This window comes from Motacilla alba, chromosome 1 (genome assembly GCF_015832195.1).
Source record: "Motacilla alba alba isolate MOTALB_02 chromosome 1, Motacilla_alba_V1.0_pri, whole genome shotgun sequence".
Taxonomy (NCBI): Eukaryota; Metazoa; Chordata; class Aves; order Passeriformes; family Motacillidae; genus Motacilla; species Motacilla alba.
In genome coordinates, this window is record NC_052016.1 from 67,715,048 (window position 1) to 67,859,226 (window position 144,179).

Consider the following 144,179-nt stretch of genomic DNA (forward strand, 5'->3'; position numbering starts at 1 on the left):
GTTGCAGGTATAACAATGAAGTTGACAAAATAATTATGAAATTTACTTCATCCACTTGCATCACACTGTAAATAATTATACAAAGTAGCATTTAAATATATTCTTACTAAGTAAACAACAGAAATGTCTCCAATTCTCTTCTTCTCCAAATTTATACTGCAGCAAAGGAAAGGAATAGTGGTTACTAAGCGTGAGTCAGATATAATTGACAAATTAGATTCCTTCATCAGATTGCCTTTCTTTTGAAGGCTTCGCACAACTAGCTAGTACATATTTAAACCACAGCCTGGACTTTATAGTGGAGTAAACTTTTGATTCTCATTAAGATGTGACCCCTGAAAAATTATATGAGTTCTGTGACTTTCTCACGAGAGTCTTGAGCCACCGTTAATTTTGAAATAAATACGCTGCCTTTCAACAGCTCCTACTGAAAACACCAGGTACACCTAAATCTGTAAAGCAAAAAAAAAAAAAAAAAGAATAAAGTTGATGATGGAAACAAATCATAGGCAAGGCATATAACAATTAAAAATGCTGGGCAATAGTTTATGGAAGCAGTTTGATTTCTCCCCTCCTTTAAAAAAAAAAAAAAGAAAAAAAGCCAGAGACACAACAGAGCCTTTTATTCCAAGGAGTTTCCTCAGGCAAGGGGCATTTCAGCTTGTTTATCACACAAATCTTCCCCATAATTCAGCTATTAAGCAACAAGATTCTATAATCTATTGTCAGTCAAATTAATGTTTTTAAGTCTTTACTGTTGATGGTATTATAATAGCAGAAGCATCTAAGGGCAACTGCTATCAGTTTTATTGATAGAAGCATGGGAAAATTGAAAGAAAAACTTGCAGCAGCACATCAGTAACTCTTTCTGAAGCAAATGCAGTGTATGTGATAAATTTATTTTAGTTTAGCTATGAAATGAACTAACAAAAGAAATAACAAAAGAAACCTGGCCACACAAGATTTGCATCTTTATATGTAATTAACTTGATTAATTAGAAGTATGCTTCTTAAACTGTAATATGTAAGACAAATTAGAAAAAAAATTTAAAAAAATCTGTATCTGATGCTACCAAATGTGGGAAAACAATTCCCCTCTCCAATTTATCAAAGTAATTTGAACAGCAAAAGAGATAAAAATTTGTCATTATCAAGTGATATAGGAATTAATCTGATTGAGAGCTCAACATACAACACTGGTCACTAGCTGCTTAAACTCAGACACGCTTTCACATTTGTGACACATACTCCACACATCTGGAGACACATGCCAACTTCATCTATCTGCTCTAACAGTGTTGGTAGAAGTTTTTTTATTAATCTTTTTTTTTTTTAATAAACCAATGCTAGAAATATTGACACCTAAAATGAAAACATGTTGTTAAATTCAACCACACCTGTTAATGTCAGGTGTAATTGCACTGGTTTTAGTAAAAATGTATCAGAGACTCTAGTCCCACTTTGTGGTGCTAGTGAGTTAGTGTTGATAATGACCAAATCTAAATATTTTGATTGCAAGTACTGTATTTGAAAAAGGAAATTAAAAATTCAAAATTCACTGAAACAGACTATCTTTTCTTTTTCAGTATATCTCGGAACCAAATGGAAGCAGAATCTCAGTGTGGCAGCCAAGTGTATTTACATACTTAATTTTAAATAATTTACATTACCTTTTAATAGGATAATTTTTTCCTGGCTGGTATGACAGAAATCTTATAAATTAGTAACCCAAAACTAACATAATTGTCGTGCTCACCTATACTAAGATTTAAAAAATCACCTCTATTTTGACTACCACTGTGTGTACTTTTGCTGTCTCCACAGTGAATGGCGAAACTTTATGGGGGGAGGGAGGAAGGAAGGAAGGAAGGCAGGGAGGAAGGCAGGAAGGCAGGAAGGAAGGAAGGAAGGAAGGAAGGAAGGAAGGAAGGAAGGAAGGAAGGAAGGAAGGAAGGAAGGAAGGAAGGAAGGAAGGAAGGAAGGAAGGAAGGAAGGAAGAGTCTTGTTTAGGATACGACAATAGTCAAGCACTGTGGTTTAGCCCATGGGTCTCAGTTTCCTCGTTACTGTGGAACATAGCAGCTTTCCATTTAACATTCCAATTTTCTCCCTGTGTGATTTTCAGTGATGTGACATTTAGAAGGGATGACAAAATCTCAATACTTGTTTATCCCATAGGTCAATATTCCAAATAGTTGTCTTGATGCATTAGAAATGTTAGCTGCATTACTGTTAATATTGACACCTGATATTTACTTCACAGAAGTAAAAAAGGTCATGTTTTTATCATGTCTTTCTTCCTAATTAATTGCATAAATTTGTTTAATACTGGAAAAAACCTGTTAAACCCAATGAGAATTTTTTCTGTTCAGAAGGGTAAGTGCTAGGCCTTGGTTATACTATAGCCAACTATGAAGAGATTTAATAATTTTAAATTCATGCCATTTATGCACAAGTCCCCCAACATATTGGTATTTGTCTAACTCTATGTATTAACCATCTTTGTTCCCTTTATGTGATAAGGTATGAACATTAATTATTATCATTTTTCTTTTTTGATCCACTGACTGGAAGGACGGCATGTATTAGAATCCACCAGAGAGCATCCACAGTTTCAACTCTAAATGAAAATATTGAAAAAGAATAATGTCTCCAAGCAGAATAAAGTGACTAATATTCAAATTTACTTTAGTTACTTAGTAGAGGCCCTACACTTTGAGTTTGTGGGCATTTAGTGATGTATTGTTTAGATCTGCCAGGTGTAATTTTGTATTGTATCTTATTTTAAACTCTTTGAGCTAGACAGCATAGACAATAACTCAATGTCTTTGAGGTCTTTCAAAATCCTCCTGTGAATTTTCAACATTTTTCTTTCATGCATTTACTCTATGATAAGTGGCTTTTCAGAGGTTTGGTTCCAATTTCCTCGGGTCTGTAGCCAGTTGTTTGAGAAACCTGCTGTTTACTACAGGGCAATAAACAATGGCCCCTGTTTGTGAATTCTTTCTCATAAAGTCTACAAACCAAAGAGCCTTCTACATGAAATGCTTTAGAAAAGTCACAAGCAAAACTTTAGAATTCTCCTCACTCATTCGTTTAAAAAAACCCAACCAAAAACCGCTGAAAGAAGTTGTGGTTAAAAGTTTTTTTCCTTAGAAATTCAATTGCATGGGAACTTCTGTGATTTTCACATCATATGAGCCAAATGATATCAGGATCACATAGGTGAAGGCTGAAATCTGGTTATGCTTTGATGAACTTTTATAGGAAAATGCAGTAAGTAGCTACTTGGTCTGCAGGAGCAGAATCAGGACTACAGTCATAATATCATAGAGACAATTTATTTCTGCTGAAGAAGTGAATGCTATACTAACATGACTACAGCCTTTAGAAATCAGAGACAATGATCAGGAACATCACATTAAAAAAGAAAACAGCGAAGCAATTGAAAATGCATTTCTTCAGCAGTTTTCTATAGGATTATGTATTGTAATAAGAGTTCAATAATATTTGAAATAAGACATTTTTGTGACCTAATACATTTCATACAGTTTGATACATCATATTAGCAATTATTTTATCTTTCTTGTGGTTGTATGTGGTCTTCTCCAACACACAGGTTTTTTGATAAACATTCATCACTGTAGGATGAGAACATCTAATACTAGTGCACCAACAACTCCAAATTAATCTACTTTAATTTTGTTCTGGCACCCTTGCTTGGAAGATAAGTGTGTGACCTGCTCCATCTTTATAAATTAAAATTACCTACATACAAATTTTGCATGTATTTTCATTAAAGCAAGCTAAATAAAGAGAAAAGCCTTGCAACTGAAGCAGAAACTTGCTGAGGTGTAAAATGGTCATTGTTTCTCACGACATTTCCTCCCACTGTATCAAGTCTGTCCACCAAAGACATCAGTCTCTCTCCAGATAAACTGTATTTAAGTCAGACTGTTCTAATGAGACAAAACCCCAAAACTGTCAATCAGTTGCAAAGGACTCAGTCTTTTTGATACCCTGAGTCATTAAGCACCTTCAAATAAGGATGAGATGTTGAACTCGGCTGGTGCGCTCTGAGACAGGCTTTGTGCCCTCACAGGTCAGGTGGCAGTGAGCATTATGCATGCCCTGTACCCTGGCAGACAGTTTCCCAGGCAGTGAGGGTAAATTTACAGTGTTACACAAACAAGTATATAAGTGATCCTGATCATCATTCACCATAACCAAATGGTCTCTTCTTGTGTCTTATAGATGCTTACATGCACTTAGTTTGTATTTTCAAATAAGTTTTTAATTAAAAAAGCAAATTTCACTTCTTCAGTAAAGATTTAAAGAACAATCCTCCAAAAAGCATGTCATTTAGGTTTGATACAATTTACTGCATGTTAAACAGGAACTAGCTATTAAAAATACAGACAAAAACAAGAATAAAAAACCTAATTATATAGTCCCTACATCTAAATAAATGTATTTAAAATAACTAACTATGCTGTTTTAGTAACATAACTGACTCATTAGCCCTAAATTAAATACCTGTAATGTAAAAAAAATCTTACCTTAAAACATTACCCCTCCCAATATAGTAGACTCTCCTTTATACACCACAGTGGACACACTTATTGAAATAGGCAAATGACAGAAGTTAGCCCTTTAAATATTTAATGCCTCTGCACATTAAATAAAACTGTCTGCAACATATATTTTGTAGTGATTTATTTGCAATTCAGATGTTATCTCTAGATGTATGTAGAACCGCTAAGTCTGCTAACAATTTTAGAAATTATAATAAAACAGAATATTGTAGCAATTCATTTATGTTAATTTACTGACACTAAATTCCTCAGGGCAGCAGCCATGAATACACTTTCTTACATAAAACTAAACCTGTTTTGCTACCTAACTCATCAACATTAATGACAGAAATACTACCCAAGATTTATATTTGCATAGATTTGTTTGTTTGTCTTACTTTATTTTTTGCATAGTTTATCCAACATAGGCATTTTTTTAAAGAGTAAAAAATTGTTTTATGTACTCATCATTAAGATGCCTTAAAAGACCAAATTTCCAGGACATGGGCATTAAACAATTTTTTAAAAATCAAGCCTGTTTAATATGGCTTTATTAAACATAGAAAAATTCACTAAGTGTTTTCAGTGGTCCTGAGGATACAGTATTTCATATTTTAATTTTAGGATCTGTTTTTGTTTTTGCAGCAGGTTTTAAGATTTTTTAAATGTTAATTTTGCACCTTGGTTATTACATTCTGTTCTGGCTTTTTTATAGCACTGGCTTCTGACTAATCACTTATGACAAGACTGTAAGACAACAGTTTGCCTGCAGAAAGGGGGATGTATAGCAGAACCATCCCAGGAGCAAACAGAGAAGGGAATTATGACTTTTAGAAACATTATTTCCTCTCTCGCTTACCCCTAGCTCTAAGGGGGGCACAAACCCCTACTGCTCTGTACTGGCAGCCAACTGTCAGTTCAGCTTATCTCAGATGGCCAATGTGTTGAGGGGATGAAGCCAAAGTCCTGCATGGCCTTGAGCACCAGCTGCCAATGCTCCATCAGGACAGGGACCAGTGCCCCCTCACAGGCTGCTGTCATCACTCTCCAGCTTTTGCTGTGACCTGAAGTCACACTAGCCCATGCCAGGAAGCAAGCCCTCAAGTCTCCCTTATTTTCCTGCACAGCGGGGATAAGAGTATTTGACAATCCTATTTGGTGATTATGCCACTGAAAACAGTATAGAGACCTCAATTTGGTAGTCAAACAAGGCAAAACAATAATCTCCTACCTCATTACTCAGTTGTATATATACTCGACACATTGGGCAAGAACCTCATTTTGTAATTCCTGAGAGCAAATACCTAACAGGTGGGCCCCTCCCTGGATTCTCTCTTGCCATCAGGAGATGAAAGGGAGCTTCATACAAATAAATGGCTTGTGCTGCACCTACAGAGGTGTCAAACTTTGAAAACCTCATGCTCTAGACAGCCTTGCCTTGCTGCTAATTGGTATGTTTTTCTTTAAAAAGTGAAGATTCTAACCTTTTACTTGACAGATATGTGGGCAAAATGCCACACAACATTTTGAAACCTTATCTATAGTCTGCTGTTTACAAGTCTTGTTTATGTTGGAGCTCACACAGAAGTACACAAATGAAAAGGGTTAGTAGGAACAAAACTGGATGGTTGGTTTCAATAGATGTGTAAGCTGGCAAAGAAACCTTTCTTAGCCAGCTTACACATCTATTGAAACTAACCATCCAGTTTTGTTCCTACTACAAAAAGTCTAAAGATGTTGCTCCCTTTTAAAAGGCATACAAATATAACACTTAACAGATTTTTTTTCATTATCATAATTTATTCCTAATTATGTCCCTGAACTTCTGGGATAAGGTGCAAAGACAGTTTCATTCCCTGTTTTGGGTTCTTTGTTTTCACTTTAGGTTTTGATTTTTTCCTTCTAATCTTCTGAAATTGCAGCTAGGAGAGAGTAAATAGGATTCCATCTCTCTGAGAGATTTAGCAACAAATTGTTTACCGAGTTGCAATCAGTCATGTTTAAAGTAGAGCGACTAACTGCATAACTAAACAAGGGAATATTTTGGAAACAAAAGGGTTGCATAACAGGTAAATTTAGCTTGTAGAATCTTTAGTGTCCAATGTATAATAAATTTCATACACCCTTAGGAGAGTTTGAAATTTTGTCAGGGGGTGCAAAATGCTAGCTTAGAAAAACTAAAATGAAAAAATATATGGAAAAAACTAATTACCAGAAATCTGGCTTAATTCCTTTGTTGTTGTTGTTGTTGTTACTGGTTTTGTTTCCAGTATGAACTTCATCTCCTGCAAATTGATATACACAGATTACTTGGCACTTACAGTTCAGGCTTACTCTCCTCAGGGAACTAGAACTTGATTTCTAAGCTGCATTTGGAATTCAAAAGTTTTAAAGTTTTATCTTCATCCCACATGGTGAATTTCTGTGAATCAGGATTACCTAGTACTTTACATGTGAATTATTCTGGAGTCTTCCTCAATCTTCTGCTTTCTACCAATATTGGAAGGAGGCCGCATCAGCTCTGAAGACACCGGTCTTCCTTCACATGAAAATTGTTGATGCTCATGTCTGACTGATGTTACAGTTTTCAATCTCTAAGCAGTGCTTTGTGAGCAAAAAGTGATGCATTGAACTTTACCATGCTTCCTTGGCTACAGCCAGTAAACATTAGCTCCTACGAAACTGTAATACTGAAATACGAGAAGAGATAAGAGATTCAGTGACACACTGAGGTTTCAGTGAATTCCAAATTATTTATGACTATTAATAATATTAATATAATATAATGATATTTTTAGGGATCTTTTTACACAAGAAGCATACGAAATAGCTGGTAGCTTTCTTAGATATTGTTGGGTCAGTAATTTTTTCTGATATATTGTTCTTTTTAATGAAGAGAAGGAAAATATTTGTTCCATACCAAATCTCACTGAGAATAACCTTAAAGGTAGGATATTTTTCTTGGAGTTCCAGCATATGATTTTGCCCTTAAAAAGCTCTCATGAAATATATTTATCAAGAATTTTGTTAGGGTCTCCATTTTCTTTGATTTCCCTGATCTTTCATATAATCAGATATGTCTAGAAACGTTACTTTGTCTACAAAGGCCTATAGTGACAGAACAAGGGGGAATGGTGTTTAAATGAAAAAGGGTAGGTTCAGGTTAGGTATTAGGAAAAAAAATCTTTACTGTGAGGGTTATGGGGCACTGGTACAGGTGGCCCAGAGCACTTGCTGATCCCCATTCATGGAAGCAGTCAAGGCCTGGCTGGATGGGATTTTGAGCAACCTGATCCAGTGAAAGGTGTCTGGGCCCATGGCAGGGGTGTTGGAACTAGATAATTTTAAGGTTCCTTCCAGCCCAAATCATTCTGTGATTCTATGATTTTGGCTTCTCCAACTTTGTCCTCTATCAGTACTTCTGTCTGTAAAATATAAATCATTTAGCCAGATCTTTGAGTTTGATCTGCTTCTATCTTTTCCTTAAAGTTAGCACAATCAGCACTCCCAAGAAAGTTTTAAATCTCAAAGATAAGATTCTACCCAAAGCAAAGCTTGATAAAACATCCAAATTTAGACAGAATAGAAGAAGGTGCAGATGAACATCCACTGGCTCATGCTGATGTAAGATGCCAGGTCTTCTTGTCCATGCATGGTCCCAGCCTGGCAGCTCTGCAGGTTTGCAGATTATGCACAGTCCACTCCCCAAGCCCAAGAGAATATTTTCTTTCCTTCCCTTCTGAGACTTATATAGTAGTTCTGTTCCCTGCTTTTCTCAGCAGTTTCTGCTCACTCTTGATTTCTCTTGATTTTGCTTTCTTTCCCCCTTCCTCCCTCTCCCTCCCATTTTTTATCCTGCATTACCATAAATTTCTTTATTTGAACCATTCCCAAGGAAGGCACAATATTTCCAGAGTGCAGCCTAAGCCAAAGGGGAACAAGACAACAAAAACTTGTCCTGTCCTGCCACATAATCTTTAAAAGACATAGGAGACATTAACCATTAGCAATAACTGCAATCAAATTAATTCCATCTACTAAACCAAGTATTTAATAAAATTTAATTATGTTTATAAATGTCTAAACAAATATTTAAATCATTATATTAATGACAGGTCTATGTGTTCTATTCTCTTAACAAACTTGTCACAAAGAATTCACAAAACAGATTTTCATCAGTGAAGTACTTCATTATTCAGTGAAGTAAAGCATATTGTTCATCTCTATATGGTTTGATGCAATTTATTGTGCAAACAAAAATTGCCAGGTTTGAGAAAAATCCATACAATATTTGATTCAGAAAAGTTTCAAAATGCTTCAGAGAATATCCTTTATTTGAAAATGCAGGTATTTCCCTTTTTTTTTTTTCACAAGATCGAGTGTCTGTATTTACAGTACATTCCTATCTCACTGGTACTGGCAGTGCATGCATTATCTTAACATGCCAAGTCATACGACCACATCACTGTGCCATATCCTAACTCCAGCACTGGCATCGTGTTATAATCAAATGGCTAAAGTGTTTTATTTTTAAAAGGTTTTGTTTTTTAAAGGAGGCTATGCAAGAAAAACATCAGCCCCCTTGACCATTATCCGAGTGTCTCTGTCTCTTCATCATTCTGCCCAGCAACTCTGTGAGCTACTGGACAATTTCAATCAAATTTGCAAATGGTTTAAAGTTTTAGTTTAAATTTCATTTCAGTGAGTGGGTATGTATGCAATATAAATTGATAGCCTGAGAGAAGTAAAGGTAGTTGTTGTACCTTTCCAGACAGCTGCTGCCTGGCCCAGCAGCATGTCCCTCTCAGCCAGCCACTCATAGCTGCAGGACAACCATCAGACACAGGAGGAATCTGGTAGTAGTGGCAGAGCGAAAATTAAAAGACACACCTGTAGGAAACCAGTTTTCAGTATTTCAATTGCTCTTAAAGAAATTGTTTTTAAAAAACTCATTAAGAAAACTTCTTAGTCTGTTTGAAATACGCTAGGTTTTATCTCAGTGTGCCCTGTTTTCACTGTAATAAAAAAGAGAAAAATGTTTCTGTATACTGTACTAAATAATCATTAAATAATGTGGCAGAAAAGAGGCACAAGAATACAGATCCCAAGATCTCACAGCTGGCCTAAAACTTACGCTTTCTGTAAGCCAAATAAACACTTGTGGGTGTATGTTTGTTTGTGTTTCCAAAATGATACAGGCACAACTCTAACCATAATATTCCCAGCTACACAGAAGCCATAAGTATCAACTCTTTCAGTGAGAATTTCACACTTAGTTCCTACTCACTAATTCAGTTTGCCTGAAGCCTTTTATAGTCCCGTGCCCTGCTTCAGCAGCCTTTTCCTACTCCTCTTTCTTCTTGGGTCCTATCCTCCCATTAGCCCACTAACATCATTTGCAGACACTTACCCTCTCTTGCCTTTACCTACTGCCCTGTTATTTTGTATTCCCCTTCTCAGCAATTCTCTCTTCAATACATGTCTTGCTGGTGTGACCTCACAATTAAATTGACATAAAACTGCTTACATACAGAGCAACAAAAGGGGTTTCATGCATTGTTCTGTTACAACTTTGAAACAATACTAACAAACAGAAAGAATGTTCTTTTAGTCTATGCAAGTTGTACTACTTTGCTACTATGGGATGGATCAAATCAGTGGAATGGTTTCTATTGATTTCATTGAGTTTCTGGATAGTACTTCTTCTATTTCTCTAGATGACATATAATTTCTATTTTTAATTTTTATTTTAATCCATTCTATACTACTGCTACAAAAAATAAATCTTGCCACACCACAATTTGTTGATCACCCTTTTAGTCTTTTTAAAAGAGAAACAGATTTTAATCCTCACACATATAAACTGATCTTAATGACTGCATATTTTTAACAGTTCATTTACCTTATTTTCAGATTCTGTAAGAACGCTTGACTACCATTTAGTTAGATGCTGTCTGCTCTCTAAGAATATCACCACTGACACCTTAAACACACCCACATCTCATCTTTGTTACTAAAAAGAAGCTGACCTGAGGAAATATCTTCATTTTCTATGAGTATTAGAGTACAGAAATATAATTTCTCTGCAGTATTTTTTGGTTTATACCTATAGCTAAATAATAGGCTGGGCAGTTTTGTCATGACTTCTTCACACAGGTAAGGAGATTTTTGTTTATTAGCAGGTAATTAATTGTCTTATATATGGATTATTTGTTCCTCAAATTTGCTCCTTGGCCTTTCTAATTTTACTTCTTTCTATGGTTCTCAAGCTGATTGAATTTGGGCTTTCCCAATGATACATTTTAGGCTCAAATAACTTAAATACTGAACCTTGACATTTAACTATATTGATCTTTTCCTTGCCTTCCTATTTTCTTTTAGTTGTTTAGGGATTATTTGTTCTGAGACTTCTGTGCTATGCTTAAGCACCCTCCACACCCAGACAATAGATTTTCATTTCAACACTTCTGACTGAGAGTATTTCTTTTTTATTTCCTCTTTTTATTTTTTGAAAGAAGAAAGGTTTACCTTTCTTTGCTAAAGATAGAATAATGAAGTACTGGATTTCATCATGAACACTTCTTAAAAGAGATTGAATACTGTTGTTATGTTTTCAATAAATTTAAAAAATGTTTGGAGATGTGTTCTGTTACTACATCAAACTATAGCTTTCAATAAACTAACACTTAAAGTATTGAAAAGTAGCATGCCAAAGCATAATTTAACTCCATACATAGGTAATTGTTAGGGCTGTTGCATTGGACTTTGCTCCTCTGTTGAGCTTCTCCTCCAAAAAGTATTTAATGTGCTTTTATTGATTTGGCAGACAGTACAAGTCTTCTATATGTGTATTTCTATTATTAAGGATTTGTGATTTTCCTATGTATAAGCCCCTCCACAGACCAGCTTTCTCTCCAAGCTGTTAATGAGCCCTTTTTTTTGTTGTGTTTTCTTTTTTGTTTTTTCAGCAACGAATACAAATTATATATTCCACATATAGTGACACGGCACAACATATAGGTATTATTTGCATACATGTGCATTACCATCATACATTTAATTTCCAACTCTTCTTTGTGAAAAATACAACAATTTCTGATGAATGAATATGAAATTATGATGCCAGTCTAAGCTATCAAATATGTAATGTGTGCTAAAAAATTGACGAAAAAGTATTATAGATATACCGTAAAATCATTGAACAAATAAAATATTCATTACTTGCACAGGTGGATTAAAATCAATAAATGCCATTTTGTTGTTATAAACTGTCTGATGCAACAAACATCAAATATTTGCCTGAAAGAGGCATTAATTAATATGCAGGTACGATTTTTAATGTCTATTTTTCCAGTTAGGCATCTAAGTCTTTATTAGGTTTAAGAGCCACAATTTGTAAAGATGCGAAGATGGTATGATTTCCAAGAAATCATTAGAAATAATTAATAATCAGCCATACCTGAGAGTGAGTATTAATATGCAGCTCTGCTGAACTTAACATCACAAAACTAAAGTGACTTGTAGAGCAAGGAGTTTCATTTATCATTATCACCTGGCACTCAGTCAGAGGTTTGCAGATCCAGTGCTAGTGTTTCAGATTTTATTTTTCCTCTAAGTATTCCATGCATGTCACTGGTATCAATGGATTGTTGTAAGCTGCAAGATGTTTGATAAAAGACAGATTTTACAAGCAAAGACTCCAGTTGCTTGTATAAAGGGTTATATAGTTTTTCCCTTAATTCAGAGTCCCAAGTACTTGTTTTACAAACTGAAGAGTGCCCTCAAATGTATTGAATTCATTCTGGAGACAGAGTATTTATTGTGTAATGCTGAGTCATATTAAAAAAAAAAAAGTACTCACCAGGTTGGAGAAAAAAAAAGTGATGAAAACACTAGCCTCCTCTTCAAAAAAAAAACAAAAAAAAAAAAAAGGAAAATTCATCCTGGGTTTCGAGGCTGTTTTTTAAAACTAAACATGAGAAACATCATCAGACATATATTACTTATTTTATATATATTATATATATATATATATATATATATATATATATATTACTCATGCTGGTGTTTTATGCTCTGAAAGGAAACTAGCGTTACCACGTTACCACACACTCAGGCACAGTGTACAGCCCACAGTATGCATGCGTACAGGATACACACACACTCACACGCCCCACAGGATGCAGGCGCACGGGATATACCCCAATGCAGCAGTACCTCTGGCACGCTAGAGGGAGCCCTTACATAATTGCAATGACCCTTTCCCCCACCCCCCCCAATTAGCACAAATGGCGTGGAAAAAAATCTCTGGACATCCTGAGACATGCTAAAGGTTCGGCATAAACTGCACAATAAGGAGAGGAAAGCAGAGGACTCAAGTTGCAGTCAACCGAGGTCTCCTGATAGCTCAGGGGCTTACGCTAGTGTTTGTTCCACTTTTAATACTGTGCTGCTTTTATAGGGAACTTCTCCAAATACGTGACTTAGCCGAGCACGCCAAATTCCCTCAGCCAATCTGAAGCCCTCATGCAGAAACCAAAGCCCATTTTGTAAACATATCCTTTATTTCATCTGTCCGTCGCTCTCACACAGAAAGTTGGCTCGGCTGAGAGTAGCGGTTTTCTGCCGCCACTAACGTATGTACGGTTTATTTATACACTGCATTTTAACACGGCATTAGTTCTGTAACGGTTACCAGCAGACTCGCTCTGGACGGCAAACTATCTGTTCCACAGCTACAAAGAGATCCTCAGGACGAGAAGATGGGTCTGGAAAGAACACTCATTTGAATTTATAAATCTGCAAGACTTTTTCCAAGTCATATTATATTTATGGACATAATAACTCAGGGCTGAAGGTTATTCTATTGAGCAAGGCAAACGAGCAGCTGCCTCAACTGACTCTTAAGAGACGCTCCTAAAATAATTCAGGAGCGTCTTACAAGTGCTCCAGAGTTTATTTTCTTCCTTTTTTTTCTTTTTCTTCTCTTTTTCCCTAAATGATTCTTCCTACTTACACGCTCGTCACAAATGGCAGCTTCATTTCCGTACGCACGGGTCGAGACCGGCCCTCCGGCAATCCGAGCACGCACCTTTCCAGCCTCAGTCCTCCCCCCGCCACCGCCGCCCCCGGCCGGGAGCCTCCCTTGCGCGCCGGGGGCGGGCGCCGCTGTGGCCCCCGGCCCCTCACGGCGCGGCCGCCAGCGTCCCGCTCCCCGCCGGCAGGGGTTGCGCTCCCGCCCTCGGGAATTGCCCCTCGGGGTGGGCGAGACCCGCTCGGGGCGGCTCCCGCAGGGCCGGGGCGGAGGTATCCCCCCATCCACACCCACACCCACACCCGCCATCTCTCGCTGCGCATCCCCGAGCCGGCGGTCACTCGGGGACCGCGCGGCGGAGGCAAGTCCTCGCCCTCGCCGTGCTTCGGAGAAGTTCGGGGGCGTCGCGTCCCCCCTGCTCCCCCACCAGCCGACGCGGAGGACTTCTTAACACGTCTTTCAAATAAATAAATAAATAAATACGGGGGGGAGGCAGGGGTGGGGGGGAGGCAGGGGTGAGGGGCCGGGGTCGCGGCGCTGCGGCGCACGAGTGGCCAGACACCGCAGCCCGCGCGAGCCGCTCGCGCGCCCCGCGTCCCCCTCGGAGCCGATCTAATCAATGACACCCAGCGCCCGCCGCGGCCCCGCCCCCCGCCCGCCTCCTGCCATTGGCCGGGCCGCGCCGGGGCCGGCCGGCGCCGCCGCCGCCCATTGGCTGGCGGGGAATCCGTATCAATGTTTAAGCCGCGGCGTGAGGTGAATAGAGGCAGTCGGAGAGCGGCGCTGGGCGAGCGCGGCGCGGCGCGGCGGCCCCGCGAGTGCTGCAGTGAGGGAGGCGAGGAGGGGGGAGAGAGGGAGAGAGAGAGAGCGAGCGCGGCTCCAACTGTTGAATTTTCACTGAATTCTCCACTTACCTGCGGGCGGCTGGTGAAATGGATCTGGTTTATCGGGGATCGGCGTTCGCTCCGCGTGCTGCCTGGCTAACACTGGCGACCGTCTGTTTGCAAGGGGCCACCCATCAATGAGGCAGAGAAGAATAATTGTTTTTTCTTCTTTTGTGTTTGAAAGCCTCCCTGCCACACGTTGCAGAATTAACTGTGTACTTTGGGTCCGGACTCAAATAAAGGAGAAAAAACAGTGCAGAACTGAGACTCGGAACTAGATCTGTGAGCTATGTATTGGAAACCTATGTTTTTGTTGCGGTTTTTTTTTTTCTTTTAATGTGAAAGATCTCTGATATATTTCACACATAACACTGAGGAAAGGTGGTTAAAAACACTCAGCAAAGCAGGAGACAGACGCGCCTCTGTGCCAGTGAGTGGATAACAGCCTTGTTTTCCTGATCCTCAGTCTCCCGGAGAAAGAGGTATAGTAAAAGTGTAGCTGGATCCGACACCCCCACCTTCTCCTTTTTTTTTTTTTTTCCTTCCTTCTTTCCTCCTTCCTCTCCAAAATATAAATCTGATTAATTTCTTTCCTGTCTATAGAGTGAGTCAGAGAAGCGTTAGGAAGAAGCTGCAACTAATGTCTGTGAAGGGAGGAACATGAGGCGATAGTGAATGTGATTTGTTCCGCTGGATCTGACTCATCCAAGCAGATTGAAACACCTGCATTTCTGGATTTGCCATTCATTTTTTTCAGGTTGTTAAAAGAACCTGAAATAATATTTTGCTACCCTTCCCCAGTATTTATCTATACACCGTATCACTAGGAAAGGTGTATATCAGAGAGGGGGCATGCATCTGGCATTGCTGCCGCTCTTCTCCCCTGTACCAAGATGCTCAGAGAGACTGTTAAAGCTTTGAAAGGATTGCAAAAAATGCATCACACTGATCGCGGAACTGCATAGGTTTTAATATAAGCGAATTAATCGATTAAAAGATCTCCCACTTTATTCATCGCCAGGATTGTTTTTCCTCCTCTTCTCACCTCCCCTAAATGAAGAGGGCTAGGCGGCAGTGTCATTGGAAGGAGACGCTGAATAGAAAGAAAAGAGAGGCACTTGATAGCGCAGCCCTGTGAATACCGAGACTGTTTTCCTTTTAGCGAGACTAAGAAAAAGAGAGAGAGAGAGTGTGTGTGTGTGTGGGGTGGCTTTTCTTTCTTCCCCCGCCCTCCCACCCCCTCTCTTGCTGCTTTTTTTTTTTTTTTTTTTTTTTTTTCCAAATCTATGCGTCCAGCCATGGGTTGCCTGTTGCTTTCCTCTCGGCTGGAGAGAAAAGCAAACTGGAATTAAACTGCATCGAGAAAAGTGCAGCTCCTCAGACACGCATACGCACACACGCATAGATACACGGAGAGAAAGGATGTGGTGGTGGCGGCGGCTACTGGCCTGTCTTAAAGAAACCCAAGCGTGCTGCTGATTGAGCTTTCTCTCAAAATGTATATTTACTGCTAGTGATGAAGGTGAACTGGTGGGTTTCTTAATTTTTTCACCCCAAAAGGACGGGTGGGAGGCTGGTAGTAGAGGGGGAGAAAGGAAGCTATAAATCCGAACACTAGTTTTTGCGGGCGGGGGCGGAGTGGTTTGGGGTTTGGGCTTTTTTTTTTTTTTTTTTAATGTGTTTTGTTTTCCCCTCTTGCCCTGCAATCCTCATTCCCTCTCCCTCTGATTCGGGAAGGAAACAGTGACCCAGGGTGTACGAGACAGAGAGGGGGGAAATACCGACGGCAGCGAGATGCAGCTCTCCGCCGCAAGCAATGCAAGATTAGATCTCTAAATGCAGCAAAACACTCCCTGAAAACCAACAACCCCGCGGTGCAATCAGACATTTCACTGCCGCTCACTGCACACGAAGAAGGCTTCAATAACAAGCTGGGACTTTTTTTTTCCCTTCTGTCTCTCTCCTACCCCTCCACTCCATCAATCGCATCACAAGCGATGAGTAGTAGCAAATAAGCTTTTTTACCTCTGCTACAGACCTGTGACCATCCCTTTCTTCAATGCATATATAAATACACATATTTTAAAAATATTTCTGATCGTTTTTAGAACAACAACCACTGCCGCCGTTTTTTTATTATTGTTATTATTTTTATTATTCTTTGTACATCTGCGGGGATTCAAGGATCAGGAACACATCGCCTGCCCGGAGGAGAAGATCTTTTGCAAATTTTCTGATTTTTGAAACCCTCCCACTGCCGAAGTTGGACAGACGAAGTAACTGCGAGAGGACTGTAAGCACGGCAAGCTCTTGCTGAAAGGCTGCCGAAGCTGCTCCCTCCCCTCCCCCGACCCCCCCGACTGCTCCCTCCCTCTGAGCTACATGGTCTATTTGCTGCCTCTCATCCTGTGTCTCTGCAGATGTTTTAGAGCAACAGGTTCAGGAACTTGAAACATAGGGGTGGGGAAAGAGAAGGGGGAAAAAAAAATCAAAATCAAAAAGGAAGGAAAGAAAGAGCCGTCAGAGGAGGAAGAACAACCCCAGCGCAGGAGGCAAAGAAGACGGGGACAACCCTGGTCGTCGCTGCTGCTCCTGCCGCCCCCACCCCTGCTCGGGGATGTACCTTTCCATTTGTTGCTTCTTCTTCTGCTGGGCTCCCGCCCTGTCGCTGAAGAACCTGAATTACTCGGTGCCGGAGGAGCAGGGAGCGGGCACGGTCATCGGGAACATCGGGCGCGATGCGCGGCTGGCGGCAGGCGCGGCGGGAGGCGGGATGCTGCCCGCGGAGCGTGGCGTCCCCGTGGGCGGCCGCGGCCCCAAGTCCACCTTCCGGGTGCTGGAGAATTCAGCCCCGCACCTCCTGGACGTGGACGGGGAGAGCGGGCTGCTGTACACCAAGCAGCGCATTGACCGTGAGGCGCTGTGCCGGCGCAGTGCCAAGTGCCAGCTGTCCCTTGAGGTGTTTGCCAACGACCAGGAGATCTGCATGATCAAAGTGGAGATCCAGGACCTGAACGACAACGCACCATCATTCCCCTCTGACCAAGTGGACATGGACATCTCCGAAAATGCTGCACCGGGCACTCGCTTCCCCCTCACCAGCGCTCACGACCCAGACGCTGGGGACAATGGTCTGCGCACCTACCTGCTCACTCGTGATGACTACGGCCTCTTTTCCCTCGATGTGAAGTCCCGTGGTGATGGCACAAAGTTTCCAGAGCTGGTCATCCAGAAGCCATTAGACCGTGAGGAGCAGAGTCACCACACCCTGGTGCTGACGGCATTGGACGGTGGTGACCCGCCGCGCTCGGGCACGGTGCAGATCAATGTGCGCCTCATTGACTCCAATGACAACAGCCCCATCTTTGAGGCAGCCTCCTACGTGGTAGAGCTGCCAGAGAATGCGCCGCTAGGCACGGCAGTCATCGACCTCAATGCCACTGATGCTGATGAGGGTACCAATGGAGAGGTGCTCTACTCCTTCAGTGGCTACGCACCTGAACGCGTCCGTGACCTGTTTAGCATTGACCCACAGAGCGGCCTCATCCGTGTCAAGGGCAACCTGGACTATGAGGAAAGTGGCCTCATTGAGATTGATGTCCAAGCTCGGGACCTGGGGCCAAATCCCATCCCTGCTCACTGCAAGGTCACTGTCCGCCTCATTGACCGCAATGACAATGCTCCCACCATTGGCTTTGTCTCCGTTCGCCAGGGAGCTCTGAGTGAGGCTGCCCCACCAGGCACTGTCATCGCTCTGGTGCGGGTCACCGACCGTGACTCAGGCAAGAACGGGCAGCTCCAGTGTCGGGTGCTGGGCGGTGGCGGCGGGCCTGGTGCCGTTCCTTTCACCCTGGAGGAGAACTATGACAACTTCTACACTGTGGTCACCGACCGACCCCTGGACCGCGAGACACAGGATGAGTACAATGTGACCATCGTGGCACGTGATGGGGGCAATCCCCCACTTAACTCCACTAAGTCATTTTCTGTCCGGATCCTTGACGAGAATGACAACCCACCCCGCTTCAGCAAGAATCTTTATGTGTTGCAGGTGCCTGAGAACAACATCCCTGGAGAGTACCTGGGCTCAGTCTTGGCCCAGGATCCTGACTTGGGCCAAAATGGGACAGTGTCTTACTCCATTCTGCCTGGGCATGTGGGAGATGTCTCCATCTACACCTATGTCTCTGTCAACCCCACAAATGGTGCTATTTATGCTCTGAGGAGCTTCAATTATGAGCAGACAAAGCACTTTGAGTTCCGCGTGCTGGCCAAAGACTCGGGTTCACCCCACCGTGAAAGCAATGCCACAGTGCGCGTCACTGTGCTTGATGTCAATGATAACGCACCCCTCATCGTCCTGCCTGCCCTCATCAACGACACTGCTGAGCTGCAGGTGCCACGCAACGCTGGGGTGGGCTACCCTGTGGGCACCGTCCGTGCCCTGGACAGTGACTTCGGGGAGAGTGGGCGCCTCACATATGAGATTGTGGAAGGCAATGAGGAGCACCTCTTTGAGATGGACCCCACCAGTGGTGAGATACGCACCTTGCACCCCTACTGGGAGGAGCTCAGCCCTGTGGCTGAACTGGTGGTAAAAGTCAGTGACCATGGCAAGCCCAGCCTCTCTGCTGTGGCCAAGCTCATAGTCAGGGCCTTGGCGGGGCCCCTGCCCGAGGCTGGCGAGCCACAAGTGAATGGCGAGCAGCATCGGCGGCCACACTGGGACTTGTCGCTGCCGCTGATTGTGACACTGAGCACTGTCTCCATCATCTTGCTGGCTGCCATGATCACGATTGCTGTGAAGTGCAAGCGAGAGAACAAGGAGATCCGCACCTATAATTGTCGCATTGCCGAGTATAGCCACCCTCAGCTGGGAGGAGGGGGAGGCAGTGGCGGGGGAGGAGGAGGCAGTGGCAGTGGAGGGGGCAAGGGCAAGAAGAAGAAGATCAGCAAGAATGACATTATGCTGGTGCCCAGTGAGGGCGAGGACAGCCGGGGTCCCCTCAATGTCATGAACGTGGTGAGCAGCCCATCCCTGGCCACCTCACCCATGTACTTTGACTACCAGACCCGCCTGCCCCTCAGCTCTCCCAGGTCTGAGGTGATGTACCTGAAGCCCGCCTCCAACAACCTGACTGTACCCCAGGGACATGTGGGCTGCCACACCAGCTTCACAGGGCAAGGGACTAACGCCAGCGAGGCTCCCCCGAGCCGGATGTCCATAATTCAGGTAGGAGACTTTTAGAATACCCTGGACCTCACTTTAGACACTGGTTTAACTTTCCCTTTTGTCTACAGTGCAATCTGCTGTAAGGCACCACTGTAGGAACCAGCACAAGTCACTAAAGAGAGGTGGACTTAATGGAAGTAGAACCAGACAACATCTGGTGGGTCTGGTTCTGCTGTCTCATTGATGTTTCCTATGTGATTCAAAGGAAAATGCCCACTGAAACACAGAGTTACGGCAGTGCCAAAGAGGTGCATGTGAGAGTGTGGGCAGGCATTTAGCTCATTTGAGGCATGCTGCTGGGGTATTTTCTCAGGAGACTGTCAGACAGAGGTGGGCACTTCCACAGGTTTCACTTCTCTTTGGTTTGGGGTGGAGAAGAGGGAGGTCATTTCTAAAGTGGTCCTACCACCTGCAGTAACTAACAGGACAGGGAAGAAATTGCACACTGAGGACATCTATTGCAACAGTGTATTATAGCCCTCCAATCTTGTATATAAATATGAGCTATCATTCCACGATGCATTTTTTTTAAATTTCCTTCTTCAGAATATATATCCATAAATATATTTTTGACAGTATTGTTGGGGCCCCATTGCCTCCTCCTCTCCCCATAAACAACTAGTTTTTCAGTGCTGAAAATTCTGCTTAGTTAAATAGAAAGAAAATGTATGTGGTGATTCCCTCCTACCTCCAAATGTTAACAAAACTCACATCCTGTCATAAACCAACAAAACAACTAGTCAGATATCCAGTAGCCTGAGTCAACATTGATGATTGCTTTATAGTGAAAGACTTACACACTCTGTCTTCTACCAAAGCTCACTTAGAAATTGTAGCTGGGCTGCATTCTGTTGCCAATTATATCCACACTGTCCTCTACTGACTTTTGTGAATGTGAGAAATGGCAGAATTCGGACCATTTGATGTAGGATACTAATCAAAGAATGACTTAATTTTTAGCAGGTAGTTTAAAGTTGAAACTCAGAAGATTTATTTCAGAGCAGTGAACTTGCAGAGTGAAGGTGAGGGCAGAAATTGGCTCCAGTTGATTTAATTTAAAGTATTACTTCATGATTAATGCAGCTTAATGTTCAAACACTACAGGTATGTTCCAAAGTGATTTTTAACGTTCGGATTGAAAGCAGGCTCTGGATAATGACTATTAAATATATTTGAAATGTCATATCTGTTTTATCCTGTGGTTCTCCTGATAATGCTGTTCTGAGTCATAGGGGAATGAGCTGAGTGTATCAGAAGTGACACAGACTCATTTTGTGTATGCAGCTAGTGGGAAAGAAGTTGCACTGTAGTCACTTGATGTATCTAAAGAAGATTCATAGTACCTTGGAGTTACCATGCCCTGTGATCTGTGAACACCAAATGTTCTACTTGCCAGCTGTATCTAATATTTTAAACTGAATAGAAATGGCCAGTGGTAATTGACACATTAAAGAACCAAAATTCAAGTAATCGATGACCTGGAAATTGAACATTTATAACTGGGAAAAAAAAAAAAGAGAAAAAAAAAGGAAAAAACAACAACCTGTACAAGGTCACCGTAAACTAATCCTCAAGCGACTATTGACTTGTGTCACAGAAACAATTTCATTTTATGCCTATCATGAATTTGTGTTGCTATCAATTAGGTGAATGGAGCAATACTTAAAATCTGAAATTGATTTTAACAAAAAGTGACACTTTAGGAAAGAGTTTAGGTTAGGGCACAACCAGAGATAATTTGATTTATTACTCATGCTTTAAAAAACAAATAACTTTCCATGACACTTGTTTAAGTAATGTCAACTTTTTTTTACTGTAAAATGGAGTTGTCAGAAAGCTAAAAAAGAAACACTCCACATTTTTTCCTACTGACAGTGTAATAATTACTAAAAGACAGAAAATTATACTTTCCTACAACCATGTAATGTCTATATAAAGCAATTAATTAATGTATTGATGCTACTGAATCATAAAGTTTCATTTGTAGTGTAAAATCCCTATGGAAAATATGATTCCTTCTTTTTTACAGTGTTCACTGTATAAGATCAATCATGATTTTTTTTCCCTGAAATCTATATAAAGCTAAAAGAGGAATTTCCTCCCTTAAAAAGTGTGTTGTGGTTTCTATAAGAGTTTTCATTACAACAACTATGGAAAATGTTAACTGAAACTCCTCATAACATATACTCATATATCTAATGCTGGTTTTGTTTTCCCTCATTATCTACACAGTGTTTTGGAGGTTTTCATGGTCCAGTCAGTAGATTGGAAAGCATTCAGTTTTACCTAGTGTACAACCTGTTCAAGCATACTTACTGATACTATATTTTGTAGTTGTATTGGTGAAGCAGACACAGCAAGAAACAGTATACTTGGTTTCTATTTAGAAAAGGCTCGGATTTAAAGTAGCTTGAGGGGAAAATTGATCCTCTTCACTGTACTTTTGCTAAATACTAAAATACATTTTGTATTCTCCATCTCCACATCCCTGGAGTAAATTTTATAGAAAATTTGCATTTAGAATGTAGGCACTACTTTATGCCTGGTCCTGTACTTCTGCCTCATGTAAAATTTAAACTGCAGACTTAAGGAGAAATAGTAAAGGATCATCCCTCTCTCTGGATCTACTATATCTTGAATCACTTCAAGAAACCGGTGTCTGCATATGTAACTTACACAGTTAGGAGTCAAAGGTGTAGGCAGTGGGAAAAAAAAAAAAAAAAACAAAAAACAAAAAAACAAACCAAAACAACAAAATCCACCTGCTTTATCATCTCTTTTAGTTAATCAATCCAGTAAAGCAGTTTTCTTCAGTACCTCAGTAAGGGGAAGGTAAACAATTGTGTAAGGGTTCTCTAACAAATGTTCTGATTAGTGTTTACAGATGTATTTCTGAAACATGATAATTCCATACTATGTAATTCATACTATGGAACTGCATTTCTTCATTCTCATTTTCTTGTCAAATGCTTAATGGCACAATTCTCTTTAGAATGTTATATATATATACATATATATGTATGTATATATGTACATACTATATGGAGATGTATATACATGCTAAATATTATATTATTACTTAGTACATCCAATTGATTCTATAAATGTTTAATAGCAAATAAATAATTCCTTTCTCAGTAAGATCCAAATTTTCTCACTCTTATTAGAGTGCATATTTTTTTTCCCCTTTCACTTACTAGTAAGACCTAGTGAAGCCAATGGGCCTTATGGTTCCCTTATTTCTCATTAATAGTATTTTACTATACAGATAGCCCAATTTATATCAACAAATACCTGTGGAGTAAAGTGTTACTTAGTGACTAGGGGTTTCAGACTGACCCAAAAGGACCAGCAGTTGAATGAAATACTTTCTGATACGGGTAAGAGTGGTGTAATCTTGCCTCTCTTTAAGTGACTTCTGTTACACACTAATCACATGATTTGACAGCTTGTGTGTTTACTCATTACTTTCCAGCATCCAACTATGTACCATAGTTGCCTGTGTTACTTACATATGAACTAATGGACTTCTTCAGTACCCTAAAAATGGAATAATTTGAACATGCATACATACATGTATAAAATGTTGGATGGACAGACAAGGATGCTGTATACATTCAGCTTTTATTGGTGCAAGAGACTTGCAAGTTCTTAGGCCCTTTGAAAATTGATCATTTGTGATTTGATGTGCACCTGAGATTGATGTGCATTAAGAACAGTGTTTGGTAACATACTGGGAAGTTACACATTTACACTTCACCAGCCCATGTTTTATTGTTCTTCAGCAATCATTTTCTAAAGATAGCTTAGAAACAGTGCTTTCAAGCAAAAGTGTGTTACAAATATTTAAATATGGGGCAGTGCTGTACAATTCTCATTGCCAGGGTCAAAATTCCAGGGGACTTTTGAATCACTTAAGAGCCAAAATATTAATTTTTATTTGGAAGAAGGAAAAAAGGAAAAAATGGAAACTCAACATGGTTTAAAGAAGATTTCTGTTCACTCTAGACCTTAAAGAAAATTTGGTTCATCTCATTCTGGTGATCTACTCACCTGACTAAAAGAAACAGAATTTTGCTTTATTATGAAGTGCAGACATCAGAAAAAAAAAAAGTACAAACATACATATAGGTATATCTCTCCTACCAAAATTTTGAATTAGTTAGTTTGCCTTTCCCTGTGTGAACAAATCACTTCTTCTTGCAGATTTTCAATAAGTAATAGTAGATGAATAAAGGAAAATTAATAGTTACTTTACACAAGGAGGTTCCAGAAGTGGGTTCCTCAACGTGAAATATCAGTAGTGTAGAAAACTATCTGCAATATGCAAGAGTAGTGTTGATCATCCTAGAAATTATTTATTGCTATACTTGTGGTGCAATTGGGGAGTTTTGTAAATGTATCAGGAATAAGGAGGGTGTGAATAAAAAAAGAGGTGGTCACAGGTTTTGTTAAACAACAGCTAAAAATGAATGTGCAGAAAGAAGCTCTGAAGCTGGAGATTGCTGTATCTGCTGTACCAGGCACTCCCACAGCATTTCAAGATAAAGTACAGATCATTCTTAATACTTCAGGCACCTGATGTTTATGATGTGTTGATAGATTAGTGTCAAGTCCCAGTGCAGCTTCATCTCCAGGTGTCTAGTAATACCTAACAAGATAGAGTCTTCAAGGGAAATAAAAAACCCATGAGCCATATTAGTGCTGCTCTGTCTTTAAATATGCTATTTCATACTTTGAGAAACTTTACTCAGAAATTTCAAGATTACAAAAGGAAATCTGCAGCTGCTGCATATAAGGAGAAGCAGCTTTCATCAGAGAAGTTGCACTCATTCTCAGTGATTTGAATTCCTATCTGAAAACAGAGGTATATATTTTTTTTTAATATCTCCTACTTTAACTGAGGAGAACTCTGTTCTCACTGGAACTAGTACAAGGTAATGTTTTTCATCAAGACGATACTAGAGCACTAAACATTTGCAAGTTTTCAGGATTGTACTCTATATATTCCAGAGATTCCCAGCTGCATATTCTAGGGCTGTATCTAAAAACATTAAGTTGTGGCATGCAACTCTTGAACTACCTGCCTAGGTATCATTATTGTGGCTTCAACAGTGTTTTGTAATGCTAGATGTTTTGCAAAATAATTCCTCTGAATGCTTGCATTATGTGAATACAGTCTGCAATTTTGTGTACAGTCTGGTTTTGCTCATTGTACATTTGTGAACAATGTGTTACATTGTTCTGCAGTTTTAGTTTCATTCACTGGATGAAGTCCATCCTAGAGTGGACTCTGTAAGAATTTCAGGATGAAACCTTTGCATCCATGAAGTTCTATTTAATTTTTTTTTTTTTTTGGTCAAGATGCACTGCATAGTATAGTGGCACAAAACACACACATTTTAGGACCAGATCTGGCAACACGCCACTCACTGTGGTGTGTGCTCCGGCTGCTGAAATAGACAGAGGAAGCAGAATTGGACTCCTTTTTTGTGTTACATCTGTTCTGGTCTTGATATGAGTTCCTTGCTGGTGATATTTATAGAACTATTATTTTAAAAGCATCATTCTTGACATACAGGTCTATTTGAAATCTAAAGAACTTTCCAAGATGAAGAGCTGTAATAAAAAACAATTAAAAAAAGAGAATAAAACAATTTAAGAGTCTAAGTGGAATATACATATTATGAAAAACAGTCTTTCCAGAACAGAAATTCTTGTTAACAAAAAAATAAGAATAATAATATCTCTGTAGAACTTGCTGTTTTATAAAAGACATGAAACAAGTTATGTAAGATTGAGTGTCACAGCTCTTAACTGCTCTTAAAGTTGTCTGAGCTTTCTTCATCTTTGTGTTCACTGTTGCTACCTAAACTTAGCTGGAAAGATCCCTACAAATTTGTGATTATCAGTGCAATTTCAATGACTGTTCAATCCTTTGAAGAGTTATCTTTAACAACATATTTTCTCAAGTTTCCATTATCCTTCCCCATGTTGATGAAAAGGCAGTTCTTACACTTAATTCTTACACATAATTCAGTCAATAGCATAATTTTGACTGCATAAATGATTTTGGTGGTTCAAGAGTGAATCATGACTGAGACCTCTATGGAATGTAGTTAAGAATAGTATGATTGAGCCCTTCATTTTGAGGTTTGAGGGTTTTGTGATTTTTTTTCCTTATACCATCTTTACAAACAATTAATGAGACTGAAATTTAGATGCTTTTGTAACTAGGATGTGAAGTGTAACACATCATCATAGAATAGCTTAGGCTGGGCAATATTTCTAGGATTCCAATGGTTAACCATCAAATTCAATGGTTAACACAGAATAATCACCGTACAGTGGAAAACAAATCAAATACCACATTGAACGTATTGCTGAATATATGTTATCACATGTTTTCATATATTTCTGAAACTGTGAATAATACAGCATTATCATTAAAACTCAGTAAATATTTTTACATGGGAAATTAGCAATAAGTATGTGTGAACTATTCACAAATATTACATGGTATTAAGAAAGCATAGATACAATCTGGTTTCTCTGTTAAGACAAAAGTGTCATTAAAAAAATTCCTCCCAAGTCACAACATCTGGACGTGAAACAGCTGTGATTTTATTTTAAAAAATAGTAATTTTTTTTTGTCTTTTTTCCCCAGGATTTTTTTTTCTTTCTCTTCACTACCTTCCTCCCCAGGAAGTATTAACATATCAGCTAATATTTACATATATGTTTCTAAGTATCATGCCTAATTTCTTATTTTTTTTCTTGTTTCTACAAAAGTTAAAAGTGTCAAGTTAAACTAGTTTTAGGTTTTGCCAGGCAAGGCACTCATTCCACATGCAAAAAGTGGATGTATGTGGGTTGTTTTTTGGATTTGGTTGTGTTTTTTTCTGAAGAAAACATATATGCTGCATGGCAGAATTCTTCAGATACTTCTTCAAGACTGAGGAGAACCTGCATGTATGAGGAAAAGACATTTTGACATGAGTATTAATGTTTTCCAATAGGTAAAAAAAAAAATCAGTGATGAGAACTTGAACAAGGATTTGTTGACCAGAGCAGAAACACAGCTCTGTTTTTATCTTTAAAATATAGAAGCAATCCTCTGATGCCAAAAGGTCAGTGTAGAGCAGTTGGGACAAATTTTTGCAGCAGACAGCCTAAAAGCTTTATGCTTTCAATTGTATGGCTACTTCAGCTGTAAGAGAAGTGGTAAAATTAATGCTAAAGTGTTCAAAAGTACAGGAAACAAGTAAAACTCCCAGGGGATTTCAGGCTCTTGCCTTAATAGAAAAAGGAGGAAAAAGAAAAGAAATAGAAAAAAAAGTACTGGAAAGAGAGTGGCAAAATTACTAGGGAAAAAAGTTCCTTGAGTTTAAGTGTTTTATTTATTAAGTTTTTTTAAGGGAGCTTCAAGGATATTAACAAATCACTGCTTTTGTTGATGAGATGAAACAGAGTAATGTGCAGCTGCCATAATTCTTAGCCAGGGTGCATTCTAAGCCCTACTAATCTATTTGTCATAGTCCAACCTCTGTTTTTCAGTCTGCTGTTGACTTTTTTTTTTTTAACAGAAGAAGATTCTGGATTAATTACTGTAAATCCTATGAGAAAGAAAAAAAGTAAATTATTAAGCAGTTTTGATAAAATACTCAGTATTAAGTACTACATTCAAGAAGAAGCAAATTCTTATGAATGTCCCTGTTAATTAGGATATTAGACAGTGCTTTAAATAACCTTCTTGAGCAGTCATATATTTTCTAGCTAAATCCCAGAGGCTACTGATACATTTCCTTGTTAATAAGGTCACACAAGAACCATCTTTTTCTCCTACTGGCTTGTTTCCACTAGGTAGTGGTATCACCTGTAGTGAAAGGTACCAGATCAATTAATTCACTTGCTTGACATGAAATCTCTTTTTTTTTTTTTTTGTCCTGAGGAGTCCCTCTATGTACAAAGACAAAACTGCATCATTTTAGCCAGTTATTAGTGTCGTTTGTAAAGAGGAACAGCATAAAGATCAATTTGTATCTCACTTTGGTTCACTGAGGGTGTATTTCCTTTTCCAACCCTCAAGACATTCAGTCCCATACTGGTCTATTTTCAATAGAATAAGGTATAAGCAATCTAGATATGTTAAGTCCTTCAAATTAAGATACTTGATTTTAGCCATGGACCTTTCTACTGGCTTTGTGGCATATGTATCAGAGCAGAGCTTCTTACATTCATAAAATACTTTAACCCATAACAGAAAAGTTCCTAATCTCATCCTCTTCCCTGCTGGGTGGCTTTATGTTGCAGTACCCATGGCCTGCCAAAGGAGAACTCCAAATGGGAAAGGAAAAGTCTTGTCATGGGATGCAAATACATAATTTCAGCTGTGTGGGTGAGACCTCTAATCGATGCATTGAAGGTTCTTGCAGTGATAGTCATGCAGAGCTATTTTCAGAGAGTGGTTCAGGCCATCTACTGATCTGTGTACAACGTGTGTGTATTGCCTGTACTGGTTCCGGTGACACTCTGATAACTCGTATTTCCTGTCCTTTCCCTGGAACACTTCCAGGCACTTTTATGATATTGAAATGGCTCCTACAGTTCATTGAGCATCCAGCATAATACTGTTGAATATGATTGGTGCAGGTGCATATATTTATTAAAACAAAAAAAATCAGGCAGTTAAAGTGCATAATTAGGGGAAAACAAATCACAACAATAAAAGACCATTTAAGTTAACAAGCTTTGTGGTCAAAGAATAAATACAGGTTAGATAAATGAGACTCTAGATATAACTAATCTACATAAATAAGCTTTGGTCTGATTAGAGGATAGGAGTATATTAAAATAATCTTAAAGTGTTTTAAAAGTATTTTACTTTAATATTTTTATAATTTCTAGTTTCATTTCATAATATTTTAAACAGTTCTACTCCATAAAAAGACCTGAATTAAGTGATAAACTACTTTTACATGCTTTTATTTTTTGATTAACAATGTTTATGGTACAAAAAAAAGTCTAAACTAATACAAGTAAACAAAAGCAACATCATAAGTTTTAATTCTGGTTTGACTATGTTTTGTGTCAAAAACATAAAGCATTTTTAATGTCTTAATTTTAATTTTTTTATGTGGCAATGTTTTTTGATTGATTTTTAATTAAAGAAAAACATTAAAGGGAACATTTAAAGGACAATTTCTTGTTTACTGTCTTTATCAGCAGAGAGCAGCCTTTGTAGTGTTTGAAAACTGGTGCATTAAAAATCAATTTCAAGTCTTCAAAGCTGTAAACTCTTGCTTGCTTTGTAGATATATACTGTTTTTAAAATCATTGGAAGCACAGTTGACAATTGAATTAAAACAAAAGGTAAATAATGGTTTCATGAACATTTGAAGGATTTTAATGTATTTTTAATAATAGCTACAGGAATTTTTTATAGAGACAGACATGTGAATAACAATTTGTAGTTTTTAAATGCATAATTTGTTCCCAAAGACAGTTCTTTTGCATTCTTTTATTAAGAGAATTTTGTTTAAAACTTCTCTTAGTGTTATTCTCTTGTTTTTACTGAATACCATGATTCACACACAGAACATGTCAGTCAGTTTCTTTACTTACTATATTTCTGTCTCGCTCTTTGCTGATTGCTAAGCAACCACTTATGATTGTTTAGCTACGAATCAGTTTAAAAAAAAGGTAAGCTGAAGTGGGCTAAACAAATGCTCATTAATTCTTAATGAAAATATTTCAATTCTGTAAAATTTTAAAAGTAACAAAGAAAAGAACATTATCTTAACGATGTAGCTCAGATTCAGCACTTGAGTGACTGCAAACAGAGTCAAAAAATGCTCTTTTTGTGCAAATCTAGAAAAAAGCATGTCCTTAGTGCATGAGTAATTTTGAGGCCTGTGGAAATGTACATGTATATGTATAATTAAATTAATATTATTTCTTTCAGGTCAGGATCCTTAAATGCATAATCAGTGATCATTTTAATTTAGGTCAGTAGAAACATAAAATTAAATAGATCATTTACAGGTGTGGAGTTGCTGACGTGCATAAGCATGTGCAGAATTCAGCCCAGAATCTGTTAGTCTGTGTTACCTGAACTGCTCCCTGTTGCTTCTCTCCTTTACTTTAAGAACACTGCAAAGCTGCAAAAGCTGTTAGTTTCACTTAGCCTCCAACTACATTTTGTCGTATTCTGTTGAGATAGTCCTGATGTCTTGCTTTCTTGCAGAGAATTGAGTAATTTGATATGCAGATTTGAAGATCATAAAAACAATCCAGCTTTGATGATCATGAGCCAGATTATCCAGCCACAGCTGTAAAGTACCAAGTGTGTTCTTTTGTGATCTCTTCAACGTTTCAGTGGATCAAATGACAATAAGAATATAGTGGAATTTAGAGTGCTTGGGAAATAATGAAATTAAAAGCCTTTTTAAAATGACAACCACAAAACCTTAGAAACTATTGCATTTCTAGGCTATGGGCCAGATATGTAACTGTGTGTATGCATGCATACATGGATATACACAGAAAAGAGAGCAGAATGGAATCAAAGGAACCATCTAGATGCATAAAAAGCATTATTAGTGAGCAATGTGCATCTATTTTTAATTTTTTTTTATTGTGTATGATCTGTACAGAGCTGTGTAACAGTGTTTTGCAAAATGCTGTCAACCTGCACCTTTTGCTGCAAACTAGAAAGCATCAAGTTTAGAGACAAATGATGTTGTCATTTTTTTTCCTGAGGCAAGAGTATTGGTAAGGAAGGACCTCATTTTCCACTTCGTGAAGGAATCCTGCTATCAAACTTCAGGATTGAGAGTGATGATTAAAGGAAGTATAATTCATGCAACATGTGAAAAGAAGCAGCACTTAACTGATTCCATAGCCTGCATTAGTTATTAAAAAGCACATGATAATTTGCATCTCATAGCTCCAAGGCGAGAAATATATCAGTCAGCTTTGTAGCTGTTGAGTGAAAAGGAGGTGAAAACAAGATGATGTCTGTTATTTCTTTCAATGTACAGTCTTTATTTTGTCTAAATCTGTACATGTATTTTGTCTATTTAAACCACATGTAGCGTCTGTTCAGGTGTAACGAGGGATGGTATTGCAAGGGGCAGAAGCAACTATATCAATTTATTTTGTTATGTATTCATAGGCCATCACATACATGATCTTTCCCAAAAGTATACCTCTCATTATTGCAATGATGTGATGTTACAAAATAATAATTCCTTCAAGCGTGAAATAACTAATTTTAGGTATTTTTCTGATCTCATTTATTTCAAAAAACCTTCCGGAATTTTGAAGAGAACTTCAATTTCACTACATTTAATATATGTATAGACCACAAATAGTCTTTCTGTCATCCCCTGATATTGGCAAAGAAAACTTAGGAATGAGTATCTGGATTTCCAGATTTTGACCTACTTGTAAAGCAAGAGGAAGCCGTTTCTATTTAACAAATGTAAGCTTCAGGAATTTTGGTTAGCAGTGGCAAAAATATTTAGATAAATTACTTGCAGTCATACTGGTCTTGCTGATGCCTGTGAATAAAGAAATAGGCACACATGCTGAATAGCCATGGGAGGAGAACACTTTTTTAAGGAAAAGTTTTTGTTCTAAGTTTTGTGTTTTCTATAGTGTTTTATAATAAAGACAATTACATAGTAATTTGGGTTAGAATGCATGCCCAGTTCCCCATCTCAAAACCCAATTTGTTACTACCTGTGGCTATTTCTATTAAAAAAGAAACATAATTACTATGAGTCTCAGCAGTCTAAGAGTAAATTTTTGCAATTACAATGCTTCCCTTGGGCAGGTATATGAAAATGGCAGATTAATTCCTGCCAGTCTATTTCTTGCACATTCTTAAGGTTACTGGTAGCTTGGACTATCATTATATTGGTGCTGTTTATTATCCTGTGGCTAAGGTTAAAGAAGGAATGCTACTATAAACCCTTAGGACTAGGATGCTATACCACTGCTTTGCAAAGTCTCTGTGCTGAAGTGTGATCCACAGCATCCTAGGACCAAGACAACTATTTCTGTTTTCATGGAAAGTGGATGATTTTGCTGTTGATTTTAGTATTATTTAGAAGGGTATTTTATATTTTATTGCTTTATGCCTCAAAAGATTTAAATAAAAACACCAAACAAACTCAAGTTTAATCATTCTTAGGAAATTATCAAGACATTAATAAAGCTGCAGGTAGTTCCTTAATATTTTATAGCTATTGTTTTATTCCAAGTAGCACAATGCATGAAACACCAGTAAACGAAGATGACCCTGAAATTATATAAATGAACAAATTCCCATGGAAATAATTCATCTTCCAGTGGGTTTTTCTACCTGTAAACAAGTTCTGAAAGCATATGAGAAAGTGAATTGCATGCAAAGGCAGTGTTCCTGGAGATCATTCTCTGCAGCTAAGCACCTAAGTCCATGTTGAATTCCAATGAAGTTGGAAGTTGGTATGGCTTTACATGGGCTCATGATCCACCTGCAGGGAGCAGCATTAGTCTGCATTACACGTGATCTGGTTTGAGTCTCCAGGAAGAACAGTATGAACAATCCCAAGGTTTTTATTTTACATTTTATACGAACTTTTGTTTGAAATTTCTTGCACTGCACCTGGGGTGTTTTCTTTTCCCCCTTCGAAAGAGGTTTCCACATATGCATGCTTCTGAATGTCAACTTGGGGACATCTGTGATGTGAACATTATTTACAGAAGGTTTCATTAAGTATTTTCTTTGAGAGGTCATAAAGAAAATTTTAAAAATTAAAATATATATGCATCCTTCAGCTGATGTTCAATGCATTCCACTTTGGAAAAAAGTGCGCACATACTGGGTGAACATCCTGCTAATTAGATAGAGAGGAAGTCCATAATTAAATCCCTGTGTTCTTACAAACCCCTCAGTCAAATATTAGCATTCATGTTCAGTCACTCTATCCCTGGTGAAACCTGCAGCAGTGTCCTAGATATTGACAAACCAACACTGCTTTGGAACAGAATGATGACTTTATCTAATCCTGGAATCTTTGCAAAGACTGTATCTTATGTGGATCTTCTTAATTTTACAGAAAGATCTGATTTCAGAGTCTTGATATGGCAAGCCATAATAAGAAGGGCAATTCAGAACACTTTTTTCCCAGTCTTTCAAGAATTTACAGGTCAAAGACAGCTTTTAAATGGCTATGAAGATTACCTGTGGTTAAGTGGGTGTTGTGTCCTAGATGAGGTGATCCTACAAAGAAAGGTAGTTAATTTTCTTTTGCTTGTTTTCAATCAATTTAATATAGAATACTATCAGAAGACATTGCAGTAGGTTTACATTGAAGTGACAGAGTTGTGGATGCATGCACACAGCCCTGTGTAAGAATAGCCTTATTTTTTTTCTGTCCAAGTCTACTTGACCACTGCTACTGTGCTCGTGGTGTAATGGTGTATTCAGTCAAACTTTCCATTTTATGAGGTACCTCATCATAGACACATGACTGTTATGACTTTAAAATATATTTAGGGACAGAACCTCTTGCTAAATTTGTGCAAGCCTAAATTATTTATCTTATGTCACAAATAATAAATCAACTCATCACCATTTTGCAGTTGAAAATCTCCTTGCATGGCCATGTGAGTCTGTAAAGCTTGATGATCTACTATTCTGTCATAAATTCAGCCATTATTTTGGCAGCATATTTAGTGCTTTCCCAGTGCTTAGAGGAAATAATTATGTGAAAGTATTTGTGTGAAAGTAGGGCTTTGTATCTTGTCACAAAATGATTAGAGAATACCTTGTTGAGTATTTTTAAGAAAAAGTTGAAATAAAAGTTGCCTGACCTAAATAAGAAATTAGACAAAAACTTTAAATGTAAGTTTTAACATCTGTGATTTTCTTCTGAATTCCTAGAGAATTTAGGTGAATCATTGCTTGTCTGCTGTGGGATTTTAGAAAGGGAATAAGGTAGAAGCTTTAAAGAAAAGGAGGTGATCTAGATTTACCCCTTTTTTTCTGATCGCCATCTAGGAAGAAAGCTTCAGTGTTCCTCTTTGTGTGTGTTTTCTGTGCAGGCAGTGTGGCTTCAGAACCAAATCCTGCTCCATCTTTGTTACTAATTTATTTCACTCTGTAGGGAAGAAACACAGAACTGGAATTTCGTACCGCATACAGCATTTGCTGCCTAGTTAATCACCTTTCCCCATCACTGCCATTACAAATCTGTTCAAATACAACTTTCTTCAGCATACAACATATGTATCTGTGGGAATGTAGCACGCCATGTAAAGGCTTGCTTAGCTGGTAATTGAAGTGAGCAGACTGATCCAAGGGCTATTGAAACCAGTTTGAAAACACCCATTGATTTCACTGGACCTCAGGTCATGGCTTGTGGGAGTTTTATTGTTGCCTTTAGTGCAAGTGTGGGTTGGACAGAAAAAGGTAAACATACTGGATAGATGTTAACACAAAGTTAACAGATTTTAAATATCCAGTGTCTCTGTTTTCTCCTTACTAAATATGATAAGCACAAAACAGATTTACAGTGTTTAAATGCCATAACTTGTTCTCCTTCTCCACAATCCAGTACTGCAGTGTTTATAAGCTTTTATCTGTTCAGAAAACATTTGGGTTATGTTGCTCTTAGAAACAGGAAATAAGCAATGTTAAGAATAGGACAAAATTCACTTTACTTACTGTCTTCTCTTACTGAGAATTCCTGATAAGAAAGAACTTTGACATATGTCTCAAAATTAAAAAAAAACAACAAAAAAACAGGCAATCAGTATTGAATGTGAGAGAAAGAGAGAGAGAAAGAAAAGAAAAGAAAAGAAAGAAAGAAAGAAAGAAAGAAAGAAAGAAAGAAAGAAAGAAAGAAAGAAAGAAAGAAAGAAAGAAAGAAAAGATGCAGTTGTTCTCATGCAGAAAAATGGATTCTAAACATCTTTAAATTCTAAACAAATACTTTGATCATATCCTTACATTTCAAGGCACTATTTCAGAAGTTTTCCCTTTAATTAAAATTTTTTCCTCTAAATTCTAGAGTTCATCTTTAACATGAAAAATAAAAAAAATAAAAAACCCAACTGACAAATGCTATCAAAGACATACTCCTATGTGTATTGTTATTTTGAGTTCATGGTATGATATTCTTAGAATAAGCTGGATATTGTGCTAAGTGCAGATTTCATTCTAGTTAGCTAATTGTAATTGAGTCTGTTATGCAGTAAACATGGTATCTGTTAGGAATACTAAGGTAGACTCAACATGGTGGGAGCCATAGATAAAAGGAGCATTAAAGCGTTTCAAATTCAATCATTAGGTTTCATTGCACCCATCTGCTACCAGAAAATATAATGGGCAGCTTGATTCATTGACCCTTAACTGTCATTTTGGAACCATGTTTTCTTAAATCCATATTTTCAAGTCAGACCTAGAGAGGTAGTTTGGTAAGAGAATGCCCAGTATATTTTAATGCAATTACTTTTTTCTTTTCATTTTTTAAAATATAATCAGGTAAATGGTCTCTTGTATGTTCTGCTAATCCAGTGAAAGTAGTTATTTCATATTGAATGTGGTTAAAAGCAACTAATGTTCAACTTCATTAAGACTGCTATTAAATAGAAGTTGTGCTGAATTTCTACTATTTTTTAATTCATGAACTAATACCTTTTAGTAATTATTTCCGGGGGTTTCTGTTACGCTAGAATTATACTTGCATGTTTCATTTCCACAAAGACTATACAGCACAGCACAAGGGCTAAATACAGATTGAAACTGTGGATTGCTTTGTATTTTGTTTCCAACATATGTTTTATCTCTTTCCTTTTGTGTTCTGAAGCAGAAATTATCTTTTGCAGGGGGTTGGAGAGTGGGGTGAAGTGCCTACATCTCTTAGCAGGTCTATTTGTGTGGCACACAAGTAGACTGTGTCATAAAATAGCAGTTGTACTTAGTGAAAGCAGGAAACAATGTGATAAATGAGGATAATTTAATGTTTTCTCAGCAATGGCAAACTATTATACTTTTCTGTCATCTGAAGTTTTTTGTAATGGAAAAAAGTGGTTACATGTATTTATACAACGGGATATAATTCCTGAAATATTTATGTAATATAGAGACAGATGTATGTAACCTAACCTTATAATCCCATTTCACAGCTTTCCCAAATACTGGGAAGCTCGATAAATGGGAAGCCGATTATATTGGCACTGTAACTCTATTAATAGGATTCAGATTTGCCTTATTGACAAGCCAGTACTCTTAATATGATCCAGTATATTAAATTGACAGGAAAACTGGAGCAATAGAATGTATCTACATCCTAATTGACAGGGAAGCTCTTTCAAAAGGTCCTTAATGTGGTTTTTATTGACAGAGTACCTTCAGTAAGTACATATCATTGGTGAGCAGTGTAAATATATTGGATGCAACTGTACTAGCAGATTCAGGTGCAGTTATTGTTTTGTCTTCACATACTTCCATCTTTACTTTGCTATAAGTTGTGTTAAGCTCTCTTGTAAGACCTTTACAAATGCCTGTTACAACACCAGTCTAACTGCAGCGCTCACAGGCATTTGACAAGTTGTGAATTATTTTAAATGTGTTCATCATTTTTAAATGAATAGCGGCAGCGCAGAGCAATGCAATAATGTGTCATGAATTTCATTATGTTTATTTATTGACGCTGTGATAACGTTATTGTACTTTCAGCTTGAGCTCTTTATGTGGTGTGATGTTTGGCACTTCTTCCTACATTCTGATCTTGCATCTTTTCCAAAATGTAGTTCAACTTCAGAACTCATATTACAATTCCTCTTTCCTAGTCACATTTGAAAACTTTCCATATTCTCTTCTGAGATCATGCTAATTTCATTGCATTTTATGTTTCTCCAGTGCAAAATAAAATAAGGCTCAGAAACCTGAATTCATTGTAAAAAATCCAGCAATTTGAGTTTGGTCTGGAAAATCTTGATTCCGTTTTCCACAGAAGAAAGTTTTGGGTTCAGTTTCCACAGCTTCTCTTTGTCACATCTCTCTTAGAGAGAGAAGTCTGACCTTAAACACACATCCTGCACTGGTAGAGAAGCTGAAGGCTTCTGTTGAGCTGACTTCCCCGCCGACAAAGAGACAAGCTTGTTCCTGAAATGCTTAAATCTTTTATTTCATATCAGAAAGTCTGATCTGGGTCTGGTCTCACCTCATCTTTTGAATGTCACTCAGGTCTACTTTTTTTACCAGGATCACTTAAAATTATGTCATTCTGTAGTGACCTTTTTAGCTTCTTCAGTCTTCTGACTTGGTGCAATCATCAGTGAGATGAGAAGAACCTTGTCTGGGCCTTGTGATTTCTAATCCTTGCACTGTGTTTAATTCCCACAGTCCAGGCTTCTGCCATCTTTAGTATCTTGTGCATTGCAGAATAAACTCTTGTAAAAATTTAACAAATAGTTTCATTAAACAAATAGTGAAAACAACTGAAATAATCTACAATGCTTTAGTATGACACCTTAACCGATAAATCAACAATAATATATTTTGTTAACAAATATGGTACTTACTAAGTGAAAACAGTGCATGGATTAGGCATTTATGTAGGGATATCTGCATTCCTTTGCTTATGGGAGAGGATGGTAGTGTCTGTCCTCAGAGCTTCACTTTTCAGAAGTCACTGTGCAATTGACTGAAGAGCTCAGGATCTGTTCCTCTCACAGTTTTACTTTTCTAATTCAAGAGGAAGAGAAAACACAAGCCACCAACCAACACTTTAAGAAAGAGTGCAGCAACTTCGTGAATGATATTGCCTTGTGCATTTGACTGCTTTTACTGCCCTGTGTTTTCAATGTGCTTTTGAAGAATGCTATATATGTCAGAAATTCACATAAACACACTGTAGGACTTTTAACACCAAAATACACATCTTGCAGCAAGTGTGAAATTTCCCAAATATGTACAAGTCATATAAATTATATATCAAAAGCATTTTCAAAGGAATGAGAGTGGAGAGCACATAGTAGGATAATATTTTTTTTAAAATAGCATATTTAATTTTGTCCTTGAAAGGAGTAGAAAAACCTATGAGAGGTTTATGGCGAGGTTTTGGTTTTGTTGTTTTTTGTTTTTGCTATTGGGATAGTGAATTTTCTTGATGAAGTAAATCTTGTAGAATCAAAAACTACTATTTCAGGCTAAGTATACACACTCACTGGCAGTCTTATACTGAGAAGTCTTTGTGAAAAATTGTACTATGTTGAACCCACACTGTTCCTAACAAAATGAAGACAATTGTCTGCTCTTTCAAAACTCAATTTGGCAGAATACAATTCTTTTGCCTCCAGAAGAGATTGTCATTATATAAGATCTTTGTTTCATGGGGGAAGGGTGAATACTTGGAATTCAGCTTTTCAAGAAAAGGCACAGAAGATGTTTGAATTAGATATTAAGTGGCAGTCTGATAAAGGTGAGAGATATTTAATTTCATTTTTGCATTTAATGTTTAATTAAAAAGAAGTTAGAGTCAGCAAAGACATTTTGCTTTTATTATAGTTCCAGGTATGAACATCTACATAAAATGGAGCTGCATTAAATAATTTCAGAAAATGTGATACTTCTTCTTGTAATTCTGAGAAAAAATTATGAATATTCTAGTTGTCTAATATTCATAAATCTGATTAATGTCTAAGTCTTTTTTTTCATATTTTAAAGTAGATCTTTCCCTTATATGACAAATATTTCTAGGCATAATTTATCAAGAATACTTAAATATTTAATTTCTTTCTGTCCCTGTCTCTTTCTTTCTCACTTCCTCTTTTCTTTGTAGGTGTTGATCTTTTTTTTTTTTTTTATTAGACAAACCTGTTGAATTACAAATTCTTTTTTAAAAAAATAAATTTTTCTAATTTTATTCAAACAGTATGGAATATGCAAAATATTGCTAGAAATCTTCAAAATTGTGACATAAAAATTTTTTTCTAAAAAGTAAAGAGAAAGAGAAAATTAGTCAGGAACCTCTAATTTTTAAGAAACTCTGCTTTTTGCAGCAATTCTTGAGAGCAGAAGACTTTTGAAGTTTTCTACTGTTCTCTTACTGAGCAATAGCAGAATTTTTGAAACCTGATTGATTAATACGGTGCTGTAACTCTAATCCTGAATTTAAAAAAAAATAGTGTGTGCCACAGTAGAACTCCTTTGTATCTACAAAAATAGCATAATTTTTCAACAGAAGTAAACACATATACCTTGTGAATATGAGTTTATGAAAAGATAAAAAAGGGATAAGAGATGAATGTAGCCCATTGCTAAAAATATTCTCCATACTTCATTGTGTAATGCTTGGCCCAGGCTGGTTCAAACTGTTTCCAGTGATGAGGTTTTTACTGGTTTTTTTTCTTATGAGTTTATTTAAGTTTAATGGATCCTATGAAGAATTTGTTTCTCATACTCTGTTCTTGGCTATAATTTTTCATTTTCCTTTCTCTAAATTAAACTTTTGGAAACCATAACCATTCCAGAATTAATTAGTAGAAACTTAACAGTTGACTTTCAAACTTTTAAATGTTTTTATTTCTGAGCCTATAAAATTTAGTATTCTAAATACGCCATGTGAGACTGATACTTGGCAACAATTTTAGTTTATCTAGGTCCTCATGTGGTCATAATATACAAGTCCTGACAGGTGCAATAAACTGAATAGTTTCAGAGACAGTTGATGCACTTGGAAAGATATTCTACATGTTGTTCATGGAAACACTGGCCAGTTAATGATTTTCAAAGTCCCATTGTTGGACTTTAGCAATTATATTGTCACATTTGAAATTTCATACCAGTAAGTCCAACCAGCTCAAGTTGCCTAGGGAAGTTGTGGGTGCCCCATCCCTGGAGGTGTTCAACGCCAAGTTGGATGGGTCTTTGAGCAGCCTGAACTGGTGGAAGGTATCCCTAACCATGATGGAGAGAGAATGTATGGAACTAGATGAAATTTAAGGTCTCTTCCAACCCAAACTGTTCTATGATTCTATGAAAAGTATATTTTGCACAGGTTTAATTTGCCTCTCCTGATATTTTCCTTCTCTTCAATTCACTGAAGTAAAAGGTAACAAAATCAAACTGTATGATATTTTCTGAAAAGAAGTAACCCTTTCTTTTTAAATTTTTGCAGCTTTTGAAAGGTTCCTATGCATTCTGACCTCTTTTTTAAGTGGGGTTTTTAATGAGCTTCAATTTCTGAGAAAGCTGTATCAAACGCTTGTACAGAAATCCTCAGACATTTTTCTGCAACATTACACTAATGACAGTGTTCCTAAAATTTCATTTTTGATCCAGAGTCACATATTAGAACAGAGAGGTAGAAAAAAATATTTGTAAAGGTCTGTTATAGAAACTGTCAAAAATAAATATCTGTTGAATGGTTTAACAGCATACTCACATTGGAAATTAGCTGGTTCCACTAATCTGTGAAAATGAGCTATAAAACCAGGGCCACTTCTCTAAGGTGGCTTTGGACAGTTAGGTTGATATCACAGACTTTAGTTTTCTGGTGGCAGTGTACTTTATTGCTTTTTATAAAATTTGAGATGACATTTGTCCTGCTACTGGAGAACCTGTGCTGTGGTAGCTGCTGGTGACCTAATTGATACTCCAGCCCTCAGTTTTGAATGACAGAGATGAAAAATTTCACGTTTCTTTACTGTTTAACTCTGGTGACTTTTGGGGACAGATTGTTCCTGGAGATTTTTTTTGGAGAGAGGGTGAGAATGAGGGTGGAATTTGTTTTATTTTTTTCTTCAAGAAGTTAATGATGCTGGCATTTCAATAAGTTTAGTTATTTAGCATCAGACTGCAATTCTAGGCAATTCACTTCTGACCTGATGCATCTTGCTTAGCTTTAGCTATTGCACTGGACATTTTGCCGGTTGTCAAAATTCCTCTATGCCAATAATGCTCCCCAGGAGTATTATGTACTTAACACTAGATGACCAAATGGGATAGTTTGTATTTCTTGAAGGCACATTGGGGGATCTTGGCTGATTAGCTAGAGTAGCTGACTAGATTTTAGGTGGTTTTCTGCAGGTGAACTGTAACCTACCTTTAAACTGAAAGTCCAGAGTTTTGGTGATTTTGTTGTCCTAGAAAGGGCTGTATATCCAGAGAAAAACAAGAGGGTTTTTTTTAGATTTTTTAGGTAGTATTTGTTTCTTTGAGTTACAGCTATGCAATTTAAAGAGGTATGATTAATGCATGAGCTGGAATGTGTAATATCACTTCCATAAATGTTAAAGTGTAAAAAATTTAAGTATATGACCTCTCACTTCAACAGGGATTAAAACAACAACAACAAAAAAAGATTTTAAGGGAGTCAGACATGTTAGACATTCGTCTCTCATCCACTGTGAAGCAGATGTTTATATTTCTAAGTCTCCTCCAAACTGCAAAACCTTAAAATTAATTTTTTTAATCTCAAATTTAACAGATATTTCAATGCATGAAACAGTCTTCCCTTTGCTGCCTGTATCTCAGAGGTGGATACAGCTCAACACAAGCATCATACCTTCATTATTCACAGAAGAAGGGCTAATGCTTTTAGTGCAAAGAGAACAGTATTCAACCCTGAGCTCTGTGTCTGTATATGATCATCAAGTACTTACATTTGTTCTTTTGTAATAATGAACTTGCTGTAACATGGCAGCCAATTCATCGTATTGAAGCAAAATGCAGTATGAAGGTAATTGGTCAAATTATTATCTAGTTAGAGGTCTTTAATAATTATCATAAATGTAGAATTTCTCAGCAGCTAAGATGTGGTCATATCTTCTATTTTAATATCTTTGTATTGGTTCATCCAGGATGTATGAAATGATGTTTTGCTATGAAAAAGCAGAGACAAAAAGTATGACCAGGTCTTACAGTGGTCCAGTTTACAGTTAAGTTTTTAGAACCATCAAAAAGGAGGAGTTATAATTATTTTCAGGACAAAAGTCAGTCTTTTAATGGCGGAGAATTAATGAAAAAACAGTTTATAGCAGGCATTTTGACTGCCAATGTCATGAAAAATGGAAATGTTGATTCTGGTAGCAGCTGTGTTTAGGAAGAGACAGATGTCTTATGTAAGTAAAAGCATAAGGTCAGTTTTCCTGGATATGTCTATTTGAGATATTAAACATAGAAAAGAGACATGAGTCCTGCAGTTGTAAAGGTTTATTCAGGTTGATAAGTGCTGAGTTCTGTAAGTGCCATAATGATTGTATGTGAGTATATATATATCTCTCTTTTTGCTGCACAAAAGAGAGCTACTAGCTTAAAACCTGTGAGAAGAAAAGAAACAGCAGAATTATAACTGCTTCCAAAATATGATGTGCTGTATTTGAGAAATACACATAAGAATGCTGAAATATACCTCCTTTCTTTGTTATTTCCAATATTTGTTTTTCTAACTTGATACATACTGAATGTGAAGATGAACTTTTATTCTAATTGCATATACTAAAACTAGGATGGATGTGAACATAGCATATGTTATAATCTTATTCTTTGAACGAAAGGATTTAGAAACTAGAAGAAAGTGTGGTGTACGTTGACATACAGGCTGAGAGGAAGATGGTTCTATATTTTCTATCCCTTCTCTAAAACACAAAAGACATCCATGGTATACAAGCACATCTATTTCATGAGTCCTTTGGGAGTAACAGGTGTCTGCCCAATTTCTGTTGCAAGCAACTGTGACTTAAATTTTGGATAAAACTTTTTGCCACTTTTCTAAGCTCAAATACTCCAACCATACAGGAAGTAGCAAATATTTCTAATTGCCTTCTACTGATAAAACCAAAACAAAGAATAAAAAATGGTGTGGGGTGTGGCAGGGAAGTCCAAATATCTAAGATCCCAGTCACCTGTGTAAGTGCTTGCTGTGTGACATTAAACCTTGGGCCCTCAGCTCCATTGATTGAGTGCTGCCTGCGTTATGGATTCTGATCTGCTGGATGCGGCTGCGAAAGCCGGAGCTGCTGCGGAGCAGAGTGGTGTGGTGTGAAGTGATGCAGAAAACAGTAGGAGCTCTGTCGCTAGGTCAGCTGCAAGATGAAGTGACGTGCGTGAATGTACAGTATGCGGAGTTTTCTGAATGATGCAGTCTTTCTTTCTCCCAAAGAACTTCAGCTAATGATACAAGGGGAATTCAGTTCCCTTTGGCAGGACTCCATGTTGGTCTGGATCCTTTTAATACTTCTGCTTCTACAGTAACTTGGCTCATGCTGCTAAAAATATACATGACAGACTTAATGAAAGTATCTTCTTTTAAAAACTACTTGTCAACAGTGATCATTCAATATTCTCGTTTGCATGTGTGGTTCTCATTATTCTGACATAGATATTAATACTGATGAAAATTTAAGAGAGAAAATCCAAATATTTTCATACTTGCATTTTTTCAGTAGCATCTGAGAATGCTAATCAGCCATAATTTTTTTTGATTTTTTGTTTATTTTTTTCAATTCAAGTGTAATATAGCAGCATACAAAACTGTATTACAGCAGTAAGAGCTTCAGAATCCCAGTAGATGATGTAATTATGATTAAAAATTAGTATTATTGAATAATTCACTTTTTTAATATGCAAGAGTTATTTTTTCTCTCATTTTCAATAACCATCAGTCTTAATATCTATCTAATGAAAAAACATAAACAGTGTCATCTGTCAGGTTACTAACAGAGAATGCCACTTATTGGAGCTTCATTGTTTACTTTAGCAGGTAATTTGTGGACCGGAATCATTTAATTGTTCTGAGCACATAATTACATGCCAGCATTTTCCAATTTAATTAAAATGTACAAATCTGAAGATTAAGGGAATTTTTGAATTATTAATCATTTCTCCTCTAGGAAATCTTGTTGCTCTGCAGGAGATTTGTCCAGTGTACAACTATACGTATTTTTTTCCTTCTCTTTCACAGACAGACAATTTTCCCGCAGAGCCCAATTACATGGGCAGCAGGCAGCAGTTTGTTCAAAGGTAAGGCCTATTAAATAACTTTCTTGGCTTCCCCATTTGCATTCTTGTCAAAATTGCTTTGCCAGAGAGTACAATTCAACTTAGAACAAGTAAATACAACACTCTCTCTCTCTTTTTTTTTTCTTTTTTTTTCTTTTTTTTTTTTCAATATATATTTCAGTAGCTCCACGTTCAAGGATCCAGAAAGAGCCAGCTTGAGGGACAGCGGGCATGGGGACAGTGATCAGGCTGACAGTGACCAAGACACTAACAAAGGCTCCTGCTGTGACATGTCTGTTAGGGAGGCACTCAAGATGAAAACTACTTCAACTAAAAGCCAGCCACTTGAACAAGGTGAGTGAAGCCTACAATGCCTACAAAAACATAAAGTTTAAAACGTCATTTTCAACCTATTAGTACTGCAGTTGTGGTTTATCAGGGAGGAATAGCCCACTGATATTATTATCAGAGAAAACAGTAAATCTTGTCACTAGCCCAGAGCAAAGAACACGGTATCTTTTAAAATGAACATGAAATGAAACCACAAGTGTCCAAAGCAGATTAAAAAAAAAAAAAATTAGTACTTTTGAAATTGATTAGAATATACTCTATCTCCACTGGCATTGCCTGTGATATATTTTATACAATACTTCTGTCAAAGCCTGATTTGGAAATTCAAACTAGACATGACTGCAGCAGATAAAAGAACACCAGTCATTTATATTCCTCGTGTAGTTTGGAGAAGAGGAAAAGAAAATGCTTCGCATAAAAGACAAGAGTAAAAATGAATCAGAAGCTGTTTTCATTTCATGGATGCATTTTCCTGTTTGTAATGTTGATTTCGCAATTAAGAGTACCGTGAGATGTGTCAAATACAAATACAATCCTATTTTCAGTATACTTTCATTTACATCCCATGAAGGTAGCAAAGATTGAGACTGTTTGTGAAAGAGCAAAATGACTTAGATCAGGGCAGTGACAATGTTCTCTGCCAGCATTCATTCTGACAAACAAGCATATTTATTTCCTCAAACTGTGTCCAATTCTCTTTTTTTTCAGATGTGTTTTAACTTATTAGGAGGTCTTTTATTTCCAAAGATGCACTTCATTTTTTTTTTAGAGAATCAGACAGACAAAGCATTCCAACATTCTCTGCCTTTATGTTTTGCTTCTATGCTGTAAGCAATAAAGAAGTGCATCACTGAATGATGTTTAAGTGTTTTGTATGTTTTCTGTTATTTTACTTTGTTTTGGGGAGGGTGTTTGAGTGTTAAAGATAGTTAGGAAGTTATTAAATCAGTCAGCCTTAATAAGAAGTTATATTCCTAATTAACCAGAAATATATGATAAGCTTTTTATTAATTGTTGATTAATTGGACCTGGGTTTTTTGCCTCTTAGCTTAGTCTGATCTGTAGTACAGTTGTCAGGAAATACATGTTCAACTTCATTTTCTGATTATGTTGAGATTGCAGTATAATTTTTGCAGTGCAGAGTATTTAGAATGCTGCAGTATAATTTATTCTGTATACATTTGGATGTTGACCTCATATGTGACCTTATTTTCCAAGTAATAAATGCCGGAAAGATTATTTTTTCCTGACCTTTTGCCACAGCAACTCTCTGCTTATAATTGGACATTGATCTGTATAAAGATGCAGTGCAGGATTTTTTTTAAAGAAGCTATTTGAGCATATGTCTTATTCTCTCAGTTTTGTGTGACATGAAGACAAAAATTCTGGATTTCCATCTATCAAGTATATCCATGAGAGAGCTTTAAAATTTTTAAAGTTTCACTAGGAAAATATCTAGTATTCAGAATAAAAATGTGTGGTTTTTTTAGAAAAGGACTGTATGGCCAGTGTTCATAATACTGCAGTTTGTCTAGCAACATCAAACCCAATTCTGGTCAAAATATATGCAATCTAGTAAGCACATTAAGCCAACCATTCCCATTGCTTAATTTCATTATAATGCAAAGAGTTATATGCAGGTTTACATTTGTTATTATACCTAGCTGAGCTGCAGGATTCATCACAATATTTTATTCCAATTGCTCAGATGAATTCTTCATGTACTTATGAAACATATATTGAATTCTGGACGTTAAGTATTGTCAGCCACTTATCTACAGCAGCGGCTGTTTATGTGAATTTCTTTGCTGAGGAAAATATAATAATGGGAATAGAGAGAAAAAATATTTTTTTCCTTTTTTTAAAAAAAAATTCCCTTTAAATATAATTACAAATAGTAATTATATAAATTTGTTTGCCTGAATGAACTCTTCTGTCTCTAGTGTGATATAATAAAATCACAGTTATATTATGAAAACTGCACCTGCATCAAGCACCTTATGGGATTTCAGGTCATTGCAGTAACAAATGTGGCCCTATGTGGCGTTTCCAATGAAATCAATGATTACTTGTCATTGAGCTTAGTATGATTAGGGCTCTTAGCCTAACATAATACTTCTCTTTTGAAGGAAGATGAATAAAATTGTTTTCTCTAGTCATAAGTCAAGTTGAAGGAGGGTAAGAAATATGATATATGTGATTAGGATAGAAAAATAATTGAATTTTTCTTTAGAGAAAAATTGTTTTCTGGGAAAAGGAGATGGAAAGCTTGCTAGAAACAATTGTCTCCAGCAATGCCTGAAGCAATATCAGAAGTTGTGGTTCTGTCATCATTCTGGATCATATGCAGGGATGGGAATTCAGTATTTTGTAGCCCTGTTCTAGGGTTGATTATTGTCTTTAAAAGATACTTAAAATACTTTAGCTTCTATTATTAGAATAACGCTAATAATTAAATCTTATTAAATTATTGAAAAATTATCTGGGTTAACTATGAAGTTAGAATCTTGATGTGGGAATCCTAATTTTAAAATGAGTTAAGTTTAAGTTTGACATATTCTTCATGTAATTCCAAACATTATTGATATGCATTCAATTCTGCCCATGGCAGCAATAAGAATTCAAGGTGTACCAGTGTTTTGACCACAGTTTTGAGCCACTCTAGACCAAATTAAAAGGCCATACTGAGATAAAAAGTGTGTTGGTAGTACTACAGCAATTGTGCTTCTCTCAGTAACAGAGAAGTAGGAAATTTTACAAAAAAAATTTTTTTGTAGACGAGATGTCATCTGATTTCAGCATGAGATGGGAAGCAATCAAGCTTACTTTATGATTTTCATTGAATTAATGAAAACAGTGAATGATAGAGCCTGTCAGTTTACTATTGAAATAGTTGATTTCAAGGAAAATATATCCAGATAGCAAGTTTTTTTGGGTAGTGATTTTAAACATTTTCACAAACGAGAAAGACAATGCAAATTAGATATAATTGATTTAATAATTAATGACATGCTTATGGAATGGCCTTAATAAAAGGAAAGCAGAAAACCCCCCAAACTGTAAAAATTATCATGACAGTAAGTCTTGTGTTACAAAAGCATGTCCCACTTTATTTATCTTAGTCTTATACTCTCTTGCTGTGATATCCAAGCCACTTTCTGCATAAGAATAATCTAGCTGTCTCTTAAGCTTACTTGTGCTATCTTAATCAGCTGTCTTACTAAACAGCTTGTTCCACATCCCTGCTACTCCTTTAATAGAATGATTTTGGATAAATTAGTTTTGTTTACCTGTCTTCTTTTCTACTTCTGTTGCTGATACTTTAAACCCTATCACTAGTTTGGACAGTTTGAGATCACCCTACTTAGAAGTCTTGCAAGAATTACTAGTTTTGAACACATCTGTCAAATTGCCCATTTATTTCACTTGAAGTTGTAGCATGTAATATTCACTTTTTGCATTTAAATAACAGAGTAATTGTTTTGTTTGGTATGGTTTAAGAACAGCAATAATCTGCATTTCTTTAAAAGATATCCAAAGCTGAAAGTTATATCATAACCCATAAAACATAAACAATAATATCTACAAGGGAGCAGTAAAACAGCAAGATGTTAATTTTTTACTTTTCTTAGTGAATCCTGCATATGCTTACCTTATAATCAGTAAAAAATACCAAGTCATGGACTTTTCTATAGTTACTCATCAATTATTGTCTTTGTTAGATTTGCCCAGGAATTTTAGTTTCTTTTTCTTTTGTTCTGGTTTTTTTTTTTTTTTTTTTTCCCCGTCTGTGTTTTCTTGTTCCATTGAAAATCTACACTTTCATGTATTTGTCAAAAAAACTTCAAGGTATTAAATATCTCCAAATTCAGTAGCTTTGTTGAGTTTTTGCTTCATCACTATGTGTTACATCTTTCTTTCAACACAGTTTCTTGCCATTCACACCTGCATCCCACAGAGGAGCCATTTCTTCATATGCTGTTGCCTCCTTAACAATAGTGTGGATCCTGAGAATAAAGAAAAAAAACCAGAGGCAACTGCTTGGAAGAAGGGTGAAATGAAACTCTTCAGCATAGTTGTCAGAGTCTCCTCTAGGATCAAGGCTGCCCATTAGGCTTCTCTGTAAAACAGCACCATTTTAGTCTCGGGTATTTTTACTAGTATAAAAGAAATTTAATGCATCTACATGGAAAAAAGTGATACTATGTGTAATTTGAAAATATAATAGCTCTTTCTTCATCACAGCAAAAATACATTTGCATCACAACTGATGCAGTTCTGCATGTAAGTCTTAAGAATAAAAATTACATCAGTAAATTACATCAGTTCTAGAGACTGTCTATGAACACTGTTTGTTACCCTTTGTGTTAGCCCACTGAACATGTTCACATAACAAGTCTGTAGTAACTTTTTCGTTTGCAGTCTCCATTTCTAAACAAAACTGATCCTAGAAATCAAGTATCCTGCATTATCCATCTGCAGCAGAGCAGAAATTACAAAAAATTTTTACCACAATTTTTCCGGGCTATCCATTAATTTTCTTGTCATAATCTTGCTCGAGTCTGATGGATAATTAAAATCCATTCTGTTTAACTGACTTAGAATCAGTCTAGACTGATAAGTGCAGAAAGTTCATCAAGCACATTTCTGCTGTCTGACATCATCACCAATGCTTTCCATGCCATTGGGGATGATGAGTTCTTTTATGAATACACCATCAGCTAATGAGATAATAGGAAAAGAAGATTGTGGAGAAATACTTCTTTTCAAAGTTTGCAAAACTGGTGATGGCCTTTTCTGAGAAACTGATGGAGGCTGGGAGTCTCCAGGAACTGACACAACATGTGAAATCTTTCGTTCAACAATGCTTCCTCCCATAGGTTTTCTTGTCTGGACAGAGCATCTATCACAGTCGCTCTGTGCTCAGAATATCTGTCAGACTGCTCTTCTTGCTCTGACACCACTTAATAGTCTTTATGTCCAGCACTATGACCCTTTCTAACTTTCTTACTTCTAATATGGTCAGGTAAGATGCTAACTTGCTGTTTACTTGCACACAGTATCCATTTTCCAATTTCATCTGATGAACTGATTTCCAGGAAAGCTATAAGAGCAACTTAATTTTATTGAGGGTCTCTTTTCTTTTTTTTTTTTTGGTGTGTCTCAGTGGTAGAATCTGTTTCTAGAACTGTAAATTCTGGAAACATTTAGGTGAAGCCCACACAAAATGATGTATTGAGTCTTGCATTTTCTGCTTCTGTTTGTTCTTTTCTATGTATTTTTCTCATCTTTTCTTTTGGTTTTGTGTTTTATGCAAGCACATGTATGATCCTTGATGAGGACTAGCATAGGTCAAAGAAAATTTATCTATAATGTAACTGTTTCTGATTGACCAAATTAGTTACCAATAAGCTGGAGATATTTGATTTTGGCCTTATTCTAATAATGAGATTTTTAGATTAAAAATGTAGGTAGAAGTGCAGAGCTTTATGAAGAATAATACCAATCTTTGATATCTACTCTGGTGTGTTTAGCAGGTTCAAAATGACACTGGAGCCACTGATATTACTTCTTTCCTTTCTTCTGCTGTGATTTCTTGGTTCAGTGAAACAGTACTTCTAAATATATGAGAATCACCAGCATTATTATTGGTCTCATACTACTTATAAGTCCTTGTGAATGGTGATATTGAAATTTTGTTTTGGATTGAACTTTTAAATTGATATATTTCACTTTTAGTCAGAGGAAACTAATAAAAAGTTTCAAATGTTCTAAGATCTCAAGCATTTTAAGGTGATCTAGGTAATACTTTTGCATTATTTTGTTACCTGGGCTGAGCTAGACTGTGTAAATGTTCAATAGTTCCCTTTTTTTGAGAGATTGGGATTATATTCTCCCTTCTAACCAAAGTTAATGAACTACAGAGAAAAATGCAGGTCAGTTGAGTTTGCTGTACAGATGATTGTCAGCTTTTCTCATGTTAATACCTAGTAATCTATGACATATCATTTGCTGGATAATGTCTACAGCAAATTATATGATGGATTTAGACAAAATAAAGAAAAAGCTCTCATATCTGCCAACTTTTCTTCACTCAGAGTATTATGTTGAATATCTCTCATGGTTTAGGATCTATTTTTAGACAAATCTCCTAGTCTGCCAGTCAATTTAAGTTCATCTTTTAGATTTCAGCTATTTTTATTCCAAGTTGAGATTTGTAATTGAAGCTGTGAGACTGCTTCAAAGCAGAATCCAGTTTGTTTGGTGCTTCCTCGTTATAGGTGGGAGGGCTCCCAGGCACAGCTTCACCATAGTGTGCTCTTCTCAGAAGTACACAAGCAGCTTTGGTTTTCAAGCAATTCGATCCAGGTAAGGAAGGAGAAATGTGAGGAAGCAAATGTTTGTCCTAAAAGAACAGGAAAGTCAGAAAAGGAAGTGAAGTGGCATCCTAACAGAGAAGGGATATATTCACTTAATGCCTCATGACTTCTCTGCCTCTATTTTGTTGACACAAAATAGAAGAGTGGTGCAAACATTCTAGCAGCTGAAGTGACAGTGAATACAGTTTGCATCAGATTGCCTTATCCTGTTATTGCTGCCTGTAATTGCCCATTATCCTGCATCTCAACCGGTGCTGTGTTCTGCCAAACTGGGGTTTTAATCAGGTGCATGTTTCATCACCTGGCAGATTATTGCCATCATATACCTGGTAGCTGTGAAATTTTGTGAGCAGCATATCCCACAATTAATACATTAGCCAAAGATTAGGGGAGCAAATTTCTATGACTGACTTTCAAAATATACAGAAAGTGCTTTCTCCATCAGTACACACAAATATGTCACTCTGACAGAGAGGGATTACAACCACTCAGCACAACTTCATCTATGCACCATTTGGTATGTCAGGCTACGTTTTTAGGCAATTTCATTTCTCCTCCACATTATTTCTACTTATTTTATAATTAAAAAATACTTCAGTGGTTTAAAATTATATGTATTTTTGACCTGTTTTGTTTTCATTGGACACTTCACTATTGAATCAATTTAGATAATGTCCTTGCTAACATCTGAAAAGTTCATGACTGCACGAATAAAAGCATTCATAAATTTCAGAAGAGTTTTCTTTGATGAGCTTATTTGCAAATTAATTCATACCATGCACTTCAAGATCACAAGTCTATTACCATAAGTCTCGTATCTGAGATTCTAATATTTGGGTGTTGTAGCTTTTGGTGCTCATCTCTTTCTGCTTTACTTCAGAGGCAACAAAGCAGAATATCCCTCCCCTGTCACTAGTGGAAATCTCATTACATCCTTTCTGTACTTTCTGTTTTGACACTGCCTTTCCTGGGGCTGAGCACAGTTATTGTACTGCAGTTTGTTCTTGAAAGGCTTAGAATCCATAAGTTATCTTTTCACTTTATTCCCACCAGAAGAGCAAGGGAGGGATTTGCAGTTCTCAGTAAGATGAGGTCCTTCTATGTCAAAATCATTATCTTCAGCTAACATTTCTTCTTTTCAGATTCTTTTTATAAATTGAAAGAAAAGTGGGGGCATAGAAAGATCAACAACTTTTGAAACAAGGAAATCAGAAAATAAAGAGTTTTCATAGCATCAGGCTTTATGCAGTTCCATGGGTGATAAATGGATGTTCACTACTTGTGCTTACTTTTGTTAATGAATAGGGCATATATTCATATATCAGATGAATGCATAATATCAAGGAAACTATTGTAACAGGACTAGAGTGTCTATTCCTGACTCTTGCTCTGCGTCTGAAAATGAAGGTATGTGTGTTTATTCAGTAATATAGAGAAGGCAAAATAAATACATCTTCTCTCTTCATAATTTTAAATCATCATTTTATGATTGATGTATCTCCTCTTATTAAGTCAGCAGAAAATGCTGATATGATAAACCACAATAGTGGACAAGATTTAACGAAATCCCATTGCATATTGTAGACACATTCTTTTCACCAAAAAGAAGCAAAGTTCTGCAGATGGAGTTCCCATAAAGATGACACATAATATTAGATGACATATATTAGTTGGAAATCTGAATGATTTTATTTATCAATAGTTCTATGTCCAGCTGGGGAAGACAAAGGAGAAGAGTCTTAAATAAGAGACAGGAGTTAATTATTCCATTCAGCAATGCTTTAGCTGGAATACTATTAATTGTATTTTGTTCTTCTGGAACAAAGAGTATCTCCTAATGTCTGTGCACACTAATAGAGACTGTCCTTTTCTTGGCCCTTTTTGTGTTTACATACTACTTTTCTCCTTTGCCGTGGCTTCCAGAGGGGAAAACGTGGTTTATTTTAATTTGGGCCAGAGTTGCAGCATGCTCTAATTAGGGATACATCTACAGTATGCAGTTTGTGGGCATATGTTAGAGATAGATCTTCTCTGGAAGGATTCAAAATCAAAAAAGAGGTATAATAACAGCAAAAAATAAAGGTTTGTGCAACATCGCCTATAGGTGAAGTTTGAAAGAAGTGTTTGTTTAGAATCTGTGTGTGTTTAAATGAACAAAGACTGGAGTGAAACATAAGAAAGGTCTCTGTGTATATAAAGTTGTTATAATATTATAGTGCTTACTTTTTCTTTTCTTTTTGTTTAATTTTCTGGGAGAAGTATTTAGGTTATATTTGAGACAGAACTTTATTATAAAGATGTGTAAGTTAAAGAATACCCTTTCCTGGAGATTTTTTAAATGCACCCTTGTCAATGATAATCTACATTTATTTTAAACTGTCCAGGGACAGAGGATCCACTCTGGTCCCACTTTTTATGGTGCCAAAATTAAATATGGGGATGTCTAACCCTGAGTAAGACATACTGAAAGAGAATATTTGCTCTGATCTGTTCCTCATCTTCTTCTCTGCGAACATCTTCATCTTGAAGAACTCACCATGTTAGAGAATTGCAGGGAATGTGGATCATGTAGTGCTTCCCAACAATAATATGCAGCATTTAGCATGGCCTTGGCTCAGGGACAGAGCTGTGGAACGATTAACTAATGGAACTTAGTGAATCTGTGTCTCTGCAGACAAGGTCTCTGTACTTCAGTGATACATGGTGCCATGTATCAGCCCCTGTGCACCTACTGCCCAATCGGATCTCCAGAATGGCAGAACAGCTGGTTTCCATTCCCGGCTGCTGCTTCCTCCTGTTCCAGCTGCTGCACTCAAATAACCTCCCTTCCCCAAGTGGGCTTCATATGGTTTGAAAGGGACTTAATGTACCTCAGTGCATAGGGAACTTTTGATGCATATTTCATCATGTTTCAGTTCTTTCTACAGGGAGCACCGCATGTATAACAGATGTTCCCTGACTACTACCCTTTCCTGAAGGTGACATGCCCTTTTTTGTGTTTCATCTCTAATGTATATAGAGCTGGTAGTGCCTGTATGGTACTAAAAAATAGTGCTCCATGGCTGCCCCTGTGCTGCATGCCAAGCTATATTTAATTCCATCTGCTCCCCTCTGCAGAGTGAAATGGAGAAGAGCATATGCCCAGTGTAACCAAGTCACACTGTGGCACAGATAAAACCCCTTTATTTAAGAAAAATATAGGTATTTTTAAAATTTAGGATCCTATTCTTCCAGTTTTTTTAATACATAAATTGTTTCATATAAATTAGTGGGCATGTTCATGTAATTACATATCAAAAATATGTATTCTTTTATTATACCTCATTATTATTATTATTATTAATGCAGTATTATTAATATTGTATATGTATATGTAGTGTACATGTCTATATATGTCCACATACATACTCATAAATACAAAAATAAGACATCATTAACTGATATCCTTGAAAACCTAATTTTGTAATCTATATAAATCTATACCTTAACATAATAGAAAATTTAATGCTTTACAACATTTTATGCTTGCTTGTTTTAAAACTGCAACTATTAGAACAATTCACAAATCTGTTTACACAAAACACTCAATTTTCAACCTAAAGGTTGTTTTGGAAAGAATAATAATTCTGAGGCAAAAGCTGTCAGAATAAAAAAGAGTATTTAATTGTAAAACGGTACTTTACAAATAAAGTTTTAAAATATGTATTTAATAATGTATGCACTATCTGACCCAATTTTTATTTGAACAAATGAATACAGTTCTTACATAGAAAGTGCGGTTTAGGTTGTGCATTGACAAGATCTCTAGATAGCTACAGAGCCCAAACAACCTTTCAAAAGGTGCAAATCAAACACAAAAAAGAAAACAGAAACAGAACTGTGTCTGTTCTGACCCTGTGGAGAGACTTTTGCAGCACATCTGTAATATTCATGGCCCTGGGAAGTGTATACTGGATATGTGTGTGCTGCTGCTGAATATGAATATTCCTACACTCTGTGGAGTATTCCTGCACTTTATGGAATATTCCTGCATTTCATCTCTCTGATTAGTTTTAACAAGTAATATTTCTTTTCAACCTTGCTAATTTGATTTGAACCAAGGATTCTGTCCCTTATCCTTGTGGTATTTTGTTGTTAGAAAAGTTCACATAAATTACTTCTTTTTGAAGGGAAGTACATGGAGTAGAGAAGAATGGAGACAAAATCTGCAGTGAGCATTGAAGCTACTGCTGTAAGGAAAGCTTTAAACTCAGCTTTACTTCCTGGTGTTCTGCTTTTTTGCTTCCCAGGAGTACCAGAGTAAATGAATAACCATAGCCCATTGCTGAACTGGACTATAAAAATTATTTTTAAAAAGTCAACCAAACAAAAACCAACAAACACAAAACGGACAACACAAAAAAAAGACAAACAAGCCCCAAAAAACCTCAAAAAACCCCAAAAAACAAAACAAAAAAAAATAAAACAATTTAAAAAAACCCAACAACAAAACACCCAGGCAAAACAAAACAAAATTCTTTTGGTGTTCATGCTTGCAATAAAAAATAAGTCAAGTAGTTTGGACTTGCAAAATAAAACTTCTCTCAAAATTTTCTTTCTTCATTATATTGATTGTGAAAATAAATTCCCAGAAGGTGACTAAGCTTATGGCAAATAAAATTGTCAATTTTTCTAATAGATACCTTTTGTTTATACAAAAGCATTGATAATATTTATATTTTTGTTACATTTAGAGTCTGTTTATTCATCCTTTATTATTAATGAATATTTTTGTTCCTTTTTATTAATTTTTATATGTTTTATTTTCTGTGCACTCACTTTTTTTTTCTTATTTTATGGAGAATAGCAGAAATATGTTGCTAAAATTTTGGCACAAGAAAAGAGCCTCCCAAACACAGGCTGGACAGTTACTGATTACTGTGAACTCACCTTCATTTTGTCATTGAGAAATCTTACCCCAATTACTAATTCACCATTATTTTAAAGTGATTTCAAGAGATGTGTAACCTTCATAAATATGGCAAAATAAGCCAGTATTTAAAGCCTGAGAACTTCATTGCTACTTAGAACCCAAAGATTACTTTAAATTCTTTAAAGACATAGATTCAGATGTCAGTAGAAGCTCAGATTTATTGTAAAGTTATTAAATGTCTTTTTCTGATATGCAGAAATGTGGAAACTTCTCACAGAGTGAGAGTTAGAGGAAGAAAAAGAAAAAAATATTAACTTAGAAGTTAAAGGTGTGGGAACATAATGTATAACACAGAGAAGAAAAGAAAACCAAACTAGCAATCAAAACATTCAGATTTCATAAGAAGTAAGAAACTGTTAAAGGTTGTGTTCTTTTGTTACATTTAATTCTCTGCCAAAAAGTGATAAAAATTTGTAATTTTCCTAGAGTCAAACTGCATTTAATATTTCTAAACTGGAAATATTTTGTATCAGAAAAGTGCTTGCTTTTTTGCAGAAATTAATCATGGTCAGCAGAACTGTACCATCTTGCCCACATTGAATCAATTTGTTTTGTTTTGTTATAAATCTACAGAATTTAACTTTGTATTTTTAATTCAATGTCAGGTAATACAATTTTTTTGCATAGGTTTTTGTATTACAAAAAGAGTTTCGACAAAACTTGGATGATATTTTTCCTTTAGATGTGTGAACATAATACTCTGAAAAAGAGAAAAAAATTAAGAAAAATGTTTAAGACAGGAAAAAGTACTCTTCAAAATCATAATGAAATACAGGATATTCTAGTTAATGGCGTCTTCATTTAGACTGAATTTTACATTTCCAAAATAGATTTTAAACTAAGGCATGGGCTTTCTTTTAGATTTTTAGTTCTCTATAAATACAACAAGATGGAAAGACCTGAAGGTTTTGTTAGTCACAAAAAAAAAAGTAACAGAATGCTTCCCAAACCTCTACATGTTTAACCCTGTTGAAGACAAGAGCAGCCACTTGTTCTCAGGAGCATTGTCCCTATCATTTCACCTACTATCTCACCTACATCTGAGCTAGTCGCCCTAATTCTTTATAGTTAATTTGCTGATGAGCTCTCTAGAATTGCTGAGGAGTATGAGGTACTTCCAGAGTATGATTCTTTTGATCTGTTTAAGATGAATCACATCCTCTTTACTGTCAGTGAAAGATGACTAACTGATATAAATAACTGTATATACCTAAACCTATGAAAGAAGAATTTCTTCTCAGGTTTTGAGGGAACAAGCATTTTGCAGACTGACTATTGTTTATTACCAGTTTTGGGCTTCTGTGTTTCTTATTTGTGTTATAGGTGTTAATTGTTCCAGCCCAAGTATATTCTGGAGACATCATCATGGATTTATTTAGCAAATCTTTCCCATTTCATCAGTCATGCTGTAGAGGTGTTTAAACTCTCTTCCATGGCAGAAATACAATTTCTGTTTGCATGGCTATTATTCCCTCTTCTACATATTTGCAGATGGGTTCTCTTTTCTCCCTCACAAAATCAGGCGACTGTGTAAGATGCATTATTTTTTAAGCTTCACTTAAATATTTATCTACTTGGCTTTTGGTTTTGATTCCTATGGCCAAATTGGTAGTGCCAGAAGCAATGGAGTATAGTGTGTTGGAGGTTTAAAATTAGAATCTGAGATCAACCTTCTAAAAAGCCCTATATGCTGAAATGCCTTACTGAAATGACTCACAAGAAAAGAAAGACATGGTCTTGGATTATATGGACTTCTTAAAATCAAAATAAATTAACCTATTTATCTGACTGCTGGAACTATTTTAAGTTAATTAAATACCAAGGGATGAAGAAATATATTAATTTAAGGATTAATCTCTGTGTAACATATCTGTACCTTACATAATGTTAATCTTCAGTAAATTTTTATCATTTGGTGAATGGAAGTAATTCATGAACTTTTTAAGCCTAGCTCCCTATAACATCTAAGACAGTTCTTGTATGTTCACTAAATAGCAATGGATTCTGGAATAGCTGTTAATCCCCAGCAAATACATTTAAGAATCAACTGGCATTTCATAAACATACAGAAGCAATCCTATTAAATCTAAGTAAATATTTGTTTAAGATACTTCAAGTCTATCCCATTTTATCACACCCACTGCAGGGTGTGCCACTATGATGGCAAGGTGAGGTTTATCTGCGCGAGTGCACCTGCCACTCTCCTCTCAGCTCCATCACCAGAGCCAGCTGCTGGAGGTGTTGCACATGCTGGCACAAAGAGGTATGCTTCTAACCTTTCTGCACTGTGCCCCTGAAAGAGATAAACTAAACTAAATATATATTCATATAACTACGGGAATGTCAGAGTTTTCTGCCAAATAGCTGTGAGGAACAGGATTGTCATATATTTTTTCGCACTTCTAGATGACATATCTTTGCCAGCAATGCTTCACAATATAGATCTGGTCTCACAAGTTGCTATTCAGCATCAGTGTTATTGGTAGAGAACATAGTCTGCTTTCTTGCAAGGCTGACACAGAGAAAGATTGAACTGCATTTTTGGCAATTTGAACACTGTTGTCAGGAATATGTTACACACCTTCTCATGTACAGGTTAACCCTAATAATGACTATTTAACTCTGTAAGTGCCTCTCAGAACTATCTCAGAAAGTAAATCCTCTATATTGTACCTCACTCAAATACTTATTACTGTATTCTGCTTTTGGGTTTGCTCTTTCAGTTTTATTAACATAAAAACAAGTAGCAGAGTAACCATCCTATCTGGAATTTTTTTTCACTCTCTCAAGGCAATCCCTTTACTTTGGGAAATTTGAGTACTTTCTTCTGATGGTTCAGTATACTATTTTTTTACCCACAAAAAATATTTGTTAAGTTGGTTTCTTCAATATTTAACTACTTTTGCAAAGGATGAGAAAATGCAGAAGTAGATTATAAAAAAAAATCCCCCCATTTTAGGATAAAAAATAATTTTTTTGAAAATTTAAATTAGACAGTTTTAAGTGACTAAAAATTGCTATTTCAGAAATTATGGGAAATATAATTTAGATAAAATTCCCATATAATACTTTATGCTTTGCTATTTACAGCTAAATTTGTAGTTCAAAAATATTCTAAGTTTATCTATTTTGCAGAACAGGAAAGCCAAAGTGTTTATTACTGAAAATAGTGTAACAATTTCTTCAATTTACATCCTTGCACAGCTTTTAATATCTTTCCTTGTATCAATAGAAATAATACAGGCCAATTAAACCTTTAATATTCTTTCTTATTTGAGCTTTAGATCCCCCAGCTTTTTGAAAGTTAACTAAGTTTCTTATTTACAATCATCAGAAAATTTCACTCTGAGAAAGATAAGAATTCAAATTATGATTATTGTATTCCTGGAAAAAATATAAGTGATTTTCAAAAGGAAGGACTTTAGGCTTAAAGCAGTAACTTAGTAATGATGATGGACATATAAAAGAATTATTGAAAAGGTAGGTAAATTTTCTATTGGACATATGAAATTTTTGACTGTATTTCTTCTGTGACTTCTCATAATTCGGGTCTCATCTTTTTTTTTCTATCTCACCATTCCAGTGTAGATTGTAAAATGTAGCTTATCTGGAGCAGTCATGCTGGTAACTACATATGCATTTGATTTTATGAAACTAAATTCTTAATAAGGAATTCTTTTAATTTTTTGGCATAGACAATTTAATATCTTTTATTAAACTGAACTAAGCTAGTACTTAAAAATAGCTCTCTGACATTCAGAATAATGGTTTTGAAAGCAAGAGTGATAAAAATTGCTGGGAAGGTGCAGTGCAAGCACTGATTCAGCAACTACCGCACTGATTTAAACATTTTCTTTGGTACATAAGATATTAATCTGTAGGGGTTTAAAAGCATATGAAAACAACCCCACCAAAAAAAAAGCTTAAGATGTGGAAGTTACACATGGAGTAACAAACTCTGACTCATTGTGCAGTGTAGGACAACAGTAGCATGTGTATGTCCTTCACTTACAGCAGCTGAAGGTAATTCAATCATCCACCCAAATGCCACATCTGAGTCACCTTGTGGAATTTCCTGTTACTCCAGCGTTTGCACAAAGACTTCAGGACAATTACAATTAAGAGTCTAAAGAAAAGAATGCAAGAAAATTTAAAAAAAAAAAAAAAAAAAAAAAACGACCAAAACCAGGCATTTTTCATCAAACCTGTGAGGATTTTTGTTATGTAATTTTGTGTAACAGTGTTATGGACCCTCAGCTTGTCCTGCACAACAATCTTTACAACTTTGGTGTATGTACAAACACACTGCTTTTGATTGAAACCTGCCACCTGATAATTTCACTGGCAGTGCCTACTTCTTGCTTTAGGAGAAACAGTAAATAATTGTTTCCTATTAGTCTTCTCAGTGACAATCACGATTCAAAAATCTTTTCATATTTTCCCTTTGTTGTGTCTTCTTCAAGCTGAAAAATCTTAGTCTATTTAATCTCTTCTCTTATGAAAGCCTTTTCATAACTTTGATCATCTTTGCTGCTCTTTTTTGTCTTTTCAGTTCTATTATATTCTTTTGAACATGGCATGAGCAGATCTGAATACAGAAGTCTAGACACAGCAGCTATGGATTAAAAGAGTAATGTTTTGTGGTTTAATCTTTATTCTTTTCCAAAATACCTTCTTATTCTAACTGCTCTGTTGATGAATTATGAGCTGACATCTTCATTAAAGTGTCCAGACTAATACAGAGATTAGTTTTAGAGTCCCTTGCTTGGGTATTGAGAGTTGTTACTGTTTTCCATCATGTATATTACCTGCATTTGTCGACACTGAATCTCATGTGCCGTTTTACTAGTTATTCAATTGCATGGCATCTATCTGCAGCTCTTCACAGTCTCAGATTTTGCTACTCACTTTTGCTTGATACCAAAGCTAATTTAAGTGATATTGTTACAATGCTCGAATTTCATATTTGGTTTTCATATGGTCTGCTGATTTGTTAGGACTCATTTTACCCTATTAATCTTTTAATTCCAGGCAGTTTTAATGACTCATTTCTATCCCCAAAATATCTGCATTGTAGGAATCACCCTGGGTTCCTTCATTTCAAAACATTTTTACTTTTTCTTAATTATTATTTTTTTAAAGAGGGGATGCTTATGACCTTATATTTTTTTCAGCACTCTGTATGTACAGATTCTCTGTTAGCCTCACTGATCCTCTGGCAGACTTTCATTTTTTCTGATTTTTTTTATAAAAATCCTCATTAATTTCTGTGGCATGAACAAATAGTCATCAAAACCTTTTCCAAACTTCCCTACAATATTGTAACATTTTATATGTTGGACTTAATTCATTTTTCTCATCCTAATTTGCTCACAATTATGACTTTTTTTCAGAGTATCTTTTTACTCTTAATGGCCTTCTTCAGTCTGCTATTTCACCATCCTGGCTATTTTTTTGTCCTTTAAAAGCGTTTTTGATAAGTGGTTTACTGTTTCTCTGAACTCCCAGTATAGTATTTTTAGGCAGTCTGTCATGCTGTCTGCAAGGATTTAGTCTTTTAGTTGTCCTCTTCAATTTCTTTTCAAAAAGCTTTGTCATGTTCAGGTAGTTCCCATTTTTTTTTTTAGTTAAGTGATACTGTAGCTTTTTTTTTACCTTTCCTTTTTCTCTTTTCTGTAGATGTTAAATTTGAGAGCTTAGTGGCCAGCATTACATTGTAACTTATAGTTACTTTTTCCACCTGGTCTGTTGAATGCTAAAAAATAAATCAAGTAAGAACTGTTTGTCCTCTCCTGAACTCTTTGACTAGTTGTTATAAGTGCATTGTATTTCATCACTCCTATGTAATTATTATCTTGGAATTATAATTACACTGGGTTACACTGGCTGTTTTCTTTCTATTACCTTTGTGAGGCATCTTTTACATCACATTCCTCTCTTAGAACCAGCTGCTGGAGTTCTTATCCTTTACACTTTTTTAAAAAAAGGGTAGAATCAAGTAAATACTTGATTTTGTCTGGCTACCAATTTTTATGTTCTCTGCTCATTTTTTTATTTGCTGAAGTTTTTCTTTGCTACTTCCTCTCCGAATACCACCAACTTTTACACTGCCCTATTTGTTTTTTCCTTTTTCACTTTACAGTTTGTCACTTCACTCTACTTGATAAGTTATCTGAGTTTACAAGCTTTTCTATACCTGTCACTTGTCTTCAATCTAAAAAACATTATCATAGACAATTCAAATGTCACCAGCCTTTTTTTTCTGCTGGTTTGCATAATGCCTGGTCTTCTTGAATATGTACCACTCATAACAAACATTTCCTTGGTTGCTATTTAAAATATACCCTTCTCTTACCAATTTTCAACCCAAAAGACTTTATGAGCTTTAGCATCTAAAATTCAGAAAGTAGAAGCAGAATCTCTACAGAAGTGTGGAAATGCTGCAGAAATGTGATGTCATTTTCAGTTCTTTCTTAGGTCATTACAGTAAGACAGAAAAGAAAAAAAGAAGACACATTTATTCCAAATCAATTATAGAGAGATCCTTAGCTGTCTCTTTTTCATCTTGAATTTTATCTCTTGCTTGTGATTCAATTGACTCAAGTCTGCCTCTTCATAATGAATTTTTATGAGAGAGAGACTTGATAGTTATACCTGTAGCTAATGTTCAAGTAAAATTCAATGTTGCACTTCCTTTTTTACTGGAAAAAACATCCACACCATATATTGGTTGTCTCTGATGACTGCCACCAACTGCCAATTTTCAGCTCCTTCTGGTTTTTATTCTCACTATTCCTGGGAGTTTTGGCAACTAAGGGTAGCCTTTTTACATACATATACAGACAATGTTCATTTTTTCCTTGGTATACTGATATCACATATCAAAAGCAACAATGATATTTTTATTGTTCCCTTGTTACACAATTTTCCAAATGCCTATTTTAGGCTTGTGCATTACCCTCTTGTCGTTTTGACTTTCCTCACCCTCGCAAAAATACTTTTAGAGATCTTTCACACCCTATTGTTGCAGAATTCCACTTAGGAATTCTTAGGAATAATGCAAATATTATTATTACCATTTTCCCCCCAATCTAGCACAAATCTTATTTTTTTTCTATTTTTACACAGTGAGGCAGCTGTGAAAACTTGTCCAAATTAACCTTGCAGAGCTATTTATTTTTATCTTTATTTAGGGTTAAAGTACAGTCAGTCACTTTGCCTGAGCTTAAATCCAAAGTGAATCCAAAGTGTCAAAGTGAATAAGAGTAAAGAGAATCAGGACATTTTAGATCTGAATAAGAATTAGAAAAACAACTAATGAAAAAAGAGTATAAGAAGAGTGTAAGAATATCTACTTAGTGGTTTGATGCAATTGATCTTCTTTGTCTGTCTTCTTTAATTTTTCAGACTGTTTCTGTGTAGCCCCAGACAAAAGTAAGTGGGCTTTTACATGCTCTGGTGTTCACTATGGACGTCTTTCATCAAAGCAATGCCTTGAGATGCTTTTCCACCTGGTGTTCAAACCTCTTTTATGGACTGCAGTGGAATCTGTTTGGGTTGCTGTAGCTCCTGACTAGGCTGCCTTAGCTTTGTGGGGATTGCTGCAGCTTCTTGGGTCTGGTAAACACAAGGTCATTATACGTGAAAGAAGCATGTTGGTAATGCATCCTCATTCACCCATTGCTCAGATCCTATCAGTAACACCCTCATACTCTTACTTAGTGCAAATCAACCTTGGCACTCGGATGCCCTGAAACTGAGCTCAACAGCCTGGCCACAGGCACAGCTTGTAGACGCTTTTACCCTGCAACACAGAAAAGTTACCTCCTCGTGTAACCACCAAGAGTCCATTTCAGAGAATTTCTGTAAAGGTTCAAGGTAAAATCCAAAAATAACATTATGCTAAGAAGAAGGATCACACAGCCATGAATCCTGGCTCTGCTGACTTCTGAATCATGTCTGCAACATGAGAGCTGGATCAGGCCAAAGGTGAGCTCATCACGACTCCAGCTGTGTGGAAATTGTAGGTGCAGCTTATACACTTGACAGTTTTCTGCTGTGGCAGTTTTACACTTATTAAGCCAGATTCAGCTAAAGAATCCATAGAAAAGGAATCAACATTTTGAGCTCCACAGAGTGTCACTCATGTTCTCAGACAAGAATAGAAGTCTCACAGTTTATCCAAGGGGCTCAACATTTTTTTCCTCAGATTCTCATTCAATTACAATATATATTTATTTAAAATTCCTTCATCTGGAACCTTAGGAAAAGATAACTTCTTTCCATTTCAGTTTTACAAAGAGGTTACAGTAACAGCTGAAACTTGTGGAATATTTGACCCAGACGTGGCCCATTAATAGCTTGCTTGCTGATTCAAACGAGCGATGCCATCAATGCTGTATTCAGGATTTCCTTACTGAAAAGAACAAAACAGGTCTGAATGTAAAGTTATGGTACATTGCTCTGTCAGGTTGAACAGCTCAAAGGTAGGCAAGGATACCTGCAACTCTGTTCAGCTGAGCTTGAATTCCACCCTGATGCATGCTGAGAGTTAGCATTATATGCTTTACTCTCAGCGGTGACTGCCAGCCGTGTAACTCTTCAAGTATATCCTGCCATTTGTTCTATCCAGCAGAAATGGGTTTCATTCCAAAGCAGCTCTTCCAAATACTTCAAGGAATAGTGCACAAGGGGGGTGATTTTAGGGAAAAAAAAAATAGTAGTGTTATATGAAAGGGAAAAAAATCCATCCTGTTTCCTTCTGAAAAGTGTTAGGATATTAAAAAAAAAAAATTTGAAGTCATATTTCTTGTGAAAAGACAAAGAAAGGTACAGGATGTTATTTTTTTTTTTAAGAACAGTATGCTGATGTCCATAGGATTCAGATCTTACCTAATCCTTAATCACAACTCCAGGTGCCTCTTCTTGTAGCCTGTGAAAGCCAACTACCTCAGACATTTAGATATCAATGTGAGAGTTGCCTGTGCTCACCTGTTTACTGGGAAAGTGTCTTGCATGCGACCCCACAACTCTGTTGGAAAAATTTTATCTCACTGCACCCTGATTTTCATTAGAAGAGTGGGAATTAGGTGTGTGGATGGGGAGCAGAAGGCATGGTGTATCCCAGCAGATCCACACAATGCAAGTTTGATGTAGCCATGGAGGTGTTAATGAGAGGCTTGACTTTCCAACCTGTAGCTGACAGATGTGGCTGCTTTTATTTACTGCATTTAAACTTCTGGGTTTGTTTACTTCAGTTATTATTCTTTGATTGTTTCCTCAGTGCAGGAGAATCTGACTGGAGCCCCTGTTTATTTCTTGTCATGTGTCTTTTCCATCAAATGACAGACATCAACTGAGAACATTTTATTTCTAGTCTTGAGAGCTTCACACTCATGAGAGTGGCCTAGAGGGAAACAGCTGTCTCATTGTGCAGTGAACAGAGAATTATCCTTGGATACATCCTGCGCAGCAAAGCCATAAATATTATGGCCAGGTTCTTGAACTGGCATTGAAAATAAATGAAGAACCAATGGAAAATATGAGTTCTTGATATGACAGGTTCAGGTGGCTTGTCCTCTCAAACAATTAACTTTTTTTTTGTTCTGTTCCTTGCCTGTTTTCTGTATAATGCTAAGTGCAACTGTATGAGCAAGATAATATTATCACATTGGTGATTGCTATCCAATCCAACATTAAAAAAAAGGACAAAGCTTATTGAGGTAAAACCAAGGAATTTCAGTTTCTTTCTCTCATTATAAGGATGTCTGATGAGATCTTGAGACTTTGAACTCCTTGAGTAAGATTAGGGTATATAATTTAAGGAAACAGAAAATATTTCTAACATACAGATATTCAGAATGTTCTTATTTCTTTCAGCATCACATCCTTCTTCATCTGTCTGACCTTGAGTACCCTTTAGATTTTGTGACAGTACTCCAGAAGATATAAGACTGGGGCCCATAGCAGCTCCGCTGACACTGTCTTTGTAATGCATGTGGGCAAGCTTGCAACTTGTGGTCCCATGAAGGATCATTGCTAGAAGGGCATCGTTGTGTTCAAAAGAAGGAAACTTTTAACATTAAAAGGAACAATAAAAAGACAAATGACTGTCCATAAGTATTAGATCCTGACAGCAAGGACAGGATCTCTCGTAGTCTCTTCGAAATTAAAAACTTACTTTCACAATTTTATCTGGTTTAAATAAATTAAACCATCCTGGTTCCATATAGTGCATTCTCCATTCTCTAGATGAGAATTTCAAAGGTCAGAGGACTTATGTTCCCTCAGCAAGTTGGTTCAGGAAGGTGAACCAAACTTGAACCTACTCTCTGTAAAATTGAAACTGGGTAGAAACAATGAGTAGATTCCAGGCAGGAATTATCTGGCTTAGTTTTACATCTTGTAAAACTGTAGCCTAAAGAAAGGAGAAGCTTGTTTCAGTTGGAAGGTAGGTCTCACTAGGGATATTTCCTAGCCCAAAAAGTTGTGAATCCACACTGCAAAACTGCTTAAAGCAAAACAAAAAGATGACAAATGCCATTTTTTCCACATTTGAGTAAAAATATTGAGCAAATCATCATCAAAACATCTGGGCAAATGAAGAAGTGGGCAGTCACTTTAGTCACTGTTGCAGTTTAAACAGCTTTCTGAAACTAGGCATGTCTTGACACAGAGATTTTAATGTGTTTTTCCACAGATGCTGCAACAGGACAAAAAAAAAAAAGATTAATGTTTGCCTATGTCTTCTAAAATAATCACACCCTTTGAATAATAATTTGTGCTACATATAGGCAAGATGTTGCAAGATAATCTCCAACTAATTACATTATCTGCAATTTTGGGGTTTTTAATCTTTCTTGTGTAAGCTACTTGTTTGGCACACAGAGTGAATGAATGTTCATTCTGCATATGCAAAAAGCATAGACCTTAAAGTTTAAGCAGTAGGTTAGATTTTCCAGTTACCAAGCCAGATATACAGGAAGATGGAAACTATCATTGTGTAAACATTGAAACATAAAATTCTTAATGTCAATGTATATGTATTGCTTTGCATTTTAAAGTACATATTTTATTTATAAAATGTACTTACAGATAAGATCTTAAAAATTCCACTCTTATTAAATATGTAGTGATTTATGTTTGTTTTACAGACCTAACCAGATTACAAGACCCATTTTGCTAGTAAATACTCCAAACTTCATCATTCCAGGAATTGAGAAAACAATGCAGATTTCTTCTCAGTTTTTTACTTTTTTCAAAGTAATGACTTTCTATTCCACCATTTAAAATTATTAGAGGTATATCAAACAATAATGAATTTTTCTTGAAAACTGTAAATGACTACTGTGAAATAATTTTTTTCCCAGCAGAAAACTCAGACTTGTACTACACACAAACAAATTAAAAAGAATTTTAAAGATTCCTAAATCTATAAAATTCATTTTTTACAAATGAAATACACATGCCATTGCAATGTGCCTTGTCATATGTCTTAAAAATCTGAAGTTCATAATAGTAAAAAAAAATAATTTATTTGATTAGCCTGGATAAAGTAAGTAGACATTTCACTCCTAAGGCATGAAGTTTCTAAACATCTGTAGTATTAGAGGAGATACATCATGAATTATTTACAAATGCAAATCTACATTACGAGGAGTTTCTAGTTCCAACAGGGTGAAAGATAGAAATTTTCTCCATAGTAGAACAAAAAGAAAAAAATCAGGCATGAAGATTGCCAGTACTTACATGTGTTTAAATTCTTACCACATCTCCAGTTGATTGACATCTTCAATAAGCTGTTAATGACCCACTCCATTTGCTTTAAATGAGCCTTAGATTTTTAGATCTGGTGAGTTTTGTAGAATGTTGAATTAAGTAGATTTAATTGCCTTTTTTTTTGGTTTTTGTTTTCATTTTAGTAATTCATCATTCAAAGGAATAGTACGCTTTGCCATCATAATAAAGTTTCTCAGTAACCTTTCTTTTGATTTGAGTTCTAGATGCAAAAGTGAGTACTAGCCATAATGAAACTATTCTTCCCTGAGCTAGGCTGTGTGTATTAGGTAGGAGTTATTCATAAAATAAGAGCTTTTCTCATTCTGGCTTTCAGTGTTTTAAAGTAGTCATTTAACAGCTGTCTTGGAAAAAGCTGTAAGCATGTTGGGAATCAAAGATGACTCTGGTTCTGTTCATGAGATGGGTTGGTACTGCATTTTAATTAGCATATTTTCTTTCCTTCTACTTTGATACTTTCAGTCCTTGGGGCACAGAGCTGAGAAATATAGATTGTAGCTATCATGCCAGATAAGGAAAACAACGTAAGTGATGATGCAAAATGTATTTTCTCTGACAGTGAACAAGCAGAGACTGGCTTGTGTAAAACAAATTTTTACCATCTGACTGTGATGGGCTATTCTCACCACAGTGATACCTGCTGTGGAGCAGTGTTCTATTTCGTTGCATTGTAATAGCATTTCTTTCAACAAGTGAATTGCATATCGTAGAGATGTGGTGGCACAGGAAACCATGGATATTAGTACACAATCAGCATTTTATATTCAGACATGAAAATTGGTGCCAGACACTATCTAACCTGAGATTATGATAGAGGAAATTATTGGCGAGAGGGAAGTGGGGAGCTGGATATCAAACTGGCTATGAATGTAAGACTTTGTTGCAGCAAAACAAATAGACTTTGTTGCAGCAAAACAACTAGAACCCTAACTCTTCCCCGTCAGGAATGAATAAATGCTTAGAAGACATGATAATTAATGAGCTCTCTTACTACCATTCATGTTGGACATTCATATGGGCAGAACTTCACTATACAAAATCTGACCTCAGTCCTGATGCAGACTTGTGCACCAGTCAGCTTTCCACAAATGCTTATCTAGCTCACGTCTGCATAAGGTAGACTGCGTACAACTGCAGTTGTTACATGTACATCATGGAGGATGGAAGTCCATGTCAACCTGAGCAGAGGATGTTCCCTGTGCCTCTTTGGATAAATTCTGCCATCTCTATTTCCCTCCAGAAGGAGGATAGCCAAGAACTGCACTTATCTGGTAGCCACTGCACTTTGGAGAAAAGGGAGTATGCCATTAGCTGAGTTAAAATGAAATACAATATCCGGGTTAAAGTAGTCACCGGGCTCTCTGTGACCTCATCCCTGCAAGGCTGCAGCTAATCAGTGTTATCTGGTGGGGTTGTATCATGTCCCCTCTCATACAATTCCTATCTGATCAACAAATGACATACGATCTTTAATCCATCTTTGTGTCTCCAATAAGCATAAAATCTGTTGGGGGAGTGGGGGACGGGCAGAAGGAGAAGCAAACTAAGCTTTGCAGCTCGATTACAGAGAGAACAATTTGTTTTTGTAATTAGAGCTCAGCAGTGATCTCTGTTTCACTGATACTCAGCTCGGTGTAAACAGAACTCAATTTTGACAACTGTTTAGCTCACGGCACAGTTTTAAAGTATTAAAGGATAATGGAAGACTTATTAGATTAGCTTTTGCCATGATCTTTTAGTGTCCCAGATAATTATTATTTGTGATACAGCTGAATGGTTTAGGCTTGTGTTAGTATTATGCATGCATTTCTGCATAATACTTTATCTGCTATTGATGGGCACTAAAATATGTATTAGGAGATAGACATTTAGTCAGATTGCACAGATATTAGTGCACAGATATTAGTGGTATTTTCAAGTGGATCAAATTGTTCTTTTTGTGATTTTTATTTTGTTTCCATCATAGCAGTTCTTAGTTCCTGTCTTTTACTTTTTTTTTTTAAATCTGTACAGTTATCTTCATCATTATTCCTATTCACACTTGTGTGGCTTTTACCACAATCCTTTGATCCAATCATGACATTTCTCCCCCAGCATTTTAGCATTCCCTCTGTTTTGTGTGTTTTGGTGTTGCATAACTTTTTCTTACAGTATCACCTTTTCTATCTTTCTTATTTAGTACTTTAAATCATTCCTGATAGTCACATACTCTTTTTCACCTTGTTATTTGACTTTTCCTCTAATTACATTTTAATTAGGGTATGTTGTTTCTACCTCTGATCTTATAATTAGCATTTTTCCTTTTGATCACCTTTTGTCTCATTTTGCATAAGGAATGTATTTTTAATCCTTTCACCACTTTCCCCTACACAGTTTTACCTTTTGTATTTTTATTTTTTCTGGCTAACCTCATTCCATTAGTTTGACTCTCTATCCTGCTTTTGGCTCGGATATTCATTATCTTCCTAGTCACTGGTGTGATGCTGTGTTTTGTTTTTAGTATGAGAATAATGTTGATAACACACTGATGTTTTTAGTTTTTGCTAAGTCGTGCTTACCCAAAATCAAGGACTTTTCAGCTTCTCACAAAGGAGAAGGCTGGAGGGATACAAGGGCAGGGGCATAGCCAGCACAGGTGACCCAAACTGGCCATGGGGATATTCCATACTGTATGGCAGAATGCTCAGCATATAGACTGTGGGGAAGGCTGGCCAGGGGCTGCTGCTCGGGAACTGGCTGGGCACCAGTCATTGAGTGGTAAGGAGCTGCATTACGTATCAATTTATTTTCATTTTCTGACCCATTAAACTGCTTTTATGTCAACCCACATACTTTCTCACTTTTTTTTCCCCAATTCTCTCCATCATCCTGCTGCAGTGGGGAGTGACCGAGCAAAGTTGAGTGGTGCTTAGTTGCTCTGTGGGGTTAAACCACGACACTCCCCTCTGATCAGAAACATTACTTCTAATTTTTTTTTTTAATTTCCAGTAAGTATTTTGTATACTGTATTGTCCTTGTTCACAACAATGTGATTTTCTTAATTTAGAAGTCTAAGTTTGCAACTTCTTGGCACTTCCGTTCTAGATTAGGGCAATACACTTGAAGGTGATTACATAATCACCCTAGAAACAGCCTAAATTGCTGGAAAACATGAGTTTAAAAAAAAATAGTGTTTTCACATTTGAATAATTGCACTCTCTCTTAAAGTTCATCAGGAGAGCAAGTCTATGTCAGTGACTAACTTAGTCATTTAACAAAACATGGGTGGGTACTAGTCCATGAGTGAAATGTGGTTGTATTTTCATCTCAGTCTCTAAATGAATATTGGTGGCTCACGTTATAAAAGCACAAAGACTGCTTAGGGCAAAGACAGCTCTGTCAAGGTTAATGGCCCCAAATCCTTTCTGCCCTAACCATCTTTTAATGTTTTGGTTTGGTGGGGATTTTTGTGGGGGTTTTTTTTGGTTTTTTTTTCAGTTTACTTCTTAAATTTACTCTTCAAACCAAGAGCCCAACAAGAAAAAAGTATAACAGTGACTGCAGCCTGTGATCCACCTCAGTCTTTATCTTTTATATAAAAATCTTCATGCTGTTTTCATTCCAGCATGCTGCCATCCAGCAGGATGATTGGTTGCTTGTTTTGTTCATGTTACTTATTTCATGCTCCTAATTTGTATTCTTGTTTGTTCTTGCAAAAACTTAAAAACATCCAGGTCTTTCAGCCATATTTTCAATTTGGAAGTGAAAATCATGTATCTATTTCTGAAGAAATCATGCCATATATATATATATATACACATACATATATATAAAAATATATAAGTGTACGTCTTGCACACATGCTGCCAAATTTTCATGAAAACAGGAGGTAGTTCTCTGAAAGTCAACCTTTTCCTACACTGCTTTTATTATGTATTAGATATTTCTGTTCATTCTGTTGATACTCATCACAGCAGTCTCTGAGTACCTCCCAGCAGTATATTAAGCTCTTGACTTAAGTTCTCTCATTTTCTCTCTAGAAGGAGAAAACAGCTGAGTTCCCCATTAAATTAATGCATTTTTGGTAGTCTATGTCCCAAAGGACTCCAATTCTAATTTAAATTTGTAGTTGTGGTTGAACATGGCATGTCATACAGAAAACTGGAGACTGGACCAAGAGCCTACCACTTTCTTCTTGGCTGAGACAGTTTTATAGCCAAGGCTGTATAAGCTGTTCTTTGTGACAACTTCATACTAATAAAGAACATAAAAATTAAGATACATGGCATATGTAGTCAGAGAATCATAGAATGGTGTGGGTAGGAAGGGGCATTTATAGATCGTGTAGTCTAACCTCTAACAAAAGCAGGACTCAACGCCGTCATTGTGAAAAAATTCTTCTTTACATCTAATTTGAACATAATCTTCATTCAGTTTAAAATCATTGGACCGTGGTTCTGTCACCACAGGCCCTGGTAAAGTCTTTCTCTGTATCTTTTATAAACCCCCATACGAATATTGATAGGTTGCTGTAAGGTGTCACCAGAGCTTTCTGCTCTGCAGGCTGAACAGACCCAAGTCTCTCAGCCTGTCCTCACAGGAGAGGTGCTCTAGACCTGTAACTTTCTTTTTTTGGCTCACCTCTAAACCCTCTCTAACAGGTCCATGTTTTTCTTGTGCTGAGAATAACAGAGCTGGACACAGCACTCCAGGTGGGGTGTCATGAGAGTGGAGTAGAGGGACAGAATCCCCTTCCTTGTCCTGCTGGCCACGGGCTACAAGGGTGCAGCCCAGGATACCATTGGCTTTCTGGGCTGTGAGTGCACATGGCTAGTCATGTCCACTTTTTCATTCACCGGAAACTCCAACTCCTTCCCAGCAGGGCTGCTCTCAATCCATGCCTCTCCCTGTATTGGTGCATTGCATTTTGCTTTTTTGAAGTTCATGAGGCTAAAGAATCTTGTTCCTAAGTTTTGGTAGACAAAGGGAAACAAAAAAAACCCAAAAAAATCAAAACAAAACAAAACAAAAAAAAAAAAAAGTGAGAGAGAGAGCTTACTTAAATAGTGTTTGAATTTCAATATTAAAGATTCATACTGAAATTCTCTCTGACAGAGCCTCTCTTTTTCCACAGACTAGATAGGGAGCATAAAAAGGGCAACTTCTGAATTTACATATCTAAGCAATGTAGCCCTCCCAGAACACAGATTATTTTATTCTTTATACTGGTAGAATTTCAGCCCAGGAGACTAGAATATAGTTGTGAGAGTTTCACAATACCTTTGTGAGTCTTTTAGGACCATTTGCTCTGCTGAACTAGTAAATATGCCTTCATATGCTGATGTTTTCCGCATATCTCCCCGGTGAAGGTAGCATCATTTTTCTGAGATAAAGACAGAAAAAGCTGTCATCTAATGCAAGCTGTTCACTTTTCAGTCGATATCGTGTGAACTACATCGGGTAATATACATAGTATGTGATCAAATGATCATATTTCGGTAAGACCTGAAGGTACACTGATAATTATACTGTTCACCACAAGTGTGGGTCTTAGTTAGGTGCTATTACTCATTTCTGACATAAAGGTATAGCACATTCTCCCTAGATCAAAGGTAGACAAATCTCATTACTGACAATATTTAACAACACAGAAGTAGAGAAGTATAAGAATAATTAATGTCTTTTCTCTTTGGATCAACACCCAGTGTACTGCCAAGTCTAATCCTTGACCCAAGTCCAGACTGAGTTTCCAAGAATATTAGGCTTGTTTAGATTTTTTTTTTTTTAGTTAACATCTTCTTGAGCATACTCGAGATTTAGATGACTGGATAGAGTTGGTGAATCTCAGCATTTTTAGAAGACTCATTTTGCAAAGAAAAGAGAGATGACTTATTTGAATGTCTGTTCCAGCTAGGATTGGAACCAGCCACCTTCCAGTCAACATTATTTGTCTTCCTGAGCTGCAAAGGGCATAATTCAGACTTTTTGGATTAACATTTACTGGGGGATGATTTAAATTTTTTTTATGGATAGCTATATTGAAGTTTGAGACTTTTGGTAGACACATACCTTGCATGATTCAAATATAAACAGCATATCCAATAACTTATTTTTCTATTATTTATTAAAAGGTTCATAAATAGGATGTATTATTTTAAATTACCATACCAGAACAGCTTGTTCTGTATAAAAATACATATTTTAGAATATTAAAATTGTAAAAGTAGTGTTGTGCAGAATGTTATATTTACAAGACTAGAGATTCAAGCAGCAGATACCAGATAAAACTTTTTTCCTGGGAACTTTGGCAACAATGTCAGAAAACTCTAAAGTGGTGAAATCTGGAGGTAAGAAAACAAATCAGGCCTCATGAGGAGGAAGACAATTATCAGAATACATAGAACAACACAAATATTGAAATTTGAAAAGAATTTAAATTAAATATCAGCAAACCTTAACTAAGGCTTGTCAACTTTGTGGAAAGCATATTTTAAAGTCAGGAAAAATTCCTTTCACAAAGACAGGAAGACATTATTCTGAGAGATACCATGTCTTGGTAGAACCTTGCAGTGATATTGTGTATATGTAGTAATTATATTTTTACTGTTGTACAAGAAACATTACTTAACAGCAATTACAAAAGCTCTGTTGCTGGTGAATACTAGGGAAAAATCTTGAATTTCATTTATTGAAAGAGAAGGGAAATAAAAAACAGACAAACCCATCTATAATATATTTTTCACAATATCATAAAATGGTTTAGGATGGCTCTTAAAAATCATAAAGCTTCCAACTCCCCCACCACAGACAGGGACACTGCCACTGAACCAGGTATCTCAGAGCCCCATCCAACCTGTCCTTGAGCACTTCCAGGGTTGGGACATCCACAACTTCTGTAGGTAACCTGTGCCAGTGCCTCACCACCCTCACACTGAAGATTTTCTTCCTAATAACGAATCTACAGCTACTTTCTTTCAATTTGAAGAAATTCCTCCTCATTCTGTCATTACATGCTTTTGTAAATAGTCTCTCCATCTTTCTTGTAGGCTTCCTTCAGGTATGATGGGGGTGTGCAGAAAAACTCTACCATAAACCATAGCACAGCATTGTCAATACCATATAAAAGAGCTCTTTGTGTTTGTAATGAAAATGCTGCTACATGGTTTTTATTTTCTCTTTCTCACTTTTCTTCCCTCCCCACTCCCCAATTAATCTAATAAACTTCATTAAATTGCAGTCTGGATGGTTTGATTCCAAGAATCCCAGTTTTCTAGGCATGCACAAGGGCACAGTAAGTTTCGACACACTCCATGGCAGGTAGTTCTAAGCAGATTTCCAGGGCAATTTTGGCATATGCCGGATGCAGGATGTCTTTCAGTTTCTTCCCACATACTTCTGCTTCCAGTCTTCCTCTTCTGCTTTGATTCCTTTGCTGGGGGCAAGCAAGGACGATGTGGAACAACAAGAGTTTTCTGCAACTTCGATAATTTAAAAGTGCAACTATCAAGATAGGCCTTTCAAGTATACTGAAGAACTCCTTCATGAAAATAATATTTTTCCACAAAGTAATATTTTGCATTACAAAAGAATTTTTCTGTTTTGTATGCACATATTTATGGCTAACTTGACTGGGCACATTACAAAAGCTATCCATGTAATCTTTCATTATTAAAGCAGCTTCTAGCATTAGATAGCTGTTAAAAAATATGAATTGTTTTTTCCTACCTTTTGAAAAAAGGACATTTGAAACTGGAGTTTGGTTTTGGTTGGGTATTTTTTTTTTTCTGGGTTTGGTCTTTTGTTCTTTGCGGTTTCTTTTTAAGTTGAAAATGATTGTTAAATTTCTGCCTTGGAAACAAACTAGCCATCATTCAGAAAAACAAAGGAAAATGAAATAATTTCATAATCTGTAACTTTCCTTAATGTAGTTTTGCCCCTCAAAATGATACTAATGTTTCAGATTTCTTTAAAACTCATATTTAGTTAAGAAACATCCTTTTATTCATCTTTGTCAAACTTTCTTTACTAGGTATGCCATCATTCAATGGCAGAATTTCTCTTTTACTTAAAAAGAGTTTAGAAGCTGCAAGTTTGTGACCTTCTTAAAGAATAAATGTTTCATAGATAAACTAGGAATTTACATATGTCTTCTGTGCTAATTTTTAACTATTCATCATGTTTTGGGAGAAAAATGAAAGCAAATAATATTTTTTCTTCAGCAGCAGCCATCAGATTATGTGGTGTCTCAGTAACAAAGGGTAGTATCTCATCCATATTGTATATAAAACATTAAATATGGAGTGCAAATAAATGAAAAAAATTCATGCAGCAGACAGGCTGAAAAAATGTTAAAATCAACATTTTTGCACAAGCATCCAGAATATATGGAAAATATTCAATAGTTTTCTGCCATACTAAGAATATAGAACTAAATCAGTGACAGTATGAATAAAAACCCCAAGTTGTCCAGTCCTCAGTTTTCAAACAGGAGCAGTTACACACTATTAAACCCATAGGGAAAACTTTTTTTCTTTAACAGGCTTGCTAGGATTCATCTCATATAAACTCACTCAACATTGAAGGAATAATTCCATTTACGGTGTTAATGTGAACCTGAATATAGAATCCTCTAATTACAGTAGGTTGTACATTCAATTACACTCACTGTGTTTTGTTTACATATACCACATAAAATGAAATTCATTCTAATTCTGCATAGTATTGTCTTTTGTAATTTGCATCTTCTTGTTTTAATTTGTGTGAACTGAAGATTTCCTAGAATTTTAGTACTTTTTCTAAAGTTAGCCTCAACAGGTTTAAACATTTTTTTCCAGATGAATTAGAATCCTTTATTTATACTAATAAGAATATCCTTTGGAAATTAAGGGGAAAACAGCATCTTTTACCTGTTCCTCTGTGTGGAGGAACCCTTATGTTTTAGTGGAAGTTTTGAATATCTGACAGTATAAGATTTTGTCATCTCTTTTAAGCTAGATGTAAAGTTCTAATTACTGAAATGTTTTTAAAATGAGGAATAATTCTCATGGAGCCATGGCTACTTTTGAGATAAATTTATGTCAAATAAAAAGCAAAGTGAATTTATCTTGGAAAAATAATACATATACATAAATATGTACTGAAAGACTACAAACCTTTATACAGAATACCTTTGAAAGGTCTGGAAGTCTTTCTTGTTGTGGCAGACTACCAATCTCAGTCAAATTCCTTCAACATCATCTGGACAAACTCTTTCCCACTAAATGTGCTACATATCCAATAAAAGCCTTATAAATGTGCATTTTCCAGACTTACTTTCAGGTGCTTCCATATGTTATGAGAGCATATTCAAGATCAGGATAGAAATGTATACAAATTAGATGAGAAGCCAAAGGAAAAAAAGAAGAAGGAAACATCTGCAGTGCATCAATGGGGAAAAAATGTTTAAGCTGCCTGTTATTAACTGCTCAACCTGTTTTATGCTGGATTTCTGCATAATTATGTTACAGAGGAAGGGAGAAAACAGATGTTGAATAAAGATTGAAAATAAGAAAATGAGACTGTTAGAAAAAAATAGTTGTGGTTGCTCACAGCTAGACATTTTTTGGCAAGACTTTTAGACAGCAATCTATTTCTCAAATTCATTGCCCATTTCTGCAAGATTAATGTAAAACAAAATGTTTCTTTTTAAGTCTGATCAGTTGAACAATTATACAGCTCCAATAATCCCCAAGTCAGTCTTTCAAGAAAGCAGCTGAATGTTTCCTCAAGCAGTTTCATAAATTAGATTAAATGAATATCATATCAGGTCAGAAACCCTATCAGCTCTTTTCATGGGAGGTTGTTGATAGCTTATGTAATTAGCTGTATTTTTCATCCTTTGCAAGTATCCAGATAATCCATACAAGATATTTTTTCACCATCTTTACAGAATAAATGCCATCAAACTGTACTCGTATGCTTTCTATGTTTCTCACACTTGTGTCATGTCTTAAAGTCAACAGAACTATAATTTTTTAAGAATGTCTCTATTTTTTTCTCATCTTAGTTGATATTTGCTGGTACTGAGTCTGATTGCATTAAGAAATTTCTGGATAGAGCTATCTAAAAAAAAGGGGGAAATTACATGAAGGCACTAAGCTAAATCATTTGCATCACTGCTACACTATATGCTCCATTTTACCCTGATTGTTACCTGTGAGAGTTAGAATTATTCCCGAATACACTCTGCAGTGGCCCTTGACTGAAAGAATCGTGTGCTTTATTGCAGCTGCTACCACACTTTTTCAGACATGGCTATTCACAAGATTAAGATTAAATCAGAGGCCATTTTGGAAGAGGGATTCAGATGTGAAATGAATCCTTTCTCCAAAGTTTAATTTTCTTCTTGTTAACTAAAAATATTTTATTTTTCAAGCATTCCCGACTTTGCTTTCCTTTGCTATCCTCACCCTACATACTATCACAAGTAGACTTCAGTCTGTTGATCTGCTTCTTTCAGGTGAGCTAATGCTTCATCTGTTAGCCATCTTCTCTTGTGATCCAAAATTTACATATGAGATTATAAAGATGTGTAGGGTTTGTTTTTTGAAAAGTTGCAGCTAAAAAATCACATATCAGGGCTTAATAGACAGTTATTTTTTGAAGACCTTACGAATAATTTGGTGAAGAAACTGCAAATTTGTATTAATTTTGCATTTAGGAGATTTGGACATAAAAAAACCTGTTCAAAATGATACCACTGTCTTCATTTTGGTCCTGATAGAGATCTAAAAGAAAGCATGCTATCTGAAAGAAGTAAAAATGTGTAAAAAAGACCGCATGAACCCGTATTACTTTGGGTGTACTGTGTGCATACACTTCCTCTTGATACATTCTTATTACCGATTGCAAGTGAATAGCAGTAGTTTGATGTTATATTAGGTTTAAAATCCCAGCTACACCATTAGCACCAATCTCTTCAGGAATGCGTGGTTCACGGATACTGGTAGGTTGATGGATCTGTCTGTAGAACTAGAACAAATCTTTCTTATGATTCATTTTTTGCCACAGATAAGCCATAAGACAAAGACAGCAGATTGATGGAGGTTTAGTTTTTCTGCTCTTGTTTTAAATAGTAGATGTAGAACAGGTTCTTCTATTTTATAGCCTGAAGCTGAACTGTCAACATAAAAGATGTACGAAGTTAATACCTGAGAGCAGGGCAGAAGAATGACTTCCCAGTTTTTTTTAAGAACAGATTAAACCCTGAACAATATAGCTCATTACTACCTAGTCTAAATGTATTGAAAAGGCAGTTTTTGCTAAAGCATGAAATATTTTGTCTTATTATTACCTACTTTACTGAAAGACACAAATTTCAGCTGAGAATGAGAAAGTTTTTCATTTACAACCTGCCTGTTCATGCTGAGAGAAATTTTATACCTGACCAAAACCATAAAGCTTGAAACAGTATTACTGCTTTTTGCTTATGTGAGTGAGTGTGACTGATTCTCATTTGTTGTCAGTATACAATTATGAGTTTATTAAATCTGTACTTCATGAGGGAAACCCCCAGAATTCATTAAAATATTCAAACTAAAATAACTAAAGGTGGTAATCATTCAGGTCTTTGTTCAGATTTGGAGATGAATTCAATGGTTTATTTTTAGTTTTGGATATTTTTTTCTCAATGAAAAAATAAAATTGCGGTGACTTCAGAAAACCATATGCCAGCTCTCTAAATAGCATTGATAGAACATTACACATTTTGCAGAAGGAACAAAATAAAAGAAACATGGGCAGAAAAAACCAGAAGATCAAGATGAGAAACAAAAGACTAATTAATAAAATATAAATAAAATTAGTTATTAAGAACATATTTCTTTTACGTATTTGGCAATTGCTTATATTTCATTAAAGCCAACATAATTTTCAGAAGATATTTCTCCTGTTCATCACCACAGATATCCAAATTTATTCCTAAAAGGAGATCCTCTGGACATGCGTAGGATAAAAAGTCCTGCTGTTTTTATTTCAGCTCACCTCCTTTTGACTAAAACTCTGGATATCTGGAACAACTTCAGTTAGACCTTAGCCAGAGCCCACTTTTGGGCATCTATTAAAATTTACTACTTTTTTTTTTCTTCCTACCAAGAAGAATTACTTCTTTGCCAGAGATTATGAAAGTGATTACAGCCATGTAATTTAAATATATACTTATGACAAAACCAATGTTGGTAAAATAGTCTTCAAGTTAAAATGTGCTGAAATGCAATCTTGTGTAGAGCTTATTAAACAAATAACATTTTATTTTCTAGTTTTGTTTAATATCAGTTGGGGAAAAAAATCCAAAACAATCAAACAAAGCCATACCTAACACAGCTGAGTTTAACCATCACCATTTAGATAAACTAAAAGTTTAGTTTAAAATGTTTTATGAGGCAGACTATAAGATTTTTATGATCACAGATTCCTTTTTGGTTTTAATAGGATGTTGCCTTTAGACAAAGCTGGTATATACCCCACATTCCCTTTACTTCATACTTGCCATCACATATTATGTACATACTTGTAAATTTATACTTGTGCTTTGAATTCTTTATATTGACCAATTACAAATTCTCAATTTAATTTTTTTTTTCTACTCATTTAGAAAATGGTATGATTAAGCTTGCTAGGTTTAAAGAATTTTGGCCTGAACATTTATATTGATAAATTTTCCTTCCTTGGGTGAACTGATCTTGGATAGTACTTAATTAAAAGTGTATCCAAAAAGTGATATTTATTGTCGGCTGGAGATCTATAATATAGTTCACACTGGAGGATGGAATTGCACCTTAGCAGAAGTATTTCTTCAGGTTTTGGCTATTTCTTCCCCCTAATATTTATGTTTTGTTCTGATAGAAATATGTTGGCCTCTTGTTGTTTTCTCCTGCTGTCTCTCGAAACTTCTTTCTTGTCCTTTGCTCCAAGGACAGGATGAGTAAAGAAGCTAATATGCTTCATTTTTTAAAGTAGCAGTAGGAGACCTTTTTTTCTTATGGAAGGGATAGAAATTTTTAAGTGAATTAAATTAGTTCTTTTTTGACTTGTGTAGGATGCTATGGTTTTCATTAATCATGTGTGAATGTGTTGTTACGTGATGTAACACAGATGGGCACAACAAGCTGGAGCATGTCTTCCAAGAAATTTCAAGACAGCTTTCTTGAAAACTGCTATGAAAAAAATAGCTCATTTTTGTAGCAAGAGAGATTAATCAAAATAGGACTTTGCCTAACACAGAAACAAAAAGAAACCAATTGGAAGCCACTTCTGCAGCTCTGCTCATAATCACTGACAAAATTCTTTGCAAAGTGTCTTGTTACAGAAGACTGTAATTAGGGTAGGGAACCAAGTATTTTCAATTATTTTTGCCAAAAGATGGTAACCTACATCTATATTTAGATATTTGGAGTGCCAATTTGATCCATATTCATACATCTAATTAGGAATTTTGATAAACTGTAAATATCTACATAGGCATGCGCATGATGTTGATTCTCCTAAGTAGGACTCCATATGTTATCTCACTTATGGACACCTTCCTCGGAGGCATGCAAAGATCAGAATCTGGTGCTACATCACTCTGACATTCCTTGTCAAGGTGTACATGTGTGTACCTGTAAACAGCACAGAACAGTACTGCACATCAAGTGGAAGTGTCTGAGTTAGTTCAGAGTCAACCTGGACATTTTGGTGAATTGTTTTAGGAAAATCTGATAATTTGTGGATTTCTTCAGGATAATCAGGATAATCTGCTTCTCCATGAGTAGTCATTTAAACATATTTTACATTGATTTGCTTAGCCATATTTGAAAAACTTGGCCAATAAATAGTTTATGGTACCATTAATGATCTCTTAAGTCTACTCCAGATATTCAAGGAAAAGAAAGAAATCCTATGTAGGGAAATCAGTCTTTCAACAACAGTTATGGAAAGATAAACCTGATTTTTTTTTTAGATATTTTTCAGGGGTTTTTAGTAATAAATCCATGAAATTACATTCTGTATCTGCACATTTCCCTGATTACCCATAACTTCTGAACCAGTATCTATCCAAGGATGCAGGACTCAAAAGTAAGTTTTCACGAATTTTGTGGATATAGACAGCTGTAATGGACTATTTAAGTGTTCAATATCACTGGAAAACTGATGTCACAGATTATTAGATGCTGAAGCCTCTTGACTGAAGAGAGTCATTAACAAAGCCTCAGTTACTTAGAAAGCTTCAAGCAGACTGTGTCTTCCAAGACATGTTAGTCAATACAAAAATTTTCAGAAGAGAAGCTTTAATTAGTTCCACTTCTCATGGCACTATGTGATATTGTAACCACATTATCTTTGTAGACAGTGCAACAGAAACCAGTCTAAGAAAAGAACCAAGCACAGGGACACTAACAGCCCCTTGGAGCAGCTCAAGGAGGACAGAACTGTCACATACAGATGTATTAGTGGGACAAAGAGCATAGAATCAGGGAATACCTTGTGCTGGAAGGGACCTTGAAGATCCATTCACTTTCAACCCCCCTACCATGGACAGAGAAATCTTGCACTAGACCAGGTTGCTCAAAGCCCCACTCAACCTTGCACAAAATATTCCAAATTCGAAAAAGTTTAATTTCCCTTTTGGTGACAGATGAATAGTCAAAAGATGTGGGCCACTAAGATTTGTGAAGTTGGTCAGAACATGCTAATAATGCAAAGGTTTTGGGTTCAATCCATGTACGGGCCACTTACTTAAGAATTGGACTTAAAGATCCTTTGTGGGTCTCTTTCAACCCAGAATATTCTGTGAAATCTGTAATTGTCAGTGAAATGACTCTCCAAAAATCAGGGACCAGCACACTTCTGAGACTCTTGGAACTCTGGAAAGACATTTGATTTGCATATACTGAAAGAATGCACACGAATTGAATTCAGGGGGCTGTTGTACCTCTATCTCCCTTCTCATAAAACCAGAATATTTCTATTTAGAAAATAAAAAAATAGGGATATTCTCCTGATCTGCTCCAAGGTCCACTTTACTGAATGATGGATTCTGCACTTCTCTAAGAAGTCTTCATAAGAGGGTGATAAATAAAATGGTTTCCATAAAAGGGAGATAAATAAAAAAGGAGAAAAATGAAAATTAAATAAAGGTCCCCATAATAGGGACAATGCAAACAACACAGCATGTGTGGGGACTGCTTTGCTTTGTGCATAAGATATAAGTTGTTGGTTCTTGGTATAATTACTAATTACCCACAATTATCACCAGTTGTATTCATGGGACAGGATGCACTTTTATCATCGAATAAGATTACAGTATATGTTCTTTCTGATGCCTTATAGCATCTTATAAAATTATCCTCTATTTGTGATTCTTTACCTGCTTTTCCTCAAATATCTCTAAAGCTGCTTTTTAAGAGAAAACATTTTAACAAATGTCCTTGAACTCTGAAATGAATTTGTTATATATATAAAATTGTATTCACGCTTCTTAGAATCATCTCTTTTCACCTCTTCATGCAGTGATTTCCTTCAGGTTGTTGTAACTGCACTTGATTGAAGCATAGGAGGCTAACAGATGCAAAATCAGTTTTATATCTTTTGTTCTGCTATGCAAGTATTGAAAGCTTTACTAATAGTTTCAATTTTAACATGGCTTTTTTTCTACTTTTATTGGTATTTTTATAATTGTTAGTAGGGTAATTAAATACTTGTCATACATTTCTTGAGAAACATATGACAAGTAAGATATTGTAGAAAAAGGCTTGACTTTATGATGTAAATCCAACAACATCCTTGTGAACATTACTGTTTATGTATATGAAAGTGATCTCTTGCAAAATGTCACTGGGATACAATAAGTGGCCTTTGGTCCTTAACTTTTTCAGACTCCCAAGCACTAGTCTCTTGGCCAGGATTTGTACCATGGTTCCACACCAATATGTATATGGAAATGACATAATTAAAAAAATAAAAATAAATTTTCAGATATTTATCTTGCAAAATTTTAAGCAAGGCTGAACTTTCACAGACAAAATCATTTTCTAGGCTAATAACAGCTTTTCCATCACTATTATATGCCCAAGTTCATGCAGATGATGAATTCATCTTTGATTTTAGTCATGTGTGATCTCACTGAAAATAAGGAATATTGTATATTCTTTCTGAAAGCCTTTAAAAACCGAAAGATTAAAAATTATGCCATAAACAGCTGAGCAACAAATTTGACAGACCTTATCCTAGTGACTACTTAGCACACCTGAAGACATTGATAGGAGACACAGAATAGATGGTTTAAAATGATTTTGTCTTTTTTCCTATTCCAAACACTTGACTTTTCCCATAATTTTGGTGGGTAGAGAGAGGCTTTAGACAGGCAAAAGAAATCTAAAATTCAGGTGTGTTTTAGCACCCGGGCTGTTTCTACATTTTTATCTACATTATCCCATGGCATGAGTTAAGGATTTTATCTATATTACAAATCTGTCCTCAGAAGGCTTTACATTTCCCATTGCAGCCTTTGATAATTCAATTAGTCTCTCAAAAAGTTGGTAGCAGCTGATAAATTCACTTTAATGTTAAATAAAGTACCCCAGCAGGTTTCTCTTAATATCCTTGCTTCTCAGGGAGCTTAACTCTAGACCTCCCAAAAGCAACTTTCTGCAAGGAATATGAGGGCCATTGGAGCAGATTAAAAGAACTGTCTCTTCCAACATAGCTTCTCACCATTAATAAAGTTGCTTCAGGTGATGGCAGAAATCTCACTCACTCAAATGTCTGTCCATCTTGTTTAATTCATTTTAATTGGCAGCCTATGGTCCCTCCATGGAACAGATTCCTTGAATGTGATGAATTATCCCACAAACAGAGAATGGCATTACACAAGCTGAATTTAACCCTTCCCTTTAAACATTGTCTTTTGGGATTCCCAAATCCTATTGGCAGACACTGATTACTGAAAAATAAGTAGGAGGGGATTAGCTAGATCTGCATTGACTATGTCTTTGGAGACTGCTGACAAAAAAAACAATTCGGTTTTTCTACTTCTAGTAAATGAATAAAGAATATGTTACATGCAAAAGACGAACAACGGGATTTAATGTGGTAAATAGATGCATATCCCTGCAGAAATCAGATAGCAATGCAGAGGGAAATATCCTAACAAAAAAATGCTGCTTCACTACTCAGAAAGAGTTGGCCTTAAAAGGCAGGCTGTCATTGACCTTCCGTACTGGATTACAGTTTTGCTAGGAGGAAGCCTTGAATTTTAGATGTATTCATCCATATCATCAAAGATACATGTTGTCATCATAGTTAGAGCAGGCTAACTGGGACACTGAAAGCTTATAGAAAATGCTGTATTTCCTCCTCCAAAGTCAGAAAATAAAAAGTGGCTGAAATATACATATCCCTCTTTGTGTGAAATTATTTATCCTGTATTTTTACCCCTTTTTGATTACCTCTTTGAAATCTAATAGGCAATTACATTCCAGAACAACATTTGCTGATTGTTTTATAAAACAGATTTTCACAGTAAGCAAAATAAATATATTACTTTAGATATGATTTTTTCAAATAAAAATTTCAAACAAATTAATTTCTAATGAATTAGTCATAGGAAACTTTAGAGGAGAAAGTTTGCATAAACATTTAAATTTAATATATTATTTCTTCTCTTTTGTTTTTTGTCTGGAAAATCAAACTTACATAAGATCTTCTTTTTATTCAGACTGTTTAGCCTAACAAAGAATTTCCCTTTATTTTGCCATACTAGTTCTACTTTTTCCTGATATAATTATTTTCTTTTTAATAGCCCTTAGCTACCAAAAAAACCCCATAGTCTAAACCTGAAAATATCTACCCTGGCAGATTCAGTCCCGGTGTATCTTGTGAATATTAGCCTTATTTCTCTGTCAAGTAAAGGCTCTGAAAAACCTCTTGAAGGGCAGGTGCAATGAACTGCAAAAGAACTCATTGAATACAGTTTGGAATTCAAGCTGGAATTGAATATATTTGTATATCAAGAAGACCAATAAGCTGTAGTCCCTAAATCTAGCTGTGGTAAAATTTCACAAGATCACTTGATAATGCAGATATACTTACAGGATTACCATCATTGGTTTTCTGCTTGATTATGTTTAAAGAAAAAATTAACTGCTAAGTAAGTGTATTAGTTTTTCAGAGGACTGTGACTGGTATTTTATGAACATAGTTGTTGACAGTTGTTTATCATCATAGTCTGGCTCTCTGAAAAATACCAACTTAACATTGTTGAATGAAAGAGTACATGCCAAATGTTAGCTGAGAATTTATCTAAAGAAGGAATACTGGGGCTGATTTTGAAAGCGACAGGTTTAATGAATGAAAGAGCTCAGTCCCACACAGCCTTTAAAATAAAAATTTTGAGATCTGATTTCTGAGAATGGAATCAGCGACTTGTGGGAATTCCAAATATGCTGCTCTATATCAATAGATTTACAAGTTGCCCAGTACTCTACTGTGTTTAGGATTCAGCTAGGTCTGTGAGCCAGCAGAGGCTGGGCTGCAAAAAGCAAGGTATGGCTGGACAAAAGATTTGGCTCTGCCCCCAGATTCCTTCAGGAGACAGGATGATGTTCTGGTTAAGTTGGCAACATTAAGCTGGCTTGTTCTGGAGACAGAGTTGATCATCTCATCTGGATTTCTCTAGCTAAATTTCTGGAATTAAAATAAAATGCCACTTCACACCATGTCAAATATCTTTTTAATTGTGAAAGAATCTATACATTAGCAAAGTCACTCCCTGCCATGCTCCTGATATGAACTTGGAGTCAGAGCTGCAACTGAGGAGTCTGGATCAGCTGCTATTCTCCTCAGTGAAGAACATCAGATCCCAATGTGTTCCTGTGTTCCTTCAGGCATTCAAAGTGCAGAAGTTTGTCACAAGTCTTAATTCAGGAAAAAAAAAAAAAAAAGCAGTAGCTTGTTATAAGCATGCTATCACAGTAAAAGGGAAGAAGAAAATTTGTTTGCTTTTTCCTGAAAATAGCTCAGTGGAAAAATACCATGAAACTTGATCTGACAAATATTCGCAAATATTCTGTGGGTTTCTCAGGATTTATATGTGTGTGGAATCACTTAGCTATTAGTTTGCAAAGGGACTATTTTCTTACCATGATAGGACAATGTTAATTAGGAGCACATCATGGAAAAGGGGACTCATGTTGCTAAGTTACACACCTCAATCCCACCGACATTACTTTAGGAAGTATTGGGCTCTTAGACTGAAAGCAGACAATTTTCTGAGTGCTGGAAAGCTTAGCTTACAGGAAAAGGCAGACCAGTTGATATATATCCCTAAGACGAAGACAACTTCAGGACATCAATTCTATGCCTATGAAGATAGATAGACCTGCCTATGAAGTGTTCTAGGTCTGGATCCTTTCAGTGGCATTCTAAATGGCTCTCTGAATCCATCCTTCTCCATTGTCTCCGGAGATGACATAAGAATTTTAGCCTAATTTGAATTGTCAAAAATTAGATTATGTGACTTTCTCTGTTTGTTGAATGAAATTATTCTGTTTTATAGCTGCTGCTATGTCACTGATGAAACTAATATACAGCACATGAATCTACATCCTGTGTGCTTTTATTCAGTCCCTTGACTGACAAGAACTCTCCCTTAAACAGGAGTTTAAATGGAAGCACTCTCCAGTTTGCTTGTTGCATGATAATAAAACTTTAAGTGGAGAGGTGAAAAACCTGTGGCCTGCCTTCCTATTCCCCAGGGTTTAATGCACATGCTAGGAGGAAGTCAAGCTCTTCAGAAAACCTCAGCTGTAGGAATAGCTTTACTCTGAGTCCTAAATAGACTTGGGCAAGTACAGTTGCATTAGGAAAGTCTATGCTTTACAGTCTTGCTCAAAGAAATACATCTTAGTAGAAGAAGCACCTTGAGGATATTTCATCTTTGCTGTCATGACTAATTTCAGATGTCAAACCAGGAACTTTTTTTTTTTGTTTTATTTCCCCCTCTTATTTTACAGACAGAACTCATTTCTGTGTGTTTTCTCAATTAAAAACATTTTTTTACTTTGCTGGGGGATTTTGAGATGAACATTGACACAAAGGTTAAAGTAACTTCAAAAGGCCTTCAATTCAGTATTACTTCTATGCAGCTACTTCCATCTTTCAGAGTATTACTGCTCTGCATGGTCTGTCTAACCAAAGAACAAGATTTTCCATGCTCTTTGATCTTTTAAAAATATATTGAAATCTGAAATCAAGTGCTTTGCCTGAGTCTTGACTCTGCTGGCAACAGTGATCTGAATAATGTAATAGCATGTAGAGTACCCCAGTAACACCTAAAATAAAAAAAAAAAAAAAGGCATATTTCAGAATCAGTTCACCTATGTCCAGCAAATTATTAAAAGCTCTGAAATCTGATGTGGATAAAAGAGGGGTCCTAAAAAACCAAGACAGGAAAAAAATAAAAGAAGAATAAATAGAAGAAAAAAAAAAAAAAAAGAGTTCCAGTTAAAACAACCCTATTTGTTTAAAATACTGTTCAAAGTGCAAATGTTATGCTAAGACAAGAACATAATCTCTATCAGAAGGTACAGCTAAAATATTTTTATTATAGCTGTAGCACAGAGCTCATTGGAAATCTTGCCAATAATGCAAAAACAATGCCACCAAAAAAAAAATCTAATTAACCCTTTCATTTATTTCTTTCACATTACCCATCTAGGTTAGAGGGTTTCTACATAGCAATAGTGGGGACAATTAAGTCTGTTTAACACAGAGACAGATGCCAGATGTATGCGTGTAACAGTTACAGAGGAAGCATATGCATAGTATCAGCTCTACAAATAGTCAGGCTCCCTAGGCACTCGACAGTTTTGAAGCTAAGGGAGGGAATGTTTTTATGTTAGAACATTTTCCCTTGGTGGTAGCAAATTAGCTGCTTTGTATCCATCTTCAGCTGGAACTGCAGAGTCACTTGAGAGCTTACAAATAAGTTTAGAGCTCTGCTAGACTGTTTCTTAGGTACCTGAGAAGTGGTATACATACTGTGCCTTAGCACGGGCACCTGTGCAACAGGTGCAAACAAAACAACAACTAAAAAGTTTGATTCTTTTTCCCATAAGACAAATTTTTCTTACTTTAATTCCTTACAGAATTTGTTCAAAGCCAGGCTGAGTCTTACTTTCAGATATGGTACTTTATTTTTGTCTCCTTGGGAATTAAAGAAATTCTTCTTCTTGAAGAAAAACAAAGCAAAGTTACATTTTTATTAGGAAACCCAGAGGCTGTTTTTGAGGAATCATGCAATAGATATTGGGGCTCAGATTTCTCTGCTTTCCATTATCTGTGATAATCAGAATTCAAGCTAATAATAACTGTACAGGCCTCTCGCCTCCAATAAAACAATAAGCCTGGGAGGAGGGGGACCCATTAAAATAATTTTGTAAAGCATACATGAAACCCTAAATGAAGTAAATATTATAGTGATGAGTTCCAGTAAATTAAAAGATTGCTTTAAATACCCTGAGAAAATCGACAATGGTCCATACCTAGAATACGTTTTACTGCATTTTATGGCAGGTTTTCCCCATTTCTAGGGATGTAGTACTTTCATCATCTCTACAGAGTAAAGATTTTCTTAAAGAATGTCAATAGATTGATGTTAACTGGCTTATTCTGAATCCTTCTGTAGCTTTAAATTTAGCAGCTGCATCTTTTACTTGCTTTACCAGAAGAGTGTTTAACTTATCTAATGCCTCACTTCTGATTTCCTTTGTAGGGTGTTCAGATAAGTAAGGCTGAGAGCACAGCTAACAGAAATTACCCTGACTGCATCTTACTTGGTGGTGATATCTGTAATTAGCTTTTAAGTCTATCTCCAAGACTAGAATACACTTTTTGTAAGAACATGGCTCAGATTAGAGGTGTTGCTAGACACCAGAAAAATTAGCTTCCAATAGTCACCAGGCTTAAAAAGGGAAGACATTAATGAAAACAAAGAACACATAATGACAACATCTTTGGAAATAATTCCCCAAATTGACAATTTTTCTTAAAGCTGTCTTTTTTCACATCAAAGTAGTCTGACATAAGTTCAGAAATTGAAGCTATAACAAATGAAAAGATGACAAGTAAAAAGGTGAGTCTCAGTTGAGCCGCTGAACTGCTGCACATAAAAGTAACTAGGAGAGATTCTTCTGTATTAGTGGTGTTAATATCTAAAATCTCCTCAATCCTTGAAATATAAGAAGGTGATCTGTAGCTTAGAGTTCTTGATGAAGGATCTGGGAAAAAGAAGATATGAATATTCTGAAGATATCTTCAGTAAGTGTCTTTGAGACATTAATCCACTGTTCATGGAGAATCTGAAAATGTGGTACTGAATCTGTTTACATGTATAATTCTCTTTGCCCAACTGGTTATATTTAGAGAGTCAGATTTAAAAAAGACATCCTTAATTATTCTTTCTGATTGATCTAATTGGAGCACTATCCAGGCAGAAATTTAAGTAGGATACCATTATGAAACTTAAATTGCTAAGAGAATTTGGGTTCTTCATAAAGTGACACAAGAGTAATCCCATTCTGCTAATCTCTTTGGAAAGTGGTAACAACACACTAGAAATCTTCTAAATAATAGTCTAAGGGACCCTCTAATCATATGATAATGAATACATTACTTAGCATGGGGAGGACTCTACATGAAACTCTTAAAAGTTTCTTTCTTTTATAAGAAGATATTTCTGCATCTCTATGTCCAAGTGAGAGCTCCTTAAGATGTCTAGACAACCTAAAGTTTTTTTCTGAGAGCAGCATTATGAAAAGTGTTCTTCCTCCTAGTCTGTCAGATGCATTTTAAACCTTCCATGAAGTCCAAAGTATAGGACCTGCTTACGACATCAACCCTTGAAGCAGCGTATGATACCCAGTAGGGTTTTCCATCTGTCAATGTAAAGCCTACATGGTCTCATTATGGCTGTTAAAAGATATTTTAAATGTAAATCCAGGCATACTGGCAGGAATGGGGAGGAAAAATGCTCTTTTTCACTAAAGTGGCCATTCAGATTTTGAATGGTTCAGCATCCATGCAGTCTTTGTAATTATTTTTATGAGAGTTTGCAAAGGAAAACAGGTAGCATTTGAAGAGCGTTACTACATTGATTTTGTTTCGGACAAAGCCAGGCTCCTACACAGAGGCTGACAGACTTCCATTAAACAGAGTCTACCTACAGTCAGGATGTAAACAGAGCATCAAAAGAACATAGAGATTTCCTCAGAAACCTGTCATGTCTCTCTCCTCAGTGGCACCCTCCTCAGTCAATATCTGTAAACAAGTTGTCATATCCAAATTTGAGGCAAGCTTGCAAAGCGAAAAGCTTGGTACCTTCTAATTAAAGATTTGTACGCTGAGATAATTGGCAACTGGTAAGGAAAGTTCAGTGGTGTAACATATAGCTCATCGCTGGTGGCTTGATGGTCTGACAGATGGAGATAGCTCCTTGAAATTATGGAGCTTTTATATTGGTATTTTAGGAAATGTCAACAGCATGATTATATTTTCATTAATGTTGTCTTTTCTTCCCATTCATTGCTTTTGTTTGTCATAATCACTTGTTACCTTTTGTCTCTAACTATACAATCTGTTAATATTTGTATAGGCAGGCTCACAATGGTCCTGGTTAATGACTAGATTATAAGCTTTGCCACACTACAATATTTACTAAGTGCTGCAAATTAGATATGGAGATCATTGATACTATAATTATGACTAGCTCACAATAAAGTTAGTAAAAAGAATGTGAATATCATGCAAATTGTGCAAATGATTACACAAATTCAGTTAAGTTTCAGATTTAAGAATCATTGCTTTTGTTGATGCTAGTGCTGAAACAATGCCACTGTAATATCTTTTGCACTGCCTTGATCAAGAGTGAAAATGTGCTATATTAAAAACGTGCTTTCTAGAAGATCCACGAAGCTGTCCTTTTCTGTTAATTACTGCAGTTTAGTTTTCCTTCTTTCTCAGGAAACAGCTTGGGGCTCTTCAACAAAGATCTACAGTTTAAAACTATCAATGTGTCATATCGCTAGAGTTTCTCAGTATCTTCTCAGCTGAGTGCAGGGCTGGCACAACTAACCTTTGTACATCTTCCACCTTCAGCCTTGGGCTAGGAAGACTTTCTTATGTGGGATGGTGAAGAGACCAGAACGACTTTTTCATGACTGTTGTATGGTCGTTTCACTGCAAATTAGAGTCAGGACCATTCAACTTACAGGCAAACAGTGGAAATCAAGACTGGGTGTCCATTTTCTTCTTTCTCCTCTATTAGGAAGAAATGAGGCATACTTTTCACTAGTTAGATATTTTCAACTCACTACCAGCTGTAGAACTGTGTGTTTGTACCATTGAGAAAATTAGTGAAAAGTTTAAAGGGCCGTAAGCTGTGTCTGGGTCACAGGTAGAAGCTGTTTTTCTGCTGCAGAAGTTTTGACATTGTTGTGAATTTTGGAAGCAGAGCCTATCCCTGTCTGTGACTCACAGGTCTGATTTGCCTCCAGAACAGCAAGGCAGAGGCCAAAGACCCATTGTTGGGATCTGTGGACCAGCCCGCTGTGAGGATGGAAAATTTTCAGGTAACACAAATATTTTCTTTCTCTTATATTGTTTTTAATAAAATATGTGATTGTCATTAAACTGTAATCATTTAATTAAAGCATACTTCTGTAAGAAATGTTTTAAATTTTCCATAGTGCTCCCTGTAATCCTGAAATATTCCTTCAATATTTGTTGTCTGGGACAAATGTGAACTAGAATTAAATCCATAGGTCATCATGCTTTTATGACTTTTGAAGTGTTTTATGTCATAGCAATATAAAATACATATTTTGTCTTTATCCAGTATCTAGAAAACAAGCAAACAAAGCCAACTAAACAAAAACCCAACACCACCTGTGAGAAACTGTGTAAGGATTATAGACCTCAGAAACTTGTATTTATAATATCAGGAGAAAAACATGAGATCCAAGAGGTTTACAAATGTGGCAGTCTACTCTTGTTTTACAGCCAGTTATTTTGCTAATCTGAGCTGCATAATTGCTTTGCCTGACTGAAAGGAGCCTTTAAACAGACAAGCCAATATAAATACTCAGATAGGAGACAGCTCTGTTTAATAACAGCAAGAGAAGTATAGAAGTATTTGTTTATCTCTGCTCATTTATGTCAAAATCAATTGTAATTAAACAGAAATCCAACCACAGAGGTAGTGCTTTAGCTGATTGTTCTCAATAGAAATGTCATATAGACCCAGTGTTTAGGACATGCCAAAGCACATATTATTTGTCTCCTGTAATAAATATCTACTTATAGCCTTTCCAGTTCTTTAGTAAAGACAATTGCCCGTCTCAATTAAAAAAAAAAAAAAAAAGAAAAAAAAAAGAAAAAAAAAAGTAAGCCACCATTTAATGTAAGTTCTGTGAGGTTTTCTGGTCATATTTTAAAAATTACTGAAGTTCTGAAAAGCTGAGTTAATTACATCCTCTGTTAGATATTATGTGGCATTTATTGTCCATCTGCTTACACATATGTACAGAAAATACAGATCTTTCATATCTATTTAAGGTATTAAAAATATGAAGCATAGCATTATTTTATTAGTCTAAAACATGTAACTGGTGTTGGTGGAGTTTTTTTAAATAAAATCATAGAATGGTTTGAGTTGTAAAAGATCTTAAAGATCATCTAGTTCCCTGTCATGAGCAGGGACACCATCCACTAGACCAGGTTGCTCAAAACTCCATCCAGACTGGCCTTGGACACTTCCAGGAATGGGACAGCCTGTTCCAGTGCCTCATCATCCTCAGAGTAAAGAATACTGTGTTTGTGGTTAGACCAGGGAAATACAAGCTGCAGAGAATTTTACACTTTGTTTCATAACTGAGTAAATTCTAAATAGAAAAACTTTCAATAATGAACAAAAATTCACAACATCAAGGCTGATCTCCTACACAAGTCAGTGTGAACTCTGTGTATGCATTCATAGACAGATCTTTGTAATGTGAAAAAAAGGGTCATCAAAGATGTGCTTTACTATTCTCTGTAACGGAATGAAGAATAGAACATTTAAAGAGTGAAAGTATTGTGAAACTGCATGCTTTCAAAAAGAAGGCAGCATACATTTTGAAATGGGTCCTCTGGTTTATTTTTTATTTGGACCTGTTAGTTGATAGTCATTCCAGTCAACGGAAGCTTTAAAGCGTCCCTGACAATTAAGGCTTATTTTTAGCTTCCACATTCATAGAAAGGGATTTAAAAAAATAGACAGTTATAAGAAGGTGTTTATGCATAAGCAAAAACTAGACATCCCCCACTGAAAGAGAAAAAAGGATATCTGAATGATAGGCTTTCCTAGGACAATTAAAAATAACAAAAGCTACTGGTATTTTAAAATATTTAGCGTTATTCATGTACTAAGGTAGCCATATTTTTATTTAGTCTTTATCGATGATCAAATGGCAAATTAAAGCTACATTTTTAAATATATTGTGAGTAAGAAGTTCTTAGCAAAGAATGCACTTGAATGAAAATCTGTTCAAATCTCATAAATTATAATGATCTTACTCTGTCTGCCTTAACTCCAAATAAAATTTGATAAAATTGTATTCAAGTTTTGTGAGGAATAGGATGGCATAGATTTAGCTGTAGGTCGAAGTCTATGCCTATTTATATATCCAGACTTGTTTATTGGGGTGATCAGACTTTAAATATACATAGATTCATATATATATATATATATATATATAGCATATATGTATATGTGTATATACATATATTTATAGTCTGATTTCCCACATATGGGAATCTTGATATTTAGTATTAAATTATATGGAGTGCTTCAATACAGACTATAGTTTTCTTCATCCTATAAGTATAGTACATAAAATATTTCTTGGAATTGTTTGCATGCTGATGTTTACCTTAAATTTGTTTTGTTGGGTTTTTTTTGCTTTCTATGTATGTATGATTTAAATAATTAGGGACCAGTTAAATTGCAGAAAGCATTGTATTTATTGAATTGATTTTTCCACCTAGCTACTGTTTAAAAATCTAATAATTCTTGAGCTTCCTCCTTTTTATTATTATGCAAATTTTATATAATTAGTGAGTCAAAATAAGATATCTGTTTTAGCCATTGAAAGGAGCCAGCTATCTAAAGCATTAATTAATTAACTTCATAGTGCAATATATTTAGGGTGAGATCAGTGCCCACAATTAATTTTGTTCAATATTTATAAAGAAAGTGTAGAAAATTGTAGATACCACAATAAAAGAATCTTTTTCTCTTAGATTGACATAGAGGGCAGATATTAAATACAACTCATCTGCTAATAGAATAAAATATGTAAGATATGCCTTCTGCTGTGCCAAAATACAAACCTTGCATTACATTTTATACATTGCCAATATAACTTTCAACCTACACCATCTCTGAATTTCCATCCAGAATACATTTCCTATCTAGGCGACTGTTGTTTACAGATATCTTGTTTCCTTTTCTTTCTACAGCTGATAATTTAGCAGTTCTATTTTAGTGTATGTTCTCCCCTAAGTGCATAAAGCACTTCTGACTGTTTACCCTTAAAGCTCCAGAGAGTTAGGAAAACCTCTAGACTGCTTCTGTTTATTGTACACACATGCACTGTTAAGGGTTTATTTTCAACAGGAGGGAGACAAGCACAGAGATAAAGACTGATGGTGCATATCACTCTAGCAGCTCATCTTGCTGTACAGCACAGCATATAACCTATTTTACATATATATATTTATATATTTACCTTTAAATTGATTCTATTTTCTCATATACACTAATTTGGCCCTTGGTGGTGATAGTTCACTTTATGTTTGTAGTTTCTGCTACTAGTACAAAAATCCCTGTTTGATTTTCTTTGCTGTGTGGTAGCTGTTTCAGTCAAAATTACAGGCTAATGGTGAGATAAGCAGCTTATAATGTATGATAATCAATACTCAAAATCCATTCCCTATGATGTGACATTAAAGAATGAAATGCAAAGGCAGAGATTTTCAGGGCTAGAGGAACAAAGCTCATGGAATGCAGGTGGGTTTCAACTCAAGGTCATTCCATGTATTTTTTTGTAGTTTTTCTGGCTCCATATTTAATTAAGTAATGCTACTATGTCCAGGGAGCAGAAATGGAAAGTTAGTCAATACGGTGAGTAGGAATGTAAGTATAAAAATTGCTTTAACAGATACAGGAAATGAGAAGGAGAAAGAAAATAGACCATGCAATATATACATAACGTATATCTGCTATATGACATATATCTCTTTTACTTGGAGATTCTTAGCAAACTTTGTATTTTCATTGGCAGTAATAAATAATCTAAACACTGTGAAAGACCCCTCCTCATACCAATGTATGTGCATGCATGTGTGTGAGAGCTAAAAATAAAAATCTTCAAACATAACTTGGTTGTAAAAAATTAACCTAATGAGTGTTGAAAATCTCAAAGCATAACTTTTGGCTAAGAACAGAATACCTACTGAATAAGTTTGCAGCTTATTTCCAGTGACTGAGAGCTCTGAACTTTACCTTTCATCTGAGCTTGTTTGTTTCAATCTTAGTTCAGGGAATATTTATTTTTTTTAAAGAAATACGGTTCAATTGAAATTTAGAAAAAGAGTCAGTGTGAAAACAGAATTTCCTAGTTCTATATTTCATATATATATATATATATATATATATATATATATATGTATATATATATGTATATATATGTATATGTATATATGTGTTGTCAATGTACAGAGCAGAGGGGATTACATATATATACATATATATATATATGTATATATGTATATATGTATATATGTTTATATGAATATTTATTTAATTTATTTTAAGCTAATATGACATAGAACTACTACCTGAAAGACAGAAAGAATTTTCCTGCTACAGATGGCTTTTTTGTGGTATAATGGAATAGACTGTAATGTTTGGGTTATTTTTTTGTGAGAAAGGAAAGAGCAAAGAGGGATCTTGCTCTGATAAAGTAATTGAAAAGAGAGAAGCAGAGAAAAGTACTGGTCCTTTGATTGTGCAATTCTGAGCATTTTATGGTAGCTAACACGCAGGGATTTTTTTTTTTTTTTTGTCTTTTGTTATAAAGCAACAAAATTGTTTACAAATGTCCATATGAAGGATAGTTAAGCTTACAACATAAAAGTTAGTTGGAAAGCTGATTAGTTGTTTAGGTAAACTTTTAAAAGTGCCAGAAAGCATTTACTCAGAATAGTCATGAATTCCATATGAGAGAAAAAATAACTTTAGATATTGTTAGGGAAAATCCTGAAGAAAGCACCTATTTCTCCTATTTCTGTAAGTCCACTTTTAAGGTTAGAGGCTGAGCTTGCCACAAGTCTACTCTGAAGGATCAGGAAGATGAAAGTGTTTTTAAAAATATATTGATTTTGTTTGTTTTGTGGAGTTTTATGTTTCTGAGTAAGTTTTTTTGGAGCAGGAGGAGATAGTTTGGTTGTTTGGGGATTTTTTTTTTTTTTTTTTTTTTTTTTTTTTTTTTTTTTTTTTTAGAGCAAGAGAGAGTGAGAGTAGCAGTTTCCCTTGGCTGTTTTAAAGCAGCAGCTGTTTGATGCTGTAGAAACTCCAGAAAACTAGATACAGAACTTTAGTGGAGGTGAACTAATGGGTGGAATGAGGTGTATAGCTATGTCCTTCATTTGTATGGCTCCCATTTCATTAAGCAATTGCCACACATATGTTGTCTCTGTGGTTATGCATACCAATGCCATTTCATTCAAGTGAAATAAAATCAAATGCAACAAACTTAAATTTCTTCCTCAAAATTGTTTCAGTTTTGCTATTTTGTTACAGTCCTAAGGTTGGGGTTATTTTACTCCTGCTTTTCATCATGATAATTTTAGTTTTTATTAGATAATAAAACCAGCATGTGGATTAGTTTCCTTTGGAGATCATAGCATCGTTGAATGGTTTGTGTCACAAAGGACCTTGAAATATCTACCATGGGCAGGAATGTCCCTCACTAGATCAGGTTGCTCAAGGTCACGTCCAACCTGACTTTGAAACCTCCAAGTGATGAGACATGCATAATTTATCTAGGAAATCTGTTCCAGTATCTCCCTACTCTCATATCAAAGAGCTTCCACCTCATGTACAATCTAAATCTGCTTTCTTTTAGTTTATGCAGCCCAGGACACAATTGGGTATCTGGGCTGTGAGCACAGGCTGCTGGCTCATATCCAGCCTTTCATCCACCAGTAGTCCCAATCCTTCTCAACCGGACTGCTGTCAATCTGTCCATCCCCCATTCTGTATTGATACTGACTTCTCCAACTCAGGTACAGGACCTTGCACTTGGACTTGTTGAACTTCATGATGTTCACGTGGCCCCCATCTCTCGCCTGTCAGTCCCTCTGATGGAATCCCTTCCCTCCAGTGAACCAGATGTACCACTCAGCTTGTTGTGATTCTAGGGTGCACTCAGTTCCATTGTCTATCTCATTTATGCAGATAATAAATAGTGTTGGCCTCAGTGTGGACCCTGGAGGGACAGCCTTCATTATGGTTTCCACTTGGACATTGAGCCATTGACTATAGCTGTTTGCATGTGACCATCCAGCTACTACCTTATTGATCTGACAATCCATCATCAAATCCATCAATCTCCAATTTAACACCAAGAATATTGTGGCCATATCAATATTTGACCAACTCAAAGGCCTTACAAAAGACTTTGTCATGTCCACTGATGCATTCACTCCATCCTAGAAGGCCACCAGATTAGTCAGACACAATCTGTCCTCGATGAAGCCTTGTTGCCTGTGTCTAATCACCTCCCTATCTTCCATATGTTTTGATGCATCTTCCAGGAAGATCTGTTCCATGATTTTACAAGATACACAGCTGGGGCTGACTCACCTCTGTGAATTTCATGTTTAAGGCCCCCATGTTGCATCCTTTTCCTCAACAATCACTTTGTTCTGTTGTCCCTGTACCTAATTCTCACTTGCTTTGGTATTTTTTCAGGGTTTACACCAGACTTTGATTTTAAAGCCTTCAAGGAAGGGAGCTCATATACAGAATGACACTTTTTCATACTTCTGTATCACTAGCAACTATCAGTTCTGAGCAAATTATTGCAGTTTAGTATCACTGTGACATAATACAATTTTAGTTTAGATTAAGTCCTATTTATTCATAAATTTTTAGAAATGTGAAAAATGGTTTATACTCTTGGATTCCCATAAATCATCTTTGGTGTTTCTTCTGTCCTGTTTCTGCATTGCAATCATTCATTAATCAGGTGGTGATATAAGATTACTAGGAATTTATTTTCTAATTTGGAAAGAAGATGATTGCTTAAATTCTCCCCATCTATGGGTCAGCATGTTTGTTCTGCTTTTCTGAAGACTTGTTGTCCATGTCTGTATGTGTGCTTCATCCTTAAATTTAAAGGTATGCTAACAGTTTTTGGTCTAACTGGAATTCCATGCACTTTTTAAATACTAAATTCCTCAGAAAAAAAAAAAAAAGAGTATTGAACCAATGTGCCCATTTTGTGAAAGAAAAATTATAAAAAATCAATGTATAGTTAACTGAAACCTAGAGCTGATAAAAGGATTTATACTATTTATTATTTTTCTTATTCCAGGTAGTTGGTTAGAGTTGTGAGTACAATTATAAGACAGTAAATATTGGCCCAAATGTAATATATTTAATGCAAATGACACACAAGCCAAGGTTTTTAAACCAGAAAGTTATCTTTGAATTGTAGAATAGGAAGTACCAAAACTTATGTTCTAAAAGTATTGCAAGGGAATGTCATTTAACTATATTCTTTGAAAAAAAAAAAAAAAAGGATATAGAAATCCCATCTGAAAACATCATCAGTTCAAATAGTGTGTCACCATTTGTCATTTTTCCAAATTGTATGTATTGAGAAAATCCATTTTCACTTAGTTGCACCAAAACAAAAAAGGGGAAAACTGATTACATGATCCATACTCATGTCTAATAAAATTGCAATATGCGCTTTTTGACAAGCTTATATTTAATGCATACTGATGGAAGATTCTAGTTCTCTGTTCTCAGCAGGAAAAGTAGGCTTTTCAAGAAAAGCTTTTTATTTTGTGACTGTCATACAACATAACAATTACAAATGAAATGGAGGTGACAAAAAAAGAAAAAAACAGCTTGCTGATTTTTATGAAGTGTTTGTATTTCCAGAAAGGCAGTCACTGCTCAGTTATTTGATTTGAAAAATTAATCCTTATAATTCCTTTTGAGTTCCTTAAGTACTGTTCACTCTTTTCTAGTATGAATTTTACAGAATAAAGCCTAAAAGATTTCTACAGCAGATTAGTTTACAGATGAAGCTCAATTCCATTGAGAATGAGTCTCTAATGACCCCTTTATACTTCCATTGGGCTGTGTGAATGCTTTAATATGTGGAGAACAGAGTTAAATAAATCTATTGTCTCAACTAACAGGTTTATGCAAACCTTCTGAAATATTTTAATTATAGCTTCTTCTTTTTCTCCATAATTAAGAAACCAGATGTCAAGTAAGCCCATCACATGATGATCATCGCCTATTCATTAGCCTAAATAAATCCACTTATAATTAGAGTTTTTCTCTTTCTCCTTTGTTTTGCAGAACAAGAAGAATGTGTTAACTGCACAGATGAATGCAGAGTGCTTGGTCATTCTGACAGGTGTTGGATGCCACAGTTCCCTGCAGCCAGTCAGGCTGAGAATGCAGATTATCGCACAAATCTCTTTGTACCCACAGTTGAAGCTAACGTTGAGACTGAGACATATGAAACTGTGAATCCCACTGGGAAAAAGACTTTTTGTACATTTGGGAAAGACAAGAGAGAGCACACTATTCTCATTGCCAATGTTAAACCTTACTTAAAAGCCAAACGTGCCCTGAGTCCTCTGCTTCAGGAGGTTCCCTCAGCATCGAGCAGCCCAACCAAGACATGCATTGAGCCTTGCACCTCAACAAAAGGACCACTGGATAGTTGTGAAGTGAAATCAGGAGCCTTGGCTGAACCAAGCAGCCAGTACTTGTCAACTGACAGTCAGTATCTATCGCCCAGTAAACAGTCAAAGGACGCTTCCTTCATTGCATCAGATCAGATGGCTAGGGCCTTTGCAGACGTGCACTCCCGAGTGAGCCGAGACTCCAGTGAGATGGACTCTGTTCTGGAGCAGTTAGACCGCTCAGCCCGGGATCTAGGCAGGGAGTCGGTGGATGCCGAGGAAGTTGTGAGAGAAATAGACAAGCTCTTGCAGGACTGTCGGGGAAGCGACCCTGTGGCCATCAGAAAGTGAGGGGGAAAGTAAGGACAGGCTGGCAGTTGCATTCCTCTTCTGCTGATTGAAAGTAAAATAAATAAATAAATTCCCTGGTTGTAACAGAATTACAGGAATGAAGGAAGACCAATGCTGCTTTAAAGGCTTTTAGTGAACATCTGAAGTGCCCACAAGTATGTTCTTTTCACTGCTCTTTCTTTTTGACAGATAACACTGGTTTCATTTTGACCAAACTTTCATTAGGACAGAGTCAAGTACACCAAGAACAAAATGTAAGAAGGAGACAGTGCCATTTTGACAATCTGACAGGAAGGTGTGAGAAAGATGGAGTGGAAATACGTCTGATACTTTAAGACTGTCCTCAATAGCTGATGCTGACTTTACTGTTTACGTATAAACCCCAAGAAAAACAGGGTTGAATAATGCTGATCTGTGGTGAATTTCCAGCAGCCACCACAGGCTTCTACTGAAAGTCCTATAAAGAGTTCTTGTAGTAGTCCAAGCGACACCAAACATTAGCATTCATTTGTGGTAAACATTTATGTACAAAGTTATCTGCCACAAATATGAAATACGAAAAAAAAAGAAAAAAAAAGAACAATAAAACAAAAAGAACCATTCCAGATCATTATTCAAGAAAACATATCCTCATCATTAATGAAACACTACATATCATAATAGGGTTAAATGTAAAATTATATAGTCCATCTTGTCCTGCACACACATAAGCTAATTCACTTGATAAAATAAAAAAAAAAGATTTTAATATCTATTTAGCATTTTAGTGTCCAACAAAGCTATAAATAGTTAGTGATAAGCTAAAAAAAAATAGAAAAGGAAGTGAAATAAATTTTGGGAAAAAAAGAGTTACCTTAACGGTAATACAGAAAAGAAATTAACATTATTAACACTTTTTTATTCATTTGTGGACACTAAAATAGCTCAGGAAAATGAAAATGTCAGACATCCACAAAAATCACATGGTCATTTAAATGTGCAAATGTAAGAAGATTCAGTGTGTTTACATCAAATGACATATTTTTATTGATTTATTGCAGATTCAGTGCATATGAGCCAAATTGTTGAGTGTATAAGAGCTATATTGTGTATTTTATTAAATTAATATATAGTTGTGTTGCAAAAATATTTGGGCTTATATTGTAAATGGCAAGTGTTGCCTCAGTAGCTGTCGAACTCTATGAGTTTTGTTTTTTCCTGCTTCCTTTTCCCCATGGAATATGGGAAGCAGCGCCTCAGAGCAAAGTCTCTTGTTTAATGTATGGTCTACTAAGTACTGCAGTACATAATCTGTTCAAAATATGTTTGAGTGAGCTGATGGAGCTAACTGAGCAGCCTACAAATACATCCATCAGTCATGGTTATGTGCAAGTCCTTGTAGAAGCTTCTATTGAAAGCCCATGTTTAATAACAAAAATTACACTCGAACCAACATCTGGAACTTCCTTGGGTTTTTTGTTTTTTCCCCAAACACATGCAGCCAGCCTGTTCAATGTAGGATATTTGATTGAATTCTTCAGAGATGCCACAATTTTAAAAGTTTTGATATTAAGTTTATAGAGCTGAAAATTACGTCAGTGCCAATGTGGCATAAGCAGTATTTTATCTGATTCTTTAGAATGTGCAATAGCTTACTATAGCTATTTATTCTAGATAAATGCTGCTTATTCTGGGGGGTGTTGCTAGTCAGATTTTCACTTGATTTGAATAATATTTGCAGAATAACTTAAAATAACTTGGGATATAGTTTCTACTTTTTATTATTTTTTCTTAAGAATGTTTTTATTGCATTGGAAAAATTCAAAATTGAATGAAACTTGGAAAAGAACAAATTAACTTCCACAGTGCAAGAAGAAGCAGAAGAATAAAATGTTTAGCTCAGGATTTGTCCCCTCTATACTTTAGACACTCTGCTGGAAATATCACTATGGCACATTTTTTAAAAACTATGAATTTGGTTTCTTAAATTTAATTTGTACTATAAAAACATTTATAAAAGGAGTTGGCAATCTGAAATATCACAAGCCATAGTTTTTTTATCAGTTCAAAAACAAAAGTTGACCCAACAGCCTATTTTGGTCTAGGGATTGCATTTAAATGGTGATTTTAGCTAGTCAGTCCTACAATGAATTGTCTTTGGGAGACACCAATTCTGACAGTTTGTTTTTAGCTCCTGTTAAAAAATGTTTGCAATTACATGCAAAAGGAAGGATCTTGTACATGTCTTTTCAAGCTACTCTCCATGTTTTGGACAATTTATGTATCTAAAACGTGGTGTTGTCTGTGTTATATAATTTTGTTTTGTTTTTTTTATTTTTTTTTTGGCCAGGAGACTCGAGATTGGTTTTGCTTGATAGCTTGATAGCTTGAAATTCCATAGTGGAGAGGATTCTTATTGTTTGATCAGTCTTTTCTACGTATTTCTGTGGTGCCCATCACTTCAGTGTCTGTGCACCAAGTCTTTAGCTCTGCAAGTGAGATCCATTATTCAGCAAATCTACGCCAGTATGTAAATGCAGTCAAGTGATGGAGATTTGTGTATTTTATAAATGATTTTAACACTGAGTAACCAATTGTACAATTCATTGTATGTTTCTGAAGACATAAAACCACAACATTCTGAGAAAGGGCTGTGCCAATGTAAGAGGAATTTACCTTAAGGCTCTCTGTCACTAGTGATTTACTAGCTTTAGCTGTTTAACACATTATCTGTATTTAGTAGTGATTATTTATTTACCACTCTGAGGTAATTCAGAATTCATGACTCACAGCTTTATAGAAGAGTTTAGGAAATCTTGCTTTTATTTAATTTGTCTTTCAACTGCCTTGTTTTGTAGAACTCTGGCATACTGCTTCCCAATATAAGATTATCCCAGGTTAAATTTTTTTTTTCACAATTTAGAATGGATACATAATGAACCCGTAAACCAGCAGAGCTTATACGATGCGAGTTTTGCGGGTTCAGTCAAAATTAACATGATTGTGTGTGAAGGACATACTGCACACAAAAGATTTTAAAGGGTTTTTTTTTTCTCCATGGTATCTCTACTATCACCATTGGAGAAAGAGGCAGGAATGAAAGATAAAGTTTAGGAGTTATTTCTCTCATTTTTTACACACATGCTTTATAAGACTGAAAGGAAATATCTGTCACAAGAGTATAAAAGGAAAGTTGGAGTTAAGGGAGGCAAGTAAAGCAACTAATAAATTTGTACTGTACACTGTGAATAGCGAATAAGGCATTCTGTATCTTTTTTTAATTAAAAAAAAGCCAGCAATTGGGAGTTCCTTAAACAATTGGCCAATCAAATCAGAACTCAAAATCAGACCTTTCTTTTTTCCCTTTTTTCTTTTATTGGCATATTTATCAGGAAACAGATTCTCCTGAACTGTGATTTACCACTTAAGAATAGAGGTTTCCCAATCCAAGTTACCCCAACAAGTCAAACTTTGTTCATAGTGGAGCAAGATACACCATTCAAACAAGCTTTCATGTTGCTTGCTGTCAAATGGAAGGGAAATTGCTGAGGTCAAGGAGGAGTCTGAAGCCTAGCATAACATACACCCACTCATTATAGTTTAATTGCTTTCTTTTGACATCAGGCAGCAGTTATTATTGCATTAATTTAAATGGGAGTTTTGGCTATCAAGATTTGTTGACTTGAAGTGTAATTGAATGAAATCTGATTAAGGTTTTGACTTCTCTGGCCCAATTGTGATACAGGTTGGCATTCTCATTTATCAGCCCCTGTCTCCCCATATGGCTCAAAGTTGCACCAATGACTGGTGAATGACACAAAAAAACCAAACAAAAGCAGCATACATTGTATGGATTTTCTCAACCGCTATTGTTTAATGGCTGTGTTTAATGTGACCTATCTGGAAAATGAGGACTACGAATAAAAAACGATTACTAATAGTGGTGTTGCCTGCTTTTGCATTCATTAACACAGAAGAAATGTGTTAAACACTGCATACCACAGGGAGCCTGATGGTAATTACTTTGGAAAAGCAACTTGTGGCAATGCGGCTGTTACAGCTAGTTATCAGTTTGCCAAAAAAATGACAGTTCCTGCTTCATTTATTAGAAATGTGTAACCGTTTTCTCTCAACAGGAAAGAGGAGAAGAGTTTTCATCAAGCTGGGTAGGTTTATCTTTTAAGCAGCTGATGCACTGAATCCCTACATGCTGTTATTTGCTCATAGAAACATGGAGCTGAATAAAGGATATTTTGGTTTAGTACACTTGTGTGAGTTCACCAAAAACATTATGAATGGGGTGAGGCTGTAAGTTCTTAAAGGTTGTCAGCCCAGCAGGAGACATCAAAACACTGCTGAGTATGCAAGTGGAGGACAACCTAAAGAATGCAAGGAATTAGTTTTTGCTTTTTAACCTTTTTGATCGTGTCTTTCTTAAGAGTGTGAGTAATTTTATTTATGTTGCTGTAAACAATATGACAAATTGCTGGGAAAAATACTACTATGTTTGGTTTTTTTTGAGTTTGTTGTTATAATTTAACACTTTCATTAACCTCTTTTGTTTGGTTGGATTTTGATGTATTTGAGCATTATGATCAATCCCTCAGAATGTGTGGCCCTCTCTGTCTGCTCCTGTGTGACTGTAGCAATGACATACCAAATAGCATAAAGCCTGTAAACCAGAATTTTTAGGGTTTTTTTTGTTTTGTTTTGGTTTTTTTTGTTAAGTGGGGAGTTTTTTGAGTCTTGTTTCTTTGGGTGGGGTTTTTTTTCAAAGTAATTAAGTATATAGACATTGCTTTTGACAGCTAAATAGAATTTCAGTTTGTTCAGAACACTACAGGTATTATAAAGGTGTGTGCTATTCCTGCAGACAGAACTACCTCTTACCCATTTAATTTTTTCTGCAAGTCTCCTCTCCAGAAACAAAACCAGCCTGCATCTAGTTAACTGCCCATCTTAGGCACTGAAACCCAACAATGTTATCTCCCTTTTTTCTGGCTACATATATCTGTCTTTCTACAGGCTAACTTCTAAAATCTAGCAAGTCACTGTCTGTGCAGAGTCCTGACAGAATGTACCTTATGCTGCTAATGACCTCACTGGACATGGGATGTTACTTTTACTGTCTTCAACTGTGTGTGATTCAGAGCTTGGCTGGATCCACAGTATATGTAGAACAAGTCATAAACCATCCTGGCTTTTCTTTACCCAGAATACAGTCATTGATTTCTCATTTGGAAAGTGGCCAGTCTGTCTAACGGAGATTCTTAGATCTCCTTTAAGCCAACCACGTATTACTGCTTCAGGGTGTTCACTCATGGGATAAATGCCCTATCCTTATCCTTGATTGAGTCTAAGACATGAGGGCAGCTGAAAGCTTATTTCTTCAGTTAGTAATGTTTCCCTAAAAATGAAATTTCTCCAGTAGAAAGGACAACTGTCTGCTGTACACATAGTTTGATTTGTGAAAGGTCACCTTAGTTTCAGTAGTGCATGAAGAAATGGATCAGGGAATTAATGAGCCATCTAAGAATTTTCCAAGATGCATGCTCCACAATGCATATGTTATGATTCAGGGAAAAGAGCACAGCATCTTGGTTTATTTATTGTTGATAGTTCCCAATAATGCCTGGCTTGTGAAAATATTTAGTTGAAATTTTGGAGAAACCTTTTCTCTGTCTGGGACACAAATTATTTTTAATATTTTTAAGAAAATTTTTTGTCCTAAATGCAGACTAGTCATATGTTGGGCCCTTTGTTACTCTGTTAAAAATGGTATTCTGACATGGTTTCCCCCTTTAGGTTCTTTACATTAGAGATAATACCTTTGATTTGGGCAAGACTCCAAAATGTCGGTAAACATCCTGAAATTTATCTTGGGAAGAGTTAATAGTACGGGACTAGCTTGAAACATAGATGATTGGGCAGCAGATTCAGATGTTGACCTACTGAGGAAAGGAATGAAAATTCCATTTCTATAAATATACTTTATTTAATATTTTGAATTCTAACTTTATGGAAATTTTATTATAGTGCACCTACTGAACTGCTTCCAGAGAACTAGGGGAACAGTTGGTCAGTAATCCTAAGTGTTTTCCAAATTAAAAGCAGCACTGAAGTTGTATCTGGAAATCAATTGATTGCTGTAGCAGTATAGAAATGTCAGCAACAAGAAATACTCCTAAACAAATTTGCAATTACATTTGGTAATGCCTGTAAATTTTCCATATTTTTGAGGGCAATCACACGCAGTCACACAGTCTTTTCAATGGTTTGAGAGCGATAAAAATGGATCACTAGACTGGCATCAGCATTGAAACAAAAACACCATAGGTGTCTGACCATCAGGAAATGATGTCTATTTCTGTTATAACTGTCTATAGGAAAATGTTCCATGCATATATTTTTAAGCATTTTACTACAGGCAACAATTATGATGCTGCATGTGGTAATGATTTCTACAAATGACCCTATTAGTCACCACTGCTTTCTTTTATATGTCAATTCAAAATTATTTACACTGAAAATTTATCTAATGTAGAGAATTTAGGGTAGATTTCATATTCTTCTTCATACTTCTTACCATATAATGAAAATATTCATCATAATATTTGTAGATAAGACCACAATTTATTTCTTTAAATTCTTTAATTTAAAATTTGATTAAAGCTGCTGAACTATATTAAAATGATATTCCTATTTTCTGACTAAAATACCTATATTTTTATGAAAAAATTCTTCATTCACTATTGTGAGTTCCATTGGAAATCTCATTAGGAATACTGCAATAAACTAGTCAGCTCTAAACAAGAATCTTTTCTTGATAACTTTTATCTTGATATAGCCTTTTCACCTTCAGTGAAAAATCATTTATTTCAGGATTTTTTATACTGATATTACAAGAAAAAAAAATCTGATGCGTATATTCTGGATAACTAATACATTTAACATCCTCCAACTATAATGCAGTTCAAAGTAGCGTTATTTCATAATGAGTATATGTTTAGGGACTTACCTCATCTTAGACCAGATGAGACATTGTATTTACACTGAATAACCTTTGAGTCTCTATGTTTGAAGATGCATTGGCTATATGAATGATTCTGTATTCCCTTGTGCCTCATTTTCAATTGAGAACAAAAGTACTATAGGCACTCTTATATCATTTAATAAGGATTTGTAGAATACCATGTGAATATAGTAAATACAGCAGAGAAGAATGCATGTGAAACTATTTTAACACCATTACAGTACAGTTGCATTATAAGAGATTTAGAACAGAGATTAGCAACTGTTAATAAGCCTTTATCTTTGACCACAAGATAAGCTTCTTAAAAGCACTGTGACTTTGCCTCAGTTTAAAGGTTGTAGTACTAGTGGAGAGTACCACAATAAGGGTTCTGTTCAGACTATAGGTTTCTTTTGTGCTGTCTTCTTCTGGAAGAGACTCCAGAGGCTGGTAATTATGCTTCCATAATAATTTTTTGCACCTCCATCAGCCAGTGTAAGTGAACCAAGCTCACTGCCACACTGCCACTCAGTGATGTTACCAGTGCCACTCTAATGTTACCCTGAGTCTGTTTAGGTGACTCCTCTAGGGATCCAATATGGATAGAAGGTCAATTTTGTTAGTACATCTTTTTGGATATGTCAAAGTAAGACATAGCAATCATCCTAAAGAAAAAAAAAAAAAAGAGCACCCACTTTTTGAAAAAAAAAAAAGTCTGTATAATGACAGCAAGCATAGTCAGTCCTTTAATTTCCAAATGAATCATCTCTTGTAAAAGACTCCTACTTCTGCACTTATTAATAACTTTCTGTGCACTCCTAAATTGTAAAACCATTGCAGCTGCCGTATTAATGTGGCTGGCAGTAGAAATCAAGATAGAGAAGGAAAAGGAATACTATGCTTTAGGCAGACATCCAGTTCCTATTACATCTTATCCCTTTAGCAGAGGTGAAATGTCAGGGGCCCATCATATTATGGCAACAGGAGGAGAAGTACAAACAATTGGAGGACGTCTGATTCAAAGAGTCTTGTTCAAAAAGCTTTCATGGAGATTTGCCAAGCTTACTGTGGGATCAAGAATGTAAACCTGAGACAGCTCTGCTGATAACCAGTAATTCCTGTAGTCTAAGGTGATGTTCACATCACCCCCTGCCTGGAAAAATTTCAAGCTTCCATGGGCAATGACAACACGCAACTGCAAGGAGCCACCAGGTGCAGCTGCCAAATCTTGAATCCCATAGTTTCTTGTAAGTGCATGCCAGCTCCCCTCATCCACTTTATTTCCTTCATCCCGAGTGTTTATAAGGCATACTAGTAAATGCTAGTTGACACTTCCAAGCCTTGAAGGGTGGTCTGGAGAAAGACCAATCCTGGTTCAATGCCTGTGTTTGTTAGCAAAGAATGCTTTCTTGCAGACAGATAAAAAAAATAAAGCTCTATTTGAAGAACCTCCCATTTCCTAAGTTTGGGAATTTCTTTAGTTATTATTTTTGTTGCATTTTATAAATAATCCAGAAAATCTTCAGCATCGGTGATGCTAAAAGCATGCTCATTTTTAACGGCAGCATAAATATTAATCACAATCACCAGTCAAGACTGAGGATTTTATTTGGCATAACATGTACAACCATGCAACAATTATGTAAAAATGGAAGTTATTATGAGCTGTAATTAATATACTGTGTTACCAGCTGACTCAAAGCACTTTGCTCAGCATCCTTGGTTTTAAAGACTGTATCTGAGTAGTGTTAAATGTATACTAAATTCAGTAAAGCACATCAACAGCCCTAGGCTTTCTCCTCTGGTGGTGACTACCACTGAATTTTATTTCTGCTGAAATCTTGCTATGAAAAAAAAAAGAAAAAAGCAGTATAATTGCTGATTTACCACCACTGCTTAATCTAATTCAGTTCTTAGTGGTCCATTAGCATAACAGAATTTGCATTTTATTTCACAGAAAATGTTATGACTCCACCTGCCTTAGTTCAGAAAAAGTATCAGAAAGAGGAAAAATGACACAAGCAGAGAAATGACAAACCACTTACATTTACTAAAACAAATATAAAAAGGGAAGGTGTAGTGGTATGTGTAGAGCATACCATCTTTGCAAGTGAACTAAAAGTGTACCAACCTCCTCATAACCTTCAGTTCCATCACTCAGTTTCCATTTTATTGGGTTTCCAAAACTCAGAAGTAATTTTCAAATGTGCTGCTATCACATGTCATTATCCTTGTAAAATTTTATTCATTGTGAAGACTGTGACAGAAAATATGCAAAGACATATGCAGGGATATGGTGCTTTATCAAACTATAACATTGCTAAACATAACTGCTTTCCTATTGACTTGGACCTAATCCAGACACTAGAGATCATAGAAAAATTACAAGTTATCACACCCTGCCCAGAGTGAGGTGATCAAAATAATAACAAATTAAGGATATTTTGATTGACAGTTTATATGCATTTCTTTATATTTTTCCACTTCCTTTAGGCTCAAATCCTAAGGGTGACAGCTGTCATTTTAAAGGTGACTCATTACAATCCTTTACAGAGTCCCCTAACAGATGGAAAGGTCTTTGTTTCCCAGGGAACACTGACAGGTTATGATTTCCAGAGCTTTTAATCATTTTAGCAACACTTATACAAATCTGTCAATTACTCTATTCAGTGATGTTAATAATACAGCAATCTGGGAATGACAAAGAACACTCTTCTTTTCTTGAAAACACAACTTTTCCATCAAGACCGGAAACACAGAACAAAAACACTTTTGAAGAGCTCTTTTCTCCCACACAAATCAGTGTAAGTTCCAGGGTATTTGGTCTGGCTGAGATGGAGTTCATTTTCCCCACAGCAGCCCTCCCTCACAGCGCTGTGCTCTGCACTGGTAGCTGGGCAGGTGTTGGTAACACACCACTGTTTTGGCTGCTGCTAAGCAGGGCTGGCACAGCATCAGTGCTGCCTGCACAACATTCCACGCACACTCCCGCACCCAACAGTACTCTGGGGATGGGAAAGACCTTGGCACAGGACATAGCCAGGACAGAGGACCGAAGGGGTAGTCTATATGATATCTTCTCAGATATGAAAGCTAAGAGAAAGGGGGAGGCAGGAGGGATTCATTATTTATGACATTTGTCTTCTGGAGCAGCTGCTGCATGTACTGAAGTCCTACTTCCCAGAAAAGGACTGGACATCACCTGCTGATGGGAAGTAAAAAATAAATCTTTTGTTTTCTTTTGCTAATGCTCACAGTCTTGCTTTTGCTGATTTAAACTGCTCTTATCTTTTCCCATGAGAGTTTTTCTGCGTCTTATTTTCTTCTTCCCCTGCCCTCCTGGAGAGGGAACTGTTAGGGTGGCTTGGTGGGCACCTGGACTCCAGCCAAGGTCAACCCACCACAACCAGCATTTATAGTGACAGAAAAATTTTATTTTCATAATACATGTCCACAGAGCTTTTCTTCTCTCCTGAGCTGCAGGGAAGCTATAAATCATTAAAACATACAACCGATAAAACATGACAAGCTGACATCACACAAATAATTAAAATCAAAGTCACTGTGCAGAAGTGATAATTTTGGTCAGGTACAGAGTAATGGCCTTCACTGTGGTGCTTTTTCTGGTCATGATACCAAGCATCTGAAGCTCCTGAGGTTTCAGAATAGAGGCAGCAGATGTGGGTGTACCAGTAGATGTGGTAGCTCCACCTCATGACTAATATGCAGTTCATTCATTCATTATAGAACTGAGGATGCAGTTCCCTTATGTAAACCAGGTATTTTTTGCAGTGATGTTACAAGGTATCCACATAGAAGTTACATAGTTTTTACAAAACAATGACACTAAGATATTTCAGAGGGATTTTTGACATCTATATTATGTTCAATGTGAACAGAAACCTAATCATCTAGATAGAAACTTTTTATAATAATACAGAAAACTTTTTCAGAAAAAAAACTTTTACAGCATATCATTTTTTTTTATTTAGAGGAAATTTTATCCTGATACCTATTACGAAAAGTAAGTATAGCCCTAATGTTCTGCAGTGTAAGAGCAACTTAACTGTACCTTAGTAACAGAACCCTTTCAGCTTTCAGACTGTATTTTTAAGAAGTCTCAATTGAAAATTTTTGTGTCATCAGGCAGTACTTAGTACTATTTAATATTGTCACAATAGCATTGGAAGGCCCTAGAGAAGGAGTTACAGCTTCTTTTTAAGCACTACTGATAAGAAGTGAAATGTTTCATACTGAAAAAGTATTGCAGAAGCAAAGCAAAACAAAACAAAACAATATTTCAGATAGTGAAAATCTTATTATCTCCAGACCAGTCACAACTGGAGTAATATGACACAATTTATAGGTTATGGTCTCCACAGGCAATGTGTACTGGTGCCAGGAATTTGACTTGCATTTCCCTATTATTCTAATCCAGACCTTGAACTATTGCAACTAACTTTTTATCTTCTTTAGGAAGATCTGATACGTTATGGATCAGAAAGGCAGTTCCTAGAATTTAAACCTGTTCCACAACAGTTTAACCCCAGCCTTTAACCTCTTCTCTGTACATACTGTACAAATGCTGCTATTCTTCCAGCAACAAAATTGTCAGGAAGGGTGTTTCCCATCATTTTCTCAGGGGCCTTAGACCCCTAGGGTGCTTGACATCTCTGTATATATTCTCTTGAAAAAGATATGGACTATTCAAATGCTCTTCTGTAAAGTAAAATAAGTGGCAGCTGGCACCATACAGTTCTGTTATAATGAAAACATGAGGTGGTTGCCATTACACAGTCCTGCACTAATGAGAACAGTAGGAGTCTAGCATTACAATGGTCTAATGAAAACAGGAAATGGCTGGCATTAGGTTGGTATAATGAAAACAGGAGGTGGCTGGCATTACGCTTATACAATAAATAAATTAGGATTTCTGGTCCTACCAATCTCATCTAGATTATATATGATTCCAGTGTGCAAGAGAGAAATTACTGTAAATCAGGGACAGTGACAGTAAAGATCATTCTTTGTTATATCACCTCAGAAGCAGAGTTGTGTCCTTTTACTTTCAACAGTTTATTCCTTTTTTGGTGGTTATACACTAGCAAAACAGGCACATGTTTTTAAAAACTGGCATGTAACCTGTACAAACTTTCATTTAAAAGTAGCCAAAAGTAGCTTGTTTTCTTATGCCTGTCATGCTTTAATGTGAAATGTTAAAAATAGGTATCAAAAAATGAAAATTGATATGACTGGACTTTTTTAAATGAGTCTCACACTTAGCTGTCCCAATCTGGGCTGAGTATGCAATTGATATAACTTTGGGGTGTTTAATGCAATACAGAGAATGAGATCAATACTTGCTGAGAAGTAAGGAAAAAAAAAAGAAGAAAAAATTTAAGCACAAAATCAATCATTCAGCTAATGTGCTTTCTTCTAAGAACAGAAGGCTCAGGTAGTTTTCTTCCTTGTTTTTCAAACTAACCCTTCTAGTTGAGACTTTTAAATTATTATTACACAAGAGGGTCTTCCATGTAGGTCTTAGACAATGAATAGACCACCATCTTCCCTTTGATTGCAACTTTTAGAGGCATCTGAAACAGATTGATTCTCACTCTCCTTAATCTGGTTGGATTCACCATGAAGTTTGTACAGTTCAAGGCCAGTACATTAAGGCACTGCATCAATCCACTCATACGGTACCTTTCAGCCACTCAGTCTCCCATTTCTCATCTTCAAGCTCAACTGCATTGTTTCTGGACATTTTCCACTGGAAACCAAGAGATTAAATGAAGCAAGAAAATGTTTGGAGTATTATTTTCAAAGCAGTAATTAGTGTGCTGGAATGTTCCAGCATAAAACACTGTGCTTCCTGCAGCCTGTTATTCTGCTGATAGCTTTGGTTTCCACACTCAGATTGCAGTGAAAATATTCCAGTCAGGTAGCTCGGAGTGAAACAGCAGTGTGATGCAAATAAGGAACAGATAATCAAATCAAACTTTCTAATCGAGTTTTGCTATGCTGACTCTCTTATTTCTCTCCAGCCTGCAGTTTGCATGTTTTACAACACTGCAGAATTAGCTTAAAGAGTAAATACTTGTGAGTTTATCGAATCCTGTCATGTCTCACATGTACAGAAGAACAAATGAAAGAAAATAATCTTCCTCTGCTGCTTCTATTATTACTTTAATTTCTTTGCATCTTTGGTGTGGTTCTGATTGAATCCTTTTAAAGGAGAGGAATAGAAGATGAAGAAGTCAGAGGGGTAAATCAAGGGTGAGGGCTGTTAATAATTTTTTGCTTTCTTTTTCTTTTGTTTTTATTTCTTCATCAAACAACTGAAGGAAAAAACCAACAAAATACTCGTACCTTATGGACCAGATTTTAAACTAAAACGTATGGCACTGGAAGCAGCATATGCCTTGGAAAATCTGCTGTTATGCACTGTGTGTGCAAGCCGCAGACGTGGCTTAATCGAGATAGGAGGCGACACGTGCCGTGCATCTGAGATTAGTGTCTGGACCTCAGCCATTAATGCTGGCAACCCAGGAACTGACTCATTCCTCTGCCAAACTTCTGCTGGGATTTGGGTTCACTGAATCCGACTCACAGTCTTTAATCCCCCCAAGCAGTATCTTTTTGAATTGTGGAGCTTGCAAAACATCCAGGTGGTGGTCCAGCCACGACAGCGTCTGTGTAAACTCAACAAACAACCTGTTCTCTTTAAGAGTTCTCTTATTCAGAAAGTTTCTAGCCCTCTATCATGCAAGTCTGAATGTCAAAGCTCCATTTTCTTTGGTTCATTATACTGAGTAGACAATAGTCATATTGCCCTTCCAATCTCTTTGAAATATTTGAGATCTTACAAATGTCGTATGCCATAAATCTACTTGATGGGTCTCATCATTCTGTAAGCAATATTTTTCATTAGCTTTGCAATAAAATGGCATTTTGCCCTATTTTCAAACTAACAAATTTTGTCAGGGTTGGCATCTCTATTACATTACCAAATATATCAGTCAATACCACCTGGTGTAATTGAGTCTTCTTTTATGATTCAGATAGTTGCTTAAACTATGGATTTTTCAAAGTCAAATTTTCTGGCAGAAAGAATATTGTTTTAATAGAATTTTAGATAAACAGGTAGTATATCACTGTAACTACTTGTTTTGATTTAAGATAATTAATTGACCTCTGTGTACAATATTCAAGATCATTTATAATTTTGTTTCACACAAAAATCTGTAGAAAACCATTTGATTATGCTTGATTTCTGTCTCAAGATACAGATCAAAACTAGCATCTGACACTCACAGTAAAACATGAATGAGTGTGACAGTAAAATCCTTATATGAGCCAAGGTTTTTGTTTTACATGATATTAGGAAATATGTTCTCTTCTGGCTTTCTAAGTAACTAAGGAAACTGGCATCATGAAAAAGGTGCCTATCTTTTAATGGAACATGAAGATTAAAATTTAAAATCTAGCAACACACATGCACTCAAGGAGAAGAACCACAGGAAGGTAAAAGATTTAAAACCGAGTTGCACAGATTCAGCTAAACTAAATTCTGAGCCAAACCTTTTTCATAGATGTATTCACTGATAACAAGGGACAAATTAGCTAACTACTACGTGGTTAGCTAATCAAAAGTTTGTCATTCTCATCTGGGTATCTTTATTCACATTTTGGAGCATGTATTTGCTTGTATTTTCATAATGAAGAAACATTTTTGAAATCTAGATGAATATTTTAAATGCCCTTATTTTACCACAATGAAAAGCCTGTATTACAATTAGCATTTCAGTATAACAGAGCTATTTGTTTCTGTCCAGGTCAACAGTAAATTAATCAATATTAGTCAAAACTATTCTACTCCATAATTTCCCTGCCTTTTCAGAGCTTATAGTGGAACCCCTCATTCTCTTCCTTCTCATACTAAGATGAATTTAAAATTATGTTCTAAGTTTATATGGACTCTTTCCAAATGTTCTGTCAACTGTGGTATTCTGCAGCCTTGAGCATCTCTTACATGGCTGCCAGAAGTGGAAGAAACTGTTACTGCTGCTCCAAGTGGGTTCATCCAAAGCCACATTTCTACTGCCATCCTGGTTTGGGAAAGAATGGAGAGCTTATCTTGCCTTGAGCTGCTTCTTTTTGGATTGCAAGTAAAACAACATGTCATTGATTATTAATGGTTCAAAGGCAGTTTTTGTAGATAAACTATATTTACTTCTGTGGATTTTTGGACCAGATTTCAATTTGAATTATTCTTTAGCCAAAAAAGATTTCCTATCTTCAGGAATAAGTTGAAGCTCTTCAGGAAAATTACTGTTTCTGTTCATGCAGGTAGATTAATTATAACAAATGTTTGTACAGTTTCTATATGAATGAAAATTATTTACAGAATATTAGAAAGCAAACACACAAAATAGCAATGAATACACTGCTCTGTGTGACCACGCTGCCCTGTGTGAGATGTAATTAATAGGTAAAAAAACCTTCTTTGTACCTGGCCATGAAATGTATCTCTTGGAACTCTGGTGATAGAGAATAACAGTAGTTTATAACCATGTAAAACTTTGTCTCTCATTAACCGTACATTTCTATTACATGCAATGTAATTATACTAGCCAGGGAAAGATTTCATACCCTCAGGGAAAAGTTAAAGCTCTCCAGGAATGGTGTATTTATACTTCTAGCATATCTCCTAATGCAAGCGTTGGCTGGGATGACCAGGGATAGTGCTCTGCTCACAAATAGGAAAGACACACTGGCAGCTTAGATCTGGCTTGAATTGCAGTGCCTCCAAAATTATTAAGTTAAGGGCCTGGAGGTGAAATGGGAAGGCAAGCAGCATATTTTGGACTCTGAACTTTACAATTGTATATTTCTTCTAATTCAGGATGTTGCTTGGGAATTCTTTGGGTACCTGCCATGAAGGAGAAGGCTGTCAGGGAAGGCTAGGTGATTTTTAAGGAGAGCCTAAAGACAGCTCAGGAGCTAATCATAAAATCAAAGAAACTTTGGCTGATCTCAGTCCCTGGGAAGATCAAGAAACACATGCTCCTGGAATTCACATCCACATCCAAGTAAGTGAAAAATAAGAAGAGTAATCAGGAATACTCACCATGGATTTTTCAAGAGTAAAGTGTGCATAAAAAATCTTTTATCAGTATGCAATTTAATGATTGGGTATAGGACAAGACAAAATGGTGTATGACATTTCTTGACTTTAGTGAGTTTTTTGTCATTCTCCACAGATGAAGAAATATGTGCTGAGAAAATAGTTAGGTGGGTTTGTTTCGAGGTTTAAATATTAACTGGACTCAGACACAGCAATGACCAATGGTTAAATATCTTTCTGGAGATCAGAGAAAAGTTCAGTACCATAGAAGTCCACGGTCGGACCTGTGAAGTTCAAAATTTTCAGTGACCTTGATAGTAACACAAACTGCACTTAGAACATCTGCAGATGGAATAAACTGGAAGGAGTAACTGTGACCATGAAAAATGTCATAACTCTACCCAAAGAGATTGCAATATACTTCAGTAACAGAGAAAAAGAAAGCTCTTGAGGTTCCATAAGAACAAGCAAAATTATCTGAACCAAGGGAGAAAGGATACCACGCATTAACAGAGGTTAGGAAGGGACTAGGTAAGTCGAAGCCCTTCTGAAGAGAGCTTGGGGATTATGGTGTACACGAGTTTGGAGACAATTCCACAGCACTCTTTCTTTCTGAATAAGACAAACAACATACTGGGTATGCAACTGTTATATACTATATGCACTAATAAGAAACTCTGGCCACAAGACCAACAGAAGTTATTCTTCCCTTCTACTTAGCACCAGTGAGCTGCATATAAAATACTGCATTCAGTTTAGTTTTTTTTACTCAGTTTAAGAGAGATAAAAATGGAATTGGGGAGGATATAAAGGAGGGGTGAGCTATAGCCCATAGGAAAAATTCCCATTGGAGAAGTCTGTGGAGGACTGTCTCCCATGAGAGGAATACCATGCTTGAGAAGGGGGAAGGACTCTTCTCCTGGAGGACAAAGCAGCAGCAGAAACAGCATGTGAGGAGCTGATTGCAGCCCCCATTGCCCATCTGAGGGGTGATGAAGGGAGCTGAGGGGAAGGAGATAGAGAGTCAGGAATAAAGCTAATCTGGGAAGGTACTTTTAAGTCCTGTTTTACTTCTCATTATCGTACACTGATTTTGATTGGTAAAAAATTAAATTAATTTCCCAAAGTTGGGTCTGTTTTGACCCTGATGGTAACTGTGAATGATCTCCCCCTGTCCTTATCTTCTAACAGGAGCCTTTCATTGTTTTCTCTCTCCTGTCCAGTTGAGGAGTGGTAGAGCAGTAGAGCAGCTTTCTTGGGCACCCAGCATTTAGCCAGACCAAACCACCACAACTGGGCATAACAGTCTCATTGTCAACAAGGGAAGAGAGAGAATAACTGATGGCAGAAACTTCCTGAGCTTTCCAATTTCTCACCAAAATCAAACTCAGACAAAAAATTAGAGAAAGATTTATTCTAAACCTGAAATGACTAAACAAGATATTTCTGCTTTATATTCAGTCATTGCTTTCAAGGAATTCTTCATTAGACCAAGTATATGCTTAGCATGTCTGAATTTAATTTTTTTCCCACTTAGCTGCATTTTTCAGGAAATCAAAGGTGCTTTTGTTAAGTCAGTACTCTGAGCATACAGTCCAATTTCTGCTAATAGGTCTCACTGAATGAAGTTAACATCTGGAAACCTACAAATTTAAATAAATACACATGGATATCAAGAACCATACGTATGGTAGAACCATACACGTATCCAGAACCATATCCTGTACCATAATTTCATGGTTAACTTTTTCTCTGTCTGTTTTTTCTCACATCATGACATTAATCAGTTTTTTTAACACAAGAGGAAGAATGATAGGAAGTTCCAGGGAGAGACAATACCAGATTTCCTTACCAAAACCCATGTTGTGGTACTATTTCTGCCTGATAGTTTGTTTCAATAGCTTCAGAATTTAGCCAACTTAATAATTTACCAAATCATGTCAGCTGCAAAGAGAAGAAACAAGATATGTAGGAGGCCTTAGATTGTGGAAGGCCTTTATCTTTATAAGACAAAACCTTTCAAAATTTTTTCTAAAGCCGTTTGTCTTCTTTGCTGAAAGAATAAAAGGGGAAGCAATTTCCACTCAGAATATCTCAAAGTGGATCTCTGTGTCTATTATGCTTTCTCAAGGTTTATCTGAGTCACCTGATAATATATGACCACGCTCTAGAAGGACCTGTGCATCTTATAAATGCAATTTGCATTCAGTGTAGCATTCACATTTTTAAAATATCATTTTATTCTAATGCTTCCTGTAGAATGTCTTCAATAATTATTGCTATCTGCTTGTTAGCCCACTCAGCTGGAGCCACCTACAGCAGTACAGTTAGAGAGAAGAACTATCATAAGACAAAAACCCACCTCATATCTTTCTATAAGAACAAGACTTTTTAGATACAGATTAGATTTTAGATTAGATTAGAAATAGATTTAGATTTTCATTCCTAATATTCCATGGGCAATAAAGATGGAACTAGAGGCTCTTCATGGCCTCCATGGTCTGGAGGGAGGATGAAGGGTGGTGGAAGTCTTTTGTCCCTCTCATTCCCAGAGCGAACTGAACCCCCACGTGCCCAGAGTACCCTTGAGGAAGACAAGCTGCTGTGGCCAGTGCTGCCTAAGGCACTGGATTTGGCCAAAGTCAGGGAAAATAGATGAAGGGGCAAGGGTGGGAGAGCAAAGATGAGGCCCTGCCATGTCCTGGGTCTCCTGTCATCATCTCCTGGCATGAGTGATCAAGTCCTTCCCATCTTGGTTACTACACAGGCAAGATGTACCTTTGATCCCTTGGAACTTTGCTGGTCAAAATCATCTGGTTCTAGGCATAGTGGAACACTAAGGAGCTAACACACAATAAATTTAGCATGTGATTAAGCTGATATCTTTATTATGGCAAGAGCAGATCAAGTAGGTTTAACAAATTGAATTCTTTAAGACCAAGCTAGAGGATACTCCAAAAATTGTGTGTTGCTAATACGTTCTGTTAAAGCCAAAGGCAAACTTTTTCAGCTCCTTGAATTGCATTGCATAAGGGTGGAATTGTGAAAAAAACGTGTTAAAAGCAGACAGTTGTTCTATGATGTTGTTTCTACCAGCTCTATAGCATATGTGAATGTTGACAAATTAGCAACAGCTGCTTTATTTGCAATATTCAATGTGAAGTTATTGATTCTGTGCCTTGCTGCAGGAAGTTTTTTTGTAGGAAGCTGTAGATAAATGCAGGATTTCAACCTGCCTGAACCCCAAAGGAAATGAAACAACTATCCAGGCCACCTTTTAAATTATCAAATTGGAATACAAGTGCATCATATATTAGGTTTTAGCCCAAATCTGTATCCAAGGAAATCTATTTTCACTTTCTTCTTTTGTTTGTTTGTTTAAAAAAATCTAGGAGAGGTGTCTTTAAAAAAATCACTCGGCTCCTCCAGCACAAAAGCACTCATAGTGACTCATGATACCTTCTGTATCAACCTGTGCATTCTTCCAGCTTGGCAACATTCCTAACAAGGGTGTATTGAAGAGTCATGAAGTGCCTTGTTCTCACCTTGTGAGCACTTAAAATGTAATTTATTGTTGCTCTCAATTATCGTAGATTCCACAAGTGTTTACTATTTCTGGAATACTGGAACTTCACAGCCACATGATGATGAGTTAATGTAATGATCTGATCTATTTTAACAGGAATATGGTGGCAAGGCAAAATAAGATATTTGGGCTAATTTGCATCACTACTTCTTGAAACTTTAATGAACTTTCCAAAAGATGTGCTAATATTATGGTGAAAAAAATTCTTTAGAAAGACAACGTTTTTACATTTTTTTTCACCCTGGAAATAAGTAATTTCTTAAACAAAAACAAAAAAATTAAAAAAGAGAGAGAGAAAAGAGAGAAAAGGATAAAATAACATATGTGTTATTTGTATTAATTATGTAGAAGGTCCTCTTTAGTAATGCAATTACATTCCCATCGAGCACCCAGAGAAGGGGTTCAAGTGCTTAGAAATTTGACAGCTGCTGTCTGCCTTACACACTACATCCAATTTCTTTCTTCTGTAGACAAAAACCGAAAAACTTTCAGCAACTTTTTATCAAACTTATGGTTGTTTTATCAATTTTTTTCATTCCTCTTCTTCCATCCACCTGTGGTTTGCTTTTTGGTCATAAAAGCAAGCAGCTTCTTCCTTTCCTTAGTCCTGCATATTAAATTATTTCCAGGCTAGTATTAGATATAGAAAGTGGCTAAAAATGCATGTCAGAGGTTTTTGCTGGTAATATTTGATCCTGATGCAAATACATCCTTTGTATGGAACAATATGGGCCCTAACACGCCACATGGGATGAAGAGCACACTTATTTCCTTTAACATTGTACTACAGAAAGAAATGGACTGTGAACAAAATAAATTTATTACTCAACAACACAAGGTGCATTTTCATTTAGTATAAAGCTTTCAGAGCATATCCTGTCTGCAAATGAAGAACGATTTTTCAGCATTGGCTTTATCAGAAGCAGACTGCCTTTTGGCCTTTCCTTTCAGATTTCTGACACAACTCTTATAGCCATATAGGATTTTTTCACCTTATTTCAGGAATGAATCTTTATTTCTGACAGATGATATTGTAGACTGCAGGAATAAGGTCTTTTAAAATAATTTTGGGAAGATGAATTATCTTCTGGAAATTTTCTGTGCAGAAATGTAAATGACAGAGATTTCCCTAAATAAATAGCTTCTAGTCTTGCAAAATAATCAGTCACTTTTGAAAAATTCTGTTCATCATGTGCATTCAGTGGGAACAATCAGTGAACATTAAGCAGACAACATTTAAATTATAATTTAAAATAATAATTACATGATTACTTGACCATACTAACCAATGTTCATTAAAAACAAAATAATAATAATAAAAAGAAACTATAGTCAACTCCAACAAAAGAGTTTAACTCATTTACTTAGATAAAGAATATTTTCCTTTCTACTAAATAGGATCAAAAATACAAAAATCTGGTGATTTGGTTATGCTATTTATTGACTTGATAGAAAGATTAGAGAAGAAGGCTCTGCAATGTGCAGAAGGTCAAAGTAGATGGTTTACACTAATGCTTTCCAGCTTCGGCTCTGATGAATCTATGATACCCTCATACCTTGGAACACGCTGCTATTTCCAAAATATAAGAGGCAGGAGGAAAACTCTTTAATGAGCAGCTTATTCAGTAACTTTTCACTCCAGGGAACTTCTGCTACTTCCACTGAAACATTTGGCACTGGACATGTCAGAATAGAACATCATGTTAAACAGACTTCTGCTCTGATCCAGAAAGTCAGGAGGTTCACAAATTCATATAATCAGAGTGCTACATGGAAAGCTTCTTGACGCCTTTTTTTTATTTTAAACAAAGATTCTGGATGGGTTCGTTTGCTCGGTTCATAAATATTTTACCACTATATTTGCTTATGCAACACAAATACATCATTATTTAAACTAATCCTTAGGGATATTTTTTTTTCAGTTATGCTTTTTATAGTACCCTGTTCTTTGTATAATTTAGGTTTTGAACGTCTGTTATCACCAGCAGTTTAAGCCTGTACAAAGAGTATATAAACGCACAGATGTCAAAGAAAATGTTTAGGCATTTTGTGGGTGCTTTGGTTTTTTTCCCATTCATTCAATTTTAAAATTACCTTAAAAAGCAATAATCTTCAATTATGTGGTAGGGAATAGTATCCTCCAGTGGCTAAAGGATTCCATTTGAGGCTTCTGCCATCCAATATCACAGAAAACTTGCTCCTCTCTAAATTTACTTATCTATATTTCTCTAACCCACATCATGTACGCTATGTCAATATTGCTAAATAAGGTAGGATTGAGGCCACTCCTGCACCCTAAGGGACAGGTTGGCTCACATTTGTTTTTTTTTACAGCTAGCTATGTCCTTCAAGAATATACTGGTCTCATGGAACACAAATCCCTCAGCCTCAGGTGTCTTCTACAATCTGTGTGATGCCCCTTTGATCCCACAACACTGCTAACAAGTCTTTGCCTGTGAAAGGGGGGGGCGTGGGGGGGGTAGATGGAAGGATAATGCCTTAATGCAAAATGCTAGAAGTAATATTTTCAGCAGATACCCCATGCTGGAAGTTCAAGAACAGTATTTTTGAATCCAGGCTGATAAGGACTAAGAGGATCATGAGGACAAGATACTTCACAGAAACCAGAAGGAACATGATTTATAGAACAAACACCTTTAGTGTTTCAAAGGTGTATTTGTTAAGGATTGTACTAAATCCTTTCAAGCTACCATGCTCCATTTCACCTTGTGAATAGTCATGCCTAATGCTACCTGCAGTGGTCATGCTGCCAGTCAGGTTACTCTTAAGCAATACTGACAGCAAATGCTTCTCCTTGCCTTGACCAGTCTTGACAAAACTTATCAAAGGGTTCTTTTCTGGAGATTTGAGGGAAGACATTCTTTATCCCTACTTCATGGAAGTCTTTGATCTGTCTGCTAAAAGTGCTCATTAGTGATGATGGACATGGGTTTACAAGAAACCTGACCATCATTTCTTTCCTTTCATAATGGAAGAAGTTATAGATAACTATTTTTATTTTATAAAGTTCATTTCTGTGAAATATTTATCTTTTCCTTTAACAGCCACAAAGGTATTGAAGAACTGTATTTCAGGATACCCAGAAGACTCTGGGAAAAAAACCTGAAACCACAAAATCTGTGGGAGCTGCAAGCTCCAGCACAGCTGCATTTACTGAGTCTCAGAAGAAAGCCTGGAAATGAGAACAGCAGCCTTGAGTGTGTGTGCAGTGATCTGCAAAGAGAACCAGTGCCCAAATTCTTCAGGGTCAGAGAAGTGATGGGAAACTGATCCTCTGAGTTCCTGTGATTGTTATGCTATGTTGCTGCAGCAAGCAGCTGTCTTGAGAGAGGTAGTTCAAATCAGATCACAGTTCAGGTCCTGTAGATACCTGTTGTAAGACATCTCCCTCAGATTTTGAAAATTTAAGGTTCATAATTGCCCCTCTAAAAGAGAGTGGTGAAAATATAATCTGCAGCAATTGTAAATTAATGGGTCTCCAGAAAAACTGATTTAGGAAAAGAAGACAAACAGTCAAACACACATACACAAGGAATGTGCTAAAATAATAAGAAAACATATAGTAAATGAATCAGGAACTTTATTTGTAATTGTTCATAACTCAAGATCTAACAAGCACCTCAGCAGATAAAGAAATAGTAGCCTTATAACGGTCAAAAAGAAGTATTTTTTCATACAGTGTGTACTCAAAAAGTGAATTTTATTTTCATAGGAACTTGATAAATTTCATAAAGTGCCAAAAATGTTCAGAAACTGAAGTTTCTTCTATACTTACTAAAGACGAAAGTTTGGATGAAACTTCCAATTCTAGAAGCCCTAGACAGTTGATGCCTGGAATAGGAAAGCAAGTCCAGAGAAAATGTCACTTATCCTTGTCTTGCTCATCTTCTTCCTCTAATCATTCACTGCAGCCTATGGGATGTTGGTCTAAATGAGTCATATCTTTTTTTTTTTGCTATGGGGACACTAATGTTTTTGAGAGACCTATAGGATTTTTACATATGCCATCTTATAGACTGAATTCAGTACTGAACTTAATTATCTCCCATTTGAGATGGATTCATTCATTCAAGAAATATAAACTAATAAACTCTGTACTCTCCCAGAGTGCCCATGCAAATTGTTTGAATGAAAACTACCTTTTCTGATGGTGTGAGAAACTGGTTTATATAAATAAATATACGCAGATTTACATTTATGATGCATACTTCTTTCTATATAAAACTCAAGCATTGTTCTAAGTTGAATATAATGAATGTTTCTGTCTTGTCACTGAACATAATGCCTTAAATTTAACTTAGGTTGATTTCTGTCAGTCTAGCTCAGATGATATTAAGACAGCAGTAGCTACACACTGCAAGGGACACTTTATGTTCTCCGGGGCCAAGTACAGCGACCTGTGTCCAAACTGTTCAGAGTTAGTCTCTTCTACATATTATTTGCATTATCCTTGTGTAAGGCTCCCAGACAAGTCACTCAAAGAGCCTCTTAAAAGGGCTTCTGTGGTTTTTATGTATTCTGAATTAGCTTCATGGAGGAAATACCAACAAGATTTTCTCAAGGGGTCAAAACAAACAAAAACTTTACTGGCAGCTTCAGAAAATCAGACAACTTTGGCAAAAGCTTGAAGCAGCATTCAGTCAACATAAAACACATCTGAAAGCATTTACTCGGCCCATTCAACTTAGCAAACTCCTGCCCAATTTTCAGTTACTCAAAACTCTGCAAAGAGGGAATTTGAAGAAGAAGGAGAAAGAGAGCAAGACAGTAAAGATATGGAAAGAACAAACATAGCTATCACTCCTGGTTCCAGCAGTGCTCAGCTGACATGACTTGCAAGAGGAGGCTGGGTCAAGATTTGCACTTGTCTCATTCTTCAGTTTAAGTAGACTTTGGCCTTCCAGGCACCTTCCTCTCTGGTGGCCACTCTGGGGTTGGGGCCCAGGGGTGAGTGTGGAGCATTGCCTCCAGTGTGCCAGTAAATCTGAGGATACGTGTCTGGTAGTCTGGTAAGTAACTTCATTTTCAGATGTTGGGATTAGTGAGATTTTGAAGGACTGGGATGGGAACTCTGACTAGTTCAGTATTACCTGCACCACATTATGAGAGAGGGTTTTAACCAACCCCAATTTGAGTTTTTGGATAAGGTAAAATGATTCAGGCACTCAGAAAGAGTTTAAAATAAATGAAAGATTTTTGACAGAAAAAGTAAGAAAATAATTTATCTTTCTCTAGGGGTTAAAGCTTACACCTTGTTGTTTGCAATGTCTTATTGTTTTTTCCAACTGATTTCAGTCAAAAAGTGAGTGTACTATAGTCAGCATAGTAAAGTTAAGGTGAGTGGTTGAATCCTGACAGTCTGTTGATAACTGGAGTGATACCCAAAGAGATTTGTTGCCCACTCTGCATGGTAATGAGCACTCAAAGATGCAGCTTTTAAAAGCAGGAACTTAACCTTAAAACCTGCAATTAAGATTTCCACAGAGACAGCTGTGAAAGATGCAATGGTGTTGCAAAATAAACAAGTTGAAGAGTGTCAGATACATAAAGTTGCCTGAAAGTAAAAGAAAAAACCAGGAGTAAACAAGACATGAATTGTTTTCTGCACTGTAACTCCTTATATGACGTTAACGTTTTGCTATAAATGTGAGCGATTCAGAAAAATAGACCATGGAGGATCATATTTACAAGAAGAGTTACATTTTATCAAGAGATAAGCATATGAAGCCAGAAAAGAAAAGAGTATATAATGCATTATTTGATGGATATTAGCAATGGCTGGGATTCTTCCTTACTGTACAATAATAGGAAGAGGAAATCTGTTTCACATTTTAAAATACAATTCAGGATGTTAACAGATAATAGTTCATCTGCATATTGAATATGTTATAGGAAAAAAAAATGTAACTGAAAGATAATTGTAAAGGATGCAAAAATCAAACAATACAAAGTTGCAAAATGATATTAATAGGGTTGCTTTAAATCAGTTTTATGTTTAGATGTCTGCACTTAGGTGGAATCAGTCTTTCCCTGACTGTTCTCAAGGACACTCAATTTATCCATTACAAAACCACTCATTTCAAGAGAACAGAATCACTAAACACCCAAAGCTAAGGCACAATCTGTATCTATCCTTTACAGCAACTCAAACGCCTCCTGTGGCACTGTCTTCATTGACATAATCAACTGTCTCACTCATTTAATGCAAAGTTGGGGATGATGTTCATTGACTATTGTCATTATTCCAAATGAGTGTGGTAAAACCTTGTTAAGCACACACTTTCAAGACCCTGCTCTGAACACTGAGTTATTCATTTTACCAGAGACTCTTTCTTCTCCAGAGTCCCAAATGCTAGCCAGCCAACAAGTCTTCACTCCTGCCAGCCTGTGTTGCTGCAGTGCTGGTTTACAAGTGAAGTCCAGCAGAACAAGTGGGTTTAGGTGAGCAGTGTCTAGATGCTCAGGTCAGCCAAGACAGTGTCAGTTTCATATGTTTTCCATAACAGGACTTATGTGAATAAGGTTATTTTGCTGACTAAACAAGGGGTCTCAGACTAATTTTGCTGCTTTTAAAGACAGACATCTAAAATTCCGCCCCCCAGATGAATAAGGAATGGCAGCAGCAGGCTGCTTCCTGAAATAACAGGAGCCCAGAAGGGAGCCATGGTGACCCTAGAGCAGGTAGAGCTCTCACTATGGGATGCAGTCCTACAGGGCTGGAGCACATTGGGCAGAGCTACGGGCTCTACAATGTCCAACATTAGCTCCCAGCATGGCAATCAATCCAAAGGCTCCAGAATACATCCACAGGCTCCCATCAGTGGCAGCAAGACACAGGACAGAGACAGCCTCTGAGGTAAGACAGAGAATACATCTAAGGGATCCATCCATGAGACATCCATGAGAATGAGGTCAATCCAGGCGGCAGGGCTGGAGACAGGAACTCCTATACAGCAGCCCAGACAGTGTTTGGGGGCCCAGGACTGAGATGGAATTTGGCTCCTGGGCATGTGGTCAAAGTGGCAGTGGAGCAGCCAGGTAAGACTACTCCAGGGTATTAAAACCTATTAGTGCACTGATGACACAAATTTAATATTCAACCTAATTCTCTACTCATTTTCAGTAGTGCCCTTCCTCTGCCAAATTTACCTTTTTTTTTTTTTTTTTTTTCCCCTCAATTCTGGTTACTGCTCCCTTTCTTCTAAACACTTTAATTCCCAAATAATCTTTCTGATGGATGCTAATTTGTACAACACTTGCTGGAATTAAGATCACACTACTGATTTATGGAAAGACTTCTTAGCTTTTACCACATTAATTATTATCATGCCATTCCTCCAAATAACTTGGTGACATTTTTGATGCAATTATTTCATTGACTTATTTACAGACTTTCCTAGGTCTGCAGAGTTCCTGTGTTCCAGCTGGGACAAAAACAAATCCCAAGCTATGGAAATGCACTGCAGCACATTCTTCATAATTCTTCCAATGTAGGCAATTGATTTAGGTAGTTTTGAAGCAATTATCATCTGTGAAACCAGGAAGCCTAAAACTGAATATCAGGTGATTTTCCTTTGCTAATGATTTTTGTAATACCTTCTAGTCTTGACTGACAACTTTGTGTCATCTTCTACCTCACTGCACAATCTTGTCTTTCAGATCATTAATACAATTTATTCAAAAAAATCATGGAGTTTAATGTGAAACCTTGGAGCAACTCTGTTAATATGCTGGCATTTTTTTAATCCTCACATTTTCTATTTATTAACCAATTCTGTCAGTTTTATCTCCCTCAGTCTATCTTTAATATTAAAAATAATCTGTGCTATACCTATCACCAACAATTTTCAAATTTGTTCCTTTTTTTTTTTTAACATCTCTCACCTGGTTAAACAGAGTCTACAATAGTCTAGATGCTGATATTGATCCAATCAGTGAAAAGATGCTAAGCAGCCTCATATTATTGGTGCCTCGTGTTGGAAAAAATTGTATGAAAAGAGGTGGTGTAAGTGTAAGTGACATATAATAAATACTGTCAGTGCCAATGAATCTTGAATTTCTTCCCGATCAGTGTGGACAGTAAGAATGTCTGTACCAATATTTCAGAAAGACTATATCCCATTAGTTAAGGATGTTGGGTTGGGTCATGACAGAATTGTGACAGAAAGTTACCAGACTTGAAAGAATTTCAGCTCATTTGTCCTGCTTTATAGGGAAAGGAGGGATACTACTATTTAGCCCATTATAAACTAAGGATGAAGCTCTGACTTTATCTTTTGGGATGAAACCAATCCTATTAGGATGTGTTACACATGCTCTGTAGAAAGCTTCTGAATTGAACCATTAATATGAACATAGTAGGAAAGACTATAGTAGGAAACACTATAGTAGGAAAGACTAACATCTGAATACCAGCTCTGAGGAGTGATAAATTTTCCACATTAAAACTGACCTGTTCTAGAACACAGAAAATCTAAAGCTTAAGATTCTGCCTTGTTTTCTGTGGATATCTATATGTCACCAGTTTTTAAAGAGGATTACTAAGGTGGCTAGGTGCGTAATTTTAATTTTAATGTAGGCAGGATGCACCTGTCCCTAGACAAATAGGAGAGTTGATAATCTAACAGCAGAATATCTGTGGATGTTGGGTCACCTATGAGATCAGATGCAAGCTGAACTGTGATTGCATTTTTAGTTTCTAAACTTTGTTGACATTCCCCTTTAAGCACTTAGGTTCTCATTTGTATATGGCCAGTTGAGAGTGAAGAAAAAAATCTCAACTGAAGTCAATGGTACAACTTTAGTGAATAATCCCACTGGTAGTCCCAGTTCTTTCAGCAAATAAAAGCTCAAGATATCCTCTTCACAAACAGCTGCACACCAAAAACATCTTAGATATTGACAGGCACATTTCATGTTGACCTTGGTGTAGTGAGGGATGCTTACAGAGGCTCTCACTGTTCTTCTGCTTCCTTTCCCTTCAGCTCCTTCAATTATCCCACAAGGTCTCCCTCCGATATTGATTTGCAAATTACCTCCCTTTCTGACATGGAAATTATGTATTTGAGGACGTAAGTGAATACATTTCAACAAATCTTAAAAGGCATTTTTAGCAAGATTCTAAAGCCTAGGAATCCTATTTCCGTGTCTGTGGTATGCTCCATTTGTTGTGACCTATGAGATACTCCCAGACTGCTTGGTGCCTTCAAGACAATGAGTTTTTTTCCCTTAATTATATCATTCTTCATCACCAAAAGGCTCAGAAGTTCACTGGCACATCAGTTCTTTTCATATTTTGCAAAGTATCTTAAACAGCTTATTAAAAAAGCAATAATAGTATAGATTAATCATTATGAGACTGTCTATATTACAAACTTCTGAATTAATAAAAAAATATTATTTTTGTGTAAATTCAAATGTGCAATCTTTATTTGTTAGCAGTTTTGACTAACTGTAATGTGTGTCACTATTTGTCTTTCTTATCCCTGACTTATTCACAGCCTTACACACTTGGTTTTATCTCAGTCTGAGAGTGACTTAACATTAAGTGACCCAGCCTCAGGCTCAGGTTGCATTGTCTGCTCCAGTCCTTGCCAGCTGCTTATCTGGCCAAAAGTATTTAAGAATGGGAAAAAAAAAAAAAAACAAACTTGGAAAAAAAAAAAAAAGAGAAAAAAGAACAACATAGTACGATCTAATCTTATTTATTTATTGTCAACAGAAGAAGCTAACTGAAATCAGAGATTAAATTAATTTAGTTCTCCCCAAACATTATCTTTTTTTAACTTGATTGCACAGATTATATTGTAGTATCTGTAATGGTCCTCAGAATCTCGTTTGTATTAGATGAAGAAGCCTGTATGTTTTTGCCGCTTGAGCCATAATTTTTTCTAACGCTTCTTTTTCTTTGGTTCAACAAAAACAGTAAAAGTTGTAAATAGTACTTTTTAAATGTTTTTAGACTTTTACACTTTTTTTTTTCCACAGAAATGCTTTTATCTCTGCCTTGGCACATGAAGACTACTTACAGGATTTAACATGATCAAAAGTTGTTAGCAGTTTGTCAATGCAAAAAGTTAAGGTGAAAATGCTTTAGGTAGAAATATACATATCAACATAGCAGAAATGGATGACAGAAACTGATTTGCCTACATACTATAGAATACTAAAGGTCCTATTGCTGCTTGTTCATGGTTTTCCTTTCATAATGGCGTTATAAATATTTCATCACTTTGATAATTTTTTTCTCCTTTGTAAAAACCAATTTCACATTCACTGAATCTGTAGAACATTCATTTCCCATCTTTCTACTTCACAAATAAAACCAAACTAAATCCTATCATTTTTTAAAGTTATGTAACTTATGAATATTGCTTTCTGATGTCATAATTACAATGTCTTCTTGTAGCCCAGGTTATTTAAATCAGGAGACTGAGAAAAAGAATGCATGCAGTTGTGTCCAATGAAGGACTGTGAAAGGCACATGTTCAAAACCAACCTCTTAGTTGTGTTATCTTCTCTTTTATACTGTTAGTGTAGAGAGACTTACTGGCCTACGTTGTTGAAGACACAGCTGCTTCTCTTCAGGAAATATTCATACCTACACTGAAACAGAAAAAAAGGAAATTACTTGTGAAAGTGATTTTGATTCTGTGTTATATAAATTGAGGTTTTTTTGGTTGGATTTTTACAGTGAACATAACTGTTTTTTAAACTCTCTTTTTTCAGTATTATGATTTATCCTGACAGCTGTTTTCCTGATAAGATAACTTTTCAGGATTATTGTTAATATATTTTAATTTATTTTAGTCATGCAAGTGTCTGAAATTCTGCACCAATCATTTGGTCAAAGTCTAAACACTAGAAAAAGATCTGCTCTGAATTAAGAAAATATTACAGTAAGCAATCTGTTTGTGTGTTTCCTTTTAGCTAAATCTAGAATTCAAAGCAAGCAAAGACATCAGCCCAACTCATAATTCTCTTCAAGATTCTCTTTAATTCTTCTTTGCTCTGTGAGGATTTGAGATTGTGGTTTTGAAATACAAAGTTGGAAAAAAAGATTATGTCAAATGCCCAAAGGCCATAAACTGGAAAGAAAAAGGCTTGTATCTAATTTATGAAGTTTGGCAAGTGTTGTATTTTAATGGTCATTTTCTGTCCTTTTTTAAATGTCAAATGGAGTTCTGTAAAGCATAACACACGTTCTTTCCGTTCTTTGGTGTGGATATATTCTGCTTTTTGGGCATTCTTTCACCATCAATACTTACATCTGTTGTTTAAAATGCTATTCCTGATACAATTGTTTTTTAAATGCAAACCCATATGTGTGATCTCCAGAGAAACTGGTAAATTTTACCAAATGGGCATCCCTAAATTGCATGCCATCTGCAGCTAGTGATGAGAGGACTAAACCCAGTCAGCTGTGATCTTCCACCACTGCATCTATCATTTTGATTGGCTCTAGGGAAATCAACAGCTTTTGGCTTGAACTTCTCTCACCCCAACCAGTTATTATGGACTGGTTGAAATGTACTGGCTAAAGAATGACTTCTTTTATCCACAGTTGGGCCTCAAACTGTTTTCTTGTGGAAACCAGCAGAAAAACTCCAAATTTCAGTAAAGCAAAAGCAGGCACATACTCCAGCTCAGATTCAGATTTTATGAGGTATAAGTGTGCCGGCTTTCTAACTCAGAAGGGCTGTTAAAATATGTAAAGCGTGGAAGAATTTAAGAAACATTATTATTGCCTATGTGATTGTAAATTAATATTACTAGGAAAAAAGAACCAATGAACTTCTCAGAACAGCATGTTCACATTCCGAAGGCATAATTGGCAAAGTGGGAATTAATGTGTAATAGCATGCGGGACTTTAGGATCATCTGAGAAAGAGACAGAGAGAGAGAGAGAGAGAGATGAAAAAAAAAATTGGGAAACTAATACATAGATGCCACTGCACTGGGCAAAAAGGCATCTGAAATCCCATTGATCTTGCACTATTATGTTGTCCCTCTACCCCCACCGTTCATTTCTACCTCATGACATATTCCTTTAAAATAATAAAAGCTATTGTGAGTTAATTAAAACAGCAGTTAAAAAAATTATCTGGAAATATACTGAGATACACTTTTTTTTAACTGACAAAAGGCCTGGCTAATATGAGTACTTAAACTTCATGAGCCTAACTATACACTTCAGAATTTGTATTTATTTATTACCTAACTAGATGAACTAATAAAATCAGAAAACAAGATCTGAGAGCCAGGTCTGAAAAAAAAATGAACAAACCCAATCACAAAACTCACCATATCAGTGTTAAAATTAATCTTTGGTCTTCCAGCTATGTCTGTTTTCAAGTTCTGTCTTCTGTACTCGAAGCTCAATATGCACATTTGTCTTGCTCCTAGAGCATCTGTAAGATCAAATTCTCCATGGAATTTAAGGGAAAGAATTACTGGTGTCTCTAAATAGCTTTATTTAACATCTAGGTGCTGTGCTGCTCAAAAATGTTATCGTTTGAGTGCCTAAAGTACATGTGTTACAATTCAGCTTCAGTTGCCTAAGAAGATTTTTTTAAAGGTCACAAAGTAAAGAATCATTGAAATTTGGGAATTTCTAAGATATTCTGAGTGGGAGTCTTAAGGATAACAATGTGGGGATGATGATTTCTAAACTGCATGTGTATTTGATGTTTGATGCCTGAATTATGGTTTTGGTCCATTAATTTGTAGCAGGGCATCTCAGGCCTCACCAAGAGCTTATTGATTGCTTGCTAACCGGTGAGATAACTCAAACAGGACAAGCTGTCTTACAGTGAGTGATTTCGGTGCCACGGGGTTAACATTGGTCTGGCATCTCCCAACTGCCAATAAACATCTCACAGCTGAAGTGAGATCTGGAAAGATAAGCTGGATTTCTGACCAACAGACACCTCACTTTAAGACAATAGAAGCAACACCAAACTTCCAGAAAGCAGAAATCTTCTGCCTCTTCCCTGGAAATGTGTGGAGTTTCTCCTGTGGTAGGGATTCCTGCTTTGTGGTTACTGCCCAGGGTTTAAGTGAAAGGGTTGGGTGTACATTATTGTGATTTTGGTAGTAAGTTACATCTGACTCCTAATCAATATGATTTCTTTCTCTGGCTTTAATATTTGCCTTAATATCTGGCTTTAATATAACAGTGTCACACGCTGTTTTATGTTGGGCTGCAATTGGCTAGTAGTTCCTTTAGTTTTATACTGTGGAGTGAGTAATTCTGATTAAGGTCTTTCATCTGTTATCTCTTGATAGTTTATTACAAATTCATTTTTATAAATAGTCCTGATTTGCCATCACAAGAACCTGCAGGCCAGAGTGATTTTTTAAAATTTAAGTTGTTGCCTAAATCCGAGGCTAAGGCAGGGCTTGTCTGAAGCTCCCACTCCTCCCACGATATCATTAGATTCTCAGTGCTGTAGTTTTCCATGGGTGAAATACAAGATACATCTTTCTCCCACAACAGAATATTGTGAGAGAAAATAATTTAAAGATTGTTGAAATCTCAAATCCTACAGGAGTCTATTTGATAGGATCCCTATTGAATACTTGAAGCTTGATATAAGAATTCGAGGATTATAAGATTCATTATGAATGAAAAGGGAAAAAATCTAAAAGATGGAAAAACCAGGACAAATTAACTGGGAGATAAAACATTGCAAAAATATTTTTATAGTCCTCTTGATCACCAATTTTTCTTAAAATCTTCTGCACAAAGATTTAAAGGTATTTCAACACTAATCTTTCCATTCCACTTGATTTCTTAGGAAATCAGATGCCTAAACCCTTTTAATTTTTTTTCTGCCATAAGTGGCTAAAAATTCAAAATTGGGATGTTCTGAACTTGCGCTTGTAAAAGATTTTGCATGACATTTTCCCACTGAAGCTAAGATTTACTATGAGTTGTCTCACTTCACCTCAGCACCCACTGGTGTTGCATCAGTCCTACTCTCACCAATATGTTTCAACAAATGTGTAAATTTGGGGGACAAGGAAAAATCAATTACAAACAAAATGATAAAAAATCCATATAAAATGGTTTAGTATATAGGCTAAATCGCCGTGCATACTTGTCACATTATTGTTGTTACAATTAAAGCTAGGAAAAAAAAAAATAATGTTGTGAGGCATAGAGAGCAGAATCACTCTCAGAGAGGAGCAAATTCCTTTGTAATAGTTTATGCACAGTTTGTTATCACCAGAGTATTTTGCTAAAAATATATGAACTGATGGCAGACTCTGACTGCAAAATCCATCAGACATTTGCTGTAAGTGCTTCAACACGACTCTGCAAGCAGCAAAAAAATAGGAAAATGCCTTTGCATTTTGAAACCTTTGCTCAGAATAAGGTATATTATTTTATATTCCCACTTGAAAGAGCCACAGGACCATCGCAGTGACTTTTCCAAATTATGTTCTTTCCCTTCAAAGTATTGCTCACTTAGATGTCTGAAGAAAGGTGAGACCTTTCTATTGATTTTTCAAGTGTTTTTTCGCTGGTGTGCATTCCTCAAGACTAATGTTAGCGCCCTCTTACAGCTTTGCACCATTACCTTTATTTATTACATTTACCAGAAACATTTTCTCTTTGATTTCCAGTACCCAAAATCGTGAATAGCTGCAACAGCTGGAAAAAGATCAACACTCAAGTACAACCAACTAAAGCCTGCAAAAGCTAACATGAAATTATTCTGTAAGTCAATGCTAAGAAATATTTATTAGTATATATTTTTATACAATGAGAGATGAAGTAGAAATGTAAAGTGAGTTTCAAGCACTTTTGTATTTTCAAAGGGCAAAATCATACCCCTGTGATGTCAACAAGGACTTTTGTTATTGACTTAGGTGAGGTTAGGATACTTTTGCTTCATAAGGAGATATGTAGGGAAAAGAATGAGGATGCAGGCTTTCAGTTACATTTTAATTGAACTCTCTGCAGTTGTAGAATCCACAAAACTTTTCTTCACATGCAAAAGGTGCAGACTGATTCCTAACTGAAGAGGAAATGACATCCAGTCTATGAGAGAAAATGGGTAGGATAGCAAATTTTAGCAAACTGAAAATTTTTTACTTATGAAAAAACCTCCTTGTTTCCCCAGCATTTATGAACAGAAGCCATGAGCTGCTAGGGTTTCCATGTTGGAGTTCTGTAACCTCATGCTACACGAAACTCAGCTATACTTGAGAAGGATAATGGATGAATTGACTCTGCAAATACTTGAACAATTATCTTGAAGGAATCTCAGTATTTTAAACTCTCATTTATTGCATCATTTTTCTGCCTTACAAGACTGACTATACTTAGGGTAAGTATTTATCTTTCACCTTCTATTTGAAGGCAATTCAACAAACATACTTTTTAAAAAAAAAATTATTTTAGAGATAAATGTTAGCAACAACATGGAAATTGTACCAGCAGGATTCTATGGAGATGTACTTCTTGGCTGTACTACCCTTCCTATCAATATGGATATCCTTTTTCTGAGCTTTTTGCAGCATTTTATTGTGACAGTGTAAGAGTGAAATCCTTCCTTTATCTGTATTTTTGAAAAGAGGCATTGAAGAAAAACAATAGTTTCTCTATATATCTGTTCCCTTTCCCTCCTAATGGTGAATCTGTTAGAGAAAGTTTTAGGTACAGAAAAGAAAGAGGACAGCTTTCACAAAAGTAAAAACTACAGTTTTGTTTTCTTAAATTTCTGAAACAACAGAGGATGGAAATATATGATTTTACGAAAAACATGACTGTGATTTTTTTTATTTGTCTCTGAAGTTTTTTTCTCTTTCCTTTGGTGACATTTCAGGTAAAATCTAATCTGCATATTTTATTTTGTGTACATGAAAAATAAATACACAACCTGCAGTTCTCTCCATCCTTGTGGTGTGCTGCACTCAAGCTGCTCCTCTGGGACAAGGAAAGCCTGCCTTATCTCCCTAGCCTACTGTCAGAGAGGACAAAATTATGCGGATTCCGTGGTACATTGATCTTTGTTTGGGGCACACACAGAAGGGATGCAGTTTGAGCTACAGAGCATGGAAATCCTTTTCCACTCACTTCCATGCAGAAGATGAACAATGGAGAACCTTTTAATAGAGTGGCTGAAGTGAAAAGCCATCAGGGTGAATACACAACTCAGAAAACATAATAAAAGAAACTGCAGGAGGGGGCAAAAATAAAAGACACTGGCTGCTGACTCCCACTGCTTTGTCTTCACTCTCCCAACTTTGTCCACTATAATCTGGATTTTGCCTTTGTTCTTGTCATTGAATATGCCCTTTGGAGTGACCCAACAACAGTGACCCTTCTGGAGTTCATGAGCACAGCAGATGCCAGCTTGTGCTGCATAATAAAAGGGGATGTTCTCATTGTTGCGTTCCAAAGACACTGCTCAAGCTGGTTCAAATAAAATGAGAAACAAATGTAGTCTTCACCAATGCCTCTATCCAAATGAAATAATAATGTCATTGTTTGTTTAAAGTGTCATTTTCCATAATGTATCCTGTAGTCTGATTTTTCTGGCTATCTGGACACATGAATTCAGGGGCATTTGTAGACATTGCAGGTAAATAAATTGTGAATTGTTCCCAAAAGCTGCGAGAGGGAGAAGACCAAACTCATGCCAGAGAATGTTCTAAAATTTAGTACCATTGATGATAATGACCAGCACCCAAACATATTACCAGACAGGCACAAAATGGCTGAAATAGATATTGTGACTGATTCTTATTCTAACAGTTCTGATCTTTGATGAGAAGTTGCTTTGCTAGAATATTTTCTTACATGTTAGTATCACTTTTAAGTATGAAATTTATGATTTTTCACAGCCTAGATAGTATAGGATGAGGAACAACATCAGCAAGATCTAAGAATAGAGGAATAGCTTTTGGCTGAATTAACATTTGCCCATGAAACTCGTTATAGCTTCAAAATTTTTGCAGCAGGAGTTATCTTACCCACCTTCTGACATCTGTAATGTGAATATGTACATGTGAGCTACTGTTTGCAAATCTATTCAGTGGCAAATGAGAGAACTAGACACACTCATCAGGTGTGCTCCAACTGGCCAATTTTAGCTGTCTGCTCCAGGCTGACTGGACACAAGCCCTAGAAGTGCCTGGGTTTTTTTCACTGACTGTAGGCTATTTCAGACACAGCAGCAAGCTAAGATGCAATTTACTGATTGAAGAGACAGATACAGCTACAGCACATTCTGATTAACACTCTCTGCCTTCATGTTTGAACAAAAGATTTACCGAGCAGTAAGAAACTAGTGCTACTGAAAAAATCTCCCTTTGCTCAGTTGAATTCTATGCTCAGTAAGTCTTACTGACTTGGAATGTATAACTCCTCCTAAACACAAAGAATTTTTTTTTTAAATTCAAATGGTTTTTGTATTCTGAGTGAGTAAATTCCTTTCTACAGTGGTTTCACTGAGTTTATGCTGTGGGAATACCATGCTGATTTAGCTGTGATTGCACTTTCCACACTCACTGGAGCAGAATGAAGCAGGTTTTGTCCTTATTTAGTCCAAATTGTATTTGTTCATATAGTCTAGTCATGTTGTCCTTGTTTTCAAAAAGGTTTCAGCTCCGTCTGGAAATGTTTCTCCCATTATTTTGCAACTCTCTTTAGAAATCTCTAGGGAATATTTCCAGGTCTTGGAGATCTGTTATGCTTCAGATGTTCTAATTCCTTGATCACCTGTTCTGGCTGAATGGTACCTCCTTCGATATTTTTTTCTTCCTCTCCTGGGAAATTTATGTCTGTTTCTGACAGCCATCCCAAAAGCTTATGTGTGAACACAGAGGCAAAGAATTCATTTGATTGTGCTTTAGTTATGTCTGTCTCTTCAGTCAGCGAATTACCCAGGCTGGCTCTTAGAATTCTTCCAATGACCTCTTGCTCAATATGTTCTTGAAGAAAAAAAAAACATTATTATTTATCTTTAACTCTACTGCAATTTTTCTTTCATTTCACATCTTTGCTACTCCTAGTAGATCACTGTGTTTTCTATTGTGTAACATCATCTCTTCAGTTATGCTCATTCTTTTAATATCTTTCATCAGCCTCTTTGTGGTCTTTGAATAACTTTTGTACTGATTCCTTCAATTTTGTTGTTGAGGCTTTTTTTCTTTTTTCTTTTTTTTTTTTTTCAGATACTAGGTAATTCTGGTAATGTCCGAGCACACAGCTTGAATACTGTGTGCAGTCCTGGGTCCCACAATTTAAGAAGTTTGTGAAGGTCCTTGAATATATCCAGAGTAGGGCAACAGGGCAAGTGAAATGACTGGAAGGAATGTTCTATGAGGAGCAGTTGAAAACTTTGGGCTTGTCTCATTTGGGCTGAGGGTAATCTCCCAGCTCTCTACAGCTTTCTGAGGAGGGGAAGTGGAGAGGCAGAGCTGATCCTTTCTCCCTGGTATCCAGTGATAAAATACACGGTAATAGTTTGAAGCTGCACTAAGAGAGGCTCAGATGGAACATTAGGAAGCATTTCTTTACCAAGAGGGTAGTCACACTCAGTATCACAGCTCCTAGAGAGGTGGTCAATTCCCCATGACAGTCAAGTGTTTAAGTGACATTTGAACAATGCCTTTAATAAAATATTTTAATTTTTGTTCAGCCCTTAATTGGTCAGTCAGACTGACCATGATGTCTAGAGGAGATGATTAATGTATATTCCTTCTGACTGAAGAGTCCCATTCAGTTCTATTCTATAATTTTTTCATCAGCATTTTCCAATTCTGCATTGGTCTTTTTTTTATTTTTTTATTTCATTTGATTACACAAAACATACAAGCAATCTTAAAATGTGCATGGTGGAATGTGTGTATCTGATAAGTGTAGTGAAGATATTTCTTTCTTTACCACTGAGCTGCAGTGATCTTGGACAAAAATCCCATGGGCCAGACATAAGCCAGACTATACATCCATAAGTGGCAAAGTGGTAAAAGTGAGAGATTGGGCTGGCAAACCTTTGTCACATAAAAAGGTAGTTCATGGCAGTCATTGCACCTCATTCCCTCAGAGCCAAAGGATTAAGTGCTATAATAATCAGCCAAGAAAAATACATAGCATGTTTTATAAGACTGCCTCACTTTTCTCAAGGATGCTCTGGAGGTATTTAGGGTGAGTCACTATAATCCTGTTGACTACTACCACTGGTATGCAACTATATAAGGAATTTTTCTAATATCCTAAATAACTATCTTGAAGCTGTGCTCATGTGAAAGTATAAAGTGATTCTAAATATGAAATGGTGTCTGCACATGATTTATCACTTCTGTTCTTATGCAGCATAGTCAGAGATGGCCAAGAGCCTCCTAGAGCTTTATTCTGAGAAAGTGAAGAACGTGGAGCACAACAGAAGATACAGTTTTAACACCAAGCACTGTCCACACAACAGAAGTGGAGAATGAGGGATTATGGATATGACTTCACCAAAAATCTACAGCAAAGTCTTTGAACCTAGAGCTTTGTTTCAAGTCAAAAGTTTTAGTCGGGAGGTTTCTGAGTTTTAATTTTTCAGCAAGAAGCCAACATTTTCCATGGGGAAAAAAACAAAATAACATAATCTTCTGACTAATTTTGGTTGTAAGAAATGTTATGTTTTTGTAAAGTGCTTTTAGGCCATCAGATAAAGGTCGCTGGGGAAGTGGAAAATGTCATTAAGAAATTCACTGACTTGATTTTCCACAGGTTTAGGCCTCATTTGCCAGCTAAATACTACACTTCTTTGTCTACTGCGAAGTCTTACAAGACTCAAAATTAAATTAGATTGCATATTCTAGTTCTCTGTTGGTATTAAGGTCACACCAAACTACATCTATAAATTACCCAGGCACAGTCAGTTCTTAATGCAGCCCCTAAGGACACTCCAGTGCAGTGGCGTGAAGAGAGGATTTCTCTGGCTTAGCATTAAGCATAATCGTTCCAGGCCACGCTTTCCCCCGAGCAATCTTACAATACCCCCAAAACCGAGGACAATCCACCTGATGCAATCCTTCCAAACTCCTGACTGGCAACAGCTGCTACAACTTTTGTCAAACCCAGCCTGCTCCTTGGTCTCCCTGTGATTGTGTTCAGGCTGTTTCTACCCGCCTGACGCTCTGAAGCTGCTTTGAAAGAAGCCCTTTTACACTGCTTCTTTTCTTTCCATATTGAGCATAAATCCACCCACTGAATATGGGAGGTATAGATCACTAGTACCCACTAAGAAGTGAATGAGTTGAAAACATCTGTTACTACATAATTTCTGGACGTCCAGAGAGTATTGTCAATCTCCAATAAATCTGGAGGGATTGGGTTATAGGGAACATGCTTTCAGGGGTACCAGCTAAGTGAGACCTTCCAGAGAGAATTAACTCAAACTAGGCTGGAGGGCACTCTGCCACTGACAAGTTAAAACATGAGGTTATTTTGTGCTTGAAGTTGCCCTGAGAAGCTCTGAATAGTATAGTAAATGGATCCAGAAAGGTTGTATTTAGGAGTCAGGCACATAAATACTTCTTAAGAGCTTTTCTGAGAAACTCAGTGCCGATAATATATGGAGTAGGAATCCAAAACCCAAGCTAGTGCTGTAAATGCTGAGGTATTCTACGAACAACTGATGTATTCTTTATGAATAGTCCTTGATGCTGCAAGTCACATGTTATTGCTTAATGCTCTGAACTAAAATACACTATCAGTTTCACAGTGAAAAAGGCTTCCATTAGGAAATGCAAATTCATTAAACTCTTCCAGTGCAGGCTGGATTTTATGGTGAAAGACAAACTCACCTTGACATTTCTAGTAATCAAAGGATCTGATTATTTTTCTACAATGTGAGAAATAAAAGTTAAAGACATTCTTTTGGCATTTTTTTCCATAGCCCAGTGAACACCATAGCAGATTTTCACTTGCTGTGGGGGTAAGTATCCTCTCTTCATTTATACTAGATTGTTCCTTTCCGTATGGATAATTAAATAATCACTGGGACGGAACTACAGTTTGGGCAATACAGTTATTTCAGAAATTTCACTGAAAAATTCCATACGGCTTTAATAAATAGTCTTAAGTGTATTAAATTGGCAAACTCTTGCAGTTCAGATGTTAATATTGGCCAGGCTGAAGCCTCTTTTTGGTTGATCCTAGAAAATACTGGAGTAGATTGGAATCAGTTATCTTTGTATCACCTCTGGGATTTTTATGATTACTTGATTTGTTTAAAACAGGAAATCTTGGTATTTTTGTTGTTTTTTACTTAATTAATCACTAGAACAATGAATAGTAAATTTCTAACACCAGTTTTCTCCCCTCATTATCTTCAAAATATTTAATTGTAGGCAGATCAGATTTAACCTGGCTTCATCTCTCTTAAGGTCCTCTGTATCTATCTTTTTAGCAATACTTGGGGAAAATGCCAAAAGCTCTTAACTACTGTGTTTGCTTGGAAATTGCTTCACTGGCACTTGTCTGGGAACACAGAAGAGGCATAACCTAATTGATCCATAAAGGTGAAAAGAAGAGCTGTGTAATGCAAAATATATTTTTATGGTAAAAGGAATTGAAAATGCAATACACATTAAAAGTAGGAAAAAGATGTTTTTGCAAAGGTAGGGCTTATATTTAAAGTCTAGAAAATGAGAAAAAAGTCCAAATTGTAGGTGGCAGACACTTTCCTGATGTCATTGAATCATATAATCAGAAAATGATTTGGGTTGGAAGGGACCCTAAAGATCATTTAGTTCCTACACCCCTGCCATGGGCAATGATATGACCACTGGATCAGGCTGCTCAAAGACCCATCCAGCCTGGCCTTCATAAGGCCTTTTCCCTTGGATTAAGTCTTCAACCTACCTCAGGTGATTTGAAGAGTTATAATATTGGAGTTTAGTAAGTGAAAGAGGTTAATTCTATTCTAGTGTAAATAATTAATATGCAACTTCTCTCACAAAATCCAGAGAAACTGTCCCAATCCTTATTCCTCTTGTCTTGTGATTGCATTAAAGCAACAACACCTATTACAATCAGGAGGCAGAATTTACTTGCAAAAGCCAAATTTACTATTGCTGATGAGTTGCTGGTGACTGTTAGAGCACAGACCATGCAGGTCTGTGGTTCCCAGGGACCCATACCCACCAGTTAACACAAGCCAGAATTACATAGGACAGGGAGCACAATTCTGCCTAAAGTCCATTAAAGCTTGTAATAAGGAAAGGAATCCATTTTATGAGGAATCAATGGTGTATTAGCACTGCACAAGGGACAAAAGAAATGGCACTACTAACAAGATGGAGTGAAAAAAAACATGAAACAACTCCAAACCTCTGGACCTGTCAAATCTTTACACTCAATTCACTATTTTAACTATTTTTGACAATGTAGTGCTAAACATCGATTTGCAACAACAAAGAAAATCCCCCACAACCAATTTTTCCATATATTTATCTTTTATTTTTTTTCCTCCCACTAGCTTATGGGTAACTGTATTATCTGTTGGTGACAAAATTTTGGCAGCAAATGGGCTGCAGGGGTGGCCTCTGTGAAGACAGGCTGGGGCTCTCTGGTGCCAGGCACGGGCAAGTCCAGCCAAGACCAGCAGAGCAATCACAGGCCATGGCTAAGCCCTTCAGCCAAGAAGGTGCCACTCTGGGGGAAGCACATTGAAGAAAGGGCAGCCCATGTCAACCCACCACAACAGGACAATATACAACCTGCAATAATGTACTTTTTTTTTCTTTTTGCACCTTCAATGCTAAATATGTATCACAGGAAAATTTGAAGGGTTGAGGTGACGAAGTGATCCTGGAACCTTCAGTGCTGTTGGAACATGAATATACATCTTAGGATGTCAGCAAATATAATACTACTTTTGGAATTTGACTTAGTTCATGAGATTTATGCCTGTTCCCAAGTGCTCATTTTATATTTTTGCTAATCTCTGAGGTTTTCTATATTTGTTTGTTTGTTTGTGTTTTGTTTTGTTTTTTAACAGAGGATACTAAAATGGTTCCAATTATATTTCAGTACCATAAAAAGTGGTATTGATATTACTGAAAGATTGGCAAATAGCAGAGAGAAAACAGGAACAAGCTGCTGGAAGTGGGGAAATCTCAAGTCTACCTTTATAACAACAGCAGATTAATGTGCAACAGGACAGAGATCTGTGTGGCAACCTCAAGCTCCCTCATCTAATTATTGCAGGTTGACTCTGTAACTGATTTCTGTGTGGTTTAAGTTTAAAATGAATACAAAATCTCTCCTCAGCTGGCCAACCTGGAAGTTAATCTTGTGTGTGAAATAGATGTGTTCCTGCTTAAAAGCAGTGGCATCCTTCTTTATAAGCTCTTACACAAATAGACAACATGAAATGTCAAGGGGTTCTTTAGACTAGAAGAGAAATTCTTAACCAGATCTAAAGCCTGAAGGTAATGCTACACAAAATAATGGAAAAAAAAATTAACATCTAATCTTTTTGACAATTCCAACAGAGGTTTTTCAATTCTAAAATACCTCTTTCAGGGAGTCTATAATAGAAAAACTTCAGTAATAGAAGCCTCTGTCCTCACTAGGAGAAGTAAAAAGATAAAGTAGCCCTAGTTTTTTTGTCTGAGTGTGTGGCTCTTTGGTTTTGGTTTGGTGGTTTGGTTTTTGGGGTTTTTTGGGGTTTTATTTCGTTTGGTTTTGGTTTGGTTTTTGTTGTTGTTTTTTGTTGTTGCTTTTTTTAGAGTTTTTTGGTTGGTTGGTTGTTTCTTGTATTGTTTTGTTTGTTTTTCCAAGAGGGAAAATATTTCTTTATCCATTCAAAAAACCCCAATCTTTTATAGGAAGAAA

The 144,179-nt window shown here is 36.2% G+C and overlaps 1 protein-coding gene across 7 annotated transcripts; it reads left to right on the forward strand.

Moving 5' to 3' along the window:
* The first annotated feature begins 14,385 nt into the window (after window positions 1-14,385).
* On the forward strand, window positions 14,386-104,525 carry PCDH17 (protocadherin 17). 7 transcript variants are annotated; one of them, XM_038135576.1, is made up of 6 exons: window positions 14,386-14,974; window positions 16,230-19,725; window positions 43,689-43,747; window positions 43,908-44,080; window positions 91,774-91,848; window positions 99,924-104,525. In XM_038135576.1, exons 2-6 carry the CDS (start codon window positions 17,110-17,112, stop codon window positions 100,604-100,606), a joined length of 3,606 nt encoding a protein of 1,201 aa, XP_037991504.1. In that variant the 5' UTR covers window positions 14,386-14,974; window positions 16,230-17,109; the 3' UTR covers window positions 100,607-104,525. The 7 variants fall into 7 exon arrangements, with proteins under 7 accessions (XP_037991504.1, XP_037991543.1, XP_037991511.1 ...); XM_038135615.1 differs by having other exon boundaries at window positions 43,911-44,080; XM_038135583.1 differs by having other exon boundaries at window positions 16,237-19,725.
* The last annotated feature ends 39,654 nt before the right edge of the window (window positions 104,526-144,179 follow it).

Coding starts and splice junctions, on each gene's coding strand:
- PCDH17 (XM_038135576.1), top strand. CDS start 17,110: ATGTACCTTTCCATTTGTTGCTTCTTCTTCTGCTGGGCTCCCGCCCTG. Junction 43,748..43,907: donor AGGCAGCAGTTTGTTCAAAG/GTAAGGCCTATT, acceptor TATATATTTCAG/TAGCTCCACGTTCAAGGATC. Junction 91,849..99,923: donor TGAGGATGGAAAATTTTCAG/GTAACACAAATA, acceptor TTTGTTTTGCAG/AACAAGAAGAATGTGTTAAC.